General features: G+C 48.8%; 2 protein-coding genes across 8 annotated transcripts in view; one reads left to right on the top strand and one right to left on the bottom strand.

Annotated features, from left to right (window-relative positions):
• The window catches only part of LOC142254790 (trafficking protein particle complex subunit 13), a 101,660-nt gene extending 81,263 nt beyond the window's left edge, over nucleotides 1-20,397 (top strand). For 4 of the 6 annotated variants that reach the window (XM_075326128.1, XM_075326111.1, XM_075326093.1 and 1 more), the window contains 4 exons: nucleotides 8,562-8,760; nucleotides 9,040-9,140; nucleotides 10,366-10,516; nucleotides 18,736-20,397. In XM_075326128.1, the coding sequence (XP_075182243.1) occupies nucleotides 8,562-8,760; nucleotides 9,040-9,140; nucleotides 10,366-10,516; nucleotides 18,736-18,843 (559 nt within the window). In that variant the 3' untranslated portion in view covers nucleotides 18,844-20,397. The remainder of the gene's footprint in view (nucleotides 1-8,561; nucleotides 8,761-9,039; nucleotides 9,141-10,365; nucleotides 10,517-18,735) is intronic. The other 2 variants (XM_075326120.1, XM_075326102.1) reach the window with 1 other exon arrangement.
• A 37,923-nt stretch (nucleotides 20,398-58,320) lies between these two features.
• Nucleotides 58,321-143,648, bottom strand: SGTB (small glutamine rich tetratricopeptide repeat co-chaperone beta). Of its 2 annotated transcripts, none has more exons than XM_075326072.1 (12): nucleotides 143,599-143,648; nucleotides 107,334-107,465; nucleotides 103,729-103,832; nucleotides 91,029-91,107; nucleotides 89,815-89,914; nucleotides 80,830-80,934; nucleotides 76,479-76,617; nucleotides 74,394-74,456; nucleotides 74,076-74,113; nucleotides 65,446-65,529; nucleotides 64,215-64,333; nucleotides 58,321-58,435 (listed from the first exon to the last, which is right to left on the bottom strand). In XM_075326072.1, the coding sequence occupies exons 2-11, from the start codon at nucleotides 107,431-107,433 to the stop codon at nucleotides 64,222-64,224; spliced, it is 924 nt and encodes a 307-aa protein (XP_075182187.1). In that variant the 5' UTR covers nucleotides 107,434-107,465; nucleotides 143,599-143,648; the 3' UTR covers nucleotides 58,321-58,435; nucleotides 64,215-64,221. The 2 variants fall into 2 exon arrangements, with proteins under 2 accessions (XP_075182187.1, XP_075182196.1); XM_075326081.1 differs by lacking the exon at nucleotides 143,599-143,648 and adding an exon at nucleotides 143,366-143,440.
• Between the last annotated feature and the right edge of the window lie 531 nt (nucleotides 143,649-144,179).

The raw sequence follows: 144,179 nt of genomic DNA, 5'->3' as shown, positions 1-144,179 counted from the left end.
TGAGCCCGTAGCAGCACGGGGGGTGTATAGCCTGAAGGGGAGGGGCTTTACACTTTTAGTGTAATGCTTTGTGTGGCCTCCGGAGGCATAGCTATACACCCAATTGTCTGGGTCTCCCAATTGGAGCTAGAAGAAAAGGAATTTACGGTAAGTAAACAAAATTCCCTTCATTTACTGTATTTTTTTGGATAAATTATTGATATACTATTATAAGGTATTTTTTTTGTACTATTGCTGTATGCATTAATTTGCACAGTGTCGCTTTAAATTAATTTTATACCCTATTACTATATATACTTTTTGAGGGAATAATTTTATATTGTAAATTTCATACATATTTTTGTATTTTGTGTAATAATTTTGGCAGTCATTGGTTTTTGCTATTTTTTTTTTATTCTCACAATATGTAATTTCTGCACATTATGCTGTTGGATCCTCGTGTCTATACTGTAATCTCATTTTTAGTCATTCTTGTATGTTTTAACGAATGTTTACAATAAAATGTATATTTTTAATTGGATTTTTCCTCCTATTTATTTAAAGACATTGCATATAATTTTTCTAAAAAAAAATTTTTGGATACAAAACATTTATGTAAATTGTCTGGTCCAGTCCGATGTACATCCTAATCTGCGCATCCTGTCCCTCCCGTGTGGATGACTCCTCGGACGCCATCCACGTAGTGGGCAAATTCTCGCACCAGCGCAGACACATTCCAGCTCTCACAGGTGCATTTCGCTCTGCCCTATTGCGGGCAAAGCCAAAAACATAGGTGCGCCTGCGCAAATCGGTGAGTTAGAAAAACCACAAAGAACTATCAAAAAAACACTCACCAAAAAAGGAGCCAAGCACACAGAATGTGGTGAACCTTCCTCATAAAGATGGCTGCCGCCCAGGTGCATGATGCTGATGATACAGCCACACAGCCTCCACACCAAGGGGGAGGGGCGGCTGTTTAGCATAAGACATGCACACTCCTAAGGCTTGCACTGGGAGCCCATCATATGAGTGAAATGCACAGTGTCTGAACTGTAACCTATAAATAACGCCTAAAACCTAGGTCAGGCGGGCTAAACAGCACTATATAAGTGTATCTCACACGGATATGCGAGATGCACAGTGTCTGAATTATGGCCTATAAATGACGCACAACAGGTCAGGCGGGTCAGTTAGACCGATATGAGTGCATAACACATGACAGGCTGTATCATCAGCATCATGCACCTGGGCTGCAGCCATCTTTAATGAGGAAGGTTCACCACATTCTGTGTGTGCACATACATCTGTCTTGGCTCCTTTTTTGGTGAGTGCAAATCGGTGAGTTCTCTGCGCAGGCGCAAGAATTATCCCAGTGATGTGCAAGACGTGGGTGACAAATCCGCATCCACAGGCAAAATGTTACTCTTGCACAGAGAACTCGCCGGGCAAGCTGGGAATGTCTGTGCAGGTTAACAACCAGAAAAAGAAAATCATATACTGTAAGGTAGTTAAATCAATTTTTATCCAGGGACTACCTAAATTCATATATATATATATATATATATATATATATATATATATATATATATATATATATATATATATATATATATATATATATATATATATATATATATATATATATATATATATATATATATATATATATATATATATATATATATATATATATATATATATATATATGCACATCTTTATTTCATATTCTTTTAAAAACAAAGTCACAAACAATCCCACACCGTGAACACATAACCCGATAGGACCAGGACCACAAAGAGCGTTAGTCAAATATAGATACTTGAATAAAGATATTTCATTGGGATAATAACCCAATATTCATCAATAATAGATTCTAGGAGGACCCTCGCTAGTTCTCTCCGCTACCTAGCAATGGAGACATAACTGATGTTACACGCACCCTAAATGTAAATTGGTGCCCCCATTCCTCGGCGGCTGTCCCTCGGTTTCTATCCCTATATCTCCATCCTTATTGATCAGGATACATAGGATGATAAATAGGATACCAGAAAAAGTACTTATCTCAGACGTTTTCAAGAGAACACCTCCATTCTACTTATTCTCTCCAATATTCAAAAATTCCCACGCTCTCCATAGTCCTTATCCAAATCAGTTATACATATCAAAGTTTCAGTCTCAAGAGACTATTATTAATGAATATTGGGTTATTATCCCAATGAAATATCTTTATTGAGGTATCTATATTTGACTAACGCTCTTTGTGGTCCTGGTCCTATCGGGTTATGTGTTCACGGTGTGGGATTGTTTGTGACTTTGTTTTTAAAAGAATATGAAATAAAGATATGCTTTTATATATATAGGAATTTAGGTAGTCCCTGGATAAAATATGTCTGCGCAGGTGTAAGTATTTGACCGCTACGTGGATGGTGCTGGAGGCGTCATCCATGTCAATCAGCTCATTAGAACAGCGGAAGGAGGGACAGGAGGTGCAGAATAGGACGCCCATCGGACTGGACAATTTACATACATGGTGGGAGAATTTATAAGGTATTTGTGGGGTCTACAGAGGGGCTCAGGGGGTAACTTGCACCTTTACAGATTGTATCACAGGCGCTGCTTAAGGTGCTAGTTTTAGTTTAGAACTCCAAAATCTGGTGACCGTTTCCCTTTAATTAAACATATTAAGGTAAAATCCCAGTACAATGTTAAAAAATGTCATTTCTTCATCGTTCCTTATGGGAGACCCAGACCATGGGTGTATAGCTTCTGCCTCCGGAGGACACACAAAGTACTACACTCAAACGTGTAGCTCCTCCCTCCTAGCATATACACCCCCTGGTAGCCAGTCCTAGCCAGTTTCAATGCTTTGTGTTGAGGAGGTCACACACACACATGCATTCTCTGATTTTTGATTTGTTGGATTTCAAAGATTTGGAAGAAAAGCGGGTCCAATCTGGACTCCCGGCATGTCCCTTCTCACCCCACTGTGTCGGCGGTGCTGTTAAGGTTGATTTTACAAGGCTGGAGCCTTCACATGCCGCGCTCCTTCACCATCCCCTGAGGCTCTGGCTTGAAGTGGGAGCCATCACGGTTCTCACTGCTTTGCAGGAGACCGGTCTCCATCCGCAGCCCTGTTCAGGATCCTGTTGGACGGAGCGTTTAACCCCCCCCCAGGGACCTGGCACCTGCGTCTCAAAAGCTAAGTATTGAGACGTTTTTACCACAGAAAGTGGTCTTTCCAGGGTCCCTTGTACTTTATTTATTGGGGGGAGTGTGTTATATGTCTGGGGTAACATTTCCGGCCGGTTCTCCAGTTTTCACTGGAGAACCGCGCCGATGGTGCCTGCACGCTGGCCGCATGTTTATATCTAGGCCCCGGCTTCGCCTGAGGCCTAGTTTCGGTTTCACTCCCCCTGCATGTCTGTCATGCAGAGGGACGGTGTGGCTCCGCCCAGCGGCTGTTCAGCACAGGGAACGGACACTCCTCACTGAGGAAGGATTCCCTCCCCTGTATACCTCATTTGCCCGCTCTCAGAGTAGGCCCCGCCACCTCTCCTCGCTCCGGTCGCCATTTTCTCAGCGTTCTCAATGTCTGCATAGGCACAGAGATACCACATTGTGACAAGTGGGGGCCTGGGCTGGGGGACTGGAGGGCACAGAAATGTATGTTAAACGGTCTGGCAAGCCACAACCTCCAGTTGTGCAGCTGCTTATATTCTCTGTTTATATACTCTGCTGGGGGTCATTCTGGAGATGCATTCCCTCACAGAGCCCCCACTTCTGCAGCATGTCTCACATCAGAGCAAGGCTGCATGGCTGTTCTTAATATGCACTGCATGTAGACTCGTACTGCCTGTACTGAGCACATAAACACAGTGGTCCCTCAGCCTGGAGGCTCGTCAGTGGTCCCTCCAGCTGCTCCGGTGGTGCTGAGCATGCATTAGCCCCCTTCTCAGGGCGCTTCTGCTGCTACGGCTCGCTCAGCAAGTTCTCAGAGGACTCTTCATCTGGTTTCAGACCCCGTCCTCCTAAAATGGAGACGCAGGGTCCCCTGTCCTTCCCCGTCCCGCAGCTTTGATTCACGAGCTGACTCACTGGACGAGGAGGATGTCTTACTGGGGGCTCGGACGCTACTTAATGTACCATTGATCTGTCCGAAGGTGATGCAGATGCTAATGATTTGATTGCGTCCATTATATTTGTACTGGACCTCAATCCGCCTGTATCAGGGGAGTATCCCCCTCTGGCAGAAAGGCATCAGTATACCTTAAAGAGAACAAGGAGTGTGTTCCTTAACCACTCCAGTTTTCAGCCCACTGTGACCAAGCCCAGAGCCTGTCCTGACAGACGCTCCCAAAGCGTGGTTCTGATGACTGTTTCCTCCTTCCACCAGAGGTGGTCAAGGAGTGGGCTCATTCACCAAGGGTAGTCCCTCCGGTGTCTAGTATTTCAGCCCGGATAGTTGTATCAGTGGCTGACGGCACCTCTCTAAGGATCCCACTGTACATTAATTCTGTACTGGACCTCAATCCGCCAGTATCAGAGGAGCAAGCCTCTCTGGCAAAAAGACACCAGTTTACCTTGCCTAAGAGAACAAGGAGTGTGTTCCTTAACCACTCCAGTTTTCAAGCCACTGTGACCAAGCCCAGGGTCTGCTCTGGCAAACTCTTCCCAAAGCGTGGTTCTGATGACAGTTTTCCCCTTCCACCAGCGGTGGTCAAGGAGTGGGCTCATTCACCAAAGGTGGTCCCTCCGGTGTTTAGACTCTCAGCCCTGACGTTGTATCAGTGGCTGATGGCTCCTCACTTACGGCTTTGCTGTCCGCCAGGTTGTCCTTCTGGCCAAATCTGTATGGAGGCGGCAGGGGCCTCGTTCTCCCCAGCTTTTGCAGCAGTGCGGCTTTCAAAGCCATCTCTGCTTCTCTAGAGGAGATGCATTCCCTCATAGGGACTCTTTGCCCGAAATGGTTGCCTTAACTTCCAGACTTCAGTCTTTTCATCCTATACCATGTCTGCCATGCTGGAGACTCTCACCGCACTGCGGTGGCCTCGGCTAATTTCCTCGCTACCCGCAGGCTCCTGTGGCTTCAGAAGTGGAAGGCGGATGCTTCTAAAGAAGTTCCTTGCTGGGCTCCCTTTTGCTGGGACCAGACTGTTCGGGAACAACTGGATGAAATTATTAAGGAAGCTCTTGGCGGGAAGAGTTTCTTCCATGCCACAAACCTAAACCAGGAAACCTGTCCAGGGCAGGAATCAGTCGAGGTTTCGTTCTTTTTGTTCCTCCATCTGATCGTTCTCTTAGCCCTCGGCCTCGCCCACTGGCTCAGCCAAGGATCGTAAACCCAAATGGCGCACGAGAAGACCGCAGGACATGCTGCCACTAAGTCAGCCTCCTCCTGGCTATCTGGCCACGCCAGCAACGTCCTTGGTCGGTGGCAGGCTCTCCCACTTTGGCGACGTATGGTTTTAACACGTCTCCGATCAGTGGGTGCGAGATACCATCTCCCACGGCTACAGGATAGAATTCTATCCAGCCCGCCAAACAGATTTTTTCTGTCAACTCCCCCCTGCTCCAAGGCCGCCGCCTTCTCACAGGCTGTGGCATTCTTGCAGGCCACTGGAGTAATTGTACCGGTTCCCGACTGGGAACGGTTCTGAGATTTCTGCTTAAATCTATTCCTAGTACCCGAGGAGGGCGGTACCTTCCGACCTGGATCTCAAGCTTCTCAAGCATGTTCAGGTGCGGCAGTTTCGCATACAGTCTCTGCGATCAATCAATGACCCAAGGAGATTCCCTAGCATCCATCGAAATCAGAGATGCCTATCTGCATGTGCCAATCGCAGTTTCACACCAGCGTTGGCTACGTTTTGCAATCAGAGTGGTCCAATTCGTGGCTCTTCCCTTGGGGTTAGACACGGCCCCTCGAGTATTCTCAAGGTCGGGGCAGCTGTGATTGCGGTCCTGCACCTCTAGGGGTTGGCAGCGATCCTTTTGTCCAGGACAGCCTTCTACTCTGGGCTTCATCCAGTGCAGACTGTTAGCGGAGTGCCTCGCTCACTCTCGCCACTCTAACCAATTCGGGTGGTTTGTCATTCTGTCCAAGTCCACTCTGACTTCGACCCAGAAGTTCACATACCCAGGGACGCAATTCGAGACTCTGTCGGCACTTGTGAAGCTGCCCTTAGTCAAACAGCAGTCCCTCCGCTGGCGGTCGACGTCGTTCCATCAGGCACCTAATACAGGTGCTGGATCAGATGGTGGTGTCAATGGAAGCAATTCCCTTGCCCAGTTCCATCTGCGTCTGGATATTTTCCGCTGTTGGAACAAGCGGACTTCCTCCTTCCACGGGGCGGTGGCTTCGCCACAGACCAGGGGCTCGTTTCAATGGTGGCATCGTCCCCTCTGTCTCAGGGACGCTCCTTCCTGGCTCCGTCCCGGGTGATCCTCACCAAGATGCTAGTCTATCCGGCTGGGGAGCAGTATATCTCCACCATGGAGCGCAGGGCACTTGGACTCTGTCCGAATCAGCCCTCTGGATCAATGTGCTGGAAATCAGAGCTGTGTCTCTAGCTCTCTAAGCCTTTCACCATCTGTTGGCGGCCAGGCACATTCGAGTCCAGTCAGACAACGCTACAGCGTTTGCCTACATCAACCTCCAGGGCGGGACACTCAGCCGCCTGGCAATGTTGGAGGTTCATCGCATTCTTCAGTGGACGGAGGACTCCTAGTCCACCATATCCGCAGCCCACATCCCAGACGTGGAAAACTGGGAGGCAGATTGTCTCTGCCGTCAAACCGTGGCTCCACGATCCTCAGGTTTTTGCGGCAGACGCACTGGTTCAAGTTTGGTCCCAGCTTCGTCTGTCTTACGTGTTTCACACTCTAGTTCTTGCCCAGAGTCCTGCGCAAGATCAGAAAGGAGGGCCGTCGGGTCATTCTCATTACTCCAGACTGACCCAGGCAAGCTTGGTACCCTGACCTGCTCCGTCTGTCCGTAGAGGTGCCATAGCATCTCCCGGACTGTCCAGACCTTCTCTCACGAGGTCCGTCCTTCCGCCAGAACCTACGGCTCTGTTTGACGGCGTGGCGTTTGAGTCATGGATCTTGACGACTTCTGGTATCCCTCCTGAAGTCATCTCCACTATGACTCGAGCTCGGAAGTATCCTTTGGCCTTTTGGCCTTGCCGACCCTCCTGTCCCTTCTACAGTCCGGTCTGCAGCTAGGACTATCCCTCAATTCCCTTAAGGGACAGGTCTCGGCTCTGTCAGTGTTGTGCCAGCGGCGTATCGCCCGGCTGGCCCAGGTGCGCTCCTTCATGCAGGGCGCATCTCACATCATTCCGCCTTACCGGCGGCCCTTGGAGCCCTGGGACCTTAATTCGGTCCTCACAGCTTCCGGAAACCCCCCTTTGAGCCTCTTAGGGAGGTTTCTTTGTTTAGTCTTTCACAGAAAGTGGTCTTTCTAGTGGCCATGACTTCCACCATGGGAGTCTCTGTTTTGGCTGCACTCTCTTCGGAGTCCTCCCTTCATCAAGACAAGGTGGTTCTCCGCCCGACTCCGGACTTTCTCCCTAAGGTGGTTCCTGTTTCCACCTTAACCGGGGCATTTTCCCTGCCTTCCTTTTGTCCGGCTCCTGTTCATCGCTTTGAAAGGGCGTTGCATACTCTGGATCTGGTGCGGGCGCTCCGGATCTATGTGTCTCGCACCGCTGTTCTTAGGCGGTGCACCTTTCTTTTGTGCTGACCGCTGGTCAGCGTAAGGGCCTTTCGGCATTTAAGCCGACCCTGGCTCGTTGGTTTAGGTCGGCCATTTCCGATACCTACCAGTGTACTCAAGTGCCTCTCCCGCCGGGGATCAAGGCACACTTGACCAGAGCTGTCGGTGCCTCTTAGGCTTTCAGGCCCAGGCTACGGCTCAGCAGGTCTGTCAGACTGCCACTTGGACTAGTCTGTATACCTTTTCGAAGCACTACCAAGTACATGCTCTTGCTTCGGCAGATGCGAGCTTGGGCAGACGCATCCTTCAGGCGGCTGTCGCCCATTTGTGAAGTTAGGTTTCGCCTACTTCTCAGTTTTTCTGTTTATTCCCACCCATGGACTGCTTTAGAACGTCCCATGGTCTGGGTCTCCCATAAGGAACGATGAAGAAAAAGAGAATTTTGTTACTTACCGTAAATTCTTTTTCTTATAGTTCCGACATGGGAGACCCAGCACCCTCCCTGTTGCCTGTTGGCAGGTTTCTTGTTCCGTGTGTTATCACCGGCTGTTGTTGTAGACAGAGGTTCCGGTTGTTCCGGGTTTTGCTCTGTCTCTACTTGTGGGTGGATGTCCTCCTTCAGCTTTTGCACTAAACTGGCTAGGACTGGCTACCAGGGGGTGTATATGCTAGGAGGGAGGAGCTACACGTTTGAGTGTAGTACTTTGTGTCCTCCGGAGGCAGAAGCTATACACCCATGGTCTGGGTCTCCCATGTCGGAACTATAAGAAAAAGAATTTACGGTAAGTAACAAAATTCTCTTTTTCTCAGAATGTGTTTGTGTTAGTTATTTATGCTGATTCGGATACATAATTCTGTAATGCAGGTTATCTACGTTTGGATCCAAGACCTACTTACAGCCCATGGACACTCGGCAGTACTTGTATTGCTTGAAACCTAAACCTGAATTTGCTGAAAAAGCCGGAGTCATCAAAGGGGTCACGGTGATCGGCAAGTTGGACATTGTATGGAAAACTAACCTCGGGGAGCGAGGAAGACTTCAGACCAGCCAGCTGCAGAGAATGGTACAGAATAGCTCCAGAGCCTGATTTCTGGACTAAACTCCTCTGTCCTAATGTTTAGTCTGCAGACTATTGTAAGGATGTGGACGCACAGTGCGTTTTTAATGCAGATTTTGGCAGTTGATAGAATTGTCAGAAAATAGAAGCAAAGAACGAATGATGGGATCATTTCCATATGTTCTTCACCTTGCTGTAAAGGTTGATATTTTTGTTCCCATTTATAAGAAATATTTAGTTTGTGCTCAGAATAATGGAGAACGTCTGCTGCTTTATATTCTTCAGGCTCCAGGATATGGTGATGTGAGGCTTTCACTGGAAACCATCCCGGATACTGTCAGCCTGGAGGAACCATTTGATATCACATGTAAAATCACAAACTGCAGGTAAGGCCCCACTTGTGTTTCACAGACACCTGCAGCTACGTTTCAGGTGCCGTACTTGTATCCTGCACAATAGAACTGACCCGGTGTAAGCACTTACATGTAGACGCAATGTAATGTCTCACCCCGGAATGGTCTCAGACAAACTTGTAAAGGTAATTTTACTAGAGCCGACAATTGGATGAACAACCACTTGGTCATCAGCTGATCTGCTCTTTTAAGGCTGTGTGGTTGGAAATCTGCGGTTTGCCCGTATAAGACCACTTTCACACTGTGGTATAACAAATGTTCACTGATCCCATCAGAGCTTACGTCTGAACCCCTACGCAAAACTGGTTTCGGACGCGTGCGCCAATGGAACCATTGACTATAATGGTACAGACTGAGTCTCCCTGCGCTCTCTTGCACCATTTTTGGGAATATACGCTTTCTGCAGGCGGACACCCAGACGCAGTCTACTACTTGTGTGACCACCTGCAGACTGCGTATACGCCCAAAAATGGCACAAGACCGAACACACGGAGATTCCGTGTGCACCATTATAGTCAATGGCCTCGTCGGTGCATGCGTCTGAAACCCCTTTTGCGTCTGGGTTCGGCCGGAAGCTTCGACAGGACCAGTGAATGTAGGTTATAGCGCAGTGTGAAAGCGGCCTAAGTGTGCTTTTTACTTTTGTCACGTAGCCATTTGTCCCTTTAGTGCTCCCACCTCCAGTTACACCACTGCAGTAACAGAAGTTCATTCTTGATTTTAGGGTAGCTATTCGTTTAGTATGTCCTGACAGTCTTGCGCTCATCAGTCCTACTCTTCTGCTGTAACATGAGACATTACTTTGCAGAATGGATGCAGCCCTCAGGTTTTGGATGGTAACTTTCAGTGTATATTTCTTTGGTCTCTACACAGTGACTCAATGTGTGGTTATGTACCTGCATAATATGGCCCTTAAAGGGGAAATGCGTTGTAGCTTTTTATATTCTGCTCTTGTAGTACATTTGCATGCCATGGCATATGTGCTTGGCACATCCACGATTCTCATCAGTAACCCATCAGGGTATGACCATGTAGCATTGTAACAGTCCAATATACTTGCTTTGGCACTGAACAGACGTCCTATACACAGCCACGAACAAGCATGGCCCTGCTACCGGAAATGCTCACATGTACATGACGTTGAACCATTGTGCTATGACACTCTACTAAGTGATCCATCTTTTTCCATCCTCTCTAGCAGTGAAAGGACTATGGACCTTATACTTGAAATGTGCAACACAAGCTCGATCCACTGGTGCGGAGTGTCAGGACGACAGCTTGGAAAACTGCACCCCAGCTCATCCATGTTTCTAACACTGACACTTCTCTCGTCGGTGCAAGGACTGCAGGTGAGGACTGAAAAAAGGTGATATCAATTGGTGAAATCAGAGGCCACAAACCGTAGAAAGCTTTGCAAAATGCATAAAAAAAAATTTCATTTGTCAAAGCTATAAAGTACAGCTTGGATCTGAAAGCCAACATTGGAGAAAACTCCAATACTATTTAACTATTTCAATTGTCTGCAACATTACTAAATATACAAAGTGACCCAGGGCTGTCCTCTAAGAATGCCTGATAAGACACACCTGTGTATGGAAAATAGCATTGGAGCACTCTTTCTCCAATTTATTAACCCCAAAAACACCCAGTTCCAACATAATCCACACGAGGTCCCACGACAATTCCAGCTCTGCTACATACTGAAGTGACAGTTGCAGACACAGAACATGACGGCACTCTGTGGTTTCAGGTAGAGAATGAGTGCACTGCAGCGATGAGCGGTGACATCGCTCAGTTTTTGCAGTCACAGCTGGAGGTTCCCACGGTACCCCACCTGTGACCACAGGTAAACCGACCTCAGGTGACCTCATTAAACTTAAACCAAATCTGCATCTCCTGGCAAATTGCATCAAGACTGCATCATGTTTTGATGCGATTTTTGCCAGAAGATGCAGATTCAGCGCAGGTAATAGGGTGTATGAATTTCAGCATTAAATCTATGTCTTGGCAAAAAACAAAAAACGCCATTTTCTTCCAGGAAATGCAGGTCTGTGTACTCTGTGACCTCACCTGAGGTGAGGTCACTGAGTTTAATGAGATCAGGTTACCTGCCGTTACAGATGAAGAACCTCCAGCAGTAACCACAAATAAACTGACATCACCACTCATTGCTGTGGCTTAGTCTTTCTCTGCCTGAAGCCACAGAGTGTGGATATGTTCTGTGCCCGCGCCCTGTCACTTCTGTAATGTAGCAGAGCTGGAATCATTGTGGAACCTTGTGTGGATTACATCAGAACTGGGTGTTTTGGGGGTTGAGAAAGAGGGTGATGTGTTTTGTACTTTATTTCAAAAACAGGATTTCTTCGGTGTTTGTCTTTCACTTAGATTAGTAATAGGAGGCATCTATGAGATTTCCCCCACCCCCTAGTACTAATCTAGGGATTAGTGGCAGCTGTGAGCTGTCACTAACTCCTTATTACCCCGATTACCAAGGCAATTGGGATGAGGCTGGTAAAGTTTCGGGATTATTGCATCTAATGGATGCAACAATCCTGGGTGGCTGCAGGCTGCTATTTTCAGGCTGGGGGGCAAAATAACCAGGGGTCCCCCCAGCATGAGAATGCCAGCCCCAGCTGTCGGCTTTATCATGGCTGGGTATCAGAATTGGAAGGGGGGGGGCAGCAGACAGTTTATTTTCATTTTTTTTGTAATTTAAATAATTTGAATTAAAAAAAAATTAAGCTGCATGTGGTTCTTCTTGTTTTGATACACAGCCAAGATAAGCACATGGCTGAGGGCTGCAGCCTTTGGCCGTCTGCTTTATCTGTGTTTGGTATCATAATATGGGGGAACCCTACTCCAATTTTTTTTTTTTTATTTCTACACCAATATACACATACAGCGCCTCTGATTGCAAACAGTCAGACATGTTGTCACACAGGTTGGGGGTGCGGTATGACTGCAACCAATCACAGATGCCAGGACTGCCGTTCGGCAAGGGAAACCGTGCATATGCATGAGGGGTAATGAGTGGCCCCAGAAGTAGTGCGCGGGAGAGTCTGTAAGTAGTAGTAGTGTGACAGCTGTGCAGCGCCGCGCCGGTGAACGGTGAGTATGAAAGGGAGAGACCGACCGACGGACAGAGAGAGATTGACCGACATAGACAGAGACTGAAGACCTGCGTTTTGCTTGTCAAAAAAGCATGCGGATCGCGACCAAAATGCAGTCCCAAGTGCATTTCGGTTGCGTTTTGACCCACATCATTGATTTCAATGGGTGGAGAACGCAGCTACAACGCACAAAAGAAGTGACATGCTGCTTTTTCTTTGTCGCTCCATTGGGAGACCCAGACAATTGGGTGTATAGCTTCTGCCTCCGGAGGCCACACAAAGTATTACACTTTAAAAAGTGTAACCCCTCCCCTCTGCTATACACCCTCCCGTGCATCACGGGCTCCTCAGTTTTATGCTTTGTGTTGAAGGAGGCACACATGCACTCATGCTCCCATTTTAGTCAGCAGCAGCTGCTGATTTTATCGGATGGAAGAAAAGAGGGCCCCTCACAGGGCCCCCGGCATGCTCCCTTCTCACCCCACTGAGTCGGCGGTGTTGTTAAGGTTGAGGTACCCATTGCGGGTACACAGGCAGGAGCCACATGCCGTTTTCCTTCCCCATCCCTTAGGGGCTCTGGGAGAAGTGGGATCCTATCCGGTCATCCAGGCACTGGGACCGGGCTCCCTCCGCAGCCCCTGAGGGTATCTGACGGACAGGAGACTGAGTATCATCAGGGACAGGGCCCTGCATCTACAGGTACTCTGTGTCCCCTTGGGGACGGTGCATAGAGCACCTGGACCTCAGACGCTGCAGCGACTGCAGTGATTGGTATGACGCCGGGACTACCGCGCCGACCGCGCCTGCTTGCCGGCCGCGGTTTTAACTTTAGTCCCCGGCTTTTGCGGCCTAGTGCCTTAAACTCCCGCCCCCGGACCTGCCAGTCAGGGGGAAGGGCGGGACGGTCGGGCTGACGCCGACAGTGAGGGCTGGAGCAGACTGGGCTGTCCTCCGCCCCCCTCACTAATCACTCTACGGCACAGATCCCCGCACAGGTACTCAGTGTCCCCTTAGGGACGGTGCATGGAGCACCTTGGACTTAGACTTGGCAGCGATTGCGGGGTTGGTACGGGACTACCGCGCCGACCGTGCCTGCTGGCCGGCCGCGGTTTTCAACTTTAGCCCCCGGCTTTTGCGGCCTAGTGCCTTAAACTCCCGCCCCCGGACCTGCCAGTCAGGGGGAAGGGCGGGACGGTCGGGCTGACGCCGACAGTGAGGGCTGGAGCAGACTGGGCTGTCCTCCGCCCCCCTCACTAATCACTCTACGGCACAGATTCCCACACAGGTGCTCAGTGTCCCCTCGGGGACGGTGCATGGAGCACCTTGGCCTCAGACTTTGCGGCGTCTGCGGGGGTAGTACGGGACTACCGCGCCGACCGCGCCTGCTGGCCGGCCGAGGTTTTCAACTTTAGCCCCCGGCTTTTGCGGCCTAGTGCCTTAAACTCCCGCCCCCGGACCTGCCAGTCAGGGGGAAGGGCGGGACGGTCGGGCTGACGCCGACAGTGAGGGCTGGAGCAGACTGGGCTGTCCTCCGCCCCCCTCACTAATCACTCTACGGCACAGATTCCCACACAGGTGCTCAGTGTCCCCTCGGGGACGGTGCATGGAGCACCTTGGCCTCAGACTTTGCGGCGTCTGCGGGGGTAGTACGGGACTACCGCGCCGACCGCGCCTGCTGGCCGGCCGAGGTTTTTAACTTTAGCCCCCGGCTTTTGCGGCCTAGTGCCTTAAACTCCCGCCCCCGGACCTGCCAGTCAGGGGGAGGGGCGGGACGGTCGGTCTGACTCCGACAGTGAGGGCTGGAGCACACTTGGCTGTCCTCCGCCCCCCTCACTTTTCACTCCGGGACTCCAGATTCCCGCACTTTTGGGGTTACGCCCACGGCCCCCTCTTCCCCTGTAAACGCCGACAGCCATGTTTTTAAGCAGCACACACTGCTTGAGCGGTCGGTAAGCCAGGTGGCTTCTTACCATCGGGCTGGGCCACCCAGAGTGCTGAACTGTATATATATATATATATATATAATATATATATATATATATATATATAATATATATATAATATATATGTATGTGTATATATATATTGTATGCATTTTCACAGTTCGGAGGTACATACTCAGTGATCACTGTGAGCATTGCTCGGGCCATGTGAGTCCCCTGTCCAGACGGCAGGGACAGAGTTTGCAGCTTTTGTTGAAAAACTCTCTGAGTCACTTTCACATCTGCTAAGATACTAGAAGCTTGCAGCCCAGACCGGCCCCTTACACAGGCCCCGGGCACTGCGGGATCGCTCACAGGCCCCGCTCGGTCCGCGACGCAGCGGGCTCCTGGGGGGACCTCTAGTTATTACGTGGGGGACTCCGGCACGGACTGCAGTCCCAGACCGGCTAAGCGGGCTTGCTTAGAATCTTCCCCGACTTCATCAAGAGTCTCAGCTTGAGGACTCTCTAGAGGATGAGGCGGAGGTCGCAGCCCAGGACTCTGTCCGGACGTGGCTCTCAATGCTTCAGAGATGCTGTCCAGAAGCACAGGGCTTTCCCGGACAAGCGTTTTACTAAACGCATTAATAACTCACGTTATCCCTTCCCCTCTGACGTGGTTAAGAGCTGGGCTCAGTGTTCCAAGGTGGCCCTCCAGTCTCTAGACGGGCGGCTAGTTCCGTAGTAGCAGTGGCTGACGGTTCAACGCTCAAGAATGCCACGGACAGGCAGATAGAGCTCCTAATGAAATCCATCTATTGAAGCCATAGGCGCGTCCGTTGCCCCAGCCTTTACAGCAGTGTGGGCACTCCAGGCTATCTCAGCTGCTCTGTCTGAGATTAATGCGGGCATACTCTGCTCCGCAATTAGCGTCTTCGACGTCCCAGGCGTCGGTATTTTCATCCTACGCCATGAATGTTGTCCTGGACTCGGCTTGCCGTACAGCGGTAGCATCCGCCAATCCGGTGGCAGTCCACAGGGCCATGTGGCTACGAGAATGGAAGGCAGTCTCTGCTTCCAAGAAGCTCTTGTCCGGTTTGCCATTTTCTGGCGACCGATTGTTTGGCGCACAATTGGATGAATCGATTGAGCATTCCAAAGGAATGGACTCGTGCTTACCCAGCCCATACCAAAGAGACCTTAGCACCCTCAGCTAGGTCCCCATCTCATCGTCCAAAAGGCCACAGAAGAGCCAGAGAAACTCTTCTGCATGGCGGTCCAGGTCAGGGGAGCGGTCTCCACATGTCCAAGACCGTTGGATGAGAGACATTCTGTCTCACGGTTACAGGATAGAGCTCAGTTCTAGTCCTCCGACTCGTTTCTTCACAACATCTCCGCCCTCCGAGCGAGCTGATGCACGTTTTCAGGCGGTGAACACTCTGAAGGCTGGAGGAGTTGCGTTACCCGTTCCCCTTCCAGAACGTAGTCGCGGTTTTTACTCCAACTTGTTCGTGGTACCAAGAAAGGACGGATCATTCCGCCCCGTTCTGGACTTCACACGGCTCAACAGACATGTGAGAACCTGACGGTTCCGGATAGAATCTCTCCGCTTTGTCATCGCCTCGATGGCACAAGGAGACTTCCTAGCATCAATCGACATCAGGGATGCTTATCTCCATGTGCCGATTGCACCAGAGCATAGTGAAGCTTCCGCTGCATAATCAGCGTTCACTACAGACAGGGGTGCACTCTCTCCTTCGGGCCCAGTCACACCCCTTGAGGCGCCTCATGCACTTTCTAAGGAAGATGGTGGCAGCAAGGGAGGCAGTTCCCTTGCACAGTTTCGTCTGCGTCCGCTTCTATCGGACACCACAAATGGGACAGGAGGTCGACGTCCCTAGACAAGAACGTCTCTCTTCTTTCCACTTCCTGGGCGAAGGGAAAATCCTTCCGTCCCCCAGCCGGGGCTGTGGTCACGACGGACGCGAGTCGGTCAGGGTGGGGAGCGGTCTTCCTCCACCACTCGGCTCAGAGAACCTGGACTCCGACAGAGTCCTCCCCTCAGATCAATGTTCTGGAGATAAGGGCAGTGTATCTAGCCCTAAAGGCATTCCAGCGGTGGCTGGAGGGCAGGCAGATCCGAATTCAGTCGGACATCGCCACGGCGGTTGCGTGCATCAACCACCAGGGCGGCACACGCAGTCGTCAAGCCTTCCGAGAAGTTCGGCGGGTTCTGCTGTGGGCGGAAGCCACAGCCTACACCATCTCCGCAGTTCACATCCAGGGCGTAGAAAACTGGGAAGCAGATTTTCTCAGTCGCCAGGGCATGGACGCAGGGGAATGGTCTCTTCACCGGGACGTGTTTCTAGAGATCTGTTGCCGCTGGGGAACGCCGGACGTCGATCTAATGGCGTCTCGGCACAACAACAAAGTCCCGGCATACATGGCTCGGTCCACGGATCACAGAGCTCTAGCGGCAAACGCGCTACTTCAGGACTGGTCGCAGTTTCGACTGCCTTATGTATTTCCTCCTCTGGCACTACTGCCCGGAGTGTTACGCAAGATCAGGTCAGACTGTTGCCGCGCCATCCTCGTCGCCCAGACTGGCCGAGGTGATCGTGGTACCCGGATCTGTGGCACCTCACGGTGGGTCAACCGTGGGCACTCCCAGACCGACCAGACTTGCTGTCTCAAGGGCCATTTTTCCTTCTGAATTCTGCGGCCCTAAACCTGACTGTGTGGCCATTGAGTCCTGGCTCCTAGCGTCATCAGGGATATCTCCAGACGTCATTGCCATCATGAGACAGGCCAGGAAACAAACGTCCGCCAAGATCTATCACAGGACTTGGAGGATCTTCTTATCCTGGTGCGCTGACTCAGGGTTTACTCCCTGGCCGTTTGCCTTGCCCACTTTTCTTCTTTCCCTCAATCTGGAATGGACAAGGGCTTGTCTCTCGGCTCTCTCAAGGGACAAGTATCGGCGCTTTCCGTGTTTTTTCAAAAGCGTTTAGCCAGGCTTCCGCAGGTCCGCACGTTCCTGCAGGGGGTTGGCCACATAGTCCCACCTTACAAGCGTCCGTTAGCACCCTCGGATCTTATCAGGGTGCTGACGACTCTTCAGAAGTCACTTTTCGAGCCGATGCGGGATCTCTCTATCTCGCCTTTCGCAAAAGATAGCCTTCCTAGTGACAGTCACATCACTCAAAAGAGTGTCTGAGCTAGCAGCGCTGTCAGGCAAAGCCCCCTTCCTGGTGTCTCACCAGGATAAGGTGGTTCTACGTCCGGTCCCGGACTTTCTCCCTAAGGTATCCCCGTTTCATCTCAATCAGGATATCTTCTTACTCTCCTTGGGTCCGCATCCAGTTCACCAATGTGAAAAGGATTTGCATTTATTAGATCTGGTGAGAGCACTCCGGCTCTACATTTCTCGCACGGCGCCACGGCGCCGGCCCGATGCGCTCTTGTCTTTATCGCGGGCCAGAGTAAGGGATTTCAGGTTTTCAAGTCAACCTTGGCTCGGTGGATCAAGGAAACGATTCTTGAAGCCTACCGTTCTTTTGGGCTTCCGATTCCTGCAGGGCTGAAAGCCCATTCTACCAGAGCCGTCGGTGCTTCCTGGGCATTGCGACACCAGGCTACGGCTCAGCAAATGTGTCAGGCGACTACCTGGTCGAGTCTGCACACTTTCACGAAACACTATCAGGTGCATGCCGATGATTCGGCAGATGCCAGCCTAGGTAGGCGACTCCTTTAGGCGGCAGTTGTCCACCTGTAAGAGGGGGCCGTTTTTCGGCTCTTTTTATCGAGGTATTCTTTTACCTACCTAGGGATTGCTTTTGGACATCCCAATTGTCTGGGTCTCCCAATGGAGCGACAAAGAAGGGAATTTTGTTTACTTACCGTAAATTCCTTTTCTTCTAGCTCCTATTGGGAGACCCAGCACCCGCCCCTGTTCCCTTCGGGCTGTTGTTCTTGTGTACACATGTTGTTCATGTTGAATTGTTCTTTTGGGTCATGGTTTCAGTTCTCCGAACATCCTTCGGATTGAATTTACCTTAGACCAATTTATAAGTTTCCTCCTTCCTGCTTTGGCACCAAAACTGATGAGCCCGTGATGCACGGGAGGGTGTATAGCAGAGGGGAGGGGTTACACTTTTTAAAGTGTAATACTTTGTGTGGCCTCCGGAGGCAGAAGCTATACACCCAATTGTCTGGGTCTCCCAATAGGAGCTAGAAGAAAAGGAATTTACGGTAAGTAAACAAAATTCCCTTCTTTTTTCCGCATCAATTTGTGGCATCCAAAACGCTGCGTTTAAAAACGCAGCGTGCGCATTGAATGTTTGGGCTTCTCATAGACTTTGCTGGGGAAGCAGAACGCATGCAATTTGGCAATGAACCGCTGCAGTTTAAAACGCAGCGTTAACGCGGGAAAAAAACGCAACGTGCGCACACAGCCTAAAAATCCGATGAAGAAAATCAGTCGTCCACCATTAGCAGCTACTGTAACTACTTCTGTATCTTCTCCTTATTTCACCAGAGTGTTTCTGGCCTGCGGCTAACAGACACCTTTCTGAAGAGGACGTACGAGTACGACGATATCGCACAAGTCTGCGTAGTGTCTTCAACCATCCAGGTTGAAAGTTGATTCATTGAGAGATCTATTTTTGTTTTGTTTTTTTGAACTTTTAAGACCAATGTCTCCAGTTTCACAAGCTGAGCGAGCCCGGGTTGTACTTTGCCAAATATCAGGCACATTTTATTGTTTAGTATTTTCTGCAGCCGGTTCCATTTTTATTTTAAAAATGAAATATTGTGTCTTATTACACCGTATTTTATCTCATGTCCCAAGTAATAAAATGTACATAATGCATTTATTTATTTTATACGACTACTCCGCCCAATAAATACAAGAATACAAAATTAAAGGATGGCATTTGGTAATCTATATTTTGGCACCAGGTATATCAGACTGATGTTTTGGGGTTGGTTGGTGGACGTGCGGTAATTTTATGCTGTATAGTTACATTTTTTTTTTCTGGTCTACATGTAGTTTTTTTTTGGTTTTTTTTTTTTAATCCATTGTAAATTTAAAATATATTTTTTTTTTCGGTTTTCTCTTTTGAAATTTAGAAATTCCGGTAACTGTTGTCCATGGGCCGTTTTGGCATTGTAAACCCCCTGAAATAATCCTATTCAGTTCAGTTTTTTGGTTTTGTTTTTTTTAGTTTGTTTTTTGGAGGGGGGGTCCCTCTTTAAAAATTTTGTGCTGAATCTATCCATGCTCTGGGTTGGGTATAGCAGATCAGCCCCATTCGCTGAAATGGAACCTCTCACAACATACATGTAGTCCGATACGGTACAGAGAAGCTGTGCACAATGTAGGTTTGTTGGAAAAGATTTAGTATAACGTTTTGGTTTTTTGTTTTTTTTTTTCATTGAAATCCCTTGTAATGTATGTATGAGTCCAGTGGGCGGTCCTACTAGTGATTGACAGTTGTCTTTGCATTTACTGTTATATAGGGAAGACTGTCAATCACGGATTAGAACCGCCCACTGGACTCATGCATATAAGCACCAGGTATTTCAATGAATAAGATGAAACCTTTGCCACAAAATAGTATATTAATCTGATCAACTCCTCCTGCTCTAGAACATCCAGTATACAGATACTATTCTTAACATTACCGGTTACCTTTAAATAGGCCTGAGCTGTAACATCACACAGCTATGAGCAGGTGTGGTATTGCTTTTGGAATGAAAATCGAGACCTATTATTCTAGTCCTGTAAAAAAAAAACAAAAAAAAAAACTTTTAAATTAGACTGATCTGCAATACCAGACACAGCCCGTGGACGGAGGTGGCGCTATTTCAGCAAAAAAAAAAAAAGAAAACCCCTTTTGCTCTATGAAAGAAATCAAAAGTTCATTAATTTTCTGTAATCGATCACTGTGGTGTCACTTCACCTGCCATGCCTTTGTCTCTATCCATTTTGTTTCCGTTTACTGGAAAATATTGGTTATGTCATCATTTTAGCTGAAGCTTCCGATATTTCACATGATTAAACTCGCACATGTAATTATGAATACCAATTGCTGTTGTGGACCAATTAATGTATTGTCAGGGCAAGAAACAATTTTGCCCTGCACGCTAAAGAATATGTAAGTATGTCATTTTATCTGTAAATAAAGAATTGAAATAATCGATTCCTACAATTTATTGGATTTGTGCCAATTCAGATTGTTTTTTGCTTTTTTTTTTTTTTTTTCCCTATCCCTGCACCCATCCTAATTATAATTATATTTGTGAACTGTGTACTTTTTTCCATGTAGATCAGTCCCCTCTTTGCTTTTCTTTAGAGTATTAATTCACAGATTTTACCGTACACTTTATTTATATACGATCGTCCAAAAAAACATAATGCACAATTACAGCATTACATAGTCAGCTAGAGCCCTGCCATCTGTCTGCTGGGAAGAGAGTGTGATTATCCTCCCCTATATACAGGGCTGTATTTTGCCTTCGTGCTGCCCTAGGCACTTTAAGTGGTCGCGCCCCTTAGTGACAATGTAAAACTGAGTTTTCGCACACGACATCTGTTTAAGGCAAATCTACTCTGTAGCACACTTTAAAAAGTATCAATAAGAAACGAACCCCCCCCCAATGGGAATCACCACAGGCACATCAAAACATAGCATGAGTATAAAATATTCCCACCACACCGTCCCCACTTATATACTGTGACTGTGACACTGCCCCTAATAAACACCACACTGCCCTCCCTTATAAACTACTGTATATCCACCACACCTTCCTCGATTATGAAATATGATCTGTACATTGTGAGGAGGGAGCAGCATGATGTGAGGACAATGTCCCATGCATGCTGCCCCCTCCTCACAATGTCCCATGCATGCTGCCCCCTCCTCACAATGTCCCATGCATGCTGCCCCCTCCTCACAATGTCCCATGCATGCTGCCCCCTCCTCACAATGTCCCATGCATGCTGCTCCCTCGTCACAATGTCCCATGCATGCTGCTCCCTCCTCACAATGTCCCATGCAAGCTGCCCCCGCCTCACAATGTCCCATGCATGCTGCCCCCTCCTCACAATGTCCCATGAATGCTGCCCCCTCCTCACAATGTCCCTTGCATGCTGCCCCCTCCTCACAATGTCCCATGCATGCTGCCCCCTCCTCACAATGTCCCATGCATGCTGCTCCCTCCTCACAATGTCCCTTGCATGCTGCCCCCTCCTCACAATGTCCCTTGCATGCTGCCCCCTCCTCACAATGTCCCATGCATGCTGCCCCCTCCTCACAATGTCCCATGCATGCTGCCCCCTCCTCACAATGTCCCATGCATGCTGCCCCCTCCTCACAATGTCCCATGCATGCTGCTCTCTCCTCACAATGTCCCATGCATGCTGCCCCCTCTTCACAATGTCCCATGCATGCTGCTCCCTCCTCACAATGTCCCATGCATGCTGCCCCTCCTCACAATGTCCCATGCATGCTGCTCCCTCCTCACAATGTCTCATGCATGCTGCCCCCTCCTCACAATGTCCCATGCATGCTGCCCCCTCCTCACAATGTCTCATGTATGCTGCTCCCTCCTCACAATGTCCCATGAATGCTGCTCCCTCCTCACAATGTCTCATGCATGCTGCCCCCTCCTCAGTGTCCCATGCATGCTGCCCCCTTCTCACAATGTCCCATGCATGCTGCCCCCTCCTCACAATGTCTCATGCATGCTGCCCCCTCCTCAGTGTCCCATGCATGCTGCCCCCTTCTCACAATGTCCCATGCATGCTGTCCCTCTCCATGAGCTCCTAATGCTGCCTTCCTCTTTTCCATAATGAGACCTTCATGTTGCCCCACTCATGCTAAGACCACCACACTAACGCTTATGCTGAGACCCCCCACACACACACTACCCCACTCTTGATATTGACTCCCCTACATTGCTCCACTCCATACTGATCCCACACATGCTGCCCCTTCTTCACAATGAGCTCCCAATGCTGCCCCCTCTTATTCTGAGTCCTTACACTCCCCCCACCCAATCGATTTTGTCATTGCACTATCCCTCATCCCTTGTCCTCTGTCTCTAGCATTAGCCCCTCTCTCCCACTCCCCCAGCATCAGCCTCTCTCCCCCAGCATCAGCCTCTATCTTCCCTCAGCATCAGCCTCTCTTCCCCAGTCTCAGCCTTTGCCTCCCCCCAGCCTCAGCCTGCCCCAGTCTCCGCCTCAGCCTCCCTCCAGCCTCCCTCCAGTCTCAGCCTCCCTCAAGTCTCAGCCTCAGCCTCCCTCCAGTCTCAGCCTCCCTCCAGCCTCCCCCCAGTCTCTGCCTCTGCCTCCCTCCAGCCTCCCCCCAGTCTCTGCCTCTGCCTCCCTCCAGCCTCCCCCCAGTCTCAGCCTCAGCCTCCCTCCAGTCTCAGCCTCAGCCTCCCTCCAGCCTCCCCCCAGTCTCAGCCTCAGTCTCCCTCCAGCCTCCCCCCAGTCTCAGCCTCCCTCCAGTCTCAGCCTCTGCCTCCCTCCAGCCTCCCCCAGTCTCTGCCTCTGCCTCCCTCCAGCCTCCCCCCAGTCTCTGACTCTGCCTCCCTCCAGCCTCCCCCCAGTCTCTGCCTCTGCCTCCCTCCAGCCTCCCCCCCAGTCTCTGCCTCTGCCTCCCTCCAGCCTCCTCCCAGTCTCTGCCTCTGCCTCCCTCCAGCCTCCCCCCAGTCTCAGCCTCTGCCTCTCTCCAGCCTCCCCCCAGTCTCAGCCTCTGCCTCCCTCCAGCCTCCCCCCAGTCTCTGCCTCTGCCTCCCTCCAGCCTCCCCCCAGTCTCTGCCTCTGCCTCCCTCCAGCCTCCCCCAGTCTCAGCCTCTGCCTCCCTCCAGCCTCCCCACAGTCTCAGCCTCTGCCTCCCTCCAGTCTTAGCCTCTGCCTCCCTCCAACCTCCCCCCAGTCTCAGCCTCTGCCTCCCTCCAGCCTCCCCCCAGTCTCTGCCTCTGCCTCCCTCCAGCCTACCCCCAGTATCTGCCTCTGCCTCCCTCCAGCCTCCCCCCAGTCTCTGCCTCTGCCTCCCCCCAGTCTCTGCCTCTGCCTCCCTCCAGCCTCCCCACAGTCTCAGCCTCTGCCTCCCTCCAGTCTCAGCCTCTGCCTCCCTCCAACCTCCCCCCAGTCTCAGCCTCTGCCTCTCTCCAGTCTCAGCCTCTGCCTCCCTCCAGCCTCCCCCCAGTCTCAGCCTCTGCCTCTCTCCAGTCTCAGCCTCTGCCTCCCTCCAGCCTCCCCCCAGTCTCAGCCTCTGCCTCTCTCCAGTCTCAGCCTCTGCCTCCCTCCAGCCTCCCCCCAGTCTCTGCCTCTGCCTCCCTCCAGCCTCCTCCCAGTCTCAGCCTCTGCCTCTCTCCAGCCTCCCCCAGTCTCAGCCTCTGCCTCCCTCCAGCCTCTTCCCAGTCTCTGCCTCTGCCTCCCTCCAGCCTCCCCCCAGTCTCTGCCTCTGCCTCCCTCCAGCCTCCCCCAGTCTCAGCCTCTGCCTCCCTCCAGCCTCCCCACAGTCTCAGCCTCTGCCTCCCTCCAGTCTCAGCCTCTGCCTCCCTCCAACCTCCCCCCAGTCTCAGCCTCTGCCTCTCTCCAGTCTCAGCCTCTGCCTCCCCCCAGTCTCAGCCTCTGCCTCTCTCCAGTCTCAGCCTCTGCCTCCCTCCAGCCTCCCCACAGTCTCAGCCTCTGCCTCCCTCCAGTCTCAGCCTCTGCCTCCCTCCAACCTCCCCCCAGTCACAGCCTCTGCCTCTCTCCAGTCTCAGCCTCTGCCTCCCTCCAGCCTCCCCCCAGTCTCAGCCTCTGCCTCCCTCCAGTCTCAGCCTCTGCCTCCCTCCAGTCTCTGCCTCCCTCCAGCCTCCCCCCAGTCTCTGCCTCTGCCTCCCTCCAGCCTCCCCCCAGTCTCTGCCTCTGCCTCCCTCCAGCCTCCCCACAGTCTCTCCCTCTGCCTCCCTCCAGTCTCCCCCCAGTCTCAGCCTCTGCCTCCCTCCAGCCTCCCCCCAGTCTCTGCCTCTGCCTCCCTCCAGCCTCCCCCCAGTCTCTGCCTCTGCCTCCCTCCAGCCTCCCCCAGTCTCAGCCTCTGCCTCCCTCCAGCCTCCCCCCAGTCTCTGCCTCTGCCTCCCTCCAGCCTCCCCCCCAGTCTCTGCCTCTGCCTCCCTCCAGCCTCCCCCAGTCTCAGCCTCTGCCTCCCTCCAGCCTCCCCACAGTCTCAGCCTCTGCCTCCCTCCAGTCTCAGCCTCTGCCTCCCTCCAGCCTCCCCCCAGTCTCAGCCTCTGCCTCTCTTCAGTCTCAGTCTCAGCCTCTGCCTCCCTCCAGCCTCCCCCCAGTCTCAGCCACTGCCTCCCTCCAGTCTCAGCCTCTGACTACCTCCAGCCTCCCCCCAGTCTCAGCCTCTGCCTTCCTCCAGCCTCCCCCCAGTCTCAGCCTCTGCCTCCCTCCAGCCTCCCCCCAGTCTCAGCCTCTGCCTCCCTCCAGTATCTGCCTTTGCCGCCTCCCCCCCCGCATGCGCAGATCTCTGGTCTGCATTAGAGACACTCCCACGCTCCTTATGAATCCACTTACCTGCTCCAGTGCCCGCCGCCATCTTCCTGGCTCACGTGAGTATCCTCTTCTGACACCGGCTTCCATCACGGCGTCCTCCACGGCGTCCTGCTGTGAGCTCTGCATGTGACGTCCACACAGAAGTGGACGCAGCACAGAGGAAGGAGCTGATTGGCGCGCGCCTGTGACCCCGGAAGTGCAGGCACCGGCAGTTCCGGGGTCAATCAGCTCCCTGTGCTCGGCGGCCACAAAAAAAAAAATGTAAAAAAAAAAAAAAAAAAATTTTTTTTTTTTTTTTTTTTTTTTTTTTTTTTTGCTGCCAGAAGGTGCCGCCCCTCACAATCTGCCGCCCTAGGCACCGGACCACGGGTGCCTAATGGTAAATACGGCCCTGCCTATATATTCTCTGAACTTGGCAAATCTAAGTATACAGTCAGGAGGCTGTGACCCCTTCATTATGACTGTGTGGTGGGAGCTGTCTAGTCATCATCAGTAAGGGTTCATTCAGGTGTCAATGAGCTTTCGTAAACGAAAAATGGTTTCATCAGTGTTTTTGATCAGTGTCATCTGAGTTTGGTCAGTTTATCAGGTTTTTCTTGGCTAAGAAAGGCCGGGTACACACATCCGACTTTTCGCCGGTTTGATGGATGTGGTGCACGCCAGTACAGTATGATACAGTACAGTGGCAGCGCCGCAACTTCCGGGTCACCTGCTCCGGTCACATGACAGCATGTGACCGGCGCTTGCTGCGCTGTCAGTGTACCATATACACTGTACTGGACTGCGCCGCATCCGTCAAACCGGCGAAAAGCCGGATATATGTACCCGGCCAAAAAGAAGTTTCTCAAAGCTACCGCTCTCAAATAGTATGTGAAAAACACAGCACATGAATGGCATCTGAATACCATTCGTTTTTTCACTGGATGAAAGACATGCATTGGTGGTTTTGAGCTGACACTTGGATCGATATACATAGTTTCTTTGTCGCTCCATTGGGAGACCCAGACAATTGGGTGTATAGCTTCTGCCTCCGGAGGCCACACAAAGTATTACACTTTAAAAAGTGTAACCCCTCCCCTCTGCCTATACACCCTCCCGTGCATCACGGGCCCATCAGTTTTATGCTTTGTGTTGAAGGAGGCACACATTCACGCAAGCTCCACATTTAGTCAGCAGTAGCTGCTGATTTTATCGGATGGAAGAAAAGAGGGCCCCCCACAGGGCCCCCGGCATGCTCCCTTCTCACCCCACTAAGTCGGCGGTGCTGTTAAGGTTGAGGTACCCATTGCGGGTACAAAGGCTGGAGCCACATGCCGTTTTCCTTCCCCATCCCTTAGAGGCTCTGGGAGAAGTGGGATCCTAACCGGTCACCATGCACTGGGACCGGGCTCCCTCCGCAGCCCCTGGGGGAATCTGACGGACAGGAGACTGGGTATCATCAGGGACAGGCCCTGCTTCTAAGAGGTACTCTGTGTCCCCTTGGGGACGGCGCATGGAGCGCCTGTGTAACAGACGCTGCAGCGGCTGCTGTGTTTTTTGTGACGCCGGGACTACCGCGCCGACCGCGCCTGTTTGCCGGCCGCGTTATTAAATTTAGTCCCCGGCTTCTGCGGCCTAGTACCATAACTCCCGCCCCCGGGCCTGCCAGTCAGGGGTAAGGGCGGGACGCTCGACTGGACGTCGGCAGTGAGGGCTGGAGCATACTTAGGTATCCTCCTCCCCCCTCACTGAGCACTGAGGGGCACCAGATTCCCGCACTTTATTAGTTACGCCCACGGCTCCCTCCTCCTCTGAGAACGCTGGCAGCCATTGTTATAATCACTTCTGCCGGTGGAGGAATTCAGAACGAGCTCTACAGCTCTGGGAGGCCCAGGCAGGGAATCTGGTGGTCACACAACCGCTTTGGGCGGTCGGTAATTCGCACCGGTTACTAGGTGCTGGCCCCCTTGGGTGCCGAGGTGTATATATATATATTGTATACATTTTCTCTGTTCGGCCGCATTATTTGCCTTTGGCTATATACCCTCACTGATTACTCTAAGAGGAGACAACAGCATGTCGTCCGCAAAGAGCAAGGGTGCCAAGGCACAGGCTTATTTTGCAACCTGTACCTCTTGTGCGGCTATGTTACCTGCAGGTTCCACCTACCCTCATTGTGTGCAATGCTCGGCCCCTGTGGCACTCACTCAGCCGGAGCCTCAGGCACTGGTGGGACCCTCGGCTCAGGTAGAACCACCGGCTTCCACTGCCCAGGTGGCAGGGACAGAGTTTGCAGTTTTGGCTGAAAAACTCTGAGTCGCTTTCACAATCCATGGCTCAGTCTATGGACAGATGGTCTGCTAAGATACTAGAAGCCTTGCAGTCCAGACCGGTATCACAGGCCCAGGGCAGTTCATCACCCCCAGGCCCCCCTCGGTCGGCACAGCAAAGTGCTCCTGGGGTGACACCTAGGTCCCACGGGGAGGACTCCGACACGGACCGCAGTCCCAGACCGGCTAAGCGGGCTCGCTGGGCTCCTTCCCCGACTTCATCACGCTGCTCAGGGTCGCAGCATGAGGACTCTCTGGAGGATGAAGCGGAGGTCGCAGCTCAGGGCTCTGACCCTGACGTTGCTCTCAATCTTGATACACCTGAAGGGGACGCCATAGTAAATGACCTTATAGCGTCCATCAACCAGGTGCTAGAACTTTCTCCTCCAACTACACCTATAGAGGAGTCTGCTTCACAGCAGGAGAAACACCAGTTTAGGTTTCCCAAACGTACACTGAGTGCGTTTTTCGATCACTCTAACTTCAGAGATGCTGTCCAGAAGCACCGAGCATTTCCGGACAAGCGCTTTACTAAGCGCCTTAATGACACACGTTACCCCTTCCCCCCCTGACGTGGTTAAGGGTTGGGCTCAGTGTCCCAAGGTGGATCCTCCAGTCTCTAGACTGGCGGCTAGATCCGTAGTATCAGTGGCAGATGGCTCATCGCTCAAGGATGCCACTGACAGGCAAATAGAGCTCCTGATGAAATCCATCTATGAAGCCATAGGCGCGTCTTTTGCTCCGGCATTCGCAGCCGTGTGGGCACTCCAAGCTATCTCAGCTTGTCTGTCTGAGATTAATGCGGTCACACGTACCTCTACTCCGCAGGTTGTGTCTTTGACTTCTCAGGCGTCGGCTTTTTCGTCCTACGCCATGAACGCCGTCCTGGACTCTGCGAGCCGTACAGCGGTAGCATCCGCCAATTCGGTGGCAGTCCGCAGGGCCATGTGGCTACGCGAATGGAAGGCAGACTCTGCTTCCAAGAAGTTCTTAACCGGTTTGCCATTTTCTGGCGACCGTTTGTTTGGCGAGCAATTGGACGAAATTATTAAACTATCCAAGGGAAAGGACTCGTCCTTACCCCAGTCCAAACCAAACAGACCTCCGCAGCGAAAGATACAACCCAGGTTTCGGTCCTTTCGGCCCTCAGCCAGGTCCCATTCCTCCACATCCAACAGGTCAGAGAAGGGCCAGAGGAACTCTTCTGCATGGCGGTCTAAGTCACGTCCTAAAAAGACCGCCGGAGGAGCCGCCCCCAAGGCGGCCTCCTCATGACTTTCGGCCTCCCCAAACCGCATCCTCGGTCGGTGGCAGGCTCTCCCGCTTTTGCGACGCCTGGTGGCCACATGTCCAAGACCGATGGGTGAGAGGTTACAGGATAGAGCTCAGTTCTCGTCCTCCGACTCGTTTCTTCAGAACATCTCCGCCCCCCGAGCGAGCCGATGCACTTGTTCAGGCGGTGAACACTCTGAAGGCAGAAGGAGTGGTGATCCCCGTTCCCCTTCAAGAATGTGGTCGCGGTTTTTACTCCAACTTGTTCGTGGTGCCAAAAAAGGACGGATCATTCCGTCCCGTTCTGGACCTCAAACTGCTCAACAGACACGTGAGAACCAGACGGTTCCGGATGGAATCTCTCCGCTCTGTCATCGCCTCGATGTCCCAAGGAGACTTCCTAGCATCAATCGACATCAGGGATGCTTATCTCCATGTGCCGATTGCACCAGAGCATCAACGCTTCCTGCGTTTCGCCATCAAAGACGAACACCTTCAGTTCGTAGCACTGCCTTTCGGCCTGGCGACAGCCCCACGGGTCTTCACCAAGGTCATGGCAGCAGTGGTGGAGGTCCTACACTCTCAGGGCCACTCGGTGATCCCTTACTTAGACAATCTTCTAGTCAAGGCACCCTCCCGGGTGGCATGCCAACACAGCCTGACCATTGCTCTGGAGACTCTCCAGAGGTTCGGGTGGATCATCAATTTCCCAAAGTCAAAATTGACACCGACCCAATCGCTGACCTACCTCGGGATGGAGTTTCATACTCTCTCAGCGATAGTGAAGCTACCGCTGGACAAACAGCGTTCACTACAGACAGGGGTGCACTCTCTCCTTCGAGCCCAGTCACATCCCTTGAGGCGCCTCATGCACTTCCTAGGGAAGATGGTGGCAGCAATGGAGGCAGTTCCCTTTGCGCAGTTTCATCTGCGTCCACTTCAATGGGGCATTCTCCGCAAATGGGACAGGAGGTCGACGTCCCTAGACAGGAACGTCTCCCTTTCACGCGCAGCCAAAACCTCTCTTCAGTGGTGGCTTCTTCCCACTTCTTTGTCGAAGGGAAAATCCTTCCTGCCCCCATCCTGGGCTGTGGTCACGACGGACGCGAGTCTGTCAGGGTGGGGAGCGGTCTTCCTCCATCACAGGGCTCAGGGAACCTGGACTCCGACAGAGTCCTCCCTTCAGATCAATGTTCTGGAGATAAGGGCAGTGTATCTAGCCCTAGAGGCGTTCCAGCGGTGGCTGGAGGGCAGGCAGATCCGAATACAGTCGGACAACGCCACGGCGGTTGCATACATCAACCACCAGGGCGGCACACGCAGTCGTCAAGCCTTCCAAGAAGTTCGGCGGATTCTGCTGTGGGCGGAAGCCACAGCCTCCACCATCCCCGCAGTTCACATCCCGGGCGTAGAAAACTGGGAAGCAGATTTTCTCAGTCGCCAGGGCATGGACGCAGGGGAATGGTCTCTTCACCCGGACGTGTTTCAAGAGATCTGTTGCCGCTGGGGAACGCCGGACGTCGACCTAATGGCGTCTCGGCACAACAACAAAAGTCCCGGCATTCTTGGCACGGTCTCAAGATCACAGAGCTCTGGCGGCAGACGCATTAGTTCTTATCCTGGTGCTCTGATCAGGGTTTTACTCCCTGGCCGTTTGCCTTGCCCACTTTTCTTTCTTTCCTTCAATCCGGAATGGACAAGGGTTTGTCTCTCGGCTCTCTCAAGGGACAAGTATCGGCGCTTTCCGTGTTTTTTCAAAAGCGTCTAGCCAGGCTTCCGCAGGTCCGCACGTTCCTGCAGGGGGTTTGCCACATAGTCCCACCTTACAAGCGTCCGCTAGAACCCTGGGATCTTAACAGGGTGCTAACGGCTCTTCAGAAACCACCTTTCGAGCCGATGCGGGATGTCTCTCTATCACGCCTTTCGCAGAAGGTGGCCTTCCTAGTGGCAGTCACATCACTTCGGAGAGTGTCTGAGCTAGCAGCGCTGTCATGCAAAGCCCCCTTCCTGGTATTTCACCAGGATAAGGTGGTTCTGCGTCCGGTCCCGGAATTTCTCCCTAAGGCCCCCTTCACACGTCCGTGATACACGTGCGTGTTTGGTCCGTTTCCGTATATACCGGAGACACGGCCAAACGTGCACCAATGTTAATCTATGATTGTGGTCACACGTCCGTTATTTCATTATGTCCGTGTGTGCGTGTCCGTGATCCGTATGTGTTTGCGTTTGGCACGGATGCATGTCCGTTATCTGCACGGAGCACGCACACGTGGACACAATGAAAGTCTATGGGTATGTGCACACACGTTAGTAAACACGTATGCATATACCTATAGTCCGTGTCCGTTTGGTGTTTTTATTTCTAGTGATGTCGGCTATTCTTTCTATTTCTGTGTATGTCCGTCAATCTCCCTGAGTCCGTCGGTCAGTCTCTCTGTCGGTCTCTCTGTCTGTCTGTCCCTCTCTCACAGTCTGTCGGTCAGTTTCCCCCCCTCTCTCATACTTACCGTTCCCCGATCTCCGGCGCGGCGCTGCACGGCATTCACACTGCTGCGGCGGCTTTTACTATTTTGAAAAAGCCGGCCGCCCATTAAACAATCTCGTATTCCCTGCTTTCCCCGCCCACCGGCGCCTATGATTGGTTACAGTGAGACACGCCCCCACGCTGAGTGACAGGTGTCACACTGCACCCAATCACAGCAGCCGGTGGGCGTGTCTATACTGTGCAGTAAAATAAATAAATAAATAATTAAAAAAAAACGGCGTGCGGTTCCCCCCAATTTTAATGCCAGCCAGATAAAGCCATACGGCTGAAGGCTGGTATTCTCAGGATGGGGAGCTCCACGTTATGGGGAGCCCCCCACCCTAACAATATCAGTCAGCAGCCGCCCAGAATTGCCGCATACATTATATGCGACAGTTCTGGGACAGTACCCGGCTCTTCCCGATTTGCCCTGGTGCCGTTGGCAAATCGGGGTAATAAGGAGTTATTGGCAGCCCATAGCTGCCAATAAGTCCTAGATTAATCATGTCAGGCGTCTATGAGACACCCTCCATGATTAATCTGTAAGTTACAGTAAATAAACACACACACACCCGAAAAATCCTTTATTAGAAATAAAAACACACACACATTCCCTGGTTCACCACTTTAATCATCCCCGAAAAAGCCCTCCATGTCCGGCGTCCTCCAGGATGCTCCAGCGTCGCATCCAGCGCTGCTGCATGGAGGTGACAGGAGCTGCAGCAGACACAGCCGCTCCGGTCACCTCCACGCAGCTAATGAAGACAGCCGCGCGATCAGCTGAGCTGTCACAGAGGTTACCCGCTGTCACTGGATCCAGTGACAGCGGGTAACCTCTGTGACAGCTCAGCTGATCGCGCGGCTGTCTTCATTAGCTGCGTGGAGGTGACCGGAGCGGCGGTGTCTTCTGCAGCTCCTGTCACCTCCATGCAGCAGCGCTGGATGCGACGCTGGAGCATCCTGGAGGACGCCGGACATGGAGGGCTTTTTCGGGGATGATTAAAGTGGTGAACCAGGGAATGTGTGTGTGTTTTTATTTCTAATAAAGGATTTTTTCTGGTGTGTGTGTGTTTATTTACTGTAATTTACAGATTAATCATGGAAGGTATCTCGGGGAGACGCCTGACATGATTAATCTAGGACTTATTGGCAGCTATGGGCTGCCAATAACTCCTTATTACCCCGATTTGCCAACGGCACCAGGGCAAATCGGGAAGAGCCGGGTACTGTCCCAGAACTGTCGCATATAATGTATGCGGCAATTCTGGGCGGCTGCTGACTGATATTGTTAGGGTGGGGGGCTCCCCATAACGTGGAGCTCCCCATCCTGAGAATACCAGCCTTCAGCCGTATGGCTTTATCTGGCTGGCATTAAAATTGGGGGGGACCGCACGCCGTTTTTTTTTAATTATTTATTTATTTATTTTACTGCACAGTATAGACACGCCCACCGGCTGCTGTGATTGGGTGCAGTGTGACACCTGTCACTCAGCGTGGGGGCGTGTCTCACTGTAACCAATCATAGGTGCCGGTGGGCGGGGAAAGCAGGGAATAGGAGATTGTTTAATGAGCGGCCGGCTTTTTCAAAATAGTAAAAGCCGCCGCAGCAGTGTGAATGCCGTGCAGAGCCGGTGATCGGGGATCGGTGAGTATGAGAGAGGGGAGGACACTTCAGTCACTCGGGGGATTAGCGGTCACCGGTGAATCCTTCACAGGTGACCGCTAATCAGTACTCGACACAGACAGAGCCGCGGTATGAGGATGAAGTCGGGTGAAGTTCACCCGAGTTCATTCTCATCGCGCAACTCTGTCTGCTGTCAGCCGACATTTATAAACGACATTGTGCATCACACACACGGACATTACACACGGACATTACACGTACACATACACGTTAATTCCACACGCACACACGGACGTTCTGCACACAAACACGGCTAGCATACGCAATTCACACAGGTGCCACACGGACCATAAAAACGGACACAAAAACGGGACACGGACCCGAAAAACGGCCCGTAACACACGTGCGTGTTTTTCACGGACGTGTGAAGGGGGCCTAAGGTGGTATCCCCTTTTCATCTCAATCAGGATACCTCCTTACCTTCTTTTTGCCCTCATCCAGTTCACCAATGTGAAAAGGATTTGCACTTGTTAGATCTCGTGAGAGCACTCAGGCTCTACATTTCTCGCACGGCGCCCCTGCGCCGTTCTGATGCGCTCTTTGTCCTTGTCGCTGGCCAGCGTAAGGGGTCGCAGGCTTCCAAATCAACCTTGGCTCGGTGGATCAAGGAACCGATTCTTGAAGCCTACCGTTCGTCTGGGCTTCCGATTCCTTCAGGGCTGAAAGCCCATTCTACCAGAGCCGTAGGTGCGTCCTGGGCATTGCGGCACCAGGCTACGGCTCAGCAGGTGTGTCAGGCGGCTACCTGGTCGAGTCTGCACACTTTCACGAAACACTATCAGGTGCATGCCTATGCTTCGGCAGATGCCAGCCTAGGTAGGCGAGTCCTTCAGGCGGCGGTTGCCCACCTGTAAGAGGGGGCCGTTTTTCGGCTCTTTTTATCGAAGTATTCTTTTACCCACCCAGGGACTGCTTTTGGACGTCCCAATTGTCTGGGTCTCCCAATGGAGCGACAAAGAAGGGAATTTTGTTTACTTACCGTAAATTCCTTTTCTTCTAGCTCCTATTGGGAGACCCAGCACCCGCCCCTGTTCCCTTCGGGCTGTTGTTCTTTTGTGTACACATGTTGTTCATGTTGAATTGTTCTTTTGGTTCATGGTTTCAGTTCTCCGAACATCCTTCGGATTGAATTTTCCTTAGACCAATTTATAAGTTTCCTCCTTCCTGCTTTGGCACCAAAACTGATGGGCCCGTGATGCACGGGAGGGTGTATAGGCAGAGGGGAGGGGTTACACTTTTTAAAGTGTAATACTTTGTGTGGCCTCCAGAGGCAGAAGCTATACACCCAATTGTCTGGGTCTCCCAATAGGAGCTAGAAGAAAAGGAATTTACGGTAAGTAAACAAAATTCCCTTCTTCTGTGCTTTTGTACGTACTATTCAGTCCAAATAAGAATGAGCATGAACTACCCCATAGGAGTACTTGAAAAACATGGCTCCTACTTGTACGTGAAAAACTGATGCCTGAATGACAGCAAAAAGGAGACAGTTGCACTCTGTAGTGCTTAGATATGTGGAACAATGAATATGGGAATATAGACCTGCATTAGTGCTATGAAAAAAACTTGTAAAAATTGAGTTACTTGGCACACAAAAATGGCCAAATTTTATCTGAGCCCAACAGCCAATGGCAAGGCAACCTCATTTTTGTTGGGTCCCTATGAAACTAATGGCTCTCTTTGGGTTAAAACCTACAATTTATGGGCGGACAGGAACCTGCAAATGGAAAATTAAAATTGCCTGAGGCTGAAGAGCAGGAGTGCTCAATCGGAAGGCTTAACCCATAAAAAGACTGATGGCACATCTTATCTTTCTAATGTGAAAAGGTGCAAACTGCATATCAAACATAGTAACAAGAAGGAGATAGTTGCATACTGCAGTGCTAAGACATGTGACAATATGAATATGGGAATGGAAATATATATGCATTACTGCCATGAAAAAAAACATGGAAAAATTGAGATACTTGGCATACAAAATTGGCCAGAGTTTATGTGAACCCAACAGCAAAGGGCGAGGCAACCTCATGTTTGTTGGGTCCCCATCAAACAAATGCTCCTGTTTGGGTGGGAAAAAAACCCCACCTACAATTTATGGGAGGCCAGGAACCTGCAAGTGGAAAATTAAAATCTCCTAAGGCTGAAGAGCAGGAGTGCTCAATAAGAAGGCATGACCCTGTAATCTAAGAAAAAGACTGATGATACCTCCTACCTTTCTAATGTGAACAGGTGAGTCCTGACTGATAGATTGTCATCCCTGTACAGAACTTGTGATAGTCATTCCACGCAGGTTTATGATGGACATTGTTCTGGTGACTGAGATCAGAGAACATAAAAGTATGTAATTCCTAGGGGATCACTATGAGATTACATGATCCATCTGAGGAATCCATGAATTTCAAGAAAGAGCGATAGACAAAGAAAGGGGAGAGGGGAGAGCGAGAAATATAAAGTGAGAGACTGGAGAAAGAGTGTGAAAATTTGGTAAGGATAAGTAAAATATATTGGGAAGCTAGCTACAGAATGAATTAGCATGGATCGGTACAATTATGTTGTTGAATAATATTTCTTAATTTTGTGTATTAATATAAATATTGGAAAAAACAATTTGGGGTCTATAAGAGGCGGCCACCACCAGTAGGCTCTTATATGCAGCATGTTAGAATGCCGTATATAACAGCCCAGGCTGCAGTGTAGAATGTAATAATGACTTTACAATACTCACCTAACGTGCGGTTTGGTGGAGATGGGTCAGATGGGTGTCTGTGGGTGCGGCGCCTCCTCTTTCGGCAATCTTTGTCGTCCTTCTGAAGCCAGTGTGCATGACGTAGGACGCGTCATGCACCCCAACTTCAGAAGGAGGACGAAGATGGCTGAAAAAGGGTGCATTCTATGTCTTTGAAGTTGATCCATAAGGAAATCTCTCCAAGCTAGGAACAGTTCAATCTATTGCCGCCTCCATGGGTGTAGCTAGCCTTTCTGCCAATTTGACTTTTTTTTTCTGGACAGCTAATATAAAAAATATATTATCTGTCTGTCTGTAATTTTTTCATTTTTTTATGGACACATTGCTTATAATTTATGTTTTTCAATCTATGGCTACAGCTTATAATTCAGATATGAAGAAATCAGCTGCATTTACTATAAACTGTAAAATGAAAACAATTACAGTAAAAATTTGCATATGTTTCTTCAGCTTCAAAAAGACATAACAAATTTTCTCTGATGCCTCATTGGGGGACACAGGACCATGGGTGTTATGCTGCCTATCCATAGGAGGACAGTTAGTAGATGCAAAAGCATAGCTCCTCCTCTGCAGTATACACCCCCTGGCTGGGCCAGGCAATCTCAGTTTTAGCTTAGTGTCTGTAGGAGGCACATCTTTCAAGGTTTTATTTTTTGAGGGCGACTGTTTCCTTTTGGGACCGATCTCCCAATACCATCAACAAGTGGGAACGCGGAGTGTCACCTCCACGTACCCCCTCCTGCGACGCTGGATCCTGGGCTGCTTTTTACTGGACGACGGGTCCCACAGACACCGATTTTCCAGAGCTCAGGGCAGAGGCACAGTTCCTCAGCCCCTCTTTGCAGGCTCTGAGTTGAACATTGCACCTGTGGCCAACACAGCAAGCTGACTCTGCTATTTCCATTGCCTGGACTGAGGCAGTGTTAAGGTGAGATCCCCCCTGACTGGTTTCCCAGACAAAGGGAGAAAAGACGGTGCAGGGAAGGCTCCCAGGACTACTGAATTCACAGTATTTTATTATGAGAAAGTCCTTTGCTGATTGCAAGGAGGAGAGCCCCAGGGATCCTGAACACACAGTGTTAATTTTTTCTCTAGCTGCGTGCTGGCTGGAGGAGGGGGGGGGGGGGGGAAGTCCCTTACTGTTTGCAGAAAATCCTGCACAGATAATTTACCGGTGGCGGGGGGAGGCCCCAGAGCTCAGGAACTCACACTGTTTATTTGCTCTGATTATTTGCTCTAGCTGCGTGCTCTGATTGTAGAAAAGCCGGCAGTGATAACCACCGGTGACCAGCTGTGTGCTGACTGGAGGGAGGGGGAGAAAAACTGTCAGAAGCTCGCTTCCCGCCGTTTTTTTTGCTACCGACAGTAGGGGGGGGCACGCTGACTTCTTCGCGCTCTTTTAGTTCTAAGCCCCGTGCCCCCCCCAGGAAAGCGTGCGAAGATCTCCACAGAGCTTACTCCTTCCGGAGGACGCAGGGCCCATCGGCTGATTCTGGTGAGGTGCTTGCTTCACTTGTAGCTCTGCTGACCATTGCTCCCCCTCCTGGCATACTCCTATTAGGAACATGCAGAATTCTAAAGGCACTAAGAGTGTTAAGGTCCACATTGTCTATTATTCAGCCTGCACTGCCTGCCACGCTGAGCTACCACGTAAACACCTCTTCTCTCTGTGAGTCCTGTGCCCCTATAGTCCCCTAAGACCCCCCCGCCGCCGCAACAGTCAGCCTAGGGCTCCCAGCCCACCGGAATGGGCACAGTTTCTGTCCCAATCCATGGAAAAACTGTCACAGAACCTGGTTCTGGCTATGCAATGTTGTCCTCCACACCCTTCTGGGCCCCTGGATGGAACGCAGCCTGAGGATACCCCTATGGAGGATCCTTCTGAGGTAATCCGGGCACATGCTTCACCGGTTGCAGGGATCAGGAAAAGAGCACACGCCGGGTGTCTCCAGCACTCTCACATGGCCCCCAGGGCTCTCCCTCGGGAGCACACAGGGCAGGCTCTCCCACACGCTCCACGGCTTCTGAAGAGCTGGAGGAGGGAGAATTCTGTTTGTACCAGGAGGATTCCTTGGTTTCATCCTCCCCAGATGATCAAACTGCAATAGACTCCCTTATAGCAGCAATCAACCAAACTCTGCATGTGGAGGATCCCCCATCCACTACCACTGACCATGCGGTCTCCTTTAAAAGGGCAAGGAAACCCAAAAGGTTTTCGCTGATCACCCAGAGTTTCAGGATATCCTCACAAAGCAAAGGGAGAAGCCTGACAGGCGCTTCGGTAACCGAAAACTAATGGAGTCCCGGTACCCTTTTGCCTCACCTGCCCCTAAGGGCTGGGCCGATCCGCCCTCGGTCGACCCCACGGTCTCCCGGCTTGCCACAAAGGCGCTCCTGTCTTTACCCGATGGTTCCTCCATCAAGGACCCGACAGACAGACAGGTGGAGCACCTGGCCCGCTCTGCTTTTGAGGCTGCGGGTTCCTCCCTCTCGCCCTCCTTTGCCTCTGTGTGAGTCGCAAAGGCGATCTCGGTCTGGGCAGAATCCCTTAACACTTCGCTTGAGGAATCCCAGTTCACTCATACCTTCAGAGGTAACAGCTCAAATTGCCGCTGCGGCGGAGTACCTCATGCAGGCCTCCATGGACGCGGCTACCTGCGCAGCGTTTGCCGCCTCAAATACCATAGCCATCCGTAGAGCTCTCTGGCTCCGACAATGGCGAGCGGACTCTGCCTCCAAGAAGTCTCTCACGGGCTTCCCTTTTTTCCAGACCGATTGTTTAGCGAACGTCTGGACAAGCTCATTTCTGACGCCACGGGAGGAAAGAGTACCTCCCTCCCCCAGCTGAAGTCCAGGACGACCTTCACCAGACGTCCACAGTCCTCGTTCCGCTCCTTTCGGAACTCTTTTGGTTGGTCGACATCCCGTACTGTCCCTGCCACCAGCCGCGGACTACGCAGGGACCGACCTTCTCAGCTCTCCCCGAAACCCACTTTGTCATGGCAGCCTAGACCAAAACAGTCCAGGACTAGGGAAACTCGGCCACGACGTTTTCCCCCCTCATGACTCCTTCGGCGCCCCGGAAGACACACTCATTGTAGGAGGTCGACTGCGGCTCTTTCAACACATCTGGGCTGCCGCCTCAGACGACAAATGGGTGCGAGACCTTTTGTCTTCCGGTTACCACATAGAATTTCGGACCCGACGCCCGAGTCTGTTCTTTCTCTCAAACCCCCCAAAGACTTGAAAACGACGTAAAGCTTTTTTCTCAGCAATCCACTCGCTCCAAACAGCAGGAGTGATAATACCTGTCCCAGACGACGAGAAGTTCAGGGGTTTTTATTCCAACCTCTTTGTGGTCCCCAAAAAGGATGGGTCAGTTCGACCCATCCTGGACCTCAAACACCTGAACAAACATGTGCACGTACGGAGATTCAGAATGGAGTCCCTAAGGTCCATTATTGCATCCATGGTCGAAGGGGAATTCCTCGCCTCCATAGACATCAAGGACGCGTACCTGCACATACCCATCGCCCCAGATCACCAAAAGTTCCTCCGCTTCGCAGTTTAGGACTCCCACTTTCAATTCGTAGCTCTACCCTTCGGCCTTGCCACTGCACCAAGGGTCTTCACCAAAGTCATGGCGGCCGCCATGAGCTTCCTTCACGCCAGAGGAGTTGTCGTTCTCCCTTACTTGGACGACCTCCTTTATCAAGGCCCCCTCCTTCCGCGACTGCTCAACCAGCGTACAGATCACTGTGGCTTAGCGTGGCTAGTGAATCTAGACAAATCATCCCCGATCCCATCACGATCCATCACCTTCCTGGGCATGTCCCTTGACACCCGTCGGGGCTTGATCTATCTCCCCCTGGACAAGGTGATCGCTCTTCAACGAGCGGTACGCTGCCTTCTACGTCCTCCGTCTCTCTCCATTCGATTCAGCATGAAGGTGCTCGGCAGGATGGTGGCGGCTATGGAAGCAGTACCCTTTGCTCAACTGCTCCTCCGCCCACTCCAGCTAGCCCTTCTAGCGGCCTGGGACAAGAGCCCCTTCTCCCTGGACAGACATCTTCACCTGACTCCTTCAGTCAGGTACGCACTCCGCTGGTGGCTTTGGTCCTCATCCCTATCAAAGGGGAGATCTTTTCTCCCAGTGAACTGGCTGGTCCTGACCACGGACGCCAGCCTCCTAGGCTGGGGAGCAGTGTACCGGCACCACACTGCTCAATGACGTTGGACGCCCCAGGAGTCTTCCCTACCCATAAACATCCTGGAAATCTGCGCGATCTTCCTTGCGCTCAGGGCGTTCTGCCCTCTGCTATCGGGTCATCAGATTCGAGTCCAATCGGACAATGCGACAGTTGGAGCCTATATCAATCGGCAGGGGGGCACCCGCAGCAAAGCGGCTTATCTCGAGGCCCACAAGATCCTCAGCTGGGCCGAATCGTCGGAATTAGTGATATCAGCGGTACACATACCGGGGGTAGAGAACTGGGCAGCAGACTTTCTAAGTCGCCAAGGCCTGGCCGCCAGAGAATGGTCTCTCCACCCAGAAGTGTTTCTACACATCTGCACTCGCTGGGGCACACCAGACGTGGATCTAATGGCCTCAAGGTTGAACGCAAAGGTACCCGCGTTCATAGCCAGGTCACGTGATCCGCAGTCCATCGGCACGGATGCTCTAGTCTGCTCCTGGCACCACTTCCGCCTGCCTTACATATTTCCACCTCTACCCCTGCTGCCGTGGGTAATCAGGAAGATCAAGGCAGAGGGATTCCCGGTGATACTGATAGCACCGGACTGGCCCAGGCACGCCTGGTACGCCGAATTAGTACAAATGCTTGCAGACGCACCGTGGCGCCTTCCAGACATCCCAGACTTGCTGACCCAAGGGCCCATTTCCCATCAGAACTCCAGAGCCCTGAAGCTGACGGCATGGCCATTGAGACCTGGGTATTAACAAGAGCGGGATTCTCCCCCGCGGTTATTTCCACCATGATCAGCGCCCGAAAGCCTACGCATTTACCACCGTACGTGGAAAATCTTCCTTTCATGGTGCAGGGAAACTAACGTCCAGCCTATGCCTCTGGCCATCCCCAGAATTCTCGACTTTCTACAGTCTGGCTTGCAAGCGGGGTTGGCTCTCAGTTCCCTTAAGGGGCAGGTCTCAGCGCTCTCAATCTTCTACAAATGCCGCCTGACTCAAAAACCGCAAGTCAAGACCTTCCTCCCAGGCGTTTCCCATCTAGTTCCCCCGTACAAACGGCCACTGGACCCATGGGACCTCAAACTCGTTCTGGATGGTCTCCAGAGGTCTCCCTTTGAACCTCTCAAGGAATCCTCCCTTGCTCTTCTGTCCTGGAAGGTAACATTCCTGGTGGCAATTACGTCCATCAGACGGGTTTCGGAGCTGGCAGCACTCTCTTGCCGCGAGCCTTTTCTGATCGTTCACCAGGACAAGGTGGTTCTGCGCCCCCTTCCGGATTTTTCTTCCAAAGGTTCCTACCCCGTTTCATTTGAACGAGGACATTGTTCTGCCTTCCTTTTGTCCACACCCATTTCATAGGGTGGAAAGGTCTCTGCATTCGTTAGACCTCGTCAGAGCTCTCAGATATTACATATCCAGGACAGCCCCCTTTAGGAAAACGGACTCTTTGTTCGTCATTCCTGAGGGGCCTAAGAAGGGACAGGCAGCTTCAAAGGTGACTCTGGCTCGCTGGATTCGCTCTGCGATCCAGGAAGTCTACCGCTTGCAACTCAAGCCCATTCCTAGTTGGCTGCGGGCTCATTCCACGCGAGCAGTTGGCGCTTCGTGGGCCATTCGGCATCAGGCTTTAGTGGAACAGGTGTGTAAGGCTGCAACCTGGTCTAGCCTACATACCTTTTCAAAGCATTAGAGTCCATACCCAGGTTTCAGCTGAGGCAAATCTGGGTAGGAAAATTCTGCAAACGGCAGTAGAGCACCTCTCTCAGTAGGCGCTCCAGGCTGTCTGGGACTGGTTCCTAGTCCTTGGGTTGTGTTGTCTTCTTTTATGTTTCCCACTCATGGACTGCTTTAGGTCGTCCCATGGTCCTGTGTCCCCCAATGAGGCATCAGAGAAAAACAGATTTTTGTGTACTCACCGTAAAATCGTTTTCTCTTAGCCATCATTGGGGGACACAGCACCCACCCTGTTGCGCTGTTGGGCCTTGGTTCTCTCAGTACCTTATTTGGTTATGACTTTTTTTTTTCTCATGTTCCTCTGTTGAGAAGTTTTTACTGTTTTTTTTTTCTCCTACTGCTAATGTACTAAAACTGAGGTTGCCTGGCCCGGCCAGGGGGTGTATACTGCAGAGGAGGAGCTATGCTTTTGCATCTACTTAATGTCCTCCTATGGATAGGCAGCATAACACCCATGGTCCTGTGTCCCCCAATGATGGCTAAGAGAAAACTATTTTACGGTGAGTACACAAAAATCCGGTTTTTTTCATCATGAACTGGGCCTAAAAAGGGCATAATTTTTACAAACTGTCCAGAATTCTTTTGTCATGAGGACTATGGGCATACCAGGGCTTCTACGTTGACAGTCAGGCTTGAGGACCATGTGCTGTCCTAATCTTAGGGATACCCCCAAAAGGTGATGCCACAAAGCCCCCTCCCCTTCACAATGACCTTTGTAGGAGTTCATTAGATGCGGTAATACAAAATATAGAGTTTGGATCAGTCTATTGCTGCTAATGTTCATGTGAATTTCCAGGAATAGGAAATATGTCTAGCAGAGGCCCAATGGACAATGTGAAAATTGCAAGATTTTTCATTCAGATTTTAATATAAAATATATTTTTTTAAATACAAAAAAATCCTGATTTTATACACTGCTCAAAAAAGTAAAGGGAACACAACCATCTGAATAGAACTCCAAGTGTATCAAACTTCTGTCAAGTCAAACTGTTCACTTTGGAAGTATCACTGATTGACAATCAATTTCAAATGCTGTTGTGTAAAAGGAATAGACATCAGATGGAAATTATTGGCAATTATCAAGACACACTCAATAAAGGAGTATTTCTGCAGGTGGGGACCACAGAGCACATCTCCGTACAATGCTTTCTGGCTGATGTTTTGGTCACTTTTGGATGTTTGTTGTACTCTCACACTCGTGGTAGCATGAAATGGATTCTACAACCCACACATGTGGCACAGGTAGTGTAGCTCATCCAGGATGGCTGATCAATGCGAGCTGTGGCAAGAAGGGTTGCAGTGTCTGTCAGCGTAGTGTCCAGAGAATGGAGGCGCTACCAGGTGAAGGTCCAGTACACCTGGAGACATGGAGGGGGCCATAGCAGGGCAACCACGCAGCAGCAGGACCGCTACTTCTGTTCCTCCTTGCACAAAGGCAGGAGGAACACTGCCAGAGCCCTGCAAAATTACCTCCAGCCGGCCACAAATGTGCATGTGTCTGCACAAATGGTTAGAAACTGACTCCATGAGGATGGCATAAGGGCTCGATGTCCACAGATGGGGTTTGTGCTCACAGCTCAACACCGTGCAGGACGCTTGGCATTTGCCACAGAACACCAGGATTGGCAAATTTGCAATTGGCGCCCTATGCTCTTCACAGATGAAAGCAGGTTCACACTGAGCACATGTGACAGACGTGACAGAGTCTGGAGATGCCGAGGAGAGCAATCTGCCTGCAACATCCTTCAGCATGCCCAGTTTGGCAGTGGGTCAGTAATGGTGTGCGGTGGCATTTGTTTGTGGCATGTGCTCGCCAGAGGTAGCCTGACTGCCATTAGGTACTGAGATGAAATCCTCAGACCCCTTGTGAGACCATATGCTGGTGCGATTGACCCTGGGTTCCTCCTAATGCAGGACAATGCCAGACCTCATGTAGCTGTAGTGTGTCAGTAGTTCCTGCAAGATGAAGGCATTGAAGCTACTGACTGGCCTGCCAGTTCCCCAGACCTGAATCCGATTGAGCACATCTGGAACATCATGTCTCGCTCCATCCACAAACATCACGTTGCACCACAGACTGTCCGGGAGTTGGCGGATGCTTTAGTCCAGGTCTGGGAGGAGTTCCCTCAGGAGACCATCTGCAACCTCATCAGGAGCATGTCCAGGCATTGTAGGGAGGTGATAGAGGTACGTGGAGGCCACACACAATACTGAGCCTCATTTTGACTTGTTTCCACTTTCATTTTTTGTGTGTCTTCAAATCCAGGCCTCCATTGGTTTAAACATTTGATTTCCATTGATGATTTTTATGTGATTTTGTTGTCAGCACATTCAACTTTGTACAGAACAAAGTATTCAATAAGAATATTTCATTCATTCAGGTCTTGGATGTGTTGAGTGTTCCCTTTAATTTTTTGAGCAGTGTATATTATAGACCTCATGGTGTGTGGAATATGTACAGCACAATGGGGCTTCTCCTGTTTGGTGATGGGTATGTCTATTACTGAGGTGGTTACCTCTACGGTTCTAAAAACACACTGGTGCTTTGGAGAGGTGCCGCCCCTCTTCTTGTTCCTGGGGGCGGATACACTCTCACGTACGGTGCTGTTATGGCTCTATAAAATCCAATTATGCGATTTCTCTAAGAGATACGCTGTTGTTCCCTCCCCACATTGAAAACGCAAATACCCCATTTCCCCGAAAATAAGACCTACTCCAAAAATAAGCCCTAGTTGCGGTTCCATAAGGAAGTTTCCAATAAAGCAGGATTCGTCATCAAAGAAAGCAGACATCTCCAAAAGAAAGCAGCCCCTCCGCCCAATACAAAAAAAAAATTGCACTCACCAGACCATAAACAATTACAGCTGGCAAGTGCTGATGGTAGATGGGCTCTCACACAGAGATCTGCGTTGCTGACCAATCGCTCGCTGGTTCAGCACTACATTGCACTGCAACTCACACATACAGATCGCGTACCAGCATCACTCCATGTGAGTGATGCTGCTTCCAGTCACCAGGGGGAGCCAACCACTGTAGAACACAGGGGGACCTGAAAGCAACGCAGAATTGTATGTGAGAGCCCATTCACTTGCCAACACTAATTGTTTGTGGTCTAGTAAGTGCAATTCTTTTAGGGGGGTGTCTGCTTTCTTTTGCAGGTAAACTAAGCAGTATATGGAGAATGATAAATGTAAGCAGGTAATTTAATCCTTTGTAAATATGGTATATACCCACCACTATAGGACTGATTCTGCACCATGAGAACAGCAAATCAGATAAAAAATGTGCATCTGAACCATTAATGGGATTAACACAAAATATTGATTTTTCGGAATGTGATAATAGGATTATATCTGAACAAATGTTGTCTTTTTGTTCAAGAATAAATGTGGATTGTTGTTCATGGGAAAATATGACATTTCTTGAAAATAAGCCCTTGCATATCTTTCAGAGCAAAAACATTAATAGAAGACACTCTTATTTTCGGTGAAACAATATTTGCCCGAACTGAGCATTTAAGCTTTTCCTATCCAATAAAATTTCCTGTTCTGCCCATTGAAATCCAATTATAATTGGGAAAAAAACATCAAAACAGAATTTTGCAATATGAATGAATTTTGTAAAAATAAGTCAACAGGAAATCAATTAGTCACATGTGAATAATAAACAAGACAAAGAACATAGGAGCGTAACAGAATTTTTGGAATGTCCCCCATGGGGGGACTCAGGATAGGAAAATGTTAAGTATATGGGGAAGTCTGGAGAGATGTCTGACATATTGAGCGATGGTTATTTGCATTTGTATGACTACTTTAGCACATTTGTAATCGTGAATGTCAACAATTTCTATTATATAAAAGGAATCTGTTAGTACAATCAATGACAAATGAAAGGAGTGTGAGACACGTAGATCAAGAAATCAGACTATCAGTCATTACATGTCTCGAACTGGTAATGCCCCCTTTTATTTAAAATAATCTCTGCAGGCAGATGCTCAGGGAGATCTATTTCTAGCCCATAGCCTTAAACAATTAATTCATATTTAGGAAAAATTTGGATTTCTCTGGACTAAGAAATTGGATCTCAGATATAACGGTATAATTTTAATCAACTTTCTTTGACCTACATGCCCATATAGATGGATTAGGAGGGTTTATCCAATTGACCGATTTCCTTTAAAAAGTACTTATTGTTGAAAGTCCTGAAATGTTAGACTAATTTGCAGATTTCTTCCAGTGTTTTGTGATAAATATATATAAATCTATATATATAATTGCCTTATTCTGTCTGTCTGTCTGTCTGTCTTGCTCCAAAATTGTGTCCTTACGGTGACACAAAGCTGATTGGCCGCTGGGCTCGCCATGGCCCCGCCCCCCGCACGGATTGGCCGCTCGCCCAGGCTGCACCCCCACACGGATTGGCCGGCCGCTCGCCCAGGCTCCGCCCCCCCCACAGATTGGCCTCTCGCCCCGGCACCCTGCAAGCATTGGCAACTCGGTCACGCCCCGCCCCCCTCACGCAATGCACGCTAGCTCTGGCCCCACCCCCCCCACGCATTCCCTGAACGGACACGGTCACGGAGCCACGACTACCAGGTGAGTACTGTACCCCTGGGAGCCCACATCAGCGTACGCCGCCAACCCAGCCGACACATACCCTCGCATTGCTGGGGCTGGCCAGCGTATGCTGGTGTGGGCTCCCGTGCGAGCGGGGGACGAGATGCGCTGGTAACCATGGTAGCATAGTTACCAGCGCATCAAGGTCCTGCAGCTGCGGAAAATACACACACGCACACACATAACAGCACAAACACACACACACACACACATACACACACACACATCAGATCACACTCACACACACATCACATCGCATCCACATACTCACAACATCCTGGGATATCGCTTGCTTCTCGGCGGCGATACTGTGCTGTGAGCTTCCAGGACCTGCCGGAGGATCACATGGCCAGAAGCATGTGGTATCTCCGGATGTTGTGAGTATGAGCGCGTATGTACAATATCGTCAATGTGTGTGTGCGTGAGTGTATGCGATCGGGTGTGTGTGAGTGTATGCGATCGGGTGTGTGTGAGTGTATGCGATCGGGTGTGTGTGGGTGTGTGTGTGTGTATGCGATCGGATCTGTGAGTGTCGGCAGAGGGGCACGGCGTGCTGGAGGAGGCTGGGAGGAGAGAGGCTGATCCTGGGGAAGGCTGGGATGGGGAGGCTGAGAGAAGAGAGGCTGATGCTGGGGGAGGCTGAGGCTGGGGTAGGCTGGGAGGAGAGAGGCTGATGCTGGGGACCGAAAAGGCATCAGCTGGGGACAGAAAAGGCTGATGCTGGGAGGAGAGAGGCTGATGCTGGGGGAGGCTGATGCTGGGATGAGAGAGGCTGATGCTGGGGACAGAGAGGCTGATGCTGGGATGAGAGAGGCTGATGCTGGGATGAGAGAGGCTGATGCTGGTGTAAGGGGTGGGCAGACCCCTTACAAAGAGGTACAGGTTCCCCGGAATGTTGATGTTATTTAATAAAAGTGTTTTATTGTTTTATGCACTGTTTTTAGGGGTTCCCCTAGTGGCCGGGTGGGACGGCTGTCCCCATAGGAACAGGGCAGAGGAAAGGAGGAGCCGGCAGCAGAAAGGGGAGGGAGGAGAGTTGTTAAGAAAAAAAGCTAGAACCAGCAGTCAGTTGAGTCCGGGACGGGAGAGAAGAAGCAGAGAAGGGGCAGAGTGTGGGAGCTGGGTGAATAAGAAAGCCGGAGAGAAGAGGAGAAGGCGGAACCTCAAGTGTGAAGCAGTACTGGTGAGGGTCCGGTCTGTGGGTAGTCGTAGTGGGAGCCAGGTGAAGAGGATTAGCCGGGCACATCCCCACTGGAGGAGACGTCAGGAGCAGGTTTTTCCCCTCAGCCAAAAAGTGTGAAGTCATCTGAAGTGTTGTGCCTCTGTGAAGAAAAAGCGCGTAATTGGTTCAATTGATCCATGTCTGCAGAGTCTCTGTACAACTGACGACGGCGTATGCACCACCACACTCTGCCCCACCAATTCATCTCCTGTCCCCAAAGTGACGGCGGCACCAGGGGTAAGCCTAGCAGAAGGGGCCACGACTACAATCCCCGAGGCACCCCTGGCACCCCGTTACACTGGGATGAGAGAGGCTGATGCTGGGGACAGAGAGGCTGATGCTGCGGGTAGAGAGGCTGATGCTGGGAGGAGAGAGGCTGATGCTGCGTGCAGAGAGGCTGATGCTGGTCCAGCATGGGGGATGGAGCACGATGGGGGGTGCGCAGCATGGGGGATGAAGCACGTTTGGGAGTGCGCAGCATGGCGCATGGAGCACGTTTGGGTGTGCGCAGCATGGCGGATGGAGCACGTTTGGGAGTGCGCAGCATGGCGAATGGAGCACGTTTGGGAGTGCGCAGCATGGCGGATGGACCACGTTTGGGAGTGCGCAGCATGGCGGATGGAGCACGTTTGGGAGTGCGCAGCATGGCGGATGGAGCACGTTTGGGAGTGCGCAGCATGGCGGATGGAGCACGTTTGGGAGTGCGCAGCATGGGGGATGCAGCACGATGGGGAGTGCGGAGTATGGCGGATGGAGCACGTTTGGGAGTGCGCAGCATGGCGGATGGACCACGTTTGGGAGTGCGCAGCATGGCGGATGGAGCACGTTTGGGAGTGCGCAGCATGGGGGATGGAGCACGATGGGGAGTGCGCAGCATGGGGGATGGAGCACGGTGGGGAGTGCGCTGCATGGGGGATGGAGCACGATGGGGAGTGCGCTGCATGGGGGATGGAGCACGATGGGAAGTGCACACCTCTCCCCAACACACACACACACACACGCGCGCGCGCACTGCACAACACACCACACACACACACTGGGAACCACAAACAACTGCCCTACACAGACACCCACACACACACAGACAACGCTGCACACACAAATATACGCACATACCGCACAACACACACATTGCACAAAACATACCTTGCCCCAAAACACACCACACACACACAAACCGCGCAACACACACACAACGCTACAGACACACAGCGCTCCACAAACAACGCAACACACATACAACACCGCTCTCACCCCCCATCACACCCAGACAACACCCAGAACATGTACAGCGCCCTACACAAACACTTGGTAACTACACACAACAACATCTATATCTATATGTATATCTATATATATAACAAAAATCATAGTCAAACAAACATCTAGTCTATATATATAATTGCCTTATTCTGTCTGTCTGTCTGTCTGTCTGTCTTGCTCCAAAATTGTGTCCCGGGACATGTCCTTACGGTGACAAACAGCGGATTGGCTGCTGGCCTCGCCATGTCCCCGCCACCTGCACGGATTGGCCGCTCGCCTCGCCTTGGCTCCTCCCCCCGCACGGATTGGCCGCTCGCCTCGAGTCCACCCCCCCTCGCACGGATTGGCCATGTCGTTACGGTGACAAACAGCGGATTGGCCGCTGGGCTCGCCATGGCCCCGCCCCCCCGCACGGATTGGCCGCTCGGCTTCACGGATTTGCCATGGCCCCGCCCCCCCCGCACGGATTGGGCGCTCGCCTCGGCTCCTCCCCCCGCACGGATTGGCCAATCGCACGCACGCACGCACGCACGCACGCACACACACACACACACACACACACACACACACACACACACACACACACACACCATCCCGTGATATCGCTTGCTTCTCGGCGGCGATACTGTGTAGTGATCTTCCAGGACCTGCCGGAGGATCACATGGCCGGAAGCATGTGGTATCTCCGGATGTTGTGATTGTGTCAGCGCGTGTATGCGATCGGATGTGTGTGAGTGTATGCGATCGGATGTGTGTGTGTGAGTGTATGCGATCGGATGTGTGTGAGTGTATGCGATCGGATGTGAGTGTGTGTGTGTGTGTGACTGTATGCGATCGGATCTGTGAGTGTCGGCAGAGGAGCACGGCGTGCAGCACAGCTGCTGGCACCGCCCACCGGTGGGCACAGGGAGAAGTGAGGTGTGTGTGTGAGTGTATGCGATCAGATGTGTGCGTGTTTAATGTCTGATGTGTGACTGTGGAGCACGATGGGGAGTCCGCAGCATGGGGGATGGAGCACGATGGGGGGTGCGCAGCATGGGGGATGGAGCACGATGGGGGGTGCGCAGCATGGGAGATGGAGCACGATGGGGAGTGCGCAGCATGGGAGATGGAGCACGATGGGGGGTGCGCAGCATGGGGGATGGAGCACGATGGGGAGTGCGCAGCATGGAGGATGGAGCATGATGGGGAGTGCGCAGCATGGGAGATGGAGCACGTTTGGGAGTGCGCAGCATAGGGGATGGAGCACGATGGGGAGTGCGCAGCATGGGGGATGGAGCACGATGGGGAGTGCGCAGCATAGGGGATTGAGCACGATGGGGAGTGCGCAGCATGGGGGATGGAGCACGATGGGGGGTACGCAGCATGGGGGATGGAGCACGATGGGGAGTGCGCAGCATGGGGGATGGAGCACGATGGGGAGTGCGCAGCATGGGGGATGGAGCACGATGGGGAGTGCGCAGCATGGGGGATGGAGCACGATGGGGGGTGCGCAGCATGGGGGATGGAGCACGATGGGGAGTGCGCAGCATGGGGATGGAGCACGATGGGGAGTGCGCAGCATGGGGGATAGAGCACGATGGGGGGTGCGCAGCATGGGGGATGGAGCACGATGGGGAGTGCGCAGCATGGGGGATGGAGCACGATGGGGGGTACGCAGCATGGGGGATGGAGCACGATGGGGAGTGCGCAGCATGGGGGATGGAGCACGATGGGGAGTGCGCAGCATAGGGGATTGAGCACGATGGGGAGTGCGCAGCATGGGGGATGGAGCACGATGGGGGGTACGCAGCATGGGGGATGGAGCACGATGGGGAGTGCGCAGCATGGGGGTTGGAGCACGATGGGGAGTGCGCAGCATGGGGGATGGAGCACGATGGGGAGTGCGCAGCATGGGGGATGGAGCACGATGGGGAGTGCGCAGCATGGGGGATGGAGCACGATGGGGAATGCGCAGCATGGGGGATGGAGCACAATGGGGAGTGGGGATGGAGCACGATGGGGGGTGCGCAGCATGGGGGATGGAGCACGATGGGGAATGCACAGCATGGGGGATGGAGCACGATGGGCAATGCGCAGCATGGGGGATGGAGCACGATGGGGAATGCACAGCATGGGGGATGGAGCACAATGGGGAGTGGGGATGGAGCATGATGGGGGGTGCGCAGCATGGGGGATGGAGCACGATGGGGGGTGCACATCTCCCCCCAAAACACACACACACACAGCCACACACGCACTGCACAACACAGCACACACGAACTGGGAACCACAAACACTGCCCTACACAGACACCCACACACACAACGCCGCACACACACAACACCCAACACACAAACACCGCAGCACACACAAATATACGCACATACTGCACAACACACACATTGCACAAAACATACCTCCCCCCAAAATACACACACACACACGCCCACACAAACCGCGCAATACACATACACAATGATACAGACACACAGCGCTCTACAAACAACGCAACACACAAACACCGCTCTCACCCCCCGCCACACCCAGACAACACCCAGAACATGTACAGCGCCCTACACAAACACTTGCTAACTACAGACAATAACATCTATATATATATAACAAAAATCATACATTAACTACACAATACGTAAATTCTAGAATACCCGATGCGTAGAATCTGGCCACCTTCTAGTGTATATATAATTACATTTCCTCTCACTGTATATCAATATAGAGTTGTAAATAAATTGTGACAAACATCAGTCTTTTAATGTATATTTAATTGGCACAGATTATGGAAAAAAAGTAAAATAACCGTTTTTCCCTAAACATGGATGGGTATACACAAAAATGACTTTGATGAAGATTATTTTTATAGGGTGGATACGGCTTCTGATCTCAATTGGAGATAACGTTTACAATTGATGGCATTGCAAATGATTACAAAATTACACAATTCATCATGAAGAAATACAAAGTGTACTGTAACAATAAAGTTTTCTCAGTATCACACAGTACTTATTCCCATGACCACTGTTTGATTATTCCATTAAAAGTATTTTCCTAACCTAGTAAGATATCCCTAATCTGCAACCACTGGGACCTTAAGAATCTTCGATTGCAATTGAGCACCATAAAAGCATATTCTTAGGCTAAGTTCATACTTCCGTTGTTTTGCATCAGTCACAATCCGTCGTTTTGAGGAATTACGGTATCCTGCAAAATATTTTGCAAAAATCCGTTTTTTCCCTATAGACTTCTATTAGCGACGGATTGTGACTGATGGCCCTGCTCTGCTTCCACCGCGTGATGGATCAGTCGTTTACTGACTGACCGTCAGGCAGGAACAATGCTGAATGTAACGTTATTTGTGTGCGGCGGATAAGTTTTTTACAGTGAGCATGCGCACAGTAAAAAACTATGATTTACTGTAAATTCAGTTCCAGTTCCAGGGGCTGGAACGATCAGCTGATCGGCCAGCAGCCGGGTTTTGTGACTGATCAGCTGATTGGCCGGCTGCCGTCTTTTGTGAACAATCAGCTGATTAGCCGACTTTTGTGAATGATCAGCTGATCGCCCGGTGGCCAGCTTTTGTGAACGATCAGCTGTTTGGCTGTTTTTTGTGAACGATCAGCTGATCGCCCGGTGGCCAGCTTTTGTGAACGATCAGCTGTTTGGCTGTTTTTTGTGAACGATCAGCTGATCGCCTGGCGGCTGGCTTTTGTGAACAATCAGCTGATCGGCCGGCGGGCAGTTTTTGTGAACGATCAGCTGATCGCTCGCCGGACGGCTTTTGCGAACGATCAGCTGAAAAGCCACCTGCCGGGCGATCAGCTGATCGTTCACAAAAGCCGGCCACTGGTAAAACAGTAAAAAAAAAAACAAAACAACTTATTGTTTTTCGCAGCATCAGTTGTGCCACTATCTGCAACACATCCGTTGCATCAGTCACACAACTGATTGTGACTGATGCAAAACAACGGAAGTGTGAACTTAGCCTAAAGCGGGCTTTACACGCTGCGACATCGTTACCGATATATCGTCGGGGTCACATCGGTAGTGACGCACATCCGGCGCCAGTAGCTACATCGTAGCGTGTGACGCAAATGAGCAACGATCAACGAGCGCAAATACGTGCGATATCGTAGCTCGTTGTCGCATCTCTCATTTCCATAATATCGCTGCAGCGACAGTACGATGTTGTTTGTCGCTCCAGCGGCATCACACATTGCTGTGTGTGACGCCGCTGGAACGACAAACATCTCCTTACCTGCCTCCACCGGAAAAGAAGGAAGGTGGTGGCCGGGAGGTCCCGGCCGCTCATCTCCTCCCCTCCTTTTCTATTGGGCGGCGGTTCAGTGACGCTGCTGTGACGTCGCTGTGACGCTGAACGAACCGCCCCCTTAGAGAGGAGGCGGATCGCCGGTAACAGCGACGCCGCAGGGCAGGTAAATAGTGTGATGGGGGAGTGCGATTTTGTGCGCGACGGACAGCAATATGCCCGTGTCGCACAAAAGAGGGGGCGGGTACGCACAAAAGAGATATCGTCACCGATCGCTCCGGTGTAAAGCCCGCTTTAGGGACAGCTTTGTGACACATTTCCCCTTGTACTGTGAGAAGTAAGGTCATTGATGATCCAGAAATTCTGCTGCTGAATCCTTGTGAAATTTCTCGTAGTTTTGCCACGCAGGACCTGCACCGATTTTGCACAAGGGTTCAAAGCTCCCCACTCCTACTCATGTTATAATGGTAGGAAGCCATAATTTGAAAGGAGCGTTGGAAACCCATGCGCCAGGCCAACTTCTGGGTCTATGTGACCACAAAAACAGCTCAGTGCTCTGAAGCAAATTGGTAATTTAAAATTTCCTCTCCACTTTGGTCACTTCAACAACGCTTCTCACTACCGACGTGACCCCGACGATATATCGGTAACGATGTCGCAGCGTGTAAAGCCCGCTTTAGGCTAAGTTCACACTTCCGTTGTTTTGCATCAGTCACAATCAGTTGTGTGACTGATGCAACGGATGTGTGGCAGATAGTGGCACAACTGATGCTGCAAAAAACAATACGTTGTTTTGTTTGTTTTTTTTTTACTGTTTTACCGGTGGCCGGCTTTTGTGAACGATCAGCTGGATCTGGGAAACACAAATGTGACTCAATTGCCAAATATAATAGAAGGTTGTGATATGGAGTGACCATCTACAATGTTTACAGAAGACACAAATCTCAATGACAAAGAAATGTCCTTATTTTATTAGGTTAGAGTTTAATAGGGCAGCAGTGGGGTCCTTGCAGCGCTGGGGTCCAGGGTTCAGATCCCACCAAGACCCATATCTGCAAGAAGTTTGGATGTTCACCCCGTATTTGTGGGGTTTCCTCTGGTTTCTCTGGTTTCCTCTCACGCTTCAAATGCCATGGAATTTAAATTGTGAGCCCCAATAAGACACCGGATGATAATGTCTGTAAAGCGCTGCGGAATATAATATTGCCATATAAGTAAAATACATAATATTAAGTGAAATCATGAAAGTTGAGAAACCGGAAAATTGCTTGTAAAAACTTGCCACTTTGCAGTTTATCTCTTATTAAAAATCCTCTTTGTTCTCAAGAAGGATCATAGCACTTGCAAGCTTTTTTTGCCATACAGCTTGTAAGCGCTGCTCAGAAGCTGGCCGGATCCCGTCAACTTCAGTTATTCCAATGCTGTAAAGGCAAAGCTGCCTCTGCTGGCGTTATCTGAGGGCGCACAGTCCAGTTTAGTGGCTCAATCAATGTCCCAGCCCGGACTGTCAGACTTCAGGAGAGCATCGAGCAGCAGGAAGGCGAGAGGCAGAGGAGCTGTGCGCTCCTGAAGATTCATCTTTGCAACCAATGTTTCATTAATTGTGCATTTTAGTGGTTTTGCTAATCTCCATACATTGTAGATGACCTCCCTATATGTTTACACGCTTGAGAGGTCACATTGTGTCTAACTGATCATTAGTAGTTTACACATTGCTACATAATAGATTTATTACAACATCCGCTGCCACATTTCCTCAGTCCTCTTATGGCATAAATCTGGCACACTCCACTTTTGCCCCAATTTGTGTAAAAATTGTGCCACAAATTGGTAAGTGAGGGTAAGTGCACACACCATGCCTGGCTGTGTTTGAAACTCCGCTCGTTGTGATGTCCGATGGTGGCAAGATTGACTTTCAAATTCTCTCGGAAATTGGACTTCCATGTGAGCTTAGGTTCAGACATGCAGAAACCCACTACTGTCCAATAATGAAATGCAATAGAGCCTTCAATTTTTGCAGATAAGACAATAGTACCACTGCAATGGGTTTCAACATTTTCATCTACCCCCCGGAAGTCTGACTCTGCTTTTCTTTGGGACTCGTGTCAATGCTTTCATAGACTGATGGACTTTGAGAGAATGAAATGAAGGATGATAAAGCATCCAATAAGAAGACAAGAAATGTGCCCAAAGTGCCTCAGTAATGGGGTTCTCCAGTAAAAACAAGTTATCACCTATTCATGGGAACTACAACAATCTGCAGAACAGGGAACTCCCCGCTAGATTGGAGCGGCATTGCGTCTGCTTGACCGCTGCTCCATTCATTCCCTATGGGGCTTTATTCAGCAGTGCCATAAAGAAATAATGGAGCAGAGGTCCGTGTCCTACCAGTCCCTCCATTTTGTAATGGAAAGAAAGGTTTCCTCATCTACCGATCAGTAGTGGGACACCTATTGATCAGCAAGCGATCACCTATCCATGGCTGGTCGAGGGGTAAAAGGAGATGTGGAGCTCTCTTAACAGTAAAACAACTCCAACCATTTTATAGATTTAATGTCTACACCGAATCCTAGACATATAGCAGACCTGTCACCAGATTTCACAATACAAATTGCATACAGTGCTAAATAGATCTCTAATAACGGATGAGGCTGGTGTATTTACTTTGAGAATCCATGTTAGAACAGCTATATAATCCTTTATGAAAATTTAACAAAATCTCTGCTTAAGGCCCCTTTCACACGTCAGTGATTCTGGTACGTTTGTGCTTTTTTTTAAACGTACCAGAATCACTGACATACGTAGACCCATTATAATGAATGGGTCTGCTCACACGTCAGTGATTTTTCACTGCACGTGTCTCCGTGCAGCGTACCCGAGTGTGCGTGATTGCCGCACGGAGACATGTCCATTTTTTTCTGGCATCACTGATGTTCCACGGACCACGCAGTGGTGTGGTCCGTGAAACACGTGCCAGAAAAAAACGTGCTTTTAAAATAAAAAACATTTTAACTCACCCGGCGGCCAGCGATGTCCTCTGCAGCCCGTTCTCCCTGTTCCTTCTGTGCCGGCTGATTACTGTCGCGCATATTCATTATGCGCGACACAGCCGACCCGGAAGCAGCTCCTGCAGGGGTCACCGCCGGCCGGATGCTGCATCGCGGGAGGATTCAGCACCATCGACAGCGGGAGCAGGCGCAGGTGAGTGAATCTCTAAGTGCAATCACGGGCCACGGAGAACGGAGCCCGGATTGCACTTAGGCAACCCACGTGTGCCGTGATTTTCGGCACACGCAGGGACATGTGCGTGTTTTACACGCCAGTGAAAAACGTCTGTGTTTTTCACTGACGTGTGAAACGGGCCTAACGCTGAGTGCTGCTGAGATCTCACACTGCTCAGTACAAGCTGCAGGGATCAGTCGGGCTGAATAGATGGAGCCAGGATATACTTGGACTCATGAGTTCTCTGACTCTCCAGAATTATAATTGCTTGTACATTTTAGCCCCTTACTACCCCTTTCACTATCCTAAACCACCAGAAACATTAAGTGCTAACCTCTAATCTATACCAGACATCTGGAGGAATTACATTTTAACCCCCATAGAGCACCATTGATAGCACCCTCAACCCTATCACCACATGAGCCATCAGAGAATTAAGGTATCAAACCATACACCAGTAGGGGTTTTACCAATAATAGAGGTCCAGTACTCAAAACACTTTCATATATAAAGATAGAAAATTGACAAAGTATGAGAACCAGAAATTTTTAAGAAAACCCTTGTGTAAAAATTCAGCATTTTTCTTTGGACACTAAAAAACATGGTAAGTTTATGGTGTCTAGCAGCACTAAGCAGAGGCTATTACAATGGTTGTTGCCCATACAGAAAGAGCAAGGCATGGGCGTACATAGATATCACAGGACCCTATTGCAAAAGAAATAATAATTTGGCACCACACCTCTTTATACCCAAAAAAAGGCAGGTTCATACCATGCTCCTAATGAAGCCCCTCAGCATTCTCACACTTTACAATACCCTTTTAATGGCCCCTTTAGCGTAAAATGCCCCCAATAAAGCCCCTTCATCCCCCCTCACACACACATGCAGTATCATATCCCCATACTGAATTCCCGTACACAATTTGACCAAATACACAAACAATGGTGACCCCAACACAGTATGATGCCACCACAGTTCCCACTCATATATAATGTTGCCACAGTGTCCCCAACACTGTATAATGCCTCCCACAGTATGATACCCCTAAAGTGCCCCCACACACTATGATGTCTTCATAATACCCCAACACACAGTATGTTGGCTTCTATAGCCCCATGTGCACAATATTATGGCCCCCACCTAGCATGATGGCCCCTACAGCCACCCCACACAGTAATATGACCACCACATGATTGCCCCCACATAGTATGATGTCCACACATTATATAATTCCCCCATTAGTACTACACACAGTATGATGGCCCACACACAATATGATGCCCCTATCGCCATACAGAGGATTATGTCCCCTAGACAAAGCATCAAGGTCCCTATAATTACTGACATCAATAAAATAAAATTACTCGCCTCGTTCCCCCGACATGCTGCTTCGATCTGTGCAGTGTGTGGACAGAGGATTCACTTTGGTGATGTCATCACGCCTGCTGTGCTGATACTCAGGCATGCAGGCTGAATGGTGGAACAAAGAGCCAATGGTTCCCTGTTACACCATTCTGTTCAATAGTATCTTCATCCAGGGGGTGAAAACACTTAAAATTGTGATGAGGGGAAGGGGATAGGCGCCAAGGCAGCCATGTGGTCTGCTGCTAAGGATAATACGCCACTTTCTATAGGCACAGTATATCTGTGCCTATACGTGGATCTGCTGAAGGGAAAATATACTTTAAAATACAATTGTACAAGTGAATTGTCTTTGTCTTTATGTTAATTAGATACTCATAATTCAATGTGAATGAAAGACGGAGCCCCAGGGAGTGACCTTGGGGAGGCTGCAGAGGATGCTGGAAGTTGTGTGGTCTTCAAGATGGACACCAAATAGTCTGTGCCTATACATACCAGAGATGTAAATCTGGTATTGGATTCAAATGTTATACATGGGACTGGGTATAGTGATGGGGTAAATCTTTTACCATCCAAAGATCATGTCCAGTTTGAGTAGGCCGACATTTCTCGTTCCCGTTAGAAATAATTCCGCTGTAGTGTGTGGGTGATGGCTGCATTATAGCAATACAGAGTTGATAAACTATAATAATACAAAAGCCAAAGCACAAGACAATAAAACTTGTTACAAAAAAACCAATGATATGAGAAACCTACGTAAAATCACAAGATAGCTAAGATTCTAACACAATGCTATTCTGCAACATTTGCAGGAGTCAATATCATTTGAAGTCATAAAGTGCACATCCCTCCACTATGTAATGAACTCTGTGCCGAGTTATGATGAAACATGGGCAAATCCATTACCAGAAGTTCTTTCTGCTCTGCTAATAATGATAATCAGTCCATAGATGTAATAATGAGTTCTACGTATTGTTAAAGCTCTTCCAAAATTTATAGCTCAGTTTCAATTCTCCTTCCTTAGCAAAAGATACATAAATCTGAAGATAGAATGCAAGTTAGGTTGGATTCCATCCTACACATCATGAACCGCGTTACACCATGAGGCATGTACCCATGCTTTGCCGGAGTTACATGAAGGGTGACAATGGAGCACACTGGAGTAATGCAGTCTGATGGGAGCCCAGCCACTCCAGCTTCTCCCATTAACACGTGCGCACTGGTTGGATAGATTTCAGTGATCTGTGTCTCCAGCTGAAAAAGTGAAAAGGTCAGTGTGAAAATAGTTTTGTAGGAGTCAGAACAGAAAAATTTAGTCAAGAGCAGAGAATAGGTTAAAAAAAAGTCCTATATTCGCCTTTTTATTCCATGCCCTCCTCAACCATTTATCATTTGTGTTTTCATTTTTTTCTCTTCCCTTTTAAAAAGTCATTACTTTTTTACTTTTGCAGTGTGAAGGAAGTTGCCCCGCACTCCTTCGCTAAGAAGCCAGTGTTTGGATGGGACCTCGGCTGGGGGTGCACAAAACATACTGCTTTTTTTCAGACCAGTGTCCGTCAGCCCCCCTGGCGGTCATCGTTGTAGACAGTAACACACTCGACACCAGTGATCACTTAGCCAACCAGAAAGTTCACTTTATTCTTCACACCGGTATGACGACATGGCCTTCCTTTTGTTAACTGTGGGGTACTATTCCTGACCAGTCCCCCACTATATTGGACCTCATCCTCAAGCTCTGTGTCTCCTTTCCCTTCTTCTTGCATCTGATGCTGGGCCCCAGCAGCTCTCTGGTCAGATGACTCTACAAGCCCATTAGGGTGAGCCTTAGGTTCCGGACTTCCAGAGGTTACCTCAGGTTCCCTGACTAGCCTTCACACCGAGACAACGTCTTCTCACACTTGAACCTACTTCTAGACTGACTTTAGAGCTGCCTCTAACTAAGAAGTCTCTCACTCTGCTGAACACTAGTCCCACCCCTCAGTGAGGTGAACCTAACATTCACTATTTCTATTACTTACAAAGTCCATCTACATAACATTCCTGTACTTTACCCTACTGTCACAATCATGTCCCTGCAGAATGAGACCAGTGACAGCCTTTGGATTGGAGCCTCTCATCTGGGTTTCATTTCTTTTGGCACTGCAATCACCAGGATTTTCATGTATAACCTAAATCCAGTGCTATAGTGGCATTATCAGGCTGATTCTCTACAGACCTTTAGTGGTCAGCTCGGATGTATAGGTTTTGAAATCCAAGAAAGTAAAGTTTATAAAATCACCAGCTCCTTGAGTGACAGCAGCTGAGAATCAGATAATAGCGGGAGGGTGGGTATTCATACTTATCCCCTCCCACTGTTAAAATTAGCATAAGTATTATATAATCAATTTAATTTTTCACTAGCAGGACCTTTGTGAGGTCATACCATGTGACCAGAAGGGGCGGGGCCTCAGCCAACAAAGCTGATATCAGGAAGCAACATTTTTCTGTTGGCTGAGGCCCCGCCTCTTCCGATAACATGGGTATGACCTCACACAGGTCCTGCTAGTGAAAAAGTAAATCTATTGTATAATACTTAAGCTAATTCTAAAAGGGAGAGGGAATAACCATGAATACCCCCCCAGATATTATCTGATCCTCAGCTGCTGTCACTCAAGAAACTGGTGATTTTATAAACTTTACTTTCTTAGATTTCAAAACCTAAACATCCGAGCTGACCACTACAGGTATGTAGTGAATCAGCCTGATAGTGCCAGTATAGCACTGGCTTCAGGTTATATACAAAAATCCTCATGATTGGTTCCCTTTAAGTGCCAGTTTTGCTACTGCAGCTTTTCTTAGCAGTTTCTTGCTGAGTGATCAGCTGCACCTACTCTGTAGTGAGACCCTTCAGATTCAAATAGTAGTATATCCCAGCATTCCCTGCTGAAGATACAAACTCATTTGTGTCCTGGCTGCCTCTGAGAAAGCTTCTACTAGTTTGGTTCCTGTGCTCAGGCAATATCCTTTTGTTGTTATCTTTTTCCCTGTTTGTCTTTGTTTCCCTGGTGTGTTGTTAGTGCAGCGGTGAGGACTAGTGACCCCACCTGCCCCTCACTAGTCAGGGTTACTACAGGACCTTTATAAGGTCCCAGGTTCCTGTTGAGAGACAGTTACGGAGACTGTATAGGGACTGGTGAGGAGATATGGGACAGTTGCAAGTGAGGTTACGAGGTGGTCACCTACCCCTCTCACTAGTTCCAGGGCCTGCCATTGTTTGTGTGTCCCCGGTGCCCCACTTGTCTTGTGTTTTTTTGTTGTGCTTCAGACGCTCGTGTGTCTGAACGCATCCCGCCACTCTTGCTACAACTGGCGAGCGTGACACACTGCATTCTCCTTAACAGTCTCCACCCTGCTACCTCTTTTACAACCTAATACACTTCACCACATATTGCCAACACATTTCCAGCACATAATTCTATACATTGCATCCTCCTACACTCACATAGACATATGAGGGCTTGTTTTTTTCTAGCATAGGGTATAGTTTAAATGAACACCACCCATTACCATTTAGAGTAAGGAAAACTGGCAAAAAAAATTCCAAGTGCAGTGAAATACTAAAAAAACAAACAACAAATCTGCCACCCTTTTTTATTATTATTGTTAACACATTAAATTTACAAAAAAAATAATCTAGAAGCATGATTCTGCGGGTGATTACAAATGTGGCTATAACAAAAATGTATATTTTTGTAAATATTTTATTTTTAAAAAAAATCTTAATTCGGTAGAAAAACAAAAATTGTGCCATCATTTCCCGAGACTTTTTACCTTTTATATTACAATCAGTGGAGCTGTATAGGGGCTTATTTTTTTTGTTTGGCGAGTTGGTGTTTTTATTAATACAATTGCATGTTACATACTATGATTTAATCACTTCTTATTGTATTTTTTAGTGTTATTTCAATGACCAAAAATACAACCCCTGGCAAAAATTATGGAATCACGTGGCTCTGAGGATGTTCATTCAGTTGTTTACTTTAGTTTAAAAAAAGCAGATCACAGACATGGCACCAAACTAAAGTCATTTCAAATGTCAACCTTCTGGCCTTAAAAAACACTAAAACAAAATCATGAAAACATGTGCTAGCTAGTAACGGTTACTTTTCAAGACCAAACAGGGGGGAAAATTATGGAATCACCCTGTAAATTTTCATTCCCAAAACTAACACCTGCATCAAATAAGATCTGCTCGTTAGTCTGCATCTAAAAAGGAATGATCACACCTTGGAGAGCTGTTGCACCAAGTGGACTGACATGAATCACGGCTCCAACACGAGAGATGTCAATTGAAACAAAGGAGAGGATTATCAAACTCTTAAAAGAGGGTAAATCATCACGCAATGTTGAAAAAGATGTTGGTTGTTCACAGTCAGCTGTGTTTAAAATATGGACTAAATACAAATAACATGGGAAGGTTGTTAAAGGCAAACATACTGGTAGACCAAGGAAGACATCAAACTGTCAAGACAGGAAACTTAAACCAATATGTCTCCAAAACAGGAAATGCACAAAAAAACAAATGAGGAATGAATGGGAGAAAACTGGAGTCAATGTCTGTGATTGAACTGTAAGAAACCGCCTAAAGGAAATGAGATTTACATATAGAAAAGCTAAACAATAAAAAGATGACTGCCTGAAGAGAACATGTAAATTTCCACAGTCATTGATGATATGGGGCTGCATGTCAGGTAAAGACACTGGGGAGATGGCTGTCATTACATCTTCAATAAATGCCCAAGTTTACATTGAAATTTTGGACACTTTTCTTATCCCATCAATTGAAGGGATGTTTGGAGATGATGAAATCATTTATCAAGATGATAATGCATCCTGCCATAGAGCAAAAACTGTGAAAACATTCCTTGAAAGAAGACACATAAAGTCAATGACATGGCCTGCAAATAGTCCGGATCTCAATCCAATTGAAAATCTTTGGTGGAGGTTGAAGAAAATGGTCAATGACAAGGCTCCAACCTGCAAAGCTGATCTGGCAACAGCAATCAGAGAAAGTTGGAGCGAGATTGATGATGAGTACTGTTTGTGACTCATTAAGTCCGTGCCTCAGAGACTGCAAGCTGTTATAAAAGCCAGAGGTGGTGCAACAAAATACTACTGATGTTTTGAATTGTTCTTTTGTTTCTTTGTTTTTCATGATTCCATAATTTTTTCCTCATAATTGAGTGATTGTATAATTTTTCCCCCTGTTTGGTCTTGAAAAGTAACCGTTACTGGCTAGAACATTATGTTTTCATTATTTTTTTTAGTGTTTCTTAAAGCCAGAAAGTTGCCATTTGAAATGACTTTAGTTTTGTGCCATGTCTGTGATTTACTTTTGTTTAAAAAAAGCAGTCGACTGAATGAACATCCTCAGAGACAGGTAATTCCATAATTTTTGCCAGAGGTTGTACATAATTGGGGTGGTTTGATGTTTTCTTGTTACAGCTTTTCCCATGCCCACGATCAGGGTTCTGGCCACTGCACATCTTCATCGTATTCTCCCTGGTGAGAACACTCGCGTCTCCACAAGCATAAACTGACAGGCTGCGGCTTGGAAAGCTGCGCCACATGTCAGTTTATGTTGCGGAAAATAGAAGCACAGTGGGCAAGAGATTTCTCTTTTTGAGCTTCTTTGTTAACCACTTAACATTTATAAAGGCAAAGCAGTAAAAAGAAGTGACATGACCATTCTTCAGGCCACTTCCACTTGGATGCCACTCATTATTTTATACATGGAAGTAAAAAAAAAAAAAGTTAGAATGTTTGCGCATAAGCTTATTATGGTTGCTTTGCCACAGACAACAAAAAAGGCCTTTGATAAAAAGAAAAAAAAAAGAAACACCGCCAGCATTTACCTAAAGAGTCTTTTACCTGAACACCAGTGTCTAAAAGACACCAACAATGGCAAATTTCTAGTGGAAACCAGTACAGTAAACACTTCTGTTTTGAAGAGTTTTTCAAGCATTTTTGCAGAGTTTTTTTTCTCAATTGTTATTTCCATCCTTTTGATTGGACACTGCATAGTTTGGCGTCTTTTCCATCAAGAGATGCTTCAAAGAAGTGTCTTATACTTTTTTCCCTACCAGGCATTTTTTTTAAAACTTGAGGTAGAACAAAAAAAATGTTCAAGACACAACATACGACCAGCAAGTCATTTTACAAAAGAAATTAATAGAAGTGAGTCTTTCAAGTGTTTTTTGAACGACTTCTCAATAGTTTTTTCTTAGCAGGTCTGCCGCCCGCTCTAGAAGACTTGTAAGGCCTCTTTCACACGTCCACGTAAAACACACACATTTCCCAGTCTGTGGTGAAGGTGCGTATGTGTGTCCGTATGTGTTCCGTGTGTTGCCCCTGTGCTAGCCGTGTGACATCCGGATAGCACACGGAAAACATGAGCTGCTATACTTACCTGTCCCCGTTGCTGCTGTCTCCGGCGCCGCTGTTACTTCCGGGTCTGCAGTAAGTAAAGTGAATATGCATGAGCATAATGAGCGGGACCCCAGAAGCAACAGCAGAGGGAGAGACAGCAGCGCTGGAGACAGGTAAGTATAAAAATCCTTTATTTTTATGTGACCTGTGTTTTCTTCGGTTTATGCAAGTTGTCTCTCCAGTGAGGAAGTAGCTGAACTCTAGTGCCACCTATTCGAGGTAGCAATCCTAAAAGTCAAAAGTGACCCTTGTACTGTCATATGACTTAGAATTTGTGCCAGATCAGAGCCTCAATTTGCAGACACGGTGTTGTACGTGTCACACTGATCACATCAGTGTCACACTGCTGGAGGAAAAAATGGACCTGTCGCCGTGTGGAGCACACGGACACATGGTCGATGTCAACATGGACATGTGCGCAGACCCATTCATTTTAATGGGTATACATGTGTCCCTGTCTCCGGTAAGTGAGAAAATGGACGTCACACGTACCAGAGACAATGATATATGAAGAAGGCCTTACAGAGCTCCGTGTGCACATAGCTTTAAATTAATGAGTACATACTTGTGTGTCATGAATGTTCCTCAGTGGTTCCACTAAAAGATCTGCTCCGCACATGATTTCGCAGTTGTTGGATGAGCTCGGGATTCTGCTGCTGGATCTGTTGTGCAAACTGCTGTCCGCTGCAAGAGAAACATGTTCACCACTTGAACTATATAAGTAAACTGCTGCCATCAGTTGACAAAAGGGTTTTACAGAGGCATAAAGTCTGAGCCACAGCGCAAAATATATAATTGAGCCCCCACTTACTATGTTTCATGAGCCCCTAGCGATGCCGAGCGCGATAGTCCCCGCCACCGTCGCACATGCGATATCTTGTGATAGCTGCCATAGCGAACATTATCGCTACGGCAGCTTCACACGCACTTACCTGCCCTGCGACGTCGCTCTGGCCGGCAACCTGCCTCCTTTCTAAGGGGGCGGGTTGTGTGGCATCACAGCGACGTCACACGGCAGGCGGCCAATAGAAGCGGAGGGGCAGAGATGAGCGGGACGTAAACATCCCGCTCACCTCCTTCCTTCCGCATAGCTGGTGGAGGCAGGTAAGGAGATGTTCCTCGCTCCTGCGGCTTCACACACAGCGATGTGTGCTGCCGCAGGAACGAGGAACAACATCATATCTCCTATTGGTGCGACATTATGAAAATGACCGACGCTACACAGATCACCGATTTACGACGCTTTTCTAGGCTTTACACGTTGCGACGTCGTTACCGGCGCCGGATGTGATTCACTTTCGATTTGACCCCGACGATATCGCAGTAGCGATGTCGCAACGTGCAAAGTACCCCTTACTCTACTGGTAAGATTCCAGTGGCCCACATATCAGACAGTGGTCTAAGTTAAAGCTTAGCTGGCAGCCTCCATGCGTCGGTGGACACCGCGCTAATCACCCACGCTGAACTCCTCTTCACAAATGTGCTTACTGAGAAAGGTCTACGGACCGAAAACGTTCTGTTCTATTGTTATGCACATTAAATAAATCACACGTTGCAGCCAATCTTGGGAGTGCCTTGTATTCTTCTAAGTTAAAGCTTGTGTGTAAAATCTCAAACAGGGCCCCCAACTATAATGGGCCTTCTAATATGGACCATTGGGACATTTTGAGCCCCTCTAGGCAACACAGGCAACTGCAACCCCTGCCCCTAGGATAGTTCTGCCTTTGCCATCTGGTACCACAGGGTAAATCCTGCAGATCAGGTCATAAATGTTTAAGAAGACCTAACATACTTACGCTTGTATAAGGCCTGAAAGATCTGTAAGGCCCCCAACACCTGCAGCTGGGCCCCCACCAGCATTAGACATCATACCAGACATGCTGTAAGGTAAAAAATAAAACAGGAAAAATCATGTTCTGTTCCAACAAGTGTCACATAATACTATAATACTTTGGATCTGACCATATATACAAAGACTCACAAAAATTCTAATAGATAGAAAGAAGGTGAGGGTTGAGATGTCGGGCACTCAATGTGGTACTAGGTGAGAACTGGTGTCTTAAAAGTCTCATGTTGGAGAAAATGGGACAAATTGGCTTAGGGGTGGAGAGAAAATGTTATTTTTTTTTCTACTGTAACTTAAGGAGGATTTTACATTACAAACTCTGCACATTATTACGTAGATCTTAGGCCTGATGAAGCTGGTGTACTTACGGTACTTTGAAAAATCCATATCAGAATGGCTGTAAAATCCTTTACTTATGGTTTCCATATTTATAATAGAATTTATTTTAGTCCAGCTCATTAAGTTCTGAATTTAATATCAGGATTACGGTATATAGCCATTCTATTGTTGCTTTTAGTTACATTTTTAAAATAAGTACACCAGCCTCATCAGGTATAGTTACAGGGAATCTGTCAGAAGGATCAACCCTCTGAACCTGTCAATATGGACATGCAGGTCATAGAAAGTTGAATAAAATGATTCCTTGATATTTTATTCCAGAAAAATCCATGTTTTTTTCTTAATATATAAATGTTCTGTTAAGATCTATGGACTGGACACTGATCTCCCTAATAATCTGTCTCCAGTGCTCATTTTAAATGAAAGCGGGCGTCATCAGTGTGAGATATGTAATGACTAAAGGGGGCTTTACACGCTACGACATTGCTAATGCAAACTCGTTGGGGTCACGGAATTTGTGACGCACATCCGGCTGCATTAGCGATGCCGTTGCGTGTGACACCTATGAGCGATTTTGCATCGTTGCAAAAACGTGCAAAATCGCTCATCGGTGACATGGGGGTCCATTCTCAAATATCGTTACTGCAGCAGTAACGATGTAGTTCCTCGTTGCTACGGCAGCACACATCGCTCCGTGTGACACCGCAGGAACGAGGAACCTCTCCTTACCTGCCTCCCGGCCGCTATGCAGAAGGAAGGAGGTGGGCGGGATGTTACGTCCCGCTCATCTTTGCCCCTCCGCTTCTATTGGGCGGCCGCTCGGTGATGTCGCTGTGACGCCGCACGGACCGCCCCCTTAGAAAGGAGGCGGTTCCCGGTAACAGCGATGTCGCCGGGCAGGTAAGTAGTGTGACGGGTCTGGGCGATGTTGTGCGGCACGGGCAGCGATTTGCCCGTGTCGCACAACAGATGGGGCGGGTACCCACGCTAGCGATATCGGGACCGATATCGCAGCGTGTAAAGCCCGCTTTACAGTCTGCTCTACTGGTCTGTGTGTCTCACACTTGTAAAGCTCCTTCCATTTACAATAAGCTCTGGAATCAGATTCTCAGGGAGATCTACGTATGTCCGGTCCATAGATCTGAACAGCTCATTTACATATAGGGAAAAGGTGAATGGCTCTGGAATAAGACATCGTATCTCAGATATGATATAATTTTATTCCATTTGCTGTGACCTGCAAGCCCATATAGATGGCTTAGGAGGGTCCCTTTAATACTATATAGTGTTTATAATGTCAAATCTGGAGACAGATCCATAATAAGTTGGAATGGACAAATTTCTGCTATAAAATAACTCCTACACCCTCCCATATTTACCTATACCAATTACTGTATATGCTCTTTTCTCCATCTACACCAGATAACGGCCGGCCCTGGGAACAAAGACCACCATTTTTCTTTCTAGCTTACTTATTGCCTTTATTGATATGTGGGACCTTTATAAGTTTTCTTTATTGAAGGCAGAGAAAGGCAGGGGTGTATTGCTCTTGTTTTAGCAAATTTATGCTGTCTGGTTTGTTTGTTTTTAATTTACTTATTTTTTTAATTTTTCTATTTTTTTTTCTCTGCTTTAGGCCTCCTTTACACGTCCGTGTCTCCGGTACGTGTTTGGTCCATTTCCTCACGTGCCAGAGACACGGGCACACGTAGACCCATTAAAATCAATGGGTCTACGCTCACGTGCATGTTTTACCGTGGACGTGTGTCCATGTGGAGCATACGTGTGCCCATGTGCTCCACACGTAGACATGTCCGTTTTTCTCCGGCATCACGGGTGTCACATGGACCACACGGATGTGATCCGTGTGACACGTACCGGAGAAAACACATGTGCCTGTGAAATAAAAAGAATTTCTATACTCCCCTTCTCCAGCCCTGCTGTCTCTGCCGCTGCTGTCACTCGCTTCCGACCCCCGCTCATTATGCTCATCGCGCATATTCACTCCACTGCGGGCCGGAAGCAGCAGCAGCGGGGAGTCGGCAGGGATGGAGACTGTAGATTAGCACCACAGACAGCAACTCCAGGGACAGGTGAGCAGAAAGTTCCCGTTCTCCGTGTGCTATCATGGGTAACATGAACACGGCACACGGAGGGCAATACGCACCTTTGACACGTCCGTGAAAAACATGCGTGATTTTCACGGACGTGTGAAGGAGGCCTTACAGGGACTTTGTCAGTAGGTTTTTGCTATGTAATCTGATGGCAGTATGAGGTAGAAGCTGAGACTCTGATTTAGGGATGTGTCACTTATTAGGCTGTGTACTTCTGTTTCAATATGAGTATTTTAGCAGCAGGGCACTGTCACTGCCTGGACTAGGTCCCTCCTGAGACCTCGTCCGACCTTGCCCTAAGCACTGATTAGCAGCTCACTGTCAATAGACATTGTACACAGAGAGCTGTGCTGTGGACGGGGTTAACTTTCTCAGAGCTGCCACATCTACATCTAAATACTCTCATTGTGTCACAATCAGTACACTAAGTAATACGGTCTCTTTTCTCTGAGTTGAGGTAGTGAAATCCTGGTGACAGATTCCCTTCAAGCTTGGATGCTCTGTGTTAACCCTTCATTCCCCTGTATGCAGATCATGGTTACTGTGTAGATGGTGATTAGATCACTACTAGCAGTAATCTGCTCACAAAGCATTTTCTGAGGACACAAACCTTGTCCTTGCAGATTACTCCTCTCCCCTCATCTGATTGTTGAAGGCCCGTGACATAATTGAGCCCTTGCAAGTTTCCATGACAATGGCCCAAATGCAGTAAGGAAGTTTCCTGCCTTCAGAATTCATTGCGGGGCGCAGACTCTGCTCTGAGCGCTGTGTCTGCCATTTCTTCTGACAAAGAACTGATCATTTCAGCTCTCTGGGGCTGCACCGTGTCCTGCTGCCACTGAAGATATAGCAGGAGGTATATTCGGCAGTGATGTCAGTTCTTTATCCCCTTCCCAACATGGTGATTTTCCAATTTTGCTACAAAAAATATTGAAATTCTGCCCCCAACCCCCCCCCCCAAAAAAAATGTGTGTTGCCTTTTTCCGAGAATCATTACTCCTTAACTTTTTGGTTTGCGTACAGGGTTGTTTTTTGTGCAAACATTTTTATTGATAGCACTTTTGGGTCAATACGATGTTTTGAACGCTTCTTATTGCTTTTATTTGTGATAGTGTGACAGCCCCCAAAAATACGTAATTTTGGCATTTTCATTTTTTTTTCTCTTTATAGTGTTTACTGATAGGAATAATGCTATATTTTAATAGATTCAACTTATGAACTCAGCAATATAAAAAATGTTTATTTTTTAATTTTCGTAATTTATTTTAAAAGAAGGAGGAAAGGAGGAAAGGGCCAACAAGTGCTAAGCATCTCTGGGAACTCCTTCAAGACTGTTGGAAAACCATTTCCGGTGACTACCTCTTGAAGCTCATCAAGAGAATGCCAAGAGTGTGCAAAGCAGTAATCAAAGCAAAAGGTGGCTACTTTGAAGAACCTAGAATATAAGACATATTTTCAGTTGTTTCACACTTTTTTGTTAAGTATTTCATTCCACATGTGTTAATTCATAGTTTTGATGCCTTCACTGTGAATCTACAATTTTCAGAGTCATGAAAATAAAGAAAACTCTTTGAATGAGAAGGTGTGTCCAAATTTTTGGTCTGTACTGTACGTAGACCCATTTTACTCACTAGGTCTGCACACACATCAGTGATTTCTCACTGACGTGTTTCCGTGCAGCGTACATGCGTGACTGTGTGCTCCGCACAGAGACAAGTCCGTTTTTTTCTGGCATCACTGATGTCCCACGGACCACACTATAGTGTGATCTGTGAAACAAGTACCAGAAGAAACACGTACATTTAAAATGAAAAGCTTTTTAAACTCACCCGTCTCCAGCAATGCTGTCTTCAGCCGCTGCTGTCTCCTGCTTCCAGGCTAATTATGCTCATGCATATGCACTCAATCGCCGACCTGGAACTGGAAGTAACAGAAGAGGGGAGACAGTGGTGGCCGGACACAGCATCATGGGAGACTTCAGCACCATGGACAGCAGCGGCATGGACAGGTGAGTATAAGTGCCTGATCTCCGTGTATTAGCATGGATAACACACAGTGATCACACGTGTGCCAAAATCACGGCACACGGAGGGACATATGCACTTTTAACACGTCAGTGAAAAACGTGTGTGTTTTTCAGTGATGTGTGAAAGAGGCCTAACTGTGACTATATGCGTGGTCATAATGACATGCCCCACCGGGGCCTGGGGGCACTTGGTACCAGGCCAATTACGTTGTGTGGGATGCTGCGGTGTCGGGGCCTGGCTCTGTGACCACTGTGGTGTCGTTAATAAAGAATAAAGATTATGATGGGGATAATGTTCGTGACACTACTTGTGGTATGCGGCGAGATAGGTGCCGCCGCTGCTGTTTAGTTTCCCCTGGGAATCGATGTAGATGCAGCTGAGTTGGTATAGCTCTGCCCCAGGGCTGACGATGGGAGTAGTAATGTTCGTGGAGCAATGGCGTGTTCGGGGCCGGTGGTGCAGGGAATAACTGGGCAACACAGGGATGCAGTCACAAGATCTTTACTCACAGTTCAGAGTTCCAGATTATCATGTCCGGACAATCAAATGCTGCCCCTGGAGTGCAGGGTTCCGCCGTGATGGGCTCCAGCCTATCCCTGTATCACCCTTCAGTGTCCTTCCCTAGTCGTCTTCCTGCGCTGACCTCTCCCTGTCCTGCGCCTACACACACAGAGCCCCGATCCAGTGTCCGCAGACACCGTTGGGTGGCATGAAGCTCTATCCTTTGGCCCTATGTGGTCACCTATTCACTGGATGTGTGCGGATGTGGCTCCAGTACTTGCAGTAGCCTTAGCCTCCGGTTTGCTAGCTGAGTCACAAAGTTCTCCCCTATGGCCAAGTCCCTCCACTCCGGTATGCTGTATGTGGAACGAGGTCACGGGTGTATGGTGCACTTCCCGTGGACTCTAGGACCCTTTCCTTCCCACGATCCTGAGACAAGCTGATTCAGCCCTCGTCCCCAGGACTGCACTCCTCCGCGTCCTCTTCCAACTGCCTTACGTTCTACAGACTGCTCCCACTAACTATACTTCACCCCCAGGCTGGCTCGGACTGTGCATTCCCATTGCAACATCACAGGTGCAACTTACCCTAACCTCGGTGGAGTGTTGCTAAATGAGAGTGCTTGTGTATACCGGTTTGTGATACCCTCCTTACCCGGGAATGGGATACAACACCTCTGGCTGAGGTGCAGTACCTCTGTAGCAACTGAAGCCTCAGGGGTGCCAGAGAGATCTCACCCCCGGCCCTCCTGGTAGGGTCTTCGTGAAAAATGCTTGAGTTTCCCATTGACTTCCATTATACTCGTTGCCCATCCGAGCATCCGACCTGCTTGATTCACGTACCGATCACTCGAGCATTTTAGTAATTACAAGACCCAACAATTACGGAAATACTGTATATGTCATGTGTTGGGACAGCGTTAATGAATTTTTAATAAACTTTCTACAAAAATGCAGTCACTCATTGATTACTTCCCACGGACTTTTATTTGTTATGGACCCGTGACGAACACAGCTCCAAGAAATTTTACAAGACACAACTTTAAAAGTACATTCACACTACAACTTTTTTGGGGGGTCAAAGATGACCAGTTTTCAAGCAGAAGATGCTTCATGAAATTGTCGTTTTCTCAAAAGTTTTGTAAAACTAAATAATCATTTCCTAGCCCTTTTATGGGTGTTTCCTGAGGTTTCTTGTGTGTTTTTCCAGCTTTCTATCTAGCGTTCTCTGGACTTTTTTTTTAGCCTTCCTATTGACTTATATTGTAAAGTAGCAGAAAATGCCAACAGAATTTACGATACTCGCATCTTTTGAAAGTGTTTAAAAGAAGCTCAAAAGACTATCCAAAATCAACAAGTCATTTTTGTATAGAAATTATTATGTTTAGTCTTCTGAGCGTTTGTGCTGTGTTTTCTGAGCAAAAAAACAAAACAGTGGAAAAAAAAGCAGTGTGAACATACCCCAAGGTTTTTTTGAGGTGGGTAAACAAATGTGAGTTTTCTAGTGGAAACTGTTTCTGAAGACATATTCCGTCTTTGGAGGGTTTTTGAAGAAGTTTTTTGTTTCTGTCAGTACGGAATAACTGCTCAAACCAAGCACAGGCGCTCGGTGCACCATGGTGTGGCCAAACATTTAAGTGCACTTTCCCACCTACTTGCTTTCAGTCAATCTCCACCCTTCCCTTTTATTTGATTGACAGCTCTGGCTTCATAGAGCTAGAGAAGGGCAGAGACAGTTAGAAAACAAGCAGGAGGGATGGGTTATTTAGATGTTTGGCCTCGTCAAAGGTTGCACTGAGCGCCTGCACTTGGTTTGACAAAATTATTTCGCCATTTTACATTAGTCCAGGCCAACTTTCTTACCTTTTTGAAAAATGCATGGACGGGGATGGAGGGCGGCCATGCTACAAAACAGATACAGTACAGACCAAAAGTTTGGGCACACCTTCTCATCTTTAGAACAACTATTAAGAGGAGAGACTTTGTGCAGCAGGCCTTCAAGGTAAAATAGCTGCTAGGAAACCACTGCTAAGGACAGACAACAAGCAGAAGAGACTTGTTTGGGCTAAAGAACACAAGGAATGGACATTGGACCAGTGGAAATCTGTGCTTTGGTCTGATGAGTCCAAATTTGAGATCTTTGGATCCAACCACCGTGTCTTTGTAAAAAAGGTGAACGGATGGACTCTACATGCCTGGTTCCCACCGTGGAGCATGGAGGAGGAGGTGTGATGGTGTGGGGGTGCTTTGCTGGTGACACTGGTGGGGATTTATTCAAAATTGAAGGTATACAGAACCAGCATGCCTACCACAGCATCTTGCAGCGGCGTGCTATTCCATCCGGTTTGCATTTAGTTGGACCATCATTTATTTTTCAACAGGACAATGACCCCAAACACACCTCCAGACTGTGTAAGGGCTATTTTACTAAGAAGGAGAGTGATGGGGTGCTACACCAGATGACCTGGTCTCCACAGTCACCAGACCTGAACCCAATTGAGATGGTTTGGGGTGAGCTGGACCGCAGAGTGAAGACAAAAGGGCCAACAAGTGCTAAGCATCTCTGGGAACTCCTTCAAGACTGTTGGAAGACCATTTCCGGTGACTACCTCTTGAAGCTAATCAAGAGAATGCCAAGAGTGTGCAAAGCAGTAATCAAAGCAAAAGGTGGCTACTTTGAAGAACCTAGAATATAAGACATATTTTCAGTTGTTTCACACTTTTTTAAGTATTTCATTCCACATGTGTTAATTCATAGTTTTGATGCCTTGAATGTGAATCTACAATTTTTAGAGTCATGAAAATAAGGAAAACTCTTTGAATGAGAAGGTGTGTCCAAACTTTTGGTCTGTACTGTACATCAAATTTTCCTCCAGAAAAGTGGTGTAAATTATGAAGAAATATACTGGCATTGGTGGTGGCGCACAGCAATGGAAAGATGAGCTAAATTCATTAAACAGCACATGGGGCGGCACAGTAGCTCAGTGGTTAGCACTGCAATTTTGCAGTGCTGGGGTCCTGGGTTCAAATCCCACCAAGGACAACATCTGCAAGGACTTTGTATGTTCTCCCCGTGTTTGCGTGGGTTTCCTCCTACACTCCAAAGACATACTGATAGGGACTTTAAAAGATTGTGAGCTTCAATGGGGACAGTGTTGCCAAAGTATGTAAAGCGCTGTGGAATTAATGGCGCTATATGAGTGGCTAAATATTATTATTATTGAATTTTTATGAATTTGAAACATCCATGAATTTCTGCAAATTTGACCCATTTGTGGTCCAGTACAGATCGCATTGTATGGACCTCTCCCTATATGAACCCGACAGCCTGATATATGCCTATGAAGCTGTTGAGTTTGAGTAAAGAGATCCTCGGCTGGTTGTCCACCCGCAAAACACAGATGTGTGAATACGACCTAAAATGAAATGTTGCTCTTGTCCATGGGCTTTGTCGGAGTTTGCTGCTTGGGCCTATCCACGTGAGTGCTGAAAGGCTCCGATACCAAACACAGCCCATGGACCAGAAAGGTACGGTTTCTGAAAGGAAGCGGCCATATGTATTTTTAACCACATAAATAACAAATTAGAAGAGAAACTCACAGCTGCTGTACTTGTGGGTCCTGCATTAGGCCGGCTGCCTAGGAGAAATGCAAAATCAGAAGGTTTGTTAACGACACAGAAAACTATCTGGACGACTTTTACACAATACAATTTTGATGCCATTTTGAATTAATTTTTTTTATTTAGAAAAGAGGGGAAAAGTAAAGAAAAGATGTAAACAGTGATACCAATACACCACGAGTAAATAGGGGAGAATAACGGGGGGTTCAGCGCCTATCAGAGGACATTGTGCCAACATCTTTCACTACAAAGTGGAGCTATTATGGCCTCATATACACAAGTAAAGGAGTGTCTCACCATGCTGACAAATGCTGGGTTATTCATCAGACTGGCCATGTCAAATCCCGATCCTGCACTCGTCTACAAATGCAAAATACAATTTATCAAAGGCTGCAAAAAAGTAAAATACAACTTGAGCTAACTTTACCTTGTACCATAATTATCAAAAATACAACAAAGTTGGGGTAGATTTATAAAACAAAGTATAAAAAAACCCTCAAAACAGCCAATTAGAGCATAGCTTTTATATTTTAAGAGCTCTGTGAAAAATAAAAGCTGATCTGTGATTGGTTGCTAAATGCAACAATGAGGTTTTCTTTTAGCCAGTTTCATAAATCTCCCATAATGTTTTTATGTCGTTTGGGCAACATAGAGGTCTATGGGATCAGCCTGAAAAAGACTCACACGTGGAGATTATTTTTACAAAACTATATATAAAATATCACCAACAAAAAAGAAAAACTGTACACAAACTAGCACATAAGGGGACTTTACACGCTACGATATCGTTAATGTTTTGTCGTCGGGGTCAAGTTGTTAGTGACGCACATGCGGTGTCATTAACGATATCGCAGCGTGTGACACTGACCAGCGACCTTAAGCGACCTCAAAAATGGTGAAAATCGTTCACCATGGAGAGGTCGTCCTAAACTCAAAAATCGGTAAGGGTTGTTTATCCAGGTGGTTCATCGCTCATGCGGCAGCACACATCGCTATGCGTGACACCGCAGGATCGAGGAACGTCTCCTTACCTGCCGCCGGCCACAATGAGGAAGGAAGGAGGTGGGCGGGATGTTACGTCCTGCTCATCTCCGCCCCTCCGCTTTGATTGGCCGGCCATTTAGTGATGTTGCGGTGACGTCGCTGTGATGCCGAACGTCCCTCCCCCTTGAAGGAGGGATTGTTCGGCAGTCACAGCGACAACGCCGACCAGGTAAGTATGTGTGACGCTGCCTTAGCGATAATGTTCACTACGGCAGTGATCACAAACAATCGCATGCGCGACGGGGGCGGGTACTTACACGCTCGCTATCACTACAAATTGCTAGCGATATGGCTACCGTGTAAAGCCGCCTATAGAGTTAGGGAATAGGCAATCAATAAGTGGTACATAAGTTCAAGGCAAGTCAAATCAATTCACAGTTGGCAAGGTGTAGGGTAACAATCAACTTAACTATTAGGCTATGTGCGCACGTAGCGCATGTCCCTGCAGAAATGTCTGCAGCGATTTGAACAGCACACGTGCGCTTCAAATCGCTGCAGAAAGAGTCCGTAATGAAAAAAAATAAAAAGCCGATTTCATGCGCTCTGAGTGCAGCCCCTCCGATAGACAGAGTGGGGCTGCAGGCAGAGCGCAGGAAAGAAGTGACATGTCCTATTTTAGAACGTGCGCTTCGGGCAGCTGCCGAAGCGCTGCGCTCTAATATGCCACGTGCGCACGTCTCCTGCATAATCTTCATAGATTATGCTGGTGACGCAGGATGCATGCAATTACGCAACGTGCGCACATAGCCTTACACTCAACTACTACAGATTCCGGTTAACAGATTTCACAAGCGTTAACCTGATCCCAGTCTTTCTGTCAAGGGAAAGTAATTTTCGCTCTACTTCTATTCACAGTATACTGTACACTATGGCTATGTTCACACGTGGCTTCTTTTTTGTCAGTGCATCTTGAGTGCATCTAAAATGCACCAATAACGCACCGCGGCAAAAACACATCAAAAATGCAATGAGTTTTTACCGTATTTTGCCCAGTGAGTTTTTTTTAACTCAAATCTATTGACTGGAAGGGCTCAAAAACGCGGTAAAAAACGCAAAAAAAATTACTACATCAAATACAAACAAAAAAGGATAAAAAATTGAAAATGCCTAAAAAAGAATCAATATTAAACAGAAAAGATTATTATGGTATATTTTAGTACAGACACCTCGGGAAAACCCCAGGAAAAAACCCCCCAGAAAAATGTCACGTTTCTACAAATAGGAACATGGCCTAAAGCCAAACACCAACATGCTTGAAAAATAGGTAACGGTTTGTAGCAAAAATCAGAGTGTCGTAAAAACCACAATCAGCAGTGACTTGGTAACAGACTGACTTACAGGACTGGGTACTTGTCGGAGTCTTTGTTCTGCAATCTTTAAATAGGATTTGTAGGACTCATTCTCAGGATCGAGATCCAAAGCCTTGTGGTAGCTGCTGATTGCCTCTTTATACTTATTCATGGCCGCCAGAGCGCGACTACAGAAAACAAATCAATAGATCATAATTATATTATACACAGACTATTCTTCCATATCTGGTTCCTAAAATATGACAACTGAATTGTGGTAAAAGGAGATGGAGACAGAGGGTATATCTGCACCATAAAGAAATTAACTTTGTGGAATTAATTACATTTGATTACCCGATCTGTCAGCCTGATCTCTCTGATCAATGGGGAGGGATCAACCTGGCAATAAAAACCCTTGATTGGCTGCCTATAAATGATGTCATATATGTATGGGGCTGGCGAGGTGTGCTGCCCCTGTGGCAGCCGAGCTGCTCGGATCCGGGTTCTCAGTGGCTCGAGGGTCTCCGGACCCAGGGGTGGTGCGGCCGCTCAAATGAAGGGGGTATTTACAAGGGATTATAGAGTTCGTGACACCACCCGTGGTGTGTGGTAATTAGGAGTACCACCGCTGCAGTTGGGAGTACCCGGAGATGATGGAACGGGGCAGCAAGGTGTTAGAACCCTCCACGGGTAGGGGGGATGCCCCAGGACTCGTTATGGGGATAAGGCCGTGGGATGCAGGGATCACCCTTGTACTCACTCAGTCCATTAAGCAGACACTGACAACTGGGTAAACCAAGTCTCTGGACACCGCTGCCGCTGAGGGGAGCTAGTTCGGGTCCTGTTCCCAATGGTGCTGCCTGGTGATCCGTGACCTGCCTCCTGGCATTAAGTTTACTTCTCTGGTGGTCCCGGTAGTGTGAAACTTGCCGGGTCCCGCTCCCCACTGTGGCTAAGTATGGGAGCTTGCTCTCAGGGCTCACGCTTGGGATTTTCTGGACCGTTTTTGAATGGAAGTCCTATCCCCCTCGTTGCGCTAGTGCCTCGAATTTAGAGCGGTTGGGAACGAATCTTGAAGGCTCCATTCTCCATGGGTAAATTATCGGGTTTCATGCAGCTACTCCCCGACCTAGGGTCCACGTACCCCTTCGTGCCTTGGTCCCAGCCCGGTGATGGTGCAAGGCCGCCGGCTGTCCTGCTCGTCAGATCCGAGCCCCTTGCCACGATCCCCTGCGACCGAGGGCCCAACTCCTCTAGGCTTAGACCACCATCTGCCACCTAGACAGCTTCTCTATGGCAGTCTCCGCTCCGGACCTCCTCAGAGCTCCTAACAGCTCGAGAGCTACTCTCTCACCACTACACACTACTTCACTCCACTTCAGACTACACACTGACTACACTCCTCACCTCCCCTCCCTGACCCTGACAGGTGGGCAACTGTATTCCACTCAAGCCGTCCACTGGTGTGTCTGGTGGGTGTGGTGCAGGGTGCATCTAGGATTTGATTAGCTGATGTAGGAAACACTATTTGGTTAGGGACCCATAACCAAGAGGGAGGTGGATACTGCACGGGAGGGTAGATACCCTGTGACGACCTGATAGTCCAGGGGCGTCACATATACGTATGTGCTTTGATATGCAATTTGAACATTTTTTACAGGGGTGTGTGAGGAGTATTTTTATTTATTTATTTATTTTTTAAATGCTCAAAATGGTTTTTAAAAAATGAAACCAGCAAAATTCACTTTACTGATCTCCTGCCACTTCCTTTCTGATGTTGTGTGACTTCCCCCTGGTTTCTACTTGTCTCTGTAGTGGTGAAATTCTGTCATTGGGACATGTTACGGCCACAGCCATCTACTAACTGTAGTCAAGTACTGTTTTGGCCACTGAGTGGTTGAAGCGGTGACATGTCCCTATGACATTATGCAGCAAAAAGTGTGGAACCAGGTCACGTCGGAATCAGAGAAGCAGGAAATCTGTAGGAGATGCTTCTCATAGACCCAAAATGTCATATCTTAGGGAATGTACCTTGCACTATAAGGCTAGGGTCACAAAGCATATACAATTAATTTTAGCCAAGCTGTATATTAGTTAGCCCTGAGCCACACACAACTGATATAAAGGTTAAAGGCTTATTCCCATCTCCAAGATCCTATCCCAACATGTAGTAGGTGCAATAATAATATTACTAGCAAATACCTCCAATTAGAAATGTAGTATAGTTCTCCTGATATAGCCATGTCTAATACCTCATGTACAGGGAATTGCTGTGCATTAGGTAACCATGGTTACGACCACACATACACTACAGTTCAAAAGTTTAGGGTCACTTAGATATTTCCTTATTTTTGAAAGAAAAGCACATTTTTTTCAATGAAGCTAACATCAAATTAAACAGAAATACACTATATACATTATTAATGTGGTAAATGATTATTCTAGCTACAAACGTCTGGTTTTGAATGCAATACCTACGATACGTGTATAAAGGCCCATTTTCAACAACCACCACTCCAGTGTTCTAATGGTACATTGTGTTTGCTAACTGTGTTAGAAGGTTAATGGATGTTTAGAAATCTCTTGAAAACCCTTGTACCAGGATGTTAGCACAGCTGAAAACAGTTTTGCTGATTAGAGAAGCTATAAAATTGACCTTCCTTTGAGCTAGTTAAGAATCTGGAAAATTACATTTGTTGGTTCCATTAAACTCTCAAAATGGCCAGAAAAAGAGAACTTTCATGTGAAACTCGACAGGCTATTCTTGTTCTTAGAAATTAAGGATATTCCATGAGAGAAATTGCTAACAAACTGAAGATTTCATACAACGGTGTGTACTACTCCCTTCAGAGGAGAGCACAAACAGGCTCTAATCAGAGTAGAAGGAGAAGTGGCAGGCCCCGCTGCACAACTGAGCAACAAGACAAGTACATTGGAGTCTCTAGTTTCAGAAATCGATGCCTCACAGGTCCTCAACTGGCAGCTTCTTTAAATAGTACCCACAAAATGCCCGTGTCAAAGTCTACAGTGAAGAGGCGACTCCGGGATGCTGGCCTTCAGGGCAGAGTGGCAAAGAAAAAGCCATATCTGAGACTGGCTAATAAAAGGAAAAAAATAATATGGGCAAAAGAACACAGACATTGGACAGAGGAAGATTGGAAACAAAGTGTTATGTACAGACGAATCAAAGTTGAGATGTTTGGATCACACAGAAGAACATTTGTAAGACGCAGAACTACTGAAAAGCTGCTAGAAGAGTGGCTGACGCCATCTGTCAAGCATGGTGGAGATAACGTGATGGTCTGGGGTTGCTTTGGTGCTGGTAAAGTGGGAGATTTGTACAAGGTAAAAGGGATTTTGAATAAGAAAGGCTATCAATCCATTTTGCAAGCCATGCCATACCCTGTGGACAGAGCTTGATTGGAGCCAATTTCATCCTACAACAAGACAATTACCCAAAGCACACCTCCAAATTATGCATGAACTATTTAGGGAAGAAGCAGGCAGCTGGTATGCTATCTGTAATGGAGTGGCCAGCCCAGTCACCAGATCTCAACCCTATTGAGCTGTTGTTGGAGAAGCTTGACCGTATGGTACGCAAAAAAGTGCCCATCAAGCCAATCCAACTTGTGGGAGGGGGGAAGCATGGGGTCAAATATCTCCAGATTACCTCCGCAAATTAACAGCTAGAATGCCAAAGGTCTGCAAAGCTGGGATTGCTGCAAAGGAGCATTCTGTGACAAAAGGAAAGTCTGAAGGAGAAAATTATTATTTCAAGTAAAAATCATTATTTCTAACCTCATCAATGTCTGGACGATATTTTCTATTCATTATGCAACTCATTTGATAAATAAAAGTTTGATTTTTCATGGAAAAGACAAAATTGTCTGGGTGACCCCAAACTTTTCAACTGTAGTGTATATTCGGTTAGTTGCTAGTCGTCATAACATGGATACCCAAGTTCCTGCACATGATGTAAGTGACATAGTGAATCAGGAGAACTATACTACATTTCCAAATGGAAGTTTTTGCTAATATTATCATCATTACGCCTTCTACATATTATAATAGGATCTTGGAGATGGGAATAACCCTTTAAGCAATTTTGGCTACTTTCTTTTGTCAGTAGTCAGAGAGAAATATAGTAAATGATGAGATCAGTTTTGGTATCAGTCTCCTCTGCCATATTTGTACTACACGAGATGGAAGAAAGGTCAAAAGTTTCTATGTGTGTGGCCAAGGGTGGAGGACCTTCTTAGTTGTGTTCTTATTTTACCCCGTCCTATTAGCGATTCTAATGGATATGAATTGCCCTATGAATTCAGAGCATAGACTGGTTATAAAAATCTTGGAAAAAGATAAAAATCAAAGCACACCGCTTTATATAAGTGACTTCTTACCCCATTCTCCCATAGGCCTTGCTGTATTTAGTGTCAATGGATATGGCTTTCTCGCAGTCCGATATTGCATCGCTGTGATGGCCTAACTGACTGTGTGCAGCAGCCCTGAAAATGGAGAAATAGGGTTACGTGGCAAATTGGTGACCTTAGAACTTTGCTGACAAGTCTTCTCAGGCTTTCAGCTACAGTATATGGAGACTTTGATATAACATGACAATTAAACAAGGGGATTTAGTCGTTTATTACTAACTAGCTGTAGTACCCAGGCGTTGCCCGGGATAGTAACTGTCTCTCTGTCTCTCTCCCAGTCTCTGTCTGTGTGTCGCTGTCTGTCTCTCTGTCTGTCTCTTTCTTTGTCTGTCTCTGTCTATGTCTCTGTCTGTCTGTTTCTATCTCTCTGTCTGTATTTGTATCAGTCTGTCTCCATCTCTGTGTCTGTTTGTCTCTCTCTCTCTCTGTGTCTGTCTCTATATGTGTGTCTGTCTGTCTCTTTCCCCATCTGTCTCTTTCCAGGGCTGTCTCTTTCCAGGGCTGTCTCCTTCCAGGCCTGTCTCCTTCCAGGCCTGTCTCCTTCCAGGCCTGTCTCTTTCCAGGCCTGTCTCTTTCCAGGCCTGTCTCTTTCCAGGCCTGTCTCTTTGCCCAGCTGTCTCTTTGTCTCTTTATGTCTCTCTCTATCCGTCTCCCCACCGACATCATATTACCTCACACATAAGCTTCTTATACGAACAGTTTATTTTGTTCCTATAGCAACCACTGACAGTTGCTATTAATAGCCTGTAGCTCCCACCTCCATTCAGTTTAATGGCCGCAGGATTTTGGAGAGCAACTGTAAAGCTCGGGGTTAAATCTTTCCATCAAAACATAGTCTATGACATTCCCTGAGTCACATGGAGTGTCTGTGCAAAATTTCGTGATTGTAAATGCGACAGTGCAAATTCTTTTAAAGGACATACACACATACATACACACATACATACATACACTGAGCTTTATATATTAGATACTCAATCAACCTCCATACCCACTAGGTGTCTATAAAATAACCACATAACTACGTGCGATTTGGATAAAATGGCCACATCAGCCTTTTATTAAATATTACACACAAAACCCCGAGCACCCACAACAATGGCATCCCAGAACCCTATAAATAATGTAAATATTAAATAACTATAAACAGTTAATAGGTCTATTTAATAATAATAATATATATATATATATATATATATATATATATATATATATATATATATATATAAAAGACTTCGGCTGTTTTGCCAGGATGTATAAATGTATAAAAACAAAAATACTTTGAGCTATTAACCCCTATCATGCTAAATCAGTGGTCCCAAAACAGTGGCTCACAGGCCCCTGATATGTGTCTTATGTCTGCTCAGGTGAGTGCCATTCTCAACTGTATCGCCGTAGATACAGGGCATCATTACTCGTTGAGGAGCACCCTCAGGGGGCATTATTACTTGTTATAGGAGCACACAGGCATTATTACTTTTTTAATGGGGCACGCAAGACAATATTACTTGAGGTGTTCCAGGCATTATAACTTGTTTATGAGGCACTTCAGGGACTTATCACTTTTTAAAGAGGACCAACCACCAGGATTTTCCTATATAAACTAAAGCCAGTGCTATACTGGCACTATCATGCAGATTCTAGACATACCTTTAGTTGTGAGATCGGATGTATAGTTTCTGAAATATAGGCAAGTAAAATTTGTGAAATGCACTGTTACTTGATTGATAAGTGCAACGGAATTTCTAATATGTGGGTCGAGTTTTGCTTGTTGTTCCCGCCCCTGTCTGCCTATCCTTCCTCCCTCTGTTACTGTTATTACAGGTGGAGGAAGGAGGGAGGAAGTACGTGGGGGAGGAAGGACAGGCAGGCAGACAGGAGCGGTAATAACTAGCAAAATCCAACCCACCAATTAGATAATCTGCAGCACCTCTCAATCAAATAACAGTGTATTTCACAAACTTTACTTGCTTGTATTTCAGAAACTATACATGTGATCTCACAACTACAGGTATGTATAGAATCAGCATGATAGCGCTAGTATAGCACTGGCTTTAGATTATATATGAAAATCCTGGTGGTTGGTCCTCTTTAAGGGGACATTGAAGTGGTATTTTTACTTTACAAGCAGCAGTCAGGACATTATAACTTTACAAGAGAGTCGATTATAATTTAATATGGGCACTCGGCCCATTATTACTTTAAAATGGGGCATTAATATTTTATCAGGAAATTATTACTTCATAAGTCCTCTGTTTTAGAGGACTTGGGTCATTATTACATTGTTAAGGGCCGTTCGCGTCATTATTTATTTAGCAGCAATTGAAGCATTATTACTTTATAAAGGGGGCACTTATGGAAATATACTGTAAGCTTAAATAGGGTACAAAATGGGATTCTAAGATTTTTATGCATAGATTGTGGCTTGAAACCATATCTTAGAGCTGAATGTAGCTCTAAGGCTGGATTCACATGATTGTATTGCATCAGATGCGAGAGCATCAGATGCAATATGCTAATGACCCTAGGTGTCACGCTCCCCGGTGCCCGTGCCATGCTCCCCGGTTTCCCTGCCACGCTCCCCGGTTCCCCTGCCATGCTCCCCGGCTCCCCTGCCACGCTCCCCCGCTCCCGGACCTCGCTTCCCCACTCCCGTGCCACGCTCCCCGGTCCCCCGCTCCTCAGCCTCCATGCTCCCTCACCTGCGTCCTCCAGGCAACCCGGTCCCCGGTCCCGGCGCCCGTCTGCTGTCCTGAGCCGGCCCGGCACTCCTGCCTCCTGTACACCACATCCTGCTCTGGCTTCTGGCACCCGGGCCTCGCGCATGCGCATTAGGGTGCACGCGCGGTCATTGAACTTTTCTTAAAGGGCCAGCGTCCTCCAACAGGATATTGAAGATGCAGAGCCGCTCCTGTCCCGCCAACCGGTCTTGACGGTTCCAGAACCCCGAACGGACTGTCCGCCATCTTCTCAGTCCCTACCGTCTCCGATTCCTGGATCTGTGTGGTGACCGATCTCCCCGTTCCGCTGGTTCCGGACCCTGCCTGACATCATCTCGGCCTCCGAACCTGCGCTCCGTCACCCGGACTACCTTCAGAGACTCCGTGATCCCAGGGACTTCTACACCCACTCCTCTGTACGGACTGTCCTGCTACCTGTAGTGCTCCGGCTACCGGGCACCTTGCCCTCGGTGAGGTGTTCAGCCCAGTGGATCCACCTCCTGGGCCTACCCGTCCTCCTGGTCCTAACAGTAAGAACAGGCCATGGATCCCGCCGAAGCACTAGCGGCCCAGCTGGGCAACTTGCAGCAGGAACTCGGACGACAGCGCGAGACTCAGTCCCGCATGCTGGCCTTCATGTCCTCGGTGGATACCCGCCTGAACACGCTGCAAGCAACTGCCACGTCCCTGGCATCTCAGGCTTCAACAGCACAGTCCACGGCCGCAGTTCCAGTGGCGGCTTCCTCGGAAGCCTCTAAACTCTGCTTGGCCTCTCCACCCCGATATGCCGGAGATCCTAAGACCTGCAGAGGATTCTTGAATCAGTGCTCCCTCCACTTTAAGTTGCTTCCGCACCTGTTTGCCTCCGACCAAGCCAAGGTGGCGTTTGTGATGTCCCATCTAGAAGGTGAGGCACTGGCCTGGATGAACCCCTTGTGGGAGAGGGAGGACCCTGTAACTACTAACATCCAGGAATTCCTGCAGACGTTCACAACCACCTTTGACGAACCCGGACGTGCCGCCGCGTCCGCCTCATCACTCCTCAGGCTACGGCAGGGGACCTTGACGGTGGGCCAATATGCCATCCGCTTTCGCACCTTGGCCTCAGAATTGGGGTGGAACAATGAGGCCCTCACTGCCGCCTTCTGGGAAGGACTCTCCAGTCGTATTAAGGACGAGCTGGCAGGCCGCGATGTTCCTTCCACTCTGGATGCCCTGATTGCACTAGCCACCCGCGTTGACCTCCGTTTTCAGGAACGATCCAAAGAGGTGTCCCGCGAGAGACGTCCGATACGGCATTCCTCTCCTCCGCAGAAGCCCGTCGTACCTCAGTCGGCATCGTCTGGCGTCTCGGTCCACAAACTCATGCAGATTGATCGTTTGCGGCAGTCCGAACAACACCGAGCAGAACGGCTCGCCAAGGGCCTCTGCTTCTACTGCGGAGAGGGCACACACCTGCTACGTTCCTATCCAGAGAGGCCGGGAAACTCCAAAGCCTAGGGTTGATAGGAGAGGCCACCCTAGGTGCTGGGACTCTCTCAGACCCGGTTACGTGGACTGTTCAAGTGACAACGGGAGAGACGCGGTTCACGGCGGAGGCGTACCTCGATTCCGGGGCAGCAGGCAATTTCATCCAGCAGGCCACGGTGGACAAGTACCAGGTGCCGGTTACTCCACTCGACAAACTCCTCGTGATTGCCTCTGTAGATGGGAGACCCCTCTCTGACACCATCTCGTGGATCACCAAGCCAGTAGAATTACGTATCGGTGCCCTGCACACCGAGAACATCACTCTCTACGTCCTCCCACACATGTCTCATCAAATCCTGCTGGGACTCCCCTGGTTACGGATACATGAACCGTCGGTCAGCTGGCGTACTGGTGAAATTACCCGATGGGGCTCCTCTTGCCACGAGAACTGCCTGAAGTCCATACAGCCCATCCGACGACCTCCGGTTCCGGAGTCCCTACCAGGACTGCCTTCGGCCTATTGGTCCTTCGCGGACGTCTTTGATAAAAAGGAGTCAGAGGTACTGCCGCCACATCGTCCTTATGACTGTGCCATCGACCTACTCCCAGGAACTAAACCACCTCGAGGACGGATATATCCTTTGTCCCCTGCTGAAACAAGAGCCATGTCTGCCTACATCACTGAGAACCTGGCAAGGGGATTCATCCGGAGATCCTCCTCTCCTGCTGGAGCAGGCTTCTTCTTCGTTAAGAAGAAAGAGGGCGACCTGCGCCCATGCATTGACTACCGGGGATTGAACTAAATCACCGTAAAGAATAAATACCCCCTGCCGCTCATCCCCGAATTGTTTGATCGGCTTAGAGGAGCTCGTGTGTTTACCAAGTTGGATCTTCGGAGTGCCTACAACCTGGTCTGCATCTGCTCTGGGGACGAATGGAAGACCGCATTTAACACTCGCGATGGGCACTACGAGTATTGTGTGATGCCCTTCGGCCTGTGTAACGCACCGGCAGTCTTTTGAAGAATTAGTGAACGACGTGTTCCGGGACCTTCTCTACGTCTGTGTGGTGGTATATCTGGATGACATCCTGGTCTTCTCTCCGGACCTCCAGACCCACAGAGAGAACGTGCAGCTGGTACTACAAAGACTGAGAGAGAATCGTCTGTACGCCAAGTACGAGAAGTGTGTCTTCGAGCAGTCTTCTCTTCCCTTCCTGGGTTACGTAATCTCCGATACCGGCCTAAAGATGGACCCAGAGAAGGTCTCTTCCATTCTCAACTGGCCCCCTCCTTCCGGACTGAAGGCTATTCAACGTTTTCTCGGCTTTGCGAACTATTACCGTCAGTTCATTCCTCACTTCTCTGCCCTGACTGCGCCTCTCTCTGCCTTGACCAAGAAGGGGGCTAATCCGAAGGACTGGTCACCTGCGGCCGACGCCGCGTTTGGCTCCCTGAAGCGGGCATTTGCTTCCTCTCCTGTGCTCCACCATCCTGAGTTAAACCGACAGTTCACCTTGGAGGTGGATGCCTCCTCCTCTGGGGCCGGGGCAGTGCTCATGCAGAAGTCCTCCACCGGGAAGATGGTCACTTGCGGTTTCTTCTCCAAGAGCTTCTCAGCGTCTGAACGCAACTATACCATCGGTGACCGAGAGCTATTAGCAGTCAAACTGGCTCTGGAGGAATGGCGCTACCTTCTGGAGGGAGCAGTGTACCCCGTGATCATTTACACGGACCACAAGAACCTGGAATACCTGCGGTCTGCTCAGCGACTGAACCCATGACAAGCCAGGTGGTCCTTGTTCTTTGCCAGGTTCGATTTTCAGCTCCATTTTCGGCCCGCGGATAAGAATGTGCGAGCAGATGCCTTGTCCAGGTCATTTGTGCCCATGGAACAGGAGGAGGAGACATCCCAGCCCATCATCTGCCCAAGTAAAATCATTCCGGTGGCTCCTGTTACTCTGGCCCAGATACCGCCCGGGAAGATCTATGTCTCTGAAACTGACAGACAAAAAGTGTTGCACTGGGGCCATGCCTCGATAATAGCCGGCCATGCTGGTCAGAAGAGAACATGGAGTACAATTGTACGTCACTATTGGTGGCCATCCCTTCGCACGGACGTTGCGTCCTTTGTCTCAGCCTGCTCCTCTTGTGCCCGGAACAAGATGCCCAAACACCTGCCATATGGTCGTCTTCTGCCGCTGCCAATTCCCTCCGTTCCGTGGCAACACATTGCAATGGACTTTATTACAGACTTGCCCTTGTCCTCCGGACACACAGTCATATGGGTCATGGTGGACCGTTTCTCCAAAATGGCTCATTTCGTCCCTATGGCTGGACTCCCCTCTGCCCAGGAACTCGCTGACGCCTACATACAGCACATCTTCCGGTTGCATGGCTTTCCCTCACACATTGTGTCTGACAGAGGAACTCAGTTTACCTCCCGCTTCTGGAGGGCTCTCTGCAAACATCTGGGAGTGACTCTGGACTTTTCTTCAGCCTACCATCCTCAGTCGAATGGCCAAGTGGAACGAGTCAATCAGATCCTGACCTCCTTCTTACGTCACTACGTTAACGCCCATCACGACGACTGGTCCACGCTTCTTCCTTGGGCTGAATTCTCCCATAACCATCACGTCAGTGAGTCCTCCTCCAGCTCTCCCTTCCATGTCGTTTACGGACTTCAGCCTTCCGTCCCATTACCTGTATCTTCTTCCTCGGATGTCCCTGCTGCTGATACCGTAGTCCATGACTTTTCAACGATTTGGGACTCTGTCAAGACGTCCCTTGGACCTGCTTCCCTGCGGATGAAAAGACACGCAGACAAGAGGCGTCTGGATCCTCCGTGTTTCTCTCCAGGAGATCTGGTCTGGCTTGCTTCCAAATATGTCCGATTGAAGCTACCATCATACAAGCTGGGTCCTCGCTACATCGGGCCGTTTAAAGTCATCGGCAAAATAAATGAGGTCTCCTACAAGCTGCAGCTCCCGGCCATGATGAGAATACCCAACTCCTTCCACGTCTCCCTGCTCAGGCCGGTTGTCCTTGGTCCCTTCTCCGCTGCTGCCAGCTCTGCTCCTCCTCCTATTGCTGATGATGACATCTATGCGGTAAGGGATATCGTGGCCATGAAGACCTTACGGGGCTGACAGTTCTTCCTGGTGGACTGGGCTGGGTATGGTCCTGAGGATAGGTCCTGGGAACCCCAGGAGAATGTGGGTACTCCTCTGATACGTGCCTTCCTGTCCCGGTTGCGGGGAGGGGGGCGTGGGGGAGGGGGTACTGTCACGCTCCCCGGTGCCCGTGCCATGCTCCCCGATTCCCCTGCCACGCTCCCCGGCTCCCCTGCCACGCTCCCCGGCTCCCCTGCCACGCTCCCCCGCTCCCGGACCTCGCTTCCCCACTCCCGTGCCACGCTCCCCGGTCCCCCGCTCCTCAGCCTCCATGCTCCCTCACCTGCGTCCTCCAGGCAACCCGGTCCCCGGTCCCGGCGCCCGTCTGCTGTCCTGAGCCGGCCCGGCACTCCTGCCTCCTGTACACCGCATCCTGCTCTGGCTTCTGGCACCCGGGCCTCGTGCATGCGCATTAGGGCGCGCGCGCGGTCATTGAACTTTTCTTAAAGGGCCAGCGTCCTCCAACAGGATATTGAAGATGCAGAGCCGCTCCTGTCCCGCCAACCGGTCCTGACGGTTCCAGAACCCCGAACGGACTGTCCGCCATCTTCTCAGTCCCTACCGTCTCCGATTCCTGGATCTGTGTGGTGACCGATCTCCCCGTTCCGCTGGTTCCGGACCCTGCCTGACATCATCTCGGCCTCTGAACCTGCGCTCCGTCACCCGGACTACCTCCAGAGACTCCGTGATCCCAGGGACTTCTACACCCACTCCTCTGTACGGACTGTCCTGCTACCCGTAGTGCTCCGGCTATCGGGCACCTTGCCCTCGGTGAGGTGTTCAGCCCAGTGGATCCACCTCCTGGGCCTACCCATCCTCCTGGTCCTAACACTAGGTTCCTGCTCTGCTGTTAGCATGAACCGAATGTCATGCAACTGTGATCCGATCCTGCAATCGCATCACAGCTGCGGAGGAGAGGGAGTGATTAATCTCCCCATCTTCTCCATTGTCAGCTGATGTGATTATTGCACTACACTCAGATGTCATGTGAGAGCATTCCGATGTTTCAATCGCACCCATAGACTTGTATGGTTGCGAGTGACACGGCTGTCGCTGACAAACGCAGCATGCTGTGACTTTTCTGTCATCCAGATTCTGGATGAGAAAAATAGCTGACCATCTGCTCTCCCTCATTGAATAACATTGGTCTGAGTGCAATGAGAGATTTTCCGATTCATAAGCTCATGTGAGTGTATCCTTAAGGTAAGAAAGTCTGGGGACCGCTGCATTAAATAACATGGCGGTCCCTAAGCAAAACATTTAGTTGGCTCACCTAGAATAATATGAAAAGTATGCAGCTAATTAATACTCCTTATTGGTGTTTAAGTTGCACCAGCATTAAATACTTCTATAATAGTAACTGCAAAGAGAGAACATAAAACAGTGTTATATGTTGTGCTAATATCAGTCCTACACATCTTCTTTTGCAACTTGTATTGCTCCAATGCATCTTTAAATGAAAAAGCAGCTTTGCAAACAGCCTTATAAAAAAATGATCCTGCTTTGCGTTCACAGATTATATATAGAGTTCTGACATATTGGATATTTATAATAATGTAGATAAATTGAAAGACAGAATATAAAATATTCCTACCTGTTGCAGTAATACACAGCATTGTTCGGATCTAATTCTATAGCCTGTGAGTAACAGTCCAATGCAGCCTCATAATTCTGTTCCTTCATGTAATTATTTCCTGGGATGAAAAAATAATATTTTAAATAAAATGATAAAAATATATTTTTATTGAATTGCTGCAGCTTTCCAGGAGGAAAAGTAGGCTCCACTCTCTTAAAAATGGCCGGGGGGCGGCTGTGATAGGTCCCCTGCAACATGTGATTCAAGCAGTAATCCACAGGCTAGCAGACATTAACTCCTTCAAGCCTGATTACTAACAAGAGCACAGCTGCTCGACACCCAAGCCTATCTGTGCAACTCAAAAGCAGCATCGTGTGGAGTGAAATAACTGCTGATGTATAAAAACGATTTTCATATAGATGACCAAATGGGTGAAAAAAAATGTTTTTTTCTGGATGAAAATCAGGTGATTTTTTTTTATACTTTGCAGTTGCTGCTGTTAATACATAGGGTTTATTGTAATGTGTATTACCTGTAGCAGGCAATTAAAACCATATTATTTACTTATTTTTATAAACTCTATAAATCATACTGCTCCTGTTATTCAGCCCTTGCGACTTAATCAACAGCTCCCACCACATTGTATGATGTGCCCATAGTCCTCCACACGATATGATGTCGCTGCACACAATATGATTCTCCCACCCCCCCAACACACACACAGTTTGACAACCCCACAATCCCCCACACAGTAAGATGGCCCCCTGCAGTTTTCTACATAGTATGAGGTTACCACAACTCCCCACACAGTATCATGATTAGAGTTGAGCGGATTGCTAAGAATCCGGGTCCGGCGGATCCTTCGCGGGTTGCCCCAGAAGTCCGGAGAGAGAAAGAGAGAAAGAAAAAGAAAAAGAGAGAAAGAGAGAAAGAGAGAAAGAGAGAGAGAGAATGAAAAAAATAAAAAATAAAAAAAAAACCAAACCCGGATCGTGCAGCCGGATCGGACCCTGAAACCGCACGGATCCGGACTTTTACAGTTCGGATCCGCTCAACACTAATCATGATCTTACTACTCTCCTATACACAGTATGATACCACACAGTCCCTAACGCAGTATGAAATGCGCTTTCTTCTATCTAGTATGATATAGCGCATACATGAAAACATCATTGAATGAACAGCTTTGTTAAACCTTACCATGTCATCCTTGCTCAGTGAAAAATACTTACCTTCATCTTTCAACTGCTCAGCTTTTTCTATGGCAGGTGGTGCTGACAAAGGGGAGTCTGCTGGTGTGCAATCTTCTTTCTGATGGAAACCATATGGAAATACATATTATTTCTGGACTAGGTAAATATAACATACAGAGAACAGCATTCTGTACAGTAAGAAATCCTAATGTAGTATATTGGCAATTTATAGACATGTCTTGCCTCCTTTACTACCACTTTTATGCAATTAAATGCACCTATCAGCTTTTTCTTTGTCCCTTAGGGTACTTTCACACTTCCGTTTTTTTTTTTTTTTTGCACAATCCGCTGTCTCAGGAATCAGCGGAATCCGTTAACGGATTCCGCTGTTTCTCATAGACTTGCATTGATGACGCATTGTGCTAAAAGTACCTGCGTTGCTTCCGCTGGCCGACGCTCTGTTGCTTCCGCCGAGCGGAAGCAACTCTGAATGTAACGTTATTTGCTTGCCAGAATGAAAAAAATTAAATAAAAAAACAAAAACAAAACAGAGCCGACGCATTCCGTTAGACGGACGCCAAACGGATGCAACGGGTCTGTTATTTCACAGGAATCAGCTAACAGATTACTGTGAAATAACGGATCCGTTTCATCCGTTGACACCACAAAAATAACGGATGCGTCAAAACGACGCAGCAACGGACCCAGCGCATTTCGCCCAACGCAAGTGTGAAACTAGCCTTAATTACTATCTTACACCACCGTAAATTAAAGGGGTGGTTCACTAGTTACTTTTTTAAGGCACATCAATATTATGTTGAGAAACAAGGCTTCTCTCAAATACCTTGTGTTGTCAATAGTGCCTGTGAGCGGCGCTATCGCGGTCCACTCATCCCCTTCTCCTGATCCCCGGGCTCCGTGACCTCTGATGTCCGGTGATGTCACATCAACTTCCAATTGACCTGACATCACCGTGGCCGGCCCTAGTCTTCCTGAGTGACTGAGCTGTGGGTGGAATTTCACCGCTCATCACAGCCCAGCATCTCTCGCTCACTGTAGAGCTCCGGAAGCAGGAGCGATGCTGGGCTGTGATGAGCGGTGAAACTCCGCCCACAGCCCAGTCACTCAGGAATGATGTGACTTGGAAAAATAACTAGTGAACCACCTCTTTAATGTTTCTAAACTTGCCTCTTAATGCTGTATCCAATCTAGACAAATCACAGAAACTGCTTTATCAAACACTGCACCGCATGAAAACTACCTGAAAACAGTTCTCGGCAGATTCCAGATCAGAAACAGCCACATACTTGTAGCGACTTCAATAAGAATTTGGCAATTTGTGGAAAACGTGTTACATAAAAACTGCAAACAATGTAATTTAATGCACTAATCATGACCCTACAGATGATATTCATGTTAGGATCCAAGACAAAAATGCTTCAAACTTGAAGGTAGAGGAAGTAAGTGTGAGGGATGTCAGTCCAGCCTTATATATAATACCAGTATTAAACAATTGTATAGGTATACATAAAGAAGTCCTTACAGCAAATATCAAAATGGGGTCCTAATATATCTGCCCACACTATGTCCTCCACCAACCATATTTCTCACATCATATCACTCATTCCTGTGTGCTAATATAAAAACCGACCCATGAGAAAATGCGATGTCAAACTTTCCTGATTTCTATTATGGCACATTACAAATATGAACCTCAATGAAGTACCCAACCCAAATTTCCTGCAGTGGCTACTGGGGTTCCGCCAGGGATATGGGAACCCCCAGCGAGCACTGCAACAAACAGGATACACAATACAACAGTGGGCCCTGGCGCTAAGGAGAGGGCAGCGAGGTCCTCTTCTGCACTCACCTGAGGCTATTCTCTGCACTACCTAACATCCCTATATGGGTTCTTTCCCCCTAACGGCAATCACGTGCCCTTGCTTGTCCTGAACTCACCCTGGCTAGTGAGAAGGCCGTTGAGAGCACTAGTCTCACCACTGCAATAATACAACATAAGGGTGGGAAGAGAGACAGGGGGAAAGAGACACAAAAGGAAAATACTCCAAGCAACTCCAAGGCAGCTAACACCACAACTGCAATTATCATGAAACTTCAGCTTCTTCCAGAGCCCTGCTCCTTCTAAAGTAGACAGCTTAGATATGAGAATCTACTGTATAACTGACATCAGATTTTAAGAGAGACGTGATTATTTATAGCAAAGAGGAATAGTCACAAAGAGCTGCACCTGGAATTAAGGCTCTAAAGGATAGCCAGCTAGGAAAGAGTCCTTAACCCCTACAGCACCAAAGGAAAGCAAATACATTTAAATATAAGATGCATACCTGCGCACAATAAGGCGCTGTGACCTTCTGGTCCCAGACTCGCCAGAGATCCCCCAGAGTGGGGCACACCCATGACACCATAGCAGACTATTCTCTTAATCAATTTGTGAACAAAGGGTGTCTCCTAGCATATTAATACCATAAAAAGGTGTCCAGGTTATGTATACAATAAAGGGGTAGACAAAAATATTTACTTAAAAGATTCATAAGTCCTATATATTGGGGGAACTGGACTCAAAATGGTGGCAAACTTGGTAGGTGGGTTAGATAAGGAGAGTAGCTGACCCGTAGAGAGAAAACCAGACCCTTTTGTCTATATTGCCCTAAGCACATAGGAAAAAAATGTACAAATATAGACAGCACAGATTATATCTGATTCGGTGGAGATTTTGCTTCTAGCGGTTAACAGTCCAAATGCTCATCATTTCAAATACAGAAACAAACTTTGACATCTTAAGGTTTCCCTCGAGGATGAGAATAAAACCTCAGGCTTTCTGCAGTTAACCAAGACTAACTTGATAATCAAACTTGTTAACCTTTCAAAGTATGTAAACTATACATTGCATACAGATTATGCACGAGACAAAAACCTATAAGATTAGAAGCTTCAAATCATGTCAAAAATGTAAAGAAGAAATGTGTGTGAAGGCAGTTACGAGGTGAAGACTTCCATGTGCGTTTACTAACTTCTGGTTTGGTGGACCCTATCCACCCATGTTTTCCATAGATGTACAATTATCTGATAGATGCGTCCCCATTACTAACCCCTGTGCTTGAATCCAGCTGACATTACACAGCTGACATCAGCCCCAAAAATATTACCCCGATTGCCACCACATAAGGATAATTGGAAAGAGCTGGGCAAAGAGGCAGAATTGGCGCATCTAATCTGATGCACCAATTCTAGGGCCGCTGTGGGCTGGTATTTTTAGCCTGGAAAGCGCTAAATAACCATGGACCTTCCTAGCCTGATAATATCAGCCCCCAGCTGTCTACTTTACCTTGGCTGCTTATATAAAATGGGGGACACCATGTCAATTTTTTTAAATTGATTATTTATTTAGTTAGTTCCGAGCAGCAACCTGGGAATCCAGACATCGTCCCATTGCTGTTGCCATCCATTTCAATGATTGTCCTGTTACCCCCTAGCCCTCTTGTTAGGGTCTTCTGGAAAAATGCTCCAGTTCCACGTTGACTTCCATTATACTCGTTTCTCGAATCAAGCCTGTTTGAGCCTCCGACCTACTCGAATTGAGTATCGAGCACACAAGGATACCTTCTACAGTATGTGTTATTGCTCGAAAGACAAAATGCTGCAGATAGGGTTTATCCAAGTGGAACTGGATAAGTAACCAAATGAGGAATGCTCACCTGGAGTAGTTGTGATAAGTTACAACCACTAAAAAGGTTATATGGTAGTAACTGCAGTCCCCGCAGGTAAATATTGGATAAAAGGAGGAACAAAGATGTTCCATTTCCACACTGACGTATAAGAATAAAGGCTGGATGTTAAAATGACCAGTGATTTTTATTTCTACGCGTTTCAGGGCCACAGCTCCTTCTTCAGGAAAAAATTTCACAATCACACCTATGATTTTTTTTCCTGAAGGACCTGTGATTTCGAAATGCTTAGAAATCAAAATCACTGATCGCTTAACCTGCAACTTTCATTATTACATGGCAGAGTGGAAGTTTAACCCCTTTCTTCCTCCTGTTATCCAATTCCTTCTATATGGACATGTACATCATCAAAAGTTGACTAAAATGATACCTTGATATCTGAGATCCTTTCATTTACAATAACCTTTGGAGGCAGATTCTCAGGGAGATCTATGTACAACTGTCATGATTGCCAAGTGTGACGAGCGTGGCATGTGCATGCATTCAGACCTATGGGTGTCTGATACACAACAAAAAACACAACAAACAAAGGGGACATCGAGGACACGATAACAACAGAGGACCCTGGAGCTAATGAGAGGAGTAGATAGGACACCTCCTATCCTCATCTGCAGCTGTCCCTACTCTCCTAGCCAGTCCCTATACAGTCTACACAACCGTCGTCAAGCAGGAACCTGAGACACTGAGAAACCCTGTAGATGCCCTTGCTAGTGAGAGGCAGGTGACTTTCACTAGACCCACCATTTAACTAATATGAAACAAGGGAAGGAAAGACAAACTGGGGAAACAGCAATGAAAAAAGGATAAAGCCCGAGTTCAAGACTATTCCTCAGCAGGACCTTCCACCAAAGTGGTCAGAGAACAATGAATTTGTATCTTCAGCAATGCTTGCTGGGAAACACCTCTACTTAAACCTTAAGGGATGTGGCTACAAAGCAGCTGCAACTGAAACACTCAAAAGCAAAACTTACATTAACTCATGATGCACTGAAAGAAATTAAACCACATTTATATATAGAGTTTTTTTTGATCAACAACAGTGTTTACTAAGTACCCTATGTTTATATGCACTATGCTTTTATTTAGTTACAGCAGGGTATGTTTTCACAATTTTTTCCTTGGTTTCTCTTTGTCTCATGGCCAGTGTGAACATGGTCTCACAAGCTCCATGTATACCATCTCATACTCCGGCTTACTTTTTTGTTTTTATGTATTTTTTTTGTATTCAGTTCTCAGCGAGCTGGACATTTCATTCTGTGAATCCCCCTGACTGTGTGTGTCCTGTTGGGACCCGGTCGCTCTCAGCCCTTAGCCACATTGAGGCCTATTTTAGACCCATGGTAAGGTTTTAATATTAGAGAGTGTAGGTACTATCCCAACTGGGTACACCTTGACGTTTGGTGGGATAGCTTTATGCTTTTTTTGATCAAAAACAGTGTTTACTAAGTACCGTATGTTTATATGCACTATGCTTTTATTTAGTTACAGCAGGGTATGTTTTCACAATTTTTTCCTTGGTTTCTATTTATATGTAGAGTCCCAGATGGACCCCAACCCTGAATCCGTCACTAGTCTCCAAAAATAGAGAGACGACTGTGACAACGACAGCTCATTTACATATTAAGAAAAATGTGGTTTCTTTTGGAATAAGACACCAGATCACAGATATCATGGCTTCGAGTAATTCAGCTTTTTATGACCTATATACCCATATAGATGGCTTAAGATGGTTGATCCTACTAAAAGCTTTTCTTTAAGTGTTGCTTCCAAGGAAGAATCAGATGCATCATGGTGGTAACAAGTAGCGGCACAAAAGCTGCCTCAGGGATGCAGTTTTCTGCATTTGCCTATTGCTGCAGTTGCGCTTGCAGCATGAGTCCTAATAGATCTTGCCATTAGTGACAGAAAGCAGAACATAGTTCCCAGCCCTGGTACTTCCGCTAATGTTGGGTGGGAGCCACTTTAATTATTATATGATAAAAGAGCAGCAGGCACTAAAATAAATATCCTGTCAATAAAACCCTTAATATGATAAATAACATCTGCCAGTATATTAGCTGACATAATAAATATGATCTATCAATGTACAACAATAGATTCAATCTGCCAACAACAACTGCTACCCTGTGATGCCTGAAGGCAAACCGAACAGAAAAGTAATTACTTATCCAAAAAGCAATGTGCAATGTATGGCGCTGCACCATCTGCCGTCACTGACATTATTTTTAACACATTTCTATTCCAACCTGTAAGCAAAATTATAGGAGTGAAAAATAAAAATGTGATTCCCACAGATCCACTTTTAACTCTAAACATTTATTCTTGATAATTAGTTTTTTTCTGGATTACTATACATTTTATAATAAAAATATAAAGAAATGGTGCAAAGATATTGTAGAATTGTGTAAGGGGCTGTAGCTCTTTTGGGAGTCACTCCTTTACAAAATGAGATGAATAAAAATAGGATGTAGTGGTCCTTAGTAGTGTCACGGGTGACAGACACTCATGTGGTTTCTGGCAATAGAAGGTCACAGCTTTTGGCTGCGCAAAATTCTCCGTAACTTTTTATTGTTCCTGCTGTTACTGTTCTTTGTACTAGGTAGCTTTCCTGCTGGGTTTTCATCTCTTTCTCTTTAGGACCCAGCAGAGCTCTCCTTCCATTCAGCTGCTGATTATCAGTATTCCCCTTGTGCTTAAATTACCCCATCTTCCCTGGACTTGTGCTGGTGATATTATTCAGTTCTTTCAAGCTCTGGTTGCAAGCAAGTGGCTTGTACTAATCTGTGGTATCGTTGCTGAAACTTTGCTGAGTCATCTGTGGATAAGTAGTTCATTCACTTTTGCCCATGTGACCTCCTTGTGTCTTCTTTAGTGTTTAGTGGGGTTGATGTAGAGCTCATCACACCCGCTCCCTATTTAGGGTTCAACACCAGGGATACCTAGGGTCAGAGATCCAGCTTGGCACATATGTGAGGAAACTATCTAGGGTGGTGAGGGACGCCAGAGACCAGCAGAAGGTTTGGTCAGGGGTCACCATCTCCCCCTTCACTAGATGCAGGGTTCCCCTTCCCTTCCCTTTCACTGTTCGCTTGGTACTCCCCCGTACCTAGCATGACAGGTAGGTAGTGAACAAAGACGGACATACCATTGGTTCATCCTGTGCAGCAACACAGGGGCCCTAGAGGTTAGAGGGTCACTACCATATCCAAAGCAGGTGGAATTGTGCATTATGATGAGCTATTGGACTGCAAAGCGCCCAAATATTGTTTTTAAGCAGGGGTTCTCTTCTGTGTGTGTCCGCTCCTGTTAGTGTGGTTCCCGACTTAAGAAAAGTTGAAGGATGAAGGTGTAACAGGTAGTTGTAACTTGAGCTGCAGCCAGTCACATCTGCTATAAACATTCGCTCCTCACAGCTCCCCATGCTGGCTATAGCTCATACCTATGCTGTCCAAGTATAAGGAGGATCCAATCTCTGGAGAAGCTAAGGTGTCACTTCTGTTGTTACAACTGAAAAATTCCTGCTGGAGAATTAGTGGAGTGTTATTTGTTGTGTCTTGCATCACCTGTTTTTGTTCCTTCCTCGTGTTGTCTTATTGCAGTGGTGAAACTAGCGTCTTGCTGGCCTTCACTATTCAGGGTGAGTTCAGGGCTAGTGTTGCGGGCAGGGGAACAGACCACGGCAGGGGGGCTGCTCGAGACACTCGGATCTGGAATTGTTACGGAGGCTCGAGGGGAAGCCAGACCCAGGCCTGAGCACCCATCTGTCGCCCGCAAGTGAAAAAGGGTGATAATATATATAGGGGAGGTTTGTCAGTGACGCCACACGTGTGAATGCAGTAGTTTTGGTGGCACTGTACCGCCCTGAGAGGGGCCCGGCGGCTTCCTCCGCCTGCTTGGGTCGAGCCGCTTGAGGTCCGGGCTTGGGTTGTCGGTGGCACGAGCGCCTCCGGACCGGGGGCCCCGTCACTCTTGTTAAGGGGGAGTAGGCGGTGGGAGGATGGTGGTCGTGTAACGGGTCGTGACGCCACCCACGGGTCGTGGTGACGGGAGAAGCACCACCGCTGCGGCTGAAGTAATGGCAGGCTCGTCCGGGATCGGTGTTGCGGCCGCAGCCGAGATGTTAGCCCCTCCGTGGGTAGGCTGCTGATGTCCCCTGTGGGGTTGATGGTGGCCCCTTTTCCCGTGCACCTCTGGATGTTTGTGTTTCGGCCCCCCTGTCTAAGCAGTGGTAGCCCGCTCCCCGGCGTTGAGCTGCTGGAGGAGCCCTGCGGTTGCCCGCAGGCGCTGGCCCGTCGGGTGCTTGGCCCTTGGCGGTGGCGCTCACCCAGACTCAGTGGGCTTTTGCCTTCTTTCGGGACTTTGGTTGTGGATGAACCCCTGAGGTCCGGCCAGCAATCAGTCAATTTGCCTATACTAAGTGGCTTCTAAGCTAGGACGGGGTCTGAGTACCCTTCTGTTTGGTGCTCCGGTACACGTTTGACTCCCCGGTTTGGGACCGGGATCCAACCCAAGCCCGGTCCGTACGGTTCCGCCGGTTGCTGTACCGGTACTCCTGCAGACGTCCACCACCGCCTGCCTGCCTGACGTTTTCCAAGGGGCCCAGGCTCCTACCCGGGTCCCTGACAGTCTCTCTCCTTTTTCTCCTCCTGTCACTGTCAACTCTAAACTTTCTCTGTTTGAACTTCCTGCCCCAGGACAGTAGTCTCCTTGGTGGGCGTGTCTTTCCACCTGACTCCGCCCACCTGGTGTGCTCTACTCACTCTGGGGGAGGCATCAGGTCTCCCAATCAGGTGAAATGTGTGTGACCTCACAGGGGGTGGGGTATGTGTGTATGTGGTTGGTGTAATAACCTGTGACCCCTGGGGTCCAGGGTGTCACAGCACCGCCGCTGCCGCTTTAAGTGGTGCCCGGGACTGATGGAGTGGGGCAGCTGGATGTTATCTCCTCCATGGGTAGAGGAGGTGTTGTCCTGGTACCCCGGTACAGGTGAGATGGTGTGACGGAGTGCAGTCTGCAGGGTTGAACCGGATGGTGCCGGTGTACTTGTAGCGCCCTGGAAAACCAGGTAGATGTACACATAGGCCCCCGCATAACACCCAGTCAGATAAGACTAGAGTCAAGTTCAGAGTGGAGTGGAGGAGGCGAGCTCAGGCAGTCAAGGCCTGAACTGCAAGCTGACAGGTGCCAGGGTCGGAGCCCTGACATCTTGGCTAGGTGGCAGACAGTAGCCAGTGCCAGCAGGAGACGAGAAGACGGCTGCCGGAGATCCGAGGTGGACCGGGACAGGGTTGTAGCCCGCCGGTGCTGACACCGGAGAACCGACCCGGAAACCGTGCAGAGAGGTGGTACTTGGACTCTGAAGCCAGGAGCGGCACCAACGGCCTAGCTAATTAACCAATTGAGGGCAGGATTTTAGGTCCTGTCCCAACCTAAGTCCCTAAAAGTAGACAACCACCCACAGGGAGAGATAGGGCAACCAACAGGGCCCGTAGATCCCAAGGGTCAGCGTCAGATGGGCACGGCTCCCAACCGAAGGACCGGGAGCGGACTCCCCATGTTACAAACCGGGAAGTCTATCTTTGAGCAACACGAAGTGCACAGGAGAAATGCATTGACTACTAGCCCGGGTGTGGGACCTGATACACCCGTCTGCGGCAGCCGGCCACCATCACCTTGGTTTACCACAGGACTTGTGTGCTTTATTCGACCGTGAGTAACACCTCCAGCCTGACCGGGTGTGTCGGCCCCTGCAATCACCATCCTCAGCATAGAGACACTGGGCCCCGGGACATCCATCCCTACCCATGGAGGGGTTAACATCAAGCTGCCAGCCCAACGTTCCCGTGAGCCCCCGAAACGGCAGCGATGGTGCTAGATCTCACCACACCGTGGGTGGCGTCACAGACATTTTACAACCAATCCCGTATAAATACGTCCCCTTTTTATTCGGAGTGTCTGCGCGACCCCCGGGTCCGGAGAACCCCTCGAGCCGTACCGTAGATCCGGACCCGAGCAGCACCGGCTGCTGGCATGGGGGCGGAACATACTCACAGTTCTGAAATAACTTGACACAGAGTCCAGATGATAAACCAAATTACCAGTAGCCAGTAGCCTCCGGAGGTGTGTTCGGATCCCGCACCCCGTTACAGTAGAACAGGGGCCCTTCCACCTGCATTTTATGTTTGAGTCCTTTGTAGTAACTACTCCGTGTGAAACGGGGAAGTCTGCTCCCGGTGTTACTGTCTTTTGGGAGCTGTGGCCTGCGAGAACTGACCCGTGGGATCTTAGCAGGCAATTGTGGAGCCCTAGCCCCCTCCCTCGTTGGGCTTCCGTCTCGCTCTATCTGGGCCTCCTGTGGGACGAGACCTGAAATCTTGTCCTCGGCTGGTCAATTGGTAAGGGGCTTAAAACTGCTCCTAGCCCTAGGATCCAAGGACCCTGTCTGTTTACAGCTCCGGACCGTATTCCTGCTGTCGGTACCGGCGGGCTACGACCCTGCCCAGGTCCACTTAAGGTTTCTTGCGACCGGATCTCCGTCGCCCGTGGCCCTGTCTACCGACTGCCACCTAGTCCGTTGTCAAGTCGTCCGGTAGCCCAGGAGCTCCAACTCCTGACTACTCTGTTCACCGTCTCTCACTCTCCCCTCTTCTGAACCGTCTTTCTCAACTCCACACTCAACCGTCTTCCTCAACTTCCCTCTCAACCGTCACTTTTTCTTCCCATAACACCTCAGTACCCCTAGGTGGGCATCGCCATCCACTTGGCCCCACCCACTGGTGTGTTCCTATTGTCATGGGGGGGTGACTAGGGTTTTGATGGCTGATGGTGTGTACCAGTATGGGGATTGTGATGGAGGACCAAAGAGGAAAGAATCCTGCACCTAGAAGAGGGGTGAAGTCTTCTGTGACACCCTGATTTTGTCAGGGCATCACACTAGGGAGGACCTAAGCACGTGACGGCACACAGGGGAAGGACCCTCCTATGCATGTTTGGGAGTGCAGGGATCAGCCTCAGGTGAGTGTTATGAGGTAACCCCGCTCCACTCTCTCTCTGTGTTATGCCGCTCGCTAGCACTCCTCTTGTACCTGGTGTGATACCTGCAGTCACATCATGACATTTGGCTGCCCTGTAGGTCAGCTTCTGACCCTTAACGAGCCCCTCACCTCAACACGACCAGGGATAAATCTCAAGCCAGGCTGAGCATGTAGTATGGTATTTACAGGCAAGGCTCCAGGGGAGAAAGTATGCAAATTAACTATCTTAGACCTACCGTATCACTTAGGAGAGAGCTCATTTGCATACTTCTCTGCCATACAGCTGTTTGTTTGTTTTTTTACCGAGAACTAATACTTCTGTACATTGCCTTAAGAGCATAATACTCAGCCAGTCAGACTCTGTTAAATATTGATGAGGGGCAAAAATCCTGAAACAATCTGTCTGTAGAGGAGATAGTTTATTTTGTGTTGCAGAGTTAACTTCACTTTTCTCCTACGGAGCATCGCCTGTAGAACTCCATACTCAGCTTCTCTTCAAGGTAAACCAATCTTCCCTACCTCGTTGGTTCAAGAAAATTTTTTAATTTTTTTTTAATTGACATTTGAGACTGAGAAAATTTCTTGGTAAATTCAATTCACATCAGATTTAAATGAAGTAGTGTATAATGTAATGCAGTAGAACGCCTCATGAAATTAAATTAAATTAAAGAAGTGCCAGCCTCTAAATTAATGATGTTTCCACCTCTACATTAAAGAGGATCCCGCCTCTAAATTAAAGAGGTGCCAAACTCTAAATTACAGAGGTGCCTGCCTTTAAATTAAAGAGGTTCCTGCTGTGACGTCCCTGGACTAGTCAGGGCGTCAGAGGGTACTGCATGCTCTTAACCTCTTAGTGCATGACTCAACCCCCCATGGTTCTGGGTTCCTAACCTATAGTACTGCTTTCATCCGCATCCAAATCCCAACCACATCTCACACTACCCCCTGGCAGACACACCAGTGGGCTGCTGAGCTGGGAAAGGGCCGCCCACCTAGGGGTCAGACAGATTGGTGGGAGGGAAGTAAGAAAAGAACAGTGGTAGCTCTCGAGGAGTGAGGAGCTAGTGGAGCGTGTGGCCTGGGCCCGGAGGAGTCGCAGACCCGGTCGCAGGGGATTGAGGCTGGGTGCCTAGACCTGGTCTTAGAGGACGGTCAGCAGCTGAGTCTAATCACCGGTCCGGGTCTCCGAAAGCACGGCGGGGTACTGGACCCTAGGTCGGGGAGTAGCTTCAGGCAACCCGGCAATTAACCTGCGGAGGATATGTGACTTAATGGACTTTCCCCATGAAGCTCAGAGATCAGGGTCACTAGCGCAACAAGGGGAATAGGGCTTTCCAACCCACGCGTGAGCCCTTGAGAGCACAGCTCCACTACCAACAGTAGGGAGCGGGGCCCAGACAGCTTTCCGCCAATGGGCCACCAGAAGACTTCTAATTTGTGCCCGAAGGCAGGCTCCGGACCACCCGGCAGTACTATAGGGGACGGATACTCGGACGGGCTCCCCCAAGAGGGCAGCGGCACCCAAAGACTTGGTTTACCTTGTTGTCAGCATCTGCTTTTCATCACCGATGCCACCTGAGTGAGTACCTGGTCCTCCCCTGCTTTCCTCTACTCCTGCGCTCCCCTGCATCAGCGTCCCAGCATCTAGAGACCCGGGGCCTACCCTATCCATGGAGGGAAACGTCATCTGGCTGCCCCCACTCCATCTTCCCCGGGTTCTCCCAAGGGCAGCGGCGGTATTCCCCTTTTACCGCGAACCACAGGTGGCATCACGAACTCTCTTCCCTGGAAATAGCCCCCTTTTCATTTGAGAGTGGCCGCGAGCCCCCGGGTCCGGAGACCCTCGAGCCACAGCCGCGACACCCCCGGATTCGAGCGGTTCGACCGTTGCAGGAGCAGCACACCGCCTCTAAATTAAATAGTTGCCCACCCCTAAATGATCGGGGTCTAATGTTCTACCTGCAAGTGTGCTTGTGAGAATGCTTCTTCCAAGGTAACAGGTGCCGCAAGCTGAACATCTTCAGAACTGATTTTGAAGACGGTCTCCAAACATTGTATTGCCACTGAACAAGAGAAATAAAAAGTAAGAACAGATGTACTTTCTTCAATACTTAATAACTCAAAGTTTTCATAGTTTAAAATCCACAAAGCAAGAAGCTGTCTGGCACCAGAGACCAAGCACATACCTAGCTCCATTTAAAAAGTTAAGTCCATTATGTATCAACATCAGAATCGGGTGGTGCTTAACCTAACAGTGAGCCCACAAATCCATATCCAGTAAGGAAGAAAAGAAAACAGGTAGCACTCACCCTTTATAAAAAAAACCTTCTTTATTTCATCCAAAAATTAAAATCACAGGTGAGGGATGCGGGAGACGTCTCGGATGACTGTGTCAGGACCTGACGAGGCGCCGCTGTGCATGAAAAGGTCACCGTCGTCTGAGACGTCTCCCGCATCCCTCCCCTGTGATTATAAGTTTTGGATGAAATAAAGAAGGTTTTCTTTTTATAAAGGGTGAGTGCCACCTGTTTTCTTTTCTTCCTTACTGGATATGGTTTTCCTAGTTTATATACCAGAACTGTGCCGAAAACCACTGTATAACATCATGTAATGGGAAATTTATTACATCTCGTCTAGATGGGGTCATATGGTCAGTTTCGGATTGGAGTGCTAAGGGCCCACCAGTAACATTGACTCTGGGGGCCACTGTTCAACTACAAGCAAATATTACGTTGCCCTCATTCAGGCTTTTGAATGTCTTTTAACCACTTCAGATTTCTAAAAATGCCAATTGGTTAATAGAAGTGAAATGTTCATTCTTCTGGAGTTTACTGTTTGGAAGATGCTCTGTACTTTACCAAAAAAAGTAAATGGGAAAGCTCAAAAGATGATTGTTTTACCATAGTATTTGCTAAAAAAAATGCTAGCAAATTATTGATTATTCAATGGAGTGAAAAAAAATAATTGGAAAATGACAGTAAAGGTTCGCGCACATGACTGTATTTTTGCTCAAAGCGCTATCTGTTAAGAAAAAATGGATTGCACCAATTTTATTCATTGAGGCAGTTCAGTGCATGAAAAAAAAAATCACAGCAAGTACAATTTTTCTTTGAGAACTGGAGTCCATTGGTGCGTGAAAAAAATAGGACTGCACTCCAATGTCATCTGAGAGTGGTCCGATTTTCATTGTCTGGCAGAATGGAGAAGGCGAAGAACCTTTTTTTTTCTTTCTATGTCAGAGAAAAACTGATGCAATTCTGGTCAAACTCTGATCAAACGGTGAAAATGGTCGTCTGAACCTACCATAATTTTTTTTTTACAAATACCATTGGAAAACCTTACAAAAAAAACAAAACCAAAAAACTCTGCAAGTCAAAACCATTGGAAAAATGCTCAGGAAGCAACCAAAAGAAAGACAGAAAGGACATTTATTTCCGGAATAAAAAGAGTCCTGAAGTGTCTTCTAGAAAAACTCGCCTTTTTCATCTGAGCATAAAAGATGTGCTTGAGGAGTTTTGGAAGAGATTTTTCCCTATAGCTTTTCTTGGGGCTTTTTCAGTTGACAATACCTTGTTTGGAGTGGATTTTAGCGACCTTTTTGTTCTTCCAGGCATTTTTGAAAACCTCTTAGGGGGAAAAAACACTCAAAAACCTCCTCATATACACAGAAAAGTGAATTTCCGATAGAAATGAATAGAAACAATCATCTAAGGTTTTTGTTTGTCTTTTCTAAATATTTTTTAAGGAAAAATTTTCAGTGGATCTACACCTCAACAAACTCCGTCTGAACATAGAGTAGCCTAAATCTAGTTGTAATTGAGTCCTAAGGCTGGCACACATTATTACTGATGCAATGTACCTGATCATTCTGTGCAATGATCAATCACCGATGCCCGTAGAAATAATTGTGCTGATTTGACTACACTTTTATGTATTTAGAGATAACCATAATGGGCAGCTGTTATCAACAAGGGAAGACGAGTCATATTTATACATATGGATTGATCTTGTCTTCATGGGGCAACGTCTTTAGGCAGACATGCCCTCTAGTCATTGTTACACAGAAATGTTGGTCACCACTACAGGCAGTGATGGCTACATCAGTTTCATGCCCATCTAACCAGAACAGGACTTAGGGGTACTTTGCACACTATGACATCGCAAGCCGATTGTAGCGATGCTGAGCGCGATAGTACCCACCCCCGTCGCAGATGCGATATCTTGTGATAGCTGCCGTAACGAAAATTATTGCTACGGCAGCTTCACATGCACTTACCTGCTCTGCGACGTCGCTCTGGCCGGCGAACCGCCTCCTTCCTAAGGGGGCGGGTCGTGCGGCGTCACAGCGACGTCATACGGCAGGCAGCCAATAGAAGCAGAGGGGCGGAGATGAGCGGGACGTAAACATCCCGCCCACCTCCTTTCTTCCTCATTGCAGCCGGGACGCAGGTAAGGACATGTTCCTCGCTCCTGCGGCTTCATACACAGCGATGTGTGCTGCTGCAGGAACGAGAAACAACATCGTACCTGTCGCTGCAGTGACATTATGGAAATGACCGACACTACACCGATCATACAATTTCGACACTTTTGCGCTCGTTAATCATAGTAAAAAGGATTCACATACTCCGATGTCGACAACGACGCCGGATGTGCGTCACTTTCGATTTGACCCCACTGACATCTCACCTGCGATGTCGTAGTGTGCAAAGTACTCCTTACAGATTCCGTATAGAGACCTTGGTGACACTTGAACATATTAAGAATGATGGACATACCTCAAGTTAATTTGTTGTCTCAATCAAATTGAGGATAATGTATTGATCACTGGATTTCTAACCATTGGGACCCACCCGATTTAGCAAATGGGTTTCTGAAAAGTTCCATCAAAACGGAGCAGGGGTCCATCTGCACAGCCTCTCTTTTCATTCTATATAGGGCTGGTGGAGATAGGTGAGTGATATACTCGGCTATCTCTTGGAGTCCCGTTTAGTATGAATGCTCAACTTCCGTTCCATTTAGATGCGGTTCTGGAGAGCCCTTTTCTTGGGATCGGGGGGGCCCCAGCTGTAGAACCAACAGTATTCAGGAAGTTATCCATATTCCATATATTAGGGTTAACTTGAAAACCTAGTACACCTTTAAAGATCATTCATGCTCTCCATGTATAAGGCTAATCAGGCCCATCTGAGATTACATCAGTAAGTCTAGGATGTTAACAGTGAGGTTGAACATCTGAAACTGACCATTGAATTGGGATGCTGGTATTTTCTACTTTTGGGATTATATCACACGTGGGTGCAGTGAATACAGCAGTGTTTATGACGCCATAAATCAGATATATTATTGCCCCGTATGGCTGAGCCTCCCAGATGATCCCATGGAGCGCACCTTACCATGTCCATATGTAATGTCTTACTACACAGCAGTTGGGCCGTAAACATACGATAGTGCAGATTAATGGATGAACCTTTCAGGAAATCCATTAACATAAAGTACTTGCATAACCCTTTAGCTTTATGACATTTTAAATGCCCGGAATATTGACCGTGTTAATTATTTACCTTCCAAACTCTCTTGCTCATCTGATGTGTAAACTTCCCGCTGACTCTGCTCCCTTAAGAACTGGATGACAGCGCACACCAGATGCTTGATGGATGACATATTTGTTCAGCTGACCGTCGAGACCTAAATCACTATAACAAGCAGAGGATTTAGTAGCAGAACCAGTGTAATGTAATATAAAAACCATGCACCAGTGTATTATAAATCAATCGCTCTCCATAACTGATATATAGGGAAATTGGGATCCTGGATTTATCTATGGAAACCACAAATTCACACTAGTTACACAGATCTGTTCCGGCTTTTCTGACTCTACTGTAATTTAGAGCCTGAAGGTCCCTCTACATCTTCTTTGAGACGACCACCCCCTTTGAAGAACCTGTCATGATTGACTCCTGGCTCAGCTGGAGCTGAGCCTTTTTTTTAGTTTCACTTCTGATGCAGGTCACGTTAGGGGTTAATCCTTTCTGCCTCGTTCTGGAGGTCAGGTTGCTTTATTAGGGCACTGTTTCTCTTGGACTTCGCCAGTGATACTTCTGGCTCTGCTGTGTTCTGCTCTTGAGTGACCTGTTGTCTGCCCTGCCCCCTCCTGACCTCCGTGTTCACCTGACCTGTTAACCTCCTCTGTTGTCTGTTTCCATCAGTGTCTCTCCCGCTGTCTCCCTGTTCGTTCCTTATCTGTTTACCTTAATTCTGTCTTGTCTTCCCACTCCCCCTCGCTTCTAGGCTCTGATTTCCCGGCTACTGACTATTTGCTTCCCTCTGACTACGTTTAGACTTTGCCCTTGTGTACTTACAAGACCTCATGTTGTGACACGGCTTTCTGACAATTCTACTGCCATCTGGTGGGCTTGACTAGTATTACCTCTGCTAGGGAATTCCCTGCTCATACGTTTCCTCCACTTTTACACCCCCTAGTGGTTTATCAGCTAACTACCTTCTCAGATAGTTTCAGGAATCCTCTCAGTCCCACATTACTGCGCTGTACTGCTATTGTACATCTTAGAGTACAGCGTGACAGAACCCCTTTTAATGCAACTCTGGGTGGCCATCTCAAGAAGGTTTTTTTGTACGTATATAAGGTGGTCTCTAGCCGGCTTCTTTCCCATTAAGCCATTATGTTGGCCTTGATGCCCATATGATTTAGCCTTGTCTTTTTTCAATATATATATTTGTATGTGCCATTGTACATGGATCAAAGCTATAAACACAACACTTTTGGTTTTGATCCCATTTTTCATGGAACTGAACTCAAATATCTCAGACTTTTCTATGTACACAAGGCCTAAGGCACACCTGTGCAATACTCTTGCTGTCTAATCAGCATCTTGCGATGCCACACCTGTGAGGTGGATGGATTATCTCAGCAAAGGAGAAGAGCTCGCTAACACAGATATAGACATATTTTTGAACAATATTTGAAAGAAAAAGGCCTTTTGAATACAAAGAAAAGTTTGAGATATTTGAGCTCAGCTCATGATAAATGGGAGCAAAAACAGAAGTGTTGTGTTTATATTTTGTTTCAGTGTATTTTCTTGCCAGGTCACAGCACTGCCAAAGGAAAATGATTATCTGTGAGATTTGTGCGTTTCCATCACTCACATGGAATTATGTTCAGTGCATGTTTGTGCTTTAATTTTCTATTTGCCAGCAGTGCACTCTGTGTGTGCTGTGTGCCCGCAGGGAAGGAGAAGTCAAACTAATATTGCAGAAGGTTAGGAGTTATTAAAGGGAATCTGTCAGCAGTTTTATGCTATGTAATCTATCAGCAGAATGATTGCTAGACCATGATTACAGCAATGTGTCACTTAGTTTACTGGGTGCAGCTGTTGTGATTGAATCATTGTTTTCTCTGCTGCAGTTGTAGCAGAGCTCAGATGTTGAGCTGTGTAACACCCCCCCCCCACACACACACACACTGATTGTCAGCTTTCTGTGTACATTATATATTGACAGAAAGTAGCTAATCAGTGCTTGGGTGTGGTAGGACCAGAAGGCATGAGGCCAGTTGTCCTGAAGTGATAATCTCTTGCTACTAAAACATTGATTGTATTGAAACAGCAAAACGCAGCCTAGTAAATGATACAACACTAATCAGGCTCTCTTCCCCTACAGTATGCTGGTCTGACATTTTAATGGCAAAAAAAACGGATTATTTTTAAAATAAAACAAAGGTTATTTAGGGGCTTGCTTCCTTCCCTTCTGCGTCAGTTGCCGAGGGCCAGTGTTATTTTTAGGGCACCAGTGTCAGTTGCTGCAGACTGCCTATGTAGTGAGCAAGAGCCATTATGTGCCGCCCTGGACTAGCCAGGTCGTCACAGGTACTACAACACACACCCCCCACCCCGAGACAGGCACATCAGCCAGACACAAAATCCTTGTTGCCTCCCTCCAGGGGCTGATGTCCACACCAGGTGGGGTGGAGCCAGGCGGTTGGCCCCACCCACTGAGGAGTTCACAGTACTGGAGGCGGAAGTCTGATCAGTTAGGGAGGTGGAAGTGAAAGGAGTGAAGTAGTGGTGGAGGAGTAAACTGACCGTGTCCGGGTGTGTGGCCCGGGCACCAAGAGCAAGGTTGGCAGACGGTGGTGGCCGTCTGCAGGAGAGGCAGATCAACGCGGAACCGTAGGACCGGGGTCGGGCGGTGGCCCGCCGGTACCGAACCGGGGAGTGAAGTGAAGCAAGCACACACCGGCAGGGCCTGCGGACCCCGACCAGGCTTGGAGTCGCCGTTAAGAGGTCAAATCCGTCAGTGACCGGAACCCCAGGGGTTTCCTAACAGCCAAGACCCGATAGAAGGCAACCATCCGACCAGTAGAAGGAAATACAGCTACCGCCACAGCTAGAGCAAAAGGGCTCCTCCGGCACATATACACGCTGGGGAGCGGGTTACCGTTGGGAAGCCATCGGGACCGAACATACACAAAGGTGCAGGGAAAGGCAGCCACCACCAACCGTCCGGGAGAAACCACAGCAGCCGGCTGCGGACCCGTCCATCCAGCCGTTTGGTTTACCAGAGACTTTGCGTACATTTGTGGCTGAGTGAGTACAACCGTGCCATCCAGCACCGTGCTGTGCAGTCCAGGCGACCCTGCACCTTGCCAGCCCTGCCTCCTCGTCACCTCACCGGGCCCCGGGACCACCAACCCCTACCCACGGAGGGGGAAAACAACATCCCAGCTGCTCCCTATCATCGCTCCCGGGATCCCCGTCACCAGCAGCGGTGGTGCCCAACCTCACCACAAGCCGTGGGTGGCGTCACGGACTAAAATCCCCCAAACCAACCACCCCTTTCAGTCACGGGTGAGGAGCGCCGCTCGAGTCCCCGGATCCGGCCCACCGCTCGAGCCACCGAGCAGCCATCGCAGCAGCGCCGGACCCGAGCGTTAGCGAGCGCAGTGCAGTGGCGTCCTCCCCGCCCGTGACAATTACACTGAGCAGATAAGTAGAGATGAGAGACCCTGCAAGTATTTAGGTTCAGTAGGTCCAGCTGGACTTTTAAACAAAAAAGTCCAATTTGGGACGACCAGACTTGAACCCGAACATGGCCCAGACGCCGAAACCCATATAATTCTATGGGGACCCGAACTTGTGTGTTGTAAAATGGTGTTAGTGTGACGCCCTGGCAAAACCAGGTAGTCACAGTTAGGCCCCCGCACAACACCGTTCCCTCACTAGGAAACACACAGCCAACCAGAAAACCTAGTCACCCCCCCTTAGGGAAAGATAGACACACCAGTGGGCGTGACCAGGCGGTTGGGACACGGCCACCCAGGGGACCAGACAGCCCGGGGCAGGAAAAACAGGAGATCAGCTGAGATCAGGTTACTTTCACACTTGCGTTAATAACCTTCAGTCACAATCCGCCCTTTTGGAAAACAGCGGAATCCGTTAACGGATTCCGCTGTTTCCCATAGACTTGTATGGATGACGGATTGGGCCAAAAGTACCTGCGTTGCTTCCGCTGGCCGACGCTGTGTTGCGTCCGCCGAGTAGAAGGAACGCAGCATGTAACGTTTTTTGAGCGGCGGAATCCTCTATTTTTCACTGCGCATGCTCATTTTTTTTTTTTTAATCACAGAAACTTTATTTTGTCTCTCGGTGGCTGAACGTTCAGCTGAGCGCCAAGCGGCCGGCTTCTGTGAGCGATCAGCTGAGCACCCGGCAGCTGGCTTTTGAGAGCGATCAGCTGAGCGCCCGGCAGCCGGCTTTTGAGAACGATCAGCTGAGCGCCCGGCAGCCGGGTGATCATCTGATCATTCACAATAGTCTGCTGCCGGTAAAACTGAAGAAGAAAAAAAATAAAAATAAAAAAAAAAGTAAAAAAAAAAGAAAAGCTTTTTGTTGTTTTGTACGATCCGTTGCATCCGTTGTGCCATTATATGCAACGTATCCGTTGCATCCGTCACACAACGCAATGCAACGGATGCCGTTCAATGCAAGTGTGCAACTAGCCTCAGTCTGAAGTTCAGTTTGGAGAGGAGTGTGGGCTGGAGCTAAGGGTAGCTCAAGCAATGAAGTTCAAGTTGAACGGTACTAGGGTAGGAGCCCTGGTGCCACTGGCTAGGGGGCAGACCGTGGTCTCCGTCAGCAGGAGACGGGAAGACGGCTCGGTGGAGCCGAGGTGGACCGGGACAGGGTTGTAGCCCGCCGGTGCCGACACAGGGAACCGAGCCAGAAGCCATGGGGGTGCTCGGAACCTGAAGCCAGGACCAGAACCAACTGGAGCTGGTTGATTGGCCGATTGAGGCCAGGACTATAGGTCCTGTCCCACCCAAAGTCCCTCATAGAAGACAACAGCCCACCGATTAGGGATAAGAGGTCACCGCCGGGGCGCATAGATCCAACGGGCCAGCGTCTGCGGGCACGGCTCCTTAGGCCACATCCAGCTGGGAGCTGACTCCTGAGCTTTACACTAGGAACGTCCACCTTACACAAAGCAGTGCAGGAAAAGGATAGAGACCACTAACTGGGTGGGGGACCAGAACGCAACCGGCCGCGGCACCGGCCACCATCACCTTGGTTTACCAGAGACTTGTGTGTTTTACTAACTGTGAGTACATCAGCACCCCCTGCGGTCGCCATCCCCTGTACCGAGCCACTGGGCCCCGGGGCCACCATCCCTACTCACGGAGGGGTTAACAACTTGCTGCACAACATCTCCCCCGGGTGCCCCGTAACATCAGCGGTGGTGTCTCACCTCACCACACACCATGGGTGGCGTCACGAACTTACAACAGCCCAGCCCGTACATCTACGTCCCCCCATTTATTCGGCGTGTCCGCGAGACCCCCGGGTCCGGAGACCCTCGAGCCACCACCCCTGAAGGCCCGGATCCGAGCAGCGCCGGCTGCTGGCACGGGGGCGGCACATTAGTATGGGCTAGAGGGCTGTAGAGCAAGATAATTATACTTCCTGAGACTCCAGTGCGGCTGTCACACTGCTTCCGGGTCTGCTCATTAGCTTTCGTGCATATTTATTGCTTTCCCCGCCTTACCTCTGTGACAGCGTCTGTGATTGGCTGTAGTCAGACTGCCAACATGCTGACGTCTGTGATTGGTTGGGGAATGTAAAAATAAACAGTTGGAAGAAAATGACATAGGGTCCCCTGTATTTTGATACTCATCGCAGATAAAGCAGACAGCAACAGGCTGCAGCCCCCAGATGTGTGCATTATCTTTGCTGTGTATCAAAATACGAGGCACCCCATGCAGCTTTTTTTAAATTATTTAATTAAATAATTTAAAAAAAAAAAAAAATAGCATGCGGTTTCCCAATTATGATACCCGGCCAAGATAAAGCAGACAGGCTGGGAAGGCTCCCCCCAGAATTGTTGCATCAATTAGATGCGCCAATTCCGACACTTTACCTAGCTCATCTCGATTGCCCTGGTGTGGTGGCAATCGGGGTACTATAAGGGGTTACTGACAGCTTTGATTTCTGCGGTCATTAATCCTGAGATTAGTAAAGGGGAGGGGTCTATGAGACCCCCCCCATTACTAACCCTGAAAGTAAAAAGAAATAAAACACAAAAAAAAATCCTCTCTTTTTTGTTTCGATGCATTTTCTTTTTTTTGCCAGGAGATGAAGATTTGGTGCAGAAATGTCTGCACCCAAATACTCAATGTGCACAAGTTGCGTAATCCATAAATCCAGCATTGAGTTCAATTACTTCGCTTGAGGTGAGGTCACGGAGTTCACCTCAGGTCAGTTCACCTGAGCTCACAGCTGAGATACCAGGGAACCACCAGCTGCTGCTAACAGCTGCAGCTCAGCCAGTGTGTCCCTGACTCTGCAGTGATCGGTCAGGTTTGTAGCAGACCCAAGATCATCGTGAGACGTCGTGTCTGTGGATTATGTCAGACCTGCATGGTGTTTTGGGGGTTATTAAATTGGAAAAAGAGGGTGGCTTTTTTAAAAAAATAAAGGATTTACTGTGTGTTTTGTGTTTATTTTTTTTTATTTACATGATTAGTAATGGGGGGGATCTCATAGACACCTACCCGTTACTAATCTCCGGCTTGATGACAGCTGTATTTTTTTGGCAAATTACAGCAGTCATTAACTCCTTATATTACCCCAATTGCCACAGCACGAGGGCAATTGGTATGAGCTGGGTAAAGTGTCAAAATTAGCGCATCTAATGGATGCAACAATTCCGGGACTGTAGGATGCTATTTTTAGGCTGAAGGGGCCCAATAATCATAGGCCTCCACAGCCTGAAAATATCACTTTATCTTAGTTGGGTATCAAAATTGTGTAAACCACATGCCATTCTTTAAAAATTATTTATTTAAATAATTAAAAAACCACGCATGGGGTCCCTTTTATTTTGATACACAACCAAGATAATGCGCACAACTTCGGGCTGCAGTCTGTAGCTGTCTGCTTTATCAGCGCAGGGTATCAAAATACAAGGGACCCTGCACCATTTTTTCCAATTCATTTTTTTTTTTTTTTACTCCACAACCAATCACAGATGCAAGCTGTTTGACTATATTCAATCACAGACACTGTCACAGAGGTTGGGAGGGGGAAGCGGTGCATATACAGTCATATGAAAAAGTTTGGGCACCCCTATTAATGTTAACCTTTTTTTTTTTAGAACAAATTGGGTTTTTGAAACAGCTATTTCAGTTTCATATATCCAATAACTGATGGACTGACTAATATTTCTAGATTGAAATGAGGTTTATTGTACTAACAGAAAATGTGCAATCCGCATTTAAACAAAATTTGACCGGTGCAAAAGTATGGGCACCTCAACATAAAAGTGACATTAATATTTTGTAGATCCTCCTTTTGCAAAAATAACAGCCTCTAGTTGCTTCCTATAGCTTTTAATGAGTTCCTGGATCCTGGATGAAGATATATTTGACCATTCCTGTTTACAAAACAATTCCAGTTCAGTTAAGTTTGATGGTCGCCGAGCATGGACAGCACGATTCAAATCATCCCATAGATTTTCAATGATATTCAGGTCTGGGGACTGGGATGGCCATTCCAGAACATTGTAATTGTTCCTCTGCATGATGCCTGAGTAGATTTGGAGCGGTGTTTTGGATCATTGTCTTGCTGAAATATCCATCCCCTGCGTAACTTCAACTTCGTCACTGATTCTTGCACATTATTGTCAAGAATCTGCTGATACTGAGTTGAATCCATGCGACCCTCAACTTTAACAAGATTCCTGGTGCCGGCATTGGCCACACAGCCCCAAAGCATGATGGAACCTCCACCAAATTTTACTGTGGGTAGCAAGTGCTTTTCTTGGAATGCCGTGTTTTTTTGCCTCCATGCATAACGCTTTTTGTATGACCAAACAACTCAATCTTTGTTTCATCAGTCCACAGGACCTTCTTCCAAAATGTAACTGGCTTGTCCAAATGTGCTTTTGCATACCTCAGGTGACTCTGTTTGTGGCGTGCTTGCAGAAACGGCTTCTTTCACATCACTCTCCCATACAGCTTCTCCTTGTGCAACGTGCGCTGTATTGTTGACCGATGCACATTGACACCATTTGCAGCAAGATGATGCTACAGGTCTTTGGAGGTGGTCTGTTCACACCATTCTTTTTCTCTGCCTTTCTGATATTTTTCTTGGCCTGCCACTTCTGGGCTTAACAAGAACTGTACCTGTGTTCTTCCATTTCCTTACTATGTTCCTCACAGTGGAAACTGACAGTTTAAATCTCTGAGACAATTTTTTGTATCCTTCCCCTGAACAACTATGTTGAATAAACTTTATTTTCAGATCCTTTGAGAGTTGTTTTGAGGAGCCCATGATGCCACTCTTCATAGGAGAATCAAATAGGAGAACAACTTGCAAGTGGCCACCTTAAATACCTTTTCTCATGATTGGATACACCTGCTTATGAAGTTCAAAGCTCAATGAGGTTACAAAATCAATTTAGTGCTTTAGTAAGTCAGTAAAAAGTAGTTAGGAGTGTTCAAATCAAGAAATTGATAAGGGTGCCCATACTTTTGCACCGGTCAAATTTTGTTTAAATGCGGATTGCACATTTTCTGTTAGTACAATAAACCTCATTTCAATCCAGAAATATTACTCAGTCCATCAGTTATTAGATATATGAACCTGAAATAGCTGTGGCAAAAACCCAAATTGTTATAAAGAAAAAAGGTTAACATTAATAGGGGTGCCCAAACTTTTTCATATGACTGTACATGAGAGCTAATGAGCGGAACCGGAAGCAGTGTGAATGCTGCGTAGGAGACTCGGGAAGTATAATTCACCTGTTTTAACCTCTATTTTGCTTCCTTTTAACTTTTTTTTTTTGATACCTGGGTGACCTGAGAAGTCGGTGTTTGGGGTCCGTGCACGGACACTAGGTGTCTGGTACAGACCCTGAACTTTACAGTTCAGATTCGCCAATCACTTCAGATAAGCCGTGGAGACATCTTGAATTATGTGCTGAAGCAGTTTGCAGAGAGAGGATTTCCTCTGTGACTGCACTGAGCCAAGAAGACCATCAGCATAAAAAGGAAAGCAGTAAGAGAGAGCCTTGATAGAGGGTCTAATTGAGAGAAAATGACAGGAACCAGGGATGAAGGGTAAATGCATGCTTCCTGAAGTAACTGTTACAGCTCAAAGACCTTTCTAAACAGAGCTGAGTCAGTGTGTTTTGCACGTAGTGGAGAACATCACATCTGTGCAGTGTCACGATCTGGTCAAGGAGATATCCCCAAGGAGGGGAGTCATATGGTCGACCTAAAACTGGTAGGAGACTGGAATCAAGGAGACAACCTTCTTCACATATGTGGGGCTAGTGGACCCTTCTACTTCTTCTTCTCAGTCCTTAGTTGATTGCGACCACCTGAAATATGACTTGGTGGAGAATATGGGTTAGTGGAGTTGTGGTAGAAAAGTATGGAATTCTCCAACTATTCATGTCTGAAGATGGCAAATTACATTATACTTCTCAACTCTCCCAGATACTACCAAAAGCTCCCAGAGAAAAGGGAGACCTACCAGGCTCTTCAAGAATTTGTGAATTCTCTGACACTCCCAAACCTAAAAAACTTTGGAGGATATGGAAGGTTGGGCATGTCCTCCTTGATGGACATTGTTAAAAGTTGGCAAGTATAGATTTAACTTTGTAGGAGCCAGTTAAGAAGGCTCATTTTAAAAGGTGAGATCACATCATGGGAAAATACAGATTCTGCAGAGGTCTGTGGGAGCCGCCATCTTTGTCACCACCACCATTATGGAAGAGTATGGACTATGTTAGCTTGGAGGTGCTGTTAGATCAGGGGTCTCAAACTCGGCTGGGTGTATGGGCCGCACAGAGGAAAAAAAATAATTTGGGGGGCCGCATTCTTTGCAGGGCAAAGTGACATTTTTATTGGTACCATATATAATATATTTTATTTTTATTTTTTTACAAACCTTGGGATCACTGATTTTGAACATTTTCACTTGTTCATTATAGCAAACGTGCACATTCTGTGTTTAAATATAAACTTTTTTTTTTTTACATTTTATCCCTTTCTTGTAACTAATAGTCTTACAATTAGCACTATATAGAAATTTTGACCAACATCTTTTAGTAATGTTCCTCATATTGTTGTAACGTGCCCATCCTTGTCCCTTTGTAGTATTGTGCCCCATCCCACAGTAATGTGCTCATCCTTGTCCCCTTGTAGTATTGTGCCCCATCCTAGTCCCCATCCTACAGTAATGTGCTCATCCTTGTCCCCATGTTATAGTAATGTGTCCATCCTTGTCCCCCATCTTATAGTAATGTTCCCCATCCTTGTCCCCTTGTAGTAATGTCCCCATCATATAGTACTGTGCCCATCCTAGTCCCCATCCTATAGTAATGTGCTCACCTTGTCCCCATCCTATAGTAATGTCCCCAGCCTTGTCCCCATTCTATAGTCATGTGCCCACCTTGTCCCTATCCTATAGTACTGTGCCCACCTTGTCCCCATCCTATAGTAATGTGCTCACCTTGTCCCCATCCTATAGTAATGTCCCCAGCCTTGTCCATTCTATAGTCATGTGCCCACCTTGTCCCCATCCTATAGTAATGTGCTCACCTTGTCCCCATCCTATAGTAATGTGCCCATCCTAGTCCCTATCCTATAGTAATGTGCCCATCCTAGTCCCTATCCTATAGTAATGTCCCCATACTATAGTAATAATGTCCCCATCCAATAGTATTGTGGCCATCCTTGTAATGTCCCAATCCTATAGTAATGTCCCCATCCTATAGTAATGTCCCCAGACTTATCCCCATCTCATAGTAAAGTGCGCACTTTGTCCCCATCCTGTAGTAATGGCTCAGCAGCTCTCCTTACCTTCCACAGACGCCGGAGTGAAGCTGAGGGGAGTGGTCTGCGGCCCCAGATCCACAGTGATTGGAGAGATCGATCACAAGGCCGGTCTCTCCAATCAGAGCTGGGGGCGGGTGAAACACAGGTCACCCAGCTCCAGCCAATGATCAGGGCTACAGCTGCACTGATCTTGGCTGGATTTCAATGTTTCAGCGATTTTCAATGGCTGAAACATTAGTGGCTGTGATTGGCTGAGCAGCGTTCGTCAGCCAATCACAGCCTCCGTAGGTCCGGGGAGGAGACACCACCCCTCCTGAGGTCCCGTCCTCCCCGAATCTAAGGTATTTGCAGTGATCGTAGCCACCGGGGCTGCGATTTCGCCATGACGTACTGGTTCGTCATGGGTCCTTAACTACCAGAGAGCCATAACGTACCCAGTACGTCATAGGTCGCTAAGGGGTTAACGTCCAACACACATGTGACGCCCTGGGCAAGCCAGGGGTCACAGGTCACAACATCACATGCACCCCACATTCCCGGCAGGTACACCTAAGCTAACCCAAAATCCTTGTTGCCTTCCTCCAGGGGCTGATGTCCACACCAGGGGGTGGGCCAGGCGGTTGGCTCCGCCCACCGAGGAGTTCACAGCCCTGGAGGCGGGAGAACCAGGCAGAACAGAGAGAGTTGAAGTTGAAGTCAGACTAGAGTCTGAGAGCAGTGAAGTTAGGGAAGTGAAAGAAGAAGGAGGTGAAGTGGTAGAGGAGCTAAGGAGAAAAGCTGAAGTAAAGGGAAAGTGACAGTTAAGAAAGCCTGAAGTTGGTCCGGGTGTGTGCCCCGGACTGAGACAGCAAGGTCAGCAGACGGCGGTGATAGTCTGCAGGGGGACTGCTTGGAGGTTGCTGGAAGGACCGCGGACGGGTAGTGACCCGGCGGTACCGGAGCAGTATACGAAGAACAGTCAGCACCAGGGCAGGGGCCTTTCGGATCCCGGCAAGGCTAGGAGTCGCCATAATTTGCCAAATCCGTCAGTGAAGGGGACCTCTGTCTCCTAACAACCAAGTCCCGATTGAAGGCAACAGTCCGACCGTTAAGGGGAGACACCGCCACCGCCAAGGCACCAGTTTCCCAGGGCCAGCGCCTGCGGGCAAGAGAGGGGCTCCTCCGGCTCATGTCCAGGTCGGGGAGCGGGTAGCCGGTGGGAACCCATCGCTACCAAAAAGACTTTACATAGGTGCAGGGAAGAGACCGTCACCGCTAACTGCAGGGAACAGCAGCACCGTAACCGTCCGAGGGACCTGTCCAACCAGCCGTTTGTTTACCGAGAACTGTGTCGTATTTACTGGCTGAGTGAGTACCTCCGTGCCGTGCGGCACAGCGCTGCCCCTGCGCCCCTGCACCTCCACAGGCCCCATACCCGCCTGTCCACCATACCAACCCCATCACTGGGCCCCGGGACCGCCAAAACCCCCTACCCACGGAGGGGCAAATCAACAACTGGCTGCTCCATACCATCACTCCCGGGCTCCCCAGACAGAGCAGCGGTGGTGTCCACTTAATCACCACAACCGTGGGTGGCGTCACGGACAATAAACTATCCCAAATCCCAATCCCCTTTCACTCACGGGTGAGGAGCGCCGCTCGAGTCCCCGGGATCCGGCCCATCGCTTGAGCCACCGAGCAGCAGCAGGCCGCAGCAGCCGCGGCAGCCGGACCCGAGCAGAGGGAGAGCGCAGCGTCCCCTCCTCCGCCCGCGACAACTTGGCGTCACGAACAGGATCTTACCGCTCTGCCGTTGGGTAGAGGTGCGCCTTGTGACCGCCGGAGGTATCCGGCCGGAAAATTTCAGAAGTCGCCATCTTTGGCGCGAAAAGTTCCCGCTCGAGCGTCTTCTCAAGTAGTAGAGGCGCGAAGGCCAAAACCCCGCCCCGATAGAGGAGGGGCCGGAAAGAGGCTAAGGGGGACGAAATGGCGACTGGTCGCATGTAGCCGCGGCTATAAAAGCAGGGACGCCAGGACTCTGCAGACATCTTGTTCCTGGGAGAGGCCGCCAGCAACATGTTCATGCCGTCCCGCAGCACCGTAGCCCCCGCGCCTGGAACCACGGCGTGGGTGGAGATCCGGACCGCGCAGCTCTACCAGAGGCTGCAGGTCAAGATGCAGCTCCTCATGGAGGAGTGGGAGACCGACATGGCGGACGTCATAGCGACCGTGCGGAGACGCGAGGAGGAAGCGGAGGAAGGGAGGGTGAGTAACCCATGCCCCGATGCCCTTGAAGGGCCGGTCATCGCGGCTGCGGGACCCGGTCCAAACCCTCTCCCCCTGCTGCCTCCCTCGCCACCCGTCTCGGAAGCCGTGACCCCGCCACTAGGCCCGCTACCACCGCAACCGGTAGCGATACCCAGCATGCCTGCCCAGGCGGGCCGGCCTGTAGCCGGAGCCCGTAGTCGACCGGAGGTGCTGCCCTGGAAAGCCCCGAAAACCGAACCGGAGGCGTCCCCCGAGAAAGTCCCCGAGCCGGAGCCGATGACCCGCTCCGTGCCGAAGGCCCAACTGCGGAAAGCCCCTGTGCCCATCCCCCACACCTCGGCTGAGGTTGCGCCGGGTTGCCGATGCAAGGCAGCGTCTAAGGCCAAGTCACCGCGGGACCTGTCGCCCAGAGTACCAGCAGTGGGCAATGTCAAACAGGTCTTGCGGGGCCCGACCCGTGTGCCGGAGCTCGCAGCAGCGCCGTACTGGGACAGGGAGCCGGTACCGTTGGGCCCGGAGATCGGTGAGAGGGAGAGGAAGAAAGCGGAGCTGGTGGCCCGTGCAATCAGAGAAAAGGAGAGTCTGAGACAAGCGACTTTCCGTGTCCGGGGCCCGCTGTATGAGGGACAGGTGAGGCGGTTTGATGTCCGCCGGGGCTATGGGTTTATTTATGAACCGGGCCTGGAGGCCGAAGTGTTTATAGCCCGGCGGGATGTGAATGCCCACCTGCCTCAGGAGCATCCCGGTCGTAATCTGATGCCGGGCGACATCGTGCAGTACACCCGGCACTGTGGGGAGAGGGGGTGGTTTGCGCTGGATGCAAAGCTAAGGGGCAGCCAAGAGGCCCGTGTGAGCGCCGCGCCCCCTCCCTCAGGTGATGCCGAAGAGTATGAGTAATGGCAGCGGAGCACCGTTGCACCGTCCTCGTTGGGACCACCAGTGTTTGTGTTTGTTTAAAAGTTTGAGCAAAAGATGAAAATGCATGATTACCGTGAAAGTCACCTGATTCAACCGTGATTGGAAACCGGCCGTTGCCGGCACCGTTGTCCCCGTGGGGACCGTTTGAAAGTTTTGCATAGGAACTCCTATGGACAAGCCCGTGAACTTGCAGGGCAACCACAGGCGCTAGTGGCTTGTAAATAAGTTGTGCTACCCTTACCGTTTCCGCAGTTACCGCCTCCGGAGAGGCAGGTTGGAGGGAGGGCCCACAGCAGAGCAGGCTGGGGCCCAGCCACCACAGGAACCGGTGGCTACCCTCTGGAGGGGAAGGACAGATCCCGCTCGGGTAACTGGTTCAGGACTAGGGTCAAGGGGTGCTGCCTGGGTTTTAGGGGCAGCATCAGGGCCAGGTTACTTGGGTGGGAGAGAGCGGAGACCGTAACCGTTAACCGTTTTAATGTTTGCAACGTTTAAGAACCGAACCTCCCGCTGTGGGATGATGCCATAAATTGTATATATGTTACCATTTTATCTTCACAGAAAAACAAAAGGAAAATAAAACCGGTGTTGGACGGGCAGCCCGAGGACGGTCTGCGTTTTGCTAAGGGGGAATGTGACGCCCCGGGCAAGCCAGGGGTCACAGGTCACAACATCACATGCACCCCACATTCCCGGCAGGTACACCTAAGCTAACCCAAAATCCTTGTTGCCTTCCTCCAGGGGCTGATGTCCACACCAGGGGGTGGGCCAGGCGGTTGGCTCCGCCCACCGAGGAGTTCACAACCCTGGAGGCGGGAGAACCAGGCAGAACAGAGAGAGTTGAAGTTGAAGTCAGACTAGAGTCTGAGAGCAGTGAAGTTAGGGAAGTGAAAGAAGAAGGAGGTGAAGTGGTAGAGGAGCTAAGGAGAAAAGCTGAAGTAAAGGGAAAGTGACAGTTAAGAAAGCCTGAAGTTGGTCCGGGTGTGTGCCCCGGACTGAAACAGCAAGGTCAGCAGACGGCGGTGATAGTCTGCAGGGGGACTGCTTGGAGGTTGCTGGAAGAACCGCGGACGGGTGGTGACCCGGCGGTACCGGAGCAGTATACGAAGAACAGTCAGCACCAGGGCAGGGGCCTTTCGGATCCCGGCAAGGCTAGGAGTCGCCATAATTTGCCAAATCCGTCAGTGAAGGGGACCTCTGTCTCCTAACAACCAAGTTCCGATTGAAGGCAACAGTCCGACCGTTAAGGGGAGACACCGCCACCGCCAAGGCACCAGTTTCCCAGGGCCAGCGCCTGCGGGCAAGAGAGGGGCTCCTCCGGCTCATGTCCAGGTCGGGGAGCGGGTAGCCGGTGGGAACCCATCGCTACCAAAAATACTTTACATAGGTGCAGGGAAGAGACCGTCACCGCTAACTGCAGGGAACAGCAGCACCGTAACCGTCCGAGGGACCCGTCCAACCAGCCGTTTGTTTACCGAGAACTGTGTCGTGTTTACTGGCTGAGTGAGTACCTCCGTGCCGTGCGGCACAGCGCTGCCCCTGCGCCCCTGCACCTCCACAGGCCCCATACCCGCCTGTCCACCATACCAACCCCATCACTGGGCCCCGGGACCACCAAAACCCCCTACCCACGGAGGGGCAAATCAACAACTGGCTGCTCCATACCATCACTCCCGGGCTCCCCAGACAGAGCAGCGGTGGTGTCCACTTAATCACCACAACCGTGGGTGGCGTCACGGACAATAAACTATCCCAAATCCCAATCCCCTTTCACTCACGGGCGAGGAGCGCCGCTCGAGTCCCCGGGATCCGGCCCATCGCTTGAGCCACCGAGCAGCAGCAGGCCGCAGCAGCCGCGGCAGCCGGACCCGAGCAGAGGGAGAGCGCGGCGTCCCCTCCTCCGCCCGCGACACACACACACACACACACCATTCTTCTCACCTGTCCCGCGCTCCCTCCGCTGCCTCATCTCTGCTTCGTGCGGACCCCAGGCCCGTGCCCCGGTCACTATCGCGGCCGGTGCAGTGTCACTGTCAGTGATTTATGTGAGATGATTGTATTGCCGGCGCGAGAGCGCAGCACCGACAACAGAGTCATCTGACATAAAGCGCAGGCAGTGGCTGCGGCCCCTGCACCGGTCACGATAGTGACCAGAGGCACGGGCCTGGGGGCCGCATGAACCACCCTGAGGGGCCGCATGCGGCCCGCGGGCTGCGTGTTTGAGACCCCTGTGTTAGATGCTTAGATACCATAGTTGTCAGATGGCCTAGGAATAATTTAGTGCAGTTGATGGTCTTGTTTATTGCCATTTGACAAAAAAATATCAAACTATTCAAACTATTTAGAGTGAAAGTTATTTTTGTTCCAGACATATAATAATACCAGAATTTCAAAAGATGGCGAAAAGATAAGCTAACCTGCCCCTGATACGTTGTTACCTGGCAGCACACTTTGTATTTTTTTATGAGATTTGTATTCTTTTATGACTATCTAAGGTGCCCTCCATCTGAAATTACTTTTTTTGTCTTCTTCAATGCATAATTTTGTAGGAGCACAGACTCATAATGGAATAAGAGAAACATAATTCCCTAATGGAGAGAATGATAGAGAAATGAGAGGACTGTGTCCAAGAGTGAGATTAAGTGATGAGAAGAGGACCCTGGAGCTGCATCTGTATAATGTTCAGGGAAAGAGTCAATTACCCTGTTATAGACGCAGCAGAAAATCTTCCCTGGAGAAGGACTATGGTATCACCGCGCCAGGCCGGGATCAATCACTGCTCTGTGACTCCTGGCCATCGGCTACAGAATCACCACAAGCTGCCTGCATGTAAAGGATCACTGTAGTATATAGCAGTTAGGGTACGGCTAAGCACAATAAGGGGTGTACACACAAATTATACGAAGAGGCTTTAACATCTCCCTAATAATAGCTCAGCCAAGCTAGGGTGCGCTAAGGATGCTTTCACACATCCGTTTTTTGCAGCGCGGCTCAAAAACCTATGCAACGGATGCGGCGAAAAAAACGGATCTGTTGCATAAGTTTTTCCATGCGACCTGTCCGTTTTTTGCCAGAGGCGGCTTGATACTGAGCATGCGCTGTGCAAAAAACCGCATGCGGCGTCCGGATGCGTTTTTTGCCGCAGTACGCCGCATCCAACGTCCACAGGCTTGCATTGTAAATCGCGCCGCATTGCGTCGGATCCGGCGCGATGCGGTGTTTTCACTGCACAAAAAAACGTGCCAGGCAACGTTCCATCCGGGCGCCGCATGGGCTAAATATGCCGCATCCGGCAAAAAACGGACGCAACGCAAGGCCATGCGGCACAATACAGCGCTAATGCAAGTCTATGCGGAAAAAACCGCAACCGGCGGCAAAAAAAAAACGGCTGTGTTTTTTCTGCAAAGCGCCGTATTGTGCCGCACTGCAAAAACTGTGTAAATGTGTATGTAGTTAGCGCCAACTAGTGGTGGCATCATGTGTGTTCTTCTGTGAAAGGTTACGCAGGAAGGGGGTGCGATCAATGCTGTCCCTTCCTATTATCAGCCCCTATAGCAGTTAAGTCCTGTATGGCAATTACACCACTATTCACAGTCACTTCTAGTGTCCAAAGGGTTTTTCCCATTTAGTAGACATTAATATATCCATCTCATTATATGGTATATAGATGTCAAAAGGGGTCCAAACAGCATCCGACTATCAGATAGCATGGTCAGTAAAAGTGGTGTGTGGCTGGGCAGACATGAACATCTGCCTATAGCATGGTCACCATACATTTCATTGGCTGCGATGTAATGCTCCATTTTTGCAGTGCCAAAGGCACTTGAGGGGATTTATATGCCAGCTGGGGTTTCCCGCGTAATAACAGATAATTGGTTGGAGTACCAGGAGCTGGACCTTGGCTATCAGCTAAGTGCCAGGAACATTATCTTTAGAGGCAGATATTTCCTATATAATAGGCCACTAACGTTACTCAGTATTTAGACATATTGCATTGTGTGGCTAAATTTTGACTCAAAATGTGACCCTAAATTTGTCCTCACCTATTGTACCATCACCCATTCCCTGTAGACTGTGAGCCCTCGCGGGCAGGGTCCTCTCTCCTCCTATACCAGTCTGTCTTGTACTGTTAATGATTGTTGTACGTATACCCTCTCTCACTTGTAAAGCGCCATGGAATAAATGGCGCTATAATAATAAAAAAAAATAAATAATAATAATAATAATTTGATGTATGTTGTGATATTAAAGGGAACCTGTCACCAGGTTTTTGCCTTATGAGCTGTGGCTACCACCAGTGAGCCCTTATATACAGCATTCCAGAATACTGAATATAAGAGTCCAGGCCACTCTGTATAATGTAAAAAACACTTGTATTATACTCACCTAAGGGGCGGTCCAGTCTGATGGGTGTCACTGCTCTCTGGTCCGGCGCCTCCTCTCTGCTTCTGAGGCCCATGCGCATTACGCTAGCCAGCATTGAGGTCCTGCTGAGGGCAGATCAGAGTATTGTAGTGCACATGCTCGGGCTTTCCTGGTGCCTGTGTACTACAATATTTTGATCTGTTCTCAGCAGGGCAGATCAAAGTACGCCTGCGCAGGACTGCAATGGTGGCCTGGGCTGGATAGAAGGAGGACGGAAATCGCAGCAGACAGGAAGTGCCGGACCGAGAGCAGCAACACCCATCGGACTGGACCATCCCCTAGGTGAGTATTATAAAAGTATTTTTTTTTACGCTATTCAGTGCGGCCTGGGCTCTTATATACAGTATTTGGCAACTATAAGCTGATGGGGGCTGCAGCTTATAGTCGCCAAATCTGGTGACAGATTCCCTTTAAAGTGTAAAGGCCCTGTCACACACAGAGATAAATCTGTGGCAGATCTGTGATTGCAGTGAAATTGTGGACAATCAGTGCCAGGTTTGTGGCTGTGAACAAATGGAACAATATGTCCATGATTTCACTGCAACCACAGATCTGCCAAAGATTTATCTCTGTGTGTGACAGGGCCTTTATTCCCATAGAAAAAAAAAAAGTTATCCCCTATCCATAGCAGGGCCCTGAAACTAATAGATTGGGACTCTGCAGTCCCATCTTAAATTAACTCGAGGGGCACAATCTCTACCTATTCTGCATTCACTGTTTATGGGACTGTCGGAAGTAGCTGTACTCTGCTTTGTCCAGCAGTTCAATAGACAATATCGAGTAAAAGTCAAGCATGCGCCCTTCTGATTCATTGAAAGGCTCGGCAGCGTAAATACTGTATATAGTAGAAAAGATGTATAAGGCCCTGTGCGCACTGGGAAATGACGTTTTCTTAAGAAAAATCCGCACCCTCTGGCAGAATACCGCACCTGCAGCAAAAACGCGGTAAAACCGCACCCGCGATTTTGCCGCTGTTTTTCCGTGGTTTGGTCCCTGTGATTTTTAACCCATTATCTATGGCAAAAACCGCAGGTACCTGCGGAAATTAAGTGACATGAACATTCTTTTTCTTGCAGAAATTCTGCAGCAAGAACCTATAGTTATAAAAAACGGAGTGTGCGGATGTGACGCCCTGGCAAAATCAGGTAGTCACAGTTAGGCCCCTGCACAACACCGTTCCCTCACTAGGAAACTCACAGCCAACCAGAAGACCTAGTCACCCCCCTTAGGGAAAGATAGACACACCAGTGGGCGTGACCAGGCGGTTGGAACACGCCCACCCAGGGGTCTAGACAGCCCGGGCCGGGAGAAACAGCAGATAAGCTTTAGAGTTCAAGTTGGAGAGGAGTGTGGGCTGGAGCTGAGAGTGGCTCCAGCAGGAGAAGTCCAGATTGAACGGTACCAGGGTAGGAGCCCTGGTGTCACTGGCTAAGAGGCAGACGGTGGTCTCTGTCAGCAGGAGACGGGAAGCTTTCGGTGAAACCAAGGTGGACCAGAACAGGGTTGTAGCCCGCCGGTACCGACACGGGGAACCGACCCGGAAACCGTAGCACAAAAGGGGGGTACTCGGACCCTGAAGCCAGGACCAGAAACAAGTGGAATTGGTTAATTAACTGATTAGAGGGAGGGGTGCACCGGTATTGACCTCTGAACTACCCGGGATCGGCGGAGGCACCTGACAGTGGATCCCAGCATACTGTGGGTAACCGGTTTGCTGAAGCACCAAGACTAAAACAGTGAGTAAAAGACCTAAACTGCAAACCCTGTGTCATTTGATTCATTCTGCACCTCGCCCACAAACACCATAGACTTCACCAAGCACCAAAGGTTGCCCCGGGGTACCCGCTCTACCTGTGGAGAGCAAGAAACACCTCAGCTGCCATAACATCAGCCCCGGAGGTCCCTTCCAGCAGCTGCGGCTCCCTAGCTGCAAATTACCACAGGTGGCATCACGAATCTTAAATAAACATTATCATCACCCCCAATATCGTCGCCACATTAATGGACTCCACCAGGGTCACGGAATCGGGCCCCACCACCGCTGACTACCCCGGACTAGTCCGGCCCGACACCGAGTCACCTAAGGCCCTGGGGTGGGCGAGTCACTGGCACGGGGGCGACACACGGATAGCATTTTTTTTTTCCCTTAGGATTTGGTGGGGAAGGACTGCAGCAAGCTTATGAACATTTTCTGCAGCAAATCATGCAGTAAAACCGTGGCAAATCCGCGGGAAAAAATGCAGGGTGCGCACAGGGCCTATGTTTTAGTATTATTGACCAAAAGTGCAGTCATCCATCGGAGAGCCACTGCTTCTAAAGGGGACTTTACACGCAACGACATCGCTATCGATGTCGCTGGTGAAAGCAGCCGCCCCTGTCGGTTGTGCGTCACGGGCAAATCGCTGCCTGTGGCGCACAACATCGTTAGGACCTGTCACACGGACTTACCTGCCTAGCGGCGTTGCTGTGGCTGGCGAACCGCCTCCTTTCTAAGGGGGAGGTTCGTTCAGCGTCACAGCGGCGTCACTAAGCGGCCGCCCAATAGAAGCAGAGGGGCGGAGATGAGCGGGCGGTATATCCCGCCCACCTCCTTCCTTCCTCATTGTGGGCGGCTGCAGGTACGGTGTTGTTCCTTGTTCCTGCGGTGTCACACATAGCGATGTGTGCTGCCGCAGGAACGATGACCAACCTGCGTCCTCAACAACCAACGATTTTTTGAAAATGAACGCCGTGTCAATGATGGGCGATTTGGTGAGAATTTCCATCGTTAATGGCCGCTCATTGGTGTCACACGCAACGACGTCGCTAACGATGCCGGATGTGCATCACGGAATCAGTGACCGCGGCGTTATATCGTTAGATACGTCGTTCCGTGTAACAGAGCCTTTACTAAAGGGGGCTTTACACGCTGCGACATCGCTAATGCGGAGTCGTTGGGGTCACGGAATTTGTGACGCACATACGGCCGCATTAGCGATATTGCTGCGTGTGACACCGATGAGCGATTTTGCATCGTTGCAAAAACATGCAAAATCGCTCATCGGTGACATGGGGGTCCATTCTCAATTATCATTACTGCAGCAGTAACGATGTAGTTCGTCGCTCCTGCGGCAGCACACATCGCTATGTGTGACGCCGCAGGAACGAGGAACCTCTCCTTACCTGCCTCCCGGCCGCTATGAGGTAGGAAGGAGGTGGGCGGCATGTTACGTCCCGCTCAGCCCCGCCCCTCCGCTGCTATTGGGCGGCCGCTCAGTGACGTCGCTGTGACGCCGCACGGACCGCGCCCTTAGAAAGGAGGCGGTTCGCCGGTCACAGCGACGTCGCTGGGCAGGTAAGTATGTGTGACGGGTCTGTGCGATGTTGTGCGGCACGGGCAGCGATTTGCCCGTCTCGCACAACAGATGGGGGCGGGTACCCACGCTAGCGATATCGGGACCGATATCGCAGCGTGTAAAGTAGCCTTAACTGATGTGCCGCACTGGTCTACTGTGTTTTATTGACTGTAGACATCACAGTCGGAGTTCCTTGCCGTATATATCTGTAAATCGGCAAGTAAATGGTTGCAGCAAGCATCTGGAGTATACAGGACATGATGTCTGTAGTCAATGCGAACAGAAGGTGACCTGGGAGCATGGAGGACAGATATGGTGCTGGGACATCTGGGAGTAAAAGGCTAGGTATACAGTATTATTAAAATAATTATTGTAGCTGTATTGCTGGCATACGTCCTAATTTTTTATTATTTTTGACAATCCCTTTAACAGTGGTGTAACTTGAAACACATGGGCCCTAATGCAAGATCTCCAACAGGGTCCCAACTATGATGGTTGTTGGTCTTTTTAATTTAAGCCAAAGGGACCTTTATGATCCTTTCTAGGCTTCGGGGCCAGAGACTAACTGCAACTCCTGCACTCAATATAATTACACATATGGCCTTTAACAAAATAACAAAGACCTATTTAGATATTAGATGGCCTGTTAAGTTGTACATTCCATCATTTTATGACTGGCAGGTGTTTGACCTCTGCGACCCTCCCGCGACCATAGTGCCTGGACACCGAGCTCTGTACAGAAAGCGTTCAGCCTCCCGCAAGTGTGTGTGCGGCCACCTGCAGTTAACTGTCAAGAAGATTGGAAAGGAAAGCTGCTTCCCCTTATTCTCACCTTCTTGGGGTTCCCAACGATTGGCCTCCTACCAATTATAAATATCATGGCACTGACTAACCCCTCACAATGCTTAGACGTTAGCGCTCACTCAATGCAAACCAGTGTCCCTCTCAAGTCACTCATTTGGAGGGTCCAGATCTTTCAGTAGAAAGATAACGTATTTTATGTTTTATAAGACACACCGGATTAATAGACGCACCCCAAATTTAGAGGAGAAAAATAGGAAAAAAAATTTTTAATGTTAAAATGAGGGTCTGTCTTACAATCCTAGTGTGTCTAATAATATCTCACCAGGGAGGAGCGGCAGTGGTGGAGCAGCTCAGGAGGGTAACGGGAGGCAGGGTTGGCGATGCTGCGCTCGGAGGAGGGGGTGTCATGGCTCAGGAGGGTCAGTGGACGGAGAATCGGCGATACTGGAGGCTTGGGAGTGTTGTAGCGGCAGGCGCCATTGATCTGCTGGCAGACTGCGGGCTACATTGAATCTCCCGCGGTTGATGAGATTGACTTGAACTGAAAAAAATGGCCACGGTGGTGCATGTGTGACGCCCTGGACTAGCCAGGTAGTCACAGACATAACACCACACACACCCCCTCCCCTAGATAGTTAACACCAGTCAAACAAAACCCTTGTTGCCTCCCTCCAGGGTCTGATGTCCACACCAGGTGGGGCGGAGCCAGGTGGTTGGCCCCACCCACCGAGGAGTTCACAGGCCTGGAGGTGGGAAAAGCAGTCAGTTCAGATTTGAGTAGACAGTGGAAGTGTGAGGAGGAGAGAACTGTCGGTGTCTGGGGAGGGACCCAGACACAAACAGCAAGGTCGGCAGACGGTGGTGGCCGTCTGCAGGAGTTAGTGGACCTCTGCGGAACCGTAGGACCGGGGACGGGCGGTGGCCCGCCGGTACCGAATGGGGAGCAGAGTGAAGCTAAGCACAAAGGCAGGGCCATCGGACCCCGACTAGGCTTGGAGCCGCAGACAGTGGTCAAATCCGAGAGTGGCCGGAACCCCAGGGGTTTCCTAACACCCAAGACCCGACAGAAGGCAACAGTCCACACCGTGAGGATACACAGCCACCGCCAGAGGCTAGAAATCCAAGGGCCAGTGCCTGCGGGCAACACGGGCTCCTTCGGTACCTATACGCCGGGGAGCGGACTACCGTTGGGAAACCATCAGAGTCAACACATTCTACACAGGTGCAGGGAAAGACAGCCACCATCAATCTGTCCGGGGAGAGCAAAGACACTGCAGCCGGCTGCGGGACCTGTCCATCCAGCCGTTTGGTTTACCAGAGACTCTGTGAATTTGTGCCTGAGTGAGTACCACAGTGCCATCCGGCACCGCGCCGCGCTGCACCTGCAACCCTGTACCCCAGCCATCCAGCCTCCCCGTTCCACAACCGGGCCCCAGGATCACCAACCCCTACCCACGGAGGGGACAACATCCTAACTGCTCCCTGCCATCGCTCCCGGGATCACCGTCATCAGTAGCGGTGGTACCCCCTATCACCACGACCCGTGGGTGGCATCACAGACTATCTCCCAAAACAAACCACCCCCTTTTCACACGCGGGCGAGGAGCGCTGCTCGAGTCCCCGGGTCCGGCCCACCGCTCGAGCCACCGAGCAGCAGCAGCAGCCCCTCCGCCCGCGACACATTCGCAGTTAGGACACCGCTGCTATTTTCTTGAAGTCCATCGAATCAATCTGTACACGCGCCACCCCTATTATCCTGCAGTCCATTGCGTAAACCGAGGGTGATTCAATGGAGCCCGCTGTCAGATTAATGGTGCCCGCTGTCAGATTAATGGCGCCCACTGCATTGCTGACCTTCCATCCTGTGACTCTTCTGAGCCACTCCACTGCAATGACACCTCCTCCTCCGAACCCTCAGTATCGCCGACCCTGCCTCCTGTCACCCCTCTCCACCGCTAAGCCATATCCAGATTATAAGACACACCCCAATTTTAAAAAAGTGTGTTTTATAATCCGGAAAATACAGTAGATGTCCTATCAAGCAATCTGGGCAACTCATACTCGGGTTTTGTAGGATTTTTGATGCTTCCTTTTTTTCCTGTCAAAACGGTGATAAGGCCCCACAGTAGTAGAATTTAAAGGGGGTTAGAAAATATACGACACTTAAAAAAGTCTTTACTTTCTGATTGATGGGGATCTAACCTAAAGACCCCGTTAAACGCTACGATATATCGGATTCCGTGACGCACTTCCGGCATCGTTTGACATATCGTAGCATGTGACAGCTACGAGCGACTGTTATCAAGCAAAAATACTCACCTTATCGTTGCTCGTTGACACGTCGCTCATTTTCAAAATATCGGTCACATTCCTGGATGCAGGTTGTTCGTTGTTCCTGAGGCAGCACACTTCGCTCCGTGTGATACCTCGGGAACGCAGAACACAGCTTACCTGCATCCTGCCGGCTATGAGGAAGGAAGGAGGTGGGCGGGATGTTACGTCCCGCTCATCTCCGCCCCTCCGCTTCTATTGGGCGGCCGCTGTGTGACGTTGCTGTGACGCCGAATGTCCCTCCCCCTTCAGGAAGAGGATGTTCGCTGTGGAGACACGGGGCTCAGTGGGTGCTCTCGTCCACTAAAACCCGCCGCCTTTAGAAAGACAGCGTGGCTCAGGGCTCATCCCAACTGATCGCCAGCCTCCTTAACCGTGGGCGTAACACTACTCAGACAACACAGGGTGGGGGAATCACAATAATTAGACTTTATTGGATCCCCAAACAATTAACGGCACATAACACATAACCAGCAAAACACACAAATGTAACAGGCAACAGAGTCTCACCCTTCCGCTGGCTCACCAGGGATTTAGAATGTCCTTGCCTCAGAGCTTCCAAGGGCCGCTTACTCCAATCAAGCAGCACCCTGCTTTCGGCGGGCACCCACCGAGATAGGAATAGCGCCAGATTTAGGAAGCTGTGTGAGGTCTGCAAAGTCTGTAGCCAGGTGACCGGATTGTCCCAACCTGAGTGTCCTCCTTAGGTAGTCCTGGTATGATGATACAATCCTGGCAGCCGTGGTCGAAATCCCTAGACTGTGGATATGGTCTCCAACCGGAACCGGAGTCCCTAGATTGAAGCCATAAGGTATCCTGATCCTCTAGTCAGCTCCTAAGAGCTTAGACTGGATCCATCAGCATCCATCAACCTTCATCAACCTGGTGGCTTAAAGAAATCCCCTTTATAGCCACAGCCTTCCACTTGGATACACTGCATCCTCATCGATTGGTTGGACAAGATCGCCTCTCCCATTGGATGAATCTCAAGCTGCATGGACAATGTTCATCCAAATGATGTCTACAAAAAGACTGAGGGTATACATGTAGTCTGGAATGCATAGACTAGATAATGGCTACTAAGGTAATCACATTAGCAATACACAACTACAATACAATGATTACTGGAAGAGTCTGGAGAAACAATACGTCTGGCTTTCAGTGGCCAACAGAATTACATAAGTCAACAAGAGTCTTGTAAAAACAATGAGGGACGTATCCCCCGTCTATAAACAATCTATCATCCTGTCTGGCTGAATTTTAAGAGTCCCATGAGAGTCCATGTCGTCACATTCGCCGCCCACAGCGAGGTCGTTCGGGAGGTAAGTACGTGTGATGGGGGTGACCGATTTTGTGCGACACGGGCAACTAATTGCCCGTGACGCACAAACGATGGGGGCGGGTGCGATCGATAAATCGACGCGTGTAACGGGGCCTTTACAATCCTGAGATTCATGAAGCCACAATGTTGTAGGTTCTTTACAGTTTTACCCTGCACAGTTTTGCTCCCACCCAACTGAAGTGCAGTAACAGCCTCATCCAAGAGTTTTCGTGAACTGCACAGCTTTTTGTGTGAGATTTACTAATATGTAGGAAGTATAAACTTAATCCAGACAGTTCAGAAATATGCCAAATTTTCACAGCAACTCATGCTGAATAAATTATTTGGAGCAATTTTAGATACATTTGTCTAATGTTACAACATCTCTTGGTTTGTTTACTTTTAGGCTATGTGCGCATGCTGCGTTTATTTACAGCGTTTTTGTGCGTTTTTGGCCTCAAAACTGCATGCACTTCCTTCCCCAGCAAAATCTATGAGATTTAATTTTTGTTGTCCGCACAATGCAGTTTTGTTTGGCTGCGTTTTTGAGGTAAAAAAAAAAAAATCAACATGTCAATTCCTGTCTGCATTTTTCCACCCATGCAATGCATTGGAAAAACGCAGCAAAACACAGTCAATAATGCACAAAAACACGGTACAACGCGTTGCCTTTTTACCGCTACGTTTCTGTGCGTTTTTTTGCGGCCAAAAACGCTGCATCTTTGTGGTAAAAAAAACTGGCAACGTGCGCACATAGCCTTAGAAGATTTTTATTTGCTGAAATTTGGCCACATGCAGAAATACCTGCACTTACACACCTTGGCTGCTATTAACCCCTTCACTATCGGCCGATTTTGCGCTTTCTGGTTTGTTTGTTTTTCGCCATTCTTCTTCCAAGCGACATAACTTTTTTATTTTTCAGTCAACATGGTCATGTGATGGCTCGTTTTTTGCGGAACGAGCTGTACTTTTAAATTAAACCATGGGTTTTACAATATAGTTTACTGGAAAACGGCAAAAAAAATCCAAATGCGGAAAAAATTGCAAAAAAAGTGCAATAGCAGTATTGTTTTTGAGATATTTTATTCACTGTGTTCACTATATGGTAAAACTGATGTGTCAGGTGTGATGCCTCAGGTCGATGCGAGTTAGTAGACACCAAACATGTATAGATTTACTTTTATCTAAGGGGTTAAAAAAAATTAGAAGTTTGTCCGAAAAAAGTGGTGTACGTTTTACGCCATATTCCACGACTCGTAGCGTTCTCATTTTTTGGGATCTATGGCTCAGTGACGGCTTATTTTTTTGCATCTCAAGCTGACAGTTTTAACGGTACCACTTTTGCACAGATGCTACGTTTTGATCACCTGTTATTGCATTTAGCGCAAAATTTGTGGCAACCAAATACCGCAATTTTGGCATTTGGAATTTTTTTTGCCGTTACACTGTTTACCGATCAGATTAATTGATTTTATATCTTGATAGATTGAGCATTTCTGAACGCGGTGATACCAAATGTGTGTGTATTTTTTAACCCTTATTTTGTAACCCTTTAATTTTCAATGGGGCGAAAGGGGGGTGATTTGAACTTTTTTTTTATTTTTTAAAACTTTTTTATAAACTTTTTTTTTTTTTTACTAGGTCCCCCAGGGGACTATATGGATCAGCTGTCTGATCACTCTACTACAGGTGTGAACAGCAGATATGCTCATTTCCTGTCTCACACAGCTCTGGGCCGGGTGAAACAGTGAGTAAGTCATGTGTGCTACAGGAGTCATCACATGACCCTGTGCTACCATAACCACCGGAAGTCACATGATCACGTCATGTGACTTCCGGTATCGGCGGTATGTAAACGTTTACCTCGCCCGTGATTATAATGGCGCTGTCACTTATTGACAGCGCCATTTAAGGAGTTAAATGGCTTGGGTGGATAACTATCCCATCGTGCCTAGCAGGCACACATCTCAGCTGTATAAATCAGCTGAGATGTGTGCCGATCTCCAGCTACTGCCGGTGGCAGCAGCTGGAGATTAACCCTATGACCGCTAGGACATAATTTTACCACCCGCGGTCGGTAAGGGGTTAATGTGGTTATTTATGGTTGTCTGAGGAATCTTCTGTCACGCTGATTGCACTTCAACACACAAATCAAGATCTGCTGCTGGCAGCTCCCTTTGCAATTGCCAACCAATGGTAGACAAATCCAAAGGCGTTGTAGGCCATGGTAGCATGCTCAGTCCATGCAGGCTACTCACAGGAGAACAAGCAACATGTGGACAAATGGCCGTATTACTGGTTCCACTACCAAATTAATTTCATGCTGAGCTGTTAGTGCACTTAGAGTCAAGACTAGTAGAGTCTAGTTATTGTTCATTATGCTATCCCACACCATAGTCTTGGGAGCAGGACTAGTATGATGTTTTCTCGTGAAGGCCTCTTCATGGCTTTGCCCAAATGGTCTCCAGACTAATCGCTGAATAGCAATGCATCCAAGTCAAAGCAGGACTCATCATTGTAGAGGAGAGCCCTCCATTCCAGCCTCCAGTCTTCACCTGAAGTTTATGTACACAACACCATGAAGAGCTGCACTAAGGCCCGTTTCACATATCCGGCATTTCGCCGGATTGCCGGATCCGACACACTCCAGTACAGTGCAATATTGTACAATGACATCGTGGCAAGCTCCGGTCACATGCTGTGATGTGACCGGAGCACGTGACCGGAGCTTGCTGTGATGCCATTGTATAGTATTGCACTGTACTGGAGTGTGCCGGATCTGGCAATCTGGTGAAATGCCAGATGTGTGAAACGGGCCTATCAGGTTGCCATTAAATTACTTTATCGTGGATCTAGAAATGCGGCAATTTTTTAATGTGTCCTAGAAGCCATTTTTCAACATGATAACGCCCAGCTGCAGGTTGATCCTGCTATCTTGAGCATCCTGCATGGCCTAAACATAATATAATAGTCAATTATATAGAACCATAAATCTATATATCAGCAACACTGTCCCCATCGGGGATCATAATCTAAATTCCCTTTCAGTATGTCTTTGGAATGTGGGAGAAAACCTGAAAAACTGGAGAAAACCCACACATACACAGGAAGAACATACAAACTCCTTGCAGATGTTGTCCTTGGTGGGATTTGAACTTAGGACCCCAGTCTGCAGTGCTAACCACTGAGCGACCAAACCTCCAATACTACCAAGACTTGCAACATCTCTGGACTTTGTCTCCCACTGGGCACATCAGAGACATCTTTGGTCGGGAATTGCAAAAGGAGCTGCCAGCAGTGGATCTTGATGAATTGCGTCACCAAGTACATTTAGCATGGTGGAAAATTCCTCAGACATTAATAACCTCATTGATAGCAGCAAAACATGTAAGTGCGGGTATTCATGCATGTGGAACTCATACTTAATACTGAATAAATCAAGATTTTTTAATAATATTGTTTATCACTTGTATATCATTAACAAGTTTATTGATCTTGTAATTTCAAGAACGCCACAACTTTTCATTCTTGGTGTAGCAATTTGAATATTGAAGAGAATAGTTCTAATACTTGATGCATTTTGGACTTGTACAAAATGTTGGTGCATTTTTCACCCAAGTCTTGGTGCAAACACATTACGGTAGTAAATCTGCTCTATTGTGCATTTTCTTTCTGTATTAGGCCTCATTAAAAAATCTAAGTTTCTTGGATCGAATACCCTGTGCATGCTCGGACTTGCCCACAAAGGAAAAGTTAAACCCCCGGTTGGGCCCTGTGTGTGGGTTGCCCCTCCACCACCCTATTAGAGCAATAGTTAGTGCAATACACTTAGGGGTACTTTGCACACTTCGACATCGCAGGTGCGATGTCGGTGGGGTCAAATCGAAAGTGACGCACATCTTGCGTCGCGGTCAACATCGCAGTATGTGAATCCTTTTATATACGATTAACGAGCGCAAAAGCGTCGTTATCGTATGATCGGTGTAGGGTCCGACATTTCCATAATTTCGCAGCAGCGATGGTACGATGTTGTTCCTCGTTCCTACGGCAGCACACATCGCTGTGTGTGAATCCGTAGGAGCGAGGAACATCTCCTACCTGCGTCCCGGTTGCAATGCGGAAGGAAGAAGGTGGGCGGGATGTTTACATCCCGTTCATCTCCGCCCCTCCGCTCCTATTGGCCGCCTGCCGTGTGACATCGCTGTGACGCCGCACCTCCCGCCCCCATAGGAAGGCGGCGGTTCGCCGGCCAGAGCGACGTCGTAGAGCAGGTAAGTGCATGTGAAGCTGCCGTAGCGATAATGTTCGCTACGGCAGCAATCACAAGATATCGCATCTGCGACGGGGGCGGGGGCTATCGTGCTCGGCATCGCAGCATCGGCTTGCAATGTCGTCGTGTGCAAAGTACCCCTTAGTTCACTATGTACAGACAAATGCAACATCTAATCATTTATTTCACCATCTTCCCAATGTATTATTAAACAGAAGCATGGGAACTTTTCAAATGAGGGTAAAGTAATATTTGTAGTGGGCCCCTAGAGTCAATATCATCACAGAAAAATCACAGAGACATCAGTGTGCAATCCATGTGCCGTCCATTTTACCACTCTAATGGGTAGGAGAAGCTTGGCAAATTTTTGGCACATGAGGAACACTGATGAACAAATTGATCCGAAACATTGAAGAAAATTGGCCCTTTTTCTCCACATATGAAAAATAAACGGACGTCTGAATAAAGCCTTAGATCTGTCACGGTCGTCTTCCTGTTTTTGGAGACTAGTGGCAGCTTGAGGACTGGAGCCTCTTATCTCTTTCTGGGACTCTGCATTTAAATGTCGTTTCATTTCCTTTAGTACCTAAACGGTTAGAGTCAGTTTTGCTGCTGGCAGCTTCTCCAGCAGTCCCTAGCCGAGTGCTTCAGCTGTAATTATTTTGTAGTCATCCCCGTCAGGTTTAAATAGAGAGGTTACCCAGCAATCCCTGCTGTTGATACAAATCCATTTGTATACTGGCCCCCTTGGTGGAAGGAGCTGAATTGAAGTGTTCCAGATGTTGGACTTTATGCTTTTGTGTTGCGGTATTTGGTCTATTTGTTTTCCTTCCCTTGTGTTTCTGTATTGTAGTAGCAAGTCTAGAGAACTCGTCAGTCTACTCAATAGGCAGTGTGAGTTTTGGGCCAGCTGAGGACCCAGGTATCCTACTTGCCGACAGGTTGAAGAACCTATATAGGGACTGTAGGGAGCTCAGAAGTCAGCTCGAGGTGAGTTCAGTAGGTGCCCCCTCACCCCTCTCCCTAGCAACAGGGACCTCTGTTGTATTGTGTAGCCCCATTTGTGGTATTGTTTTGGTGTTTTTTTTGTTGTGCGTCACACTCCTTTATGGTCTGAACACGCTTGTAGCGTGACAAGATTGCTTTCACTTGTCTATTTTTTCTTTTGCATATGTGTAAAACAGACAAATTTTCACCAATATTTTGTTTGGAGTTTTTATCAGTGGTTTACTTCAGTTTCTAATGTGACGCCCTGGCTTATCAGGTCCTCACAGGGTATTGTGCAATCTGCCCTTCTGCACAGTATCCACTCCTCCTTGGTCACGGATCCTGGTCCTTTGGTGTTGCTAATGACTCGCCCACCCCAGGGCTATGGGACACCCGGTGCCGGGCCGGACTAGTCCGGGGGTCGTCAGTGGTGGCTGGGCCCGACTCCGTACCCTGGTGGGGTCAATTAATATGGCTTCAGTGTTGGGGGTGATTAAAGTTTATATTATTCGTGACGCCACCTGTGGTTTGCGGCTATTAAGCCGCCACTGCTGTATGGGGCCTCCGGAGCTGGTGGAATGGCAGCTTGGATGGTCCTGCTCCCCACAGGTGGAGCGGTGCCCCAGGGCAACTGTTGGTGCTTGTAAGAGTCTATACAGTGATGGAATAGTGCAGGCGAAATAACGGAGACAACACCAGGGGGTGCAATTTCAAGATGTTTATTCACAGTTCCTGGGCTGCAGCACACTGGTGCCTTTGGACTGCTGGAACCAACTGTCAGGGACCTCCGCCGATCCTGAGTAGATCCTGGAATGAAAGCCAATGCACCCCTCTATGTGTTTCTTTCTTCAGCTGACTCCTTAAGCCTTGCCCTTGTTGGATGAACCTGGCTCGGCCTCCACTACAGCCTCCGGGCCAAGGGCTTGCCTGTCGGCAATTTACCCCCTTTCTAGAGGTTCTGCTGTGGGCTGTGGCCCGGGGAGCTTGCAGCTTTCCCTGGGCCTCGGTTTTTACTTTTGGAGATGACTTTTCCTCCTCCAGTTTCTAGGGACTGTCCCCTGTGTGCAGCTTGATCCCTCCACCGATGTTCCTGTGGAACAGGCCACGAGCCTGAAAGCTATCTGTGGCCCTGGAATCCCTTCTTTTCTCTACTTGGTGTCACCTGGACCCTCTGAGTCCCAGGGTCTTCACCAGGAAGCGCCGCTTTCTTCTTCTTGCTCCTGACTGACTAGAGCACTTCTCCTTTCAGCTCTCTCTGCAGACTCACACGTCTCTGCCTCCCGCAGACTTCCTCACTCCCCTCCTCCCTGAGGTAAACTGAAACTCTCTCTCTTGACCTTCCTTACTACTCTGCTCTCGGGTGGCTCCTCTCAGCCCCCAGTTGCTAAGCTACCACCCTATGGGAGCAGGGATGGGTCTTACGGCCCCTCCCAGCATGCAGCATGGGAGGGTTGCTGCCACTGTTCCTGGTCCCTGTGTGTACCTAACAATGGTGTAGTGCAAATTTGCCTGTATACCGGCGCTCACACCTTTCCTTACCCCGGATGGGACATCACACCTCTGGCTGGGGTGCAATGTTCCTGTGGTGACGGAAGCCTCAGGGGCGCCACACTAACAGCTTAGCCAGTCAAAATCCTAGGAACACTTTACACCGAACCCACCAGACACACGATTGGGGGGGCCTGAAGGGAATAGGGCCGTCCATATGGGGGTTGGTAGGGGAAAGTGAGAAAGTGACAGAGAAGTGAAACAGGAGTGAAAGGAGTAGGAGGTGGAAACTGACTCTCCGAGAGGGAGAGGTCACTGGTCCGGAGCAGGACTCCTGGAGGTTACTAGGTGGCAGATGTTGGTCTGGGCCTGGTAGGAGCTGGAACCCCGGTCGAAGGGGATCGCGTCAAGGGGCATGGACTGCCGAGGAGGACAGCCATCACCGGGCAGGGACGACGGGGTACGTGGACCCCAGGCCGGGAAGTAGCTTCACGTGTCCCGGTAATTAACCCGACGGAGTGTGAAGACTTCAAGATTCATCCCCAACCCGCTCCAAAATCGGGGTACTAGCGCACCGATGGGATAGGACTTTCCCAAATACAGTCCAAAGAAATCCTACGCGTGAACCCTGAGAGCAAGCTCACTCTGTTAGCCATACGGGTGAGCGGGACCCGAAAAGTTTCAAGCTTGAGGGTCCAACTAGTGAGAAGGTGCCATGGAAAAGGCCACAGGCTAACAGCAACACCAAGGGCACGGATCCACACATGCTCCCTCCACGCTTCAGCAGTGCTCAGAATTCTGGTTTAAAAGCTGTCGGAGTTGTTATTCTTGAACAGAGTGAGTACGCTGAAAAGCCCCTTTTCCTCTACCCAACGGCACCCCATTCACCAACACCCAATGGGCCCCGGGACACAAAACCCTACCCACGGAGGGGTTAAACATCCTGCTGCTACACCATCGCAACTGGGCTCCCCAACAGCAGCGGTGGTCTCTTACATTACCACGCACCGTGGGTGGCGTCACAAACTTATACATCCCCTGTACATATCTATCCCCTCTCTTTTGAATTCGAGTATCCTCGCGAATCCCCGGGTCTGGAGACCCCTCGAGCCACCGCAGCTCCGCCCCCGAGCGGCTCGGCTGCTGGCACGGGCGCGGTACACTAACGTCAGTATTTCATCATTTTATGTAAGAATAGACAGTACTAGGATGCAACAAGGATGATATCAGTCTTTTTTATCACCCATAGACTTCTATGGGTGATTTTAATCCATGAATCATATTAAAAATAGACGTATCTCCATTTATTTTTTGTCGTGGACACTAAGTGTGACGCCCTGGACAAATCAGGTAGTCACAGATAGAGCCCCGCACAACACCAGTCTCCTCACTAGGTAACACCAGCCAACCATTTACACCCTAGTCACCTCCCTCAGGGCTGGATGGACACACCAGGGGGCGGAGCCAGGTGGTTGGACACACCCACCGAGGAGTTCAGAGAGCCTGAGGCAGGAAAAGCACAGTCAGTTGATAAAGTGCAGTTTGAGAGCAGAAGTGGAGGTAAGGCCTGTGACAGACTGACAGGTGCCAGGGTAGGAGCCCTGGTACCTTTGGCTAGGAGGCATACAGAGGCCTCTGCCTGCAGGAGCCGGGAAGACGGCTCGGTGGAACCGTGGTGGACCGGGGCAGGGTAGTGGCCCGCCGGTACTGACCCGGGGAACCGACTCGGAAACCGGAGCACAAGAGGGGGTACTCAGACCCTGAAACGAGGTCTAGAAACTACTGGACTGAGTTAATTAACTGGTTGCGGTCTGGACTTTAGGTCCTTTCCCAAAGTCCCTCATAGAAGACAACAGCCCAACAAGGGGGATAGAAAGCCACCGCCAAGGCTCAGAGATCCCACGGGCCAGCGTCTGCGGGCAAAGGGCTCCTCCGACATCCACAAGTCGGGGAGTGGACTCCTGACGCTGCAAGCGCAGGTAGTCCAACAACTCAAACAGGTGCAGGAGAAAGGCAGAGACCACCAACCGGGTGGGGGATCCCGACTGCAGCCGGCTGCGGGCACCGAACACCATCATCTTGGTTTACCAGAGACTCGAGTGTTTCATTCTAATAGTGAGTACACCAGTGCCTTCCGGCCGCCCATCTCCCTGCACTGCCAAAAGACCCCCAACGGGTCCCGGGGCCACCATCCCTACCCACGGAGGGGTTAACAACTTGCTGCGCAACATCTCCCCTGGGTGCCCCATAACTGCAGCAGTGGTGTCCACCTTCACCACATCCCGTGGGTGGCGTCACGAACTTAAACCACTGCTCCGGCCGTACACCTACGTCCCCAAACCGCCAACCCCTTTTTGGTCGGAGTGACCGCAGGACCCCTGGGTCCGGAGACCCTCAAGCCACCCACTGAAGGTCCGGACCCGAGCGTCTCGGTTGCAGCCGAGTACGGGGCGGCACATAAGTACGCAAAACAAACAAATGGACACTGTAATTGGTATATGTTCTATCCGTCACAAACATGGATAGAACACGTACATGAAAATTGGACATGTGAACCGGGCCTTATACTGTATTGTCACCTAGGATATTGTGGGGCAGATGGACAGACCTGAATTGCTCCTCGTGTCCATGAGGCCTAAGAGCTACCAAGGCTGAGGAACCTACTCAGAAAATCCTATTACCCATACCAATATATACATACTGTATATTGAAAAAAATCAGCATCCTGTGCCTTATGTACTTGTCATTCTGTACACAGCAACCCTGCCATAAATAAGTAAGACGAAGATTTTCTGAGGCCATACAGTCACTTTGTGAAAAAGAAGGCAGCATCTCAGTATACCAAGAACATAATGGCCATATATCCACCAATAATGAGGTTATACATCATGCTCTACAGAATCACATGCATGCAGTCTAATCAGCACCATGAACACTAGGATGTAGGAGCGGTGAGATTCCTTCTGCAGGTGAGCAGAGACACTGGGGCCCTGATCACTGGCAGACACAGACAGAAAAGGGCCCCTGTGCAAGAACAGTATATGGGCCCTTTACAGCCCAATAGCTCGTCATAATGCACAATGCTTTGGAGGTAGAAATGGCCCCCTTACCTCTCGGGCCCCTGTGCAGCACCAATGATGGGTCTGATTATTTGCGTAAATGCAGTCTGGAAAGGAATGAGTTAAAAGTGTAATATAATGAGGATGTCCCCCCCAAAAAAAGAAAATACATCCAAAGCATCTATAGTTTTCATCGCTATCATTTCCAGAGCAGACAGCGGAGAGGGTACAGAGGGTCCATCCCACCCATGACTGGTGGTAGCCCCAGCAGTAGCATTCCTTACCGTGCACACCTGCAGCAGCCTGTGGAGTGTGTGGAGCTGACAGTGTCAGAGGGAGGCGTCTCATCGACAATCACTACCCCTCACTCACAATAGGTCCAGTGTGAATAGCTCCCTCCCTGCTGCTACCCTATTAGTCGCATCTTTTAACCTTATATTTGCCATTACCCGGCAGTTCTTCGTCACTTGGTGGTGTGTGACGCCCATTATTATAGATCCATTCATTCTAGATTCTCAGGCTGTAGTTGCTGCTGTACTCCTACTGCTGCTCTAATAGGAAGAAGAGACGATCACATCCTAGATGTTACTGCATTAACGTAACATCTATCATCTTTGTAATACACTTTTGGGTGAACTCATCACAAGAGGATTTTTTTCAAGTCACTTTTGCGCTACGCTGTGCCATATTTACCAAGATGCGGGAGAAATTTGATGCATCTTAAGATATTACACTTATGTCTAGAAGTGGTACTTTACTTTTTACGCCAGCACCTTACTGGAGCGAGTTTGTATTTTTTTTTTTGGAAGACATTTTTAAAATAAATGTGAAAATCATAAATTTGGCTAAATATATGACTATGCTG

This window comes from Anomaloglossus baeobatrachus, chromosome 1 (assembly GCF_048569485.1).
Source record: "Anomaloglossus baeobatrachus isolate aAnoBae1 chromosome 1, aAnoBae1.hap1, whole genome shotgun sequence".
NCBI lineage: Eukaryota > Metazoa > Chordata > Amphibia > Anura > Aromobatidae > Anomaloglossus > Anomaloglossus baeobatrachus.
This window is presented reverse-complemented; position numbering and strand designations above follow the sequence as displayed.

Coding starts and splice junctions, on each gene's coding strand:
- SGTB (XM_075326072.1), bottom strand. CDS start 107,433: ATGTCATCCATCAAGCATCTGGTGTGCGCTGTCATCCAGTTCTTAAGG. Junction 89,915..91,028: donor TGAGCAGTTGAAAGATGAAG/GTAAGTATTTTT, acceptor TTTTCATCCCAG/GAAATAATTACATGAAGGAA. Junction 76,618..80,829: donor AAGGCCTATGGGAGAATGGG/GTAAGAAGTCAC, acceptor TGTTTTCTGTAG/TCGCGCTCTGGCGGCCATGA.